The sequence below is a fragment of the Balaenoptera ricei genome, chromosome 6, assembly GCF_028023285.1.
Source record: "Balaenoptera ricei isolate mBalRic1 chromosome 6, mBalRic1.hap2, whole genome shotgun sequence".
Classification (NCBI taxonomy): Eukaryota; Metazoa; Chordata; class Mammalia; order Artiodactyla; family Balaenopteridae; genus Balaenoptera; species Balaenoptera ricei.
In genome coordinates this window covers 24,938,365-25,082,543 of record NC_082644.1, presented here as the reverse complement: position 1 = coordinate 25,082,543, position 144,179 = coordinate 24,938,365, and the positions used below count along the sequence as shown (strand labels likewise).

The window sequence follows — 144,179 nt, the reverse complement described above, 5'->3', positions numbered from 1 at the left end:
ATCATAATACTTCCCACCAAGAAAAGCCCAGGAATAGTTTTACTGGTGCATTCTCTGAAATGTCTAAAGAATTAACACCACTCCTTCACATATTTCAAAACATAGAAGAGAAGGGAACACTTTCCAACATATTTTATGAGTCCAGTATTACCCTGATACCAAAATCAGACAAAGATATCAGAAGAAAACTATAAACTAGTATCCTTTATGGATAAAGTGGATATGGATAATGAAAATGGACTTTAAAAATCTTCAACAAAATACTGGCACAGCAAATCAAGAAAGTATAAGAAAGATTATATCAAAATAATGAGAAGACAAACCACAGACTAGAAGAAAATATTTGCAAAAGACAGCTGATAAAGCACTGTTATCCAACCTGATTTTAAAATGGGCAGAAGATCTGAGCAGACAATTCACCAAAGAAGATATACAAATGACATATGAAAAGATGCTCTACATCAAATGCCATTAGGAACTGCAAATTAAAACAACAATGAGGATACCACTACACACATATTAGAATGGTGAAAATCCAAAACACTGACAACACCAAATTCTTGTGAGGATGGAGAGTAAGAGGAATGTTCATTCATTGTTGGTGATAATGCAAACTGATACTGCCACTTTGGAAGACAATTTGGTAGTTTCTTACAAAACTAAACATACTCTTACCATTCAGTTCAGCAATTGTGCTCCTTGGTATTTACCCAAAAAAGTGGAAAACTTAATTCCACAAAAACACCTGCACATGGATGTTTATAGCAGCTTTGTACCATAATTACCAAATCTTGGAAGCAACCAAGGTGCCCTTAAGTAGGTGATTGGATAAATAAACTGTGGTATATACAGACAATGGAATATTCTTCAGTGCTAGAAAGAAATGAGCTACCAAGCCACGAAAAGGCATAGAGGAACTTTAATTACATATTACTAAGTGAAAGTAGCCAATTACTGTGTGATTCCAACTACATGATATTCTGGAAAAACCAAGACTATGAAGACAGTAAAAATTTCAGTGGTTGCCAAGGGCTGGGGTGAAGGGAATGAATAGAATGAGCACAGGGGACTTTTAGGCAGTGAAATAATTATATATGATACTATAGTGGTGGGTGCATGCCATTATACATTTGCCAAAATCCGTAAAACATACAACACCGAGAGTGAACCTTAATGTGAACTATAGACTTTAAATGATAATGAAGTGTCAATGTTGGTTCATTAATTGTAGTAAATGTACCACTCTGGTGCAGGATGTTGATGCTGGGGGAAGCTGTGTGTGCAGAGCAACAAGGAATATAAGGGAACTCTCTGTACTTCCTGCTCAGTTTTGCTGTGAACCTAAATCTTCTCAAAAAATAAAGTATCTGTGTGTCTGTGTATGTGTGTGTGTGTTTAAAAGACTATACACAGCAACCAAGTAGGATTTGTCTCAGGAATGCAAAGTGCTCAACATAAGAAAATCAATAAATGTAATATATCATCTTGATAAGGGACAAATCTCACATGCTAATTTCAATAGACACAGAAAAAAGCACTTGACAAATCCAAACCCTTACAAGATAAAAATATTCAACAAAATAAAAATAGGAGGGAACATCCTCAACCTAATAAAGGCGTCTATGGAAACCCCACAATTAACATCATACTTAATGGTGAAAGACTGAAAATTTCCTCCCTAATATCAGGATCAGGACAATAATATCTGCTCTCTCCACTTACATGCAACATTTTACTGGACGTTCTAGCCAGGGCAATCAGATAAGAAGAAGAAATAAAAGGTACCCAGATTAGAAAGGAAGAAGTAAAACTATTTCTATTTGTAGATAAAAAATACTAAGGAATCCACAAGAAAACTATTAAGCTAATAAAGTTCAGCAATGTTGTAGGACACAAGATCAATATACAAAAATCAGTTGTATTTCTATAAAGTAGCAATGAACAATCTGAAAATAAAATTAAGAAAACAATTCTATTTACAATAGCATAAATTGAATAAGCTTCTTAGGAATAAATTTAACAAAAGTAGCACAAGACTTATGCACTGAAAACTACCACAAAAAAAAAAAAAAAAGAAATTAAAGAAGATCTAACTAAATAGAATGATATCCTGTCTTCATGGATTAGAAGACTTAATATTCTTAAGATGGCAATACTCCCCAAATTATGTACAGATTCACTACAATCCCTACAAAATTGACTTTTTTCCCCACAAATTAGCAAGCGGATCCTAAAATTCAGATGGAAATGCAAGGGACCCAGAATAGCCAAAACAATCTTGAAAAATAGGAATATAGTTTAAGGATTCACATTTCCCAACTTCAAAACTTACTACAAAGCTACTGTAATCCAGACTAGGTGATACTGGCATAAGGACAGACATATAAATCAGCAGAGTAGAATTGAGACTCCAGAAATAAATCCAATCATTATGGGGAGCTGATTTTTGACAAGGGTTCTAAAACAATGCAAAAAGAGAAGAATAGTCTTTTCACAAACACTGATGGGACAACTATATATCCTCACGTGCAAAATAATGAAGTTGGACCTCTACCTCACACTATCTACAAAAGATGGATGAAAGACCTAAGTGTAAGAGCTAAACCTATGGAACTCTTAGAAGAAAATATAAGCATAAATCTTTGTGATCTTGGATTAGTCAATGATTCCTTAGATATGCTACCTAAAGCACAAGCAACCAAAGCAAAAAAAAGATAACCTGAACTTAATAAAAAAAAATTGTGCTTCAAAGGACGCTATCAAGAAAGTGAAAAAAAAAAAAACAAAACACAAAGAAACAACAACCCCTGAGTGGAAGAAAACATTTGCAAATCATATATTTGATAAGAGTCTAGCATCCAGAATACATAAAATACTCTTACAAGTCTACAATAAAAACACAAATATCCCAAACACAAATTGCTCCAAAACACAAATTTCTCCAGAGAAGATATACAAATGGCCAAAAAGCACGTGAAAAAATGTTCAACATCATTGGTTATTAGGAAAATACAAATAAAAACCAGAGTGGGATACCACTAGGATGGCTGGAATAAAAAAGATGGTCAATAACACATGTTGGTAAGGATGTGGAGAAATTGGAATCTCATACATTTCTGGTGGGAATGTAAACTGTTGCAGTTGCAGCTACTTTGGACAACAATGTGTCAACTCCTCAAAAAGTTAAACATAGTTAACATATGATCCAGCAATTCCACTCCTACAAATACACCGAAGAAAATTGAAAACATAATTTCACACAAAATCTTGTACATGAGTGTTCATAGCAGCATTCGTCAGAGTCAAAAAGTGGAAACAAATGTCTATCACCTGATGAATGGATAAACAAAATGAAATATATCCGGATAGCGGAATATTATTCAGCCATAAAATGGAATGAGTACTGATGCATGCTACAACATGGATGAACCTTGAAAACATTATGCTAAGTGAAAGAAGCCAGACACAAAATGTCACATATGTATGATTTCATTTATATGAAATGTCCAGACTAGGAAAATTCACAGTAATAGAAAGTATATTAGTGGGTGTCAGGGGCTGGGGCGAGAGGGGAATGGGAAGTGACTGCTAATTGGTATGGGATCTTATGGAGGGTGATGAAAATATTCTGGTTTAGATAGTAGTGATGGTTGCAGTCTTGTGGACATATTAAAAATCTTGTGAATATACAAAAAACGACTTAATGTACACATTAAAAGGGGAAATTTTATGGTATGTGAATTATATCTCAATTTAAAACAAAAACATTTGACCATACCTGTGTTGGTCTATTCTTGGACTCTATTCTATTCCATTGATTTATGGGTCTATTTGTCTGCCAGTATCACACTGTCTTGATTACTATAGATATACACAACTCCGTAAATTTGGGTAGGGTGAGTCTTCAAACTTTATTCTTCATTTTCAAAACTTTTAAAAATAACTGTTCCAGTTTCTTTGCCTTCCCACAAAATCTGATAATCAGTCTATCGACATCTACACAAAATACTGTAGGCATTTTGTTGATAGTGTCGTTCTTCCATACCCTTGCTGCTTTTATCTGGTGGTTCTATTGATGACTGTGAGATGCGTTTCAAAATCCCTGCCTATAATTGACCATGTGTCTGCTTCTCTTTTCAGTCCTATCAGTTCTGTTTTTTGGTGCATACACATTTTGGATTATATTTTCTTAGTGAATCGACCCTTTCATCATTATCATCTCTCTCTTTGACGCTGGTAATTTTCTTTGTTCTGAAGTCCATTTTGTCTCACATTAATATAACCACTCCAGCTTTCTGTGATTAATGATATTAATCACAGAAATCACAATAATGATATTACTGTTCTAATGATATATTTTTAGAGGAAACTTTAAAATTTAGAATAGTTTTAGATTTACAGAAAAATTGCAAAGATAATACAGCTTGCATATACCTCACATCTAGTTTCTTCTATTAACATTTTGTATTAGTATGGCACATTTATGACAATAAATGAATATTGATACATTATTATTGACTAAAGTCCACACTTTATTCAGATTTCCTTAGTTTTTTAAAATTAATTAATTAATTAATTTATTTATTTATTTATTATTTTTGACTGCATTGGGTCCCTGTTGCTGTGTGCAGGCTTCCTCTAGTTGCAGCAAGCGGGGGCTACTCTACATTGCAGTGCACGGCCTTCTCATTGCGGTGGCTTCTCTTATGGCGGAGCACAGGTCCCAGGCACACGGGCTTCAGTAGTTGTGGCACATGGACTCAGCAGTTGTGGCTCACGGGCTCTAGAACACAGGCTCAGTAGCTGTGGCGCACAGGCCCTGCTGCCCCGCGGCATGTGGGATTTTCCTGGACCAGGGCTTGAACCCTTATCCCCTACACTGGCAGGTGGACTCCCAACCACTGCGCCACCAGGGAAGTCCCTAGCTTTCCTTAGTTTTTACCTAAAGTGTTTTTTTCTGTTTCTAGTATTCCATCTAAGATACCAAGGTACATTTAGTCTCCTTAGGCTCCTCTTGGCTGAACTGTTTCTCAGACTTTCCTTGGTTTTGAAGACCTTGACAGTATTGAGGAGTGTTGGTCACCTATTTTGTAGAGTGTCCCCTATTTGGGATTTGCCTGATGTTTCCTCATGATTAGATGGAAGTTATAGGATTTGGGGAGGAAGACCACAGATGTAAAGTGCCATTCTCTTCACATATCAATGGCACATACTATCAACATAACTTATCCCTAGTGATGTTGACCTTAGTCTCCTGGCTGAGGTGGACTCCTGTCAAATTTCTTCACTGTATAGTCTGTTTATTCCCTTTCCATATTGTCCTCTTTGACAGTATGACACAATGTACAGCCCACAGTTAAAAAGTGGGGAGTTATACTGCACCTCCTGAGAGCAGAGTATCTATATAAGTTATTTGGAATTCTTCTGACAAGATACTTTCTATTATCCTTCCTTCCTTCCTTTCTTCCTTCCTTCCTTCCTTCCTTCCTTCCTTCCTTTCTTTCTTACTCATTTATTTATTAATAAGGATTCATGGATATTAATTTTATACTTTGGGTTATAACCCAATACTAAATTATTTATTTTATTGGTCAAATTGCTTCAGCTTTAGCCATTGGAAGCTCTTTTAGTTGGCTCATGTAGACCCTATTCATTTATTTATTTATTTAGAAGTTTCTTTTTATTTTTTTGAAAGTCTGTCTTTAATATTTTATTTATTTATTTTTCTTTTTAAAAAAAATCTTTATTGGAGTATAATTGCTTTACTCCAATAATGGTACATTAGTTTCTGCTTGATAACAAAGTGAATCAGCTATACATATACATATATCCCATATATCCTCCCTCTTGCATCTCCCTCCAACCTTCACCATCCAACCCCTCTAGGTGGTCACAAAGCACTGAGCTGATCTCCCTGTGCTATGTGGCTGCTTTCCACTAGCTAACTATTTTACATTTGGTAGTGTATATATGTCCATGCCACTCTCTCACTTCATCCCAGCTTACCCTTCCCCCTCCCCATGTCCTCAGGTCCATCCTATACATCTGCGTCTTTATTCCTGTCTTGCCCCTAGGTTTTTGAGAACCTTTTTTTTTTGTTTAGATTCTATATATATGTGTTAGCATATGGTATTTGTTTTTCTCTTTCTGACTTACTTCACTCCGTATGACAGACTCTAGGTCCATCCATCTCACTACAAATAACTCAGTTTCGTTTCTTTTTATGGCTGAGTAATATTCCATTGTATACATCTGCTACATCTTCTTTATCCATTCAGCGGTCGATGGACACCTTAGGTTGCTTCCATGTCCTGGTTATTGTAAATAGAGCTGCAATGAACGTTGTGGTACATGACTCTGTTTGAATTATGGTTTCCTAAGGGTATATGCCCAGTAGTGGGATTGCTGGGTCGCATGGTAGTTCTATTTTTAGTTTTTTAAGGAACCTCCATACTATTCTCCATAGTGGCTGTATCAATTTATATTCCCACCAACAGTGCAAGAGAGTTCCCTTTTCTCCGCACCCTCTCCAGCATTTATGGTTTGTAGATTTTTGATGATGGCCATTCTGACCGGTGTGAGATGATACCTCATTGTAGTTTTGATTTGCATTTCCCCAATGCTTAGTGAAGGTTAAACATCTTTTCCTGTGTTTATTGGCAATCTGTATATCATCTTTGGAGAAACGTCTATTTAGGTCTTCTGTCCATTTTTTGATTGGGTTGTTTGTTTTTTTGGTATTGAGCTGCATGAGCTGCTTGTAAATTTTGGAGATTAATCATTTGTCACTTGCTTCATTTGCAAATATTTTCTCCCATTCTGAGGGTTGTCTTTTCGTCTTCTTTATGGTCTCCTTTGCTGTGCAAAAGTTTTTAAGTTTCATTAGGTCCCATTTGTTTATTTTGGTTTTTATTTCCATTTCTCTAGGAGGTGGGTCAAAAAGGATCTTGTTGTGATTTATGTCATAGAGTGTTCTGCCTATGTTTTCCTCTAAGAGTTTGATAGTGTCTGGCCTTACATTTAGGTCTTTAATCCATTTTGAGTTTATTTTTGTGTATGGTGTTAGGGAGTGTTCTAATTTCATTCTTTTACATGTAGCTGTCCAGTTTTCGCAGCACCACTTATTCTACATTGTATACTCTTGCCTCCTTTATCAAAAATAAGGTGACCATATGCGCTTGGGTTTATTTCTGGCCTTTGTATTCTGTTCCATTGATCTAAATTTCTGTTTTGGTGCCAGTACCATACTGTCTTGATTACTGTAGCTTTGTAGTAAAGTCTGAAGTCCTAGAGCCTGATTCCTCCAGCTCCGATTTTCTTTTCTTTTTTTTGAATTTTTGAATTTTATTTATATTTTTATACAGCAAGTTCTTATTAGTTATCCATTTTATACATATTAGTATATATATATCAATCCCAATCTCCCAATTCATGACACCACCACCACCACCCCTGCTGCTCTGCCCCTTGCTGTCCATACGTTTGTTCTGTACATCTGTGTCTCAATTTCTGCCCTGCAAACTGGTTCATCTGTATCATTTTTCTAGGTTCCACATATATGCGTTTATATACGATATTTGTTTTTCTCTTTCTGACTTACTTCACTCTGTATGACAGTCTCTAGATCCATCCACGTCTCTACATATGACCCAATTTCGTTCCTTTTTATGGCAGAGTAATATTCCATTGTATATATGGACCACATCTTCTTTATCCATTCGTCTGTTGATGGCATTTAGGTTGCTTCCATGACCTGGCTATTGTAAATAGTGCTGCAATGAACATTGGGGTGCATGTGTCTTTTTGAATTATGGTTTTCTCTGGGTATATGCCCAGTAGTGGGATTGATGGGTCATATGGTAAATCTATTTTTAGTTTTTTAAGGAACCTTCATACTGTCCTCCATAGTGACTGTATCAATTTACATTCCCACCAACAGTACAAGAGGGTTCCCTTTTCTCCACACCCTCTCCAGCATTTTTTGTTTGTAGATTTTCTGGTGATGCCCATTCTAACTGGTGTGAGGTGACACCTCATTGTAGTTTTGATTTGCATTTCTATAATAATTTGTGATGTTGAGCAGTTTTTCATATGCTTCTTGGCCATCTGTATGTCTTCTTTGGAGAAATGTCTATTTAGGTCTTCTGCCCATTTCTTGATTGGGTTGTTTGTTTTTTTAATATTGCGCTGCATGAGCTGTTTATATATTTTGGAGATTAATCCTTTGTCAGTTGATTCATTGGCAAACATTTTCTCCCACTCTGAGGGTTGTCTTTTTGTCTTCTTTATGGTTTCCTTTGCTTTGGAAAAGGTTTTAACTTTCATTAGGCCCCATTTGTTTATTTTTGTTCTTATTTCCATTACTCTAGGAGGTCGATCAAAAATATCTTGCTGTGATTTATGTCAAAGAGTGTTCTTCTTATGTTTTCCTCTGAGAGCTTTATAGTGTCTGGTCTTACATTTAGCTCTCTAATCCATTTTTTTAAAATTATTATTTATTTATTTATTTTTGGCTGTGTTGGGTCTTCGTTTCTGTGCAAGGGCTTTCTCCATTTGCGGCAAGCGGGGCCACTTTTCATCGCGGTGTGCGGGCCTCTCACTATCGTGGCCTCTCTTGTTGTGGAGCACAGGCTCCAGATGCGCAGGCTCAGTAGTTGTGGCTCACGGGCCTAGTTGCTCCGTGGCATGTGGGATCTTCCCAGACCAGGGCTCGAACCCATGTCCCCTGCATCGGCAGGCAGATTGTCAACCACTGTGCCACCAGGGAAGCCCTCTAATCCATTTTGAGTTTATTTTTGTGTATGGTGTTAGGAAGTGTTCTAATTTCATTCTTTTACATGTAGCTGTCCAGTTTTCCCAGCACCACTTATTGAATAGACTGTCTTTTCTCCATTGTATATCTTTCCTCCTTTGTCATAGATTAGTTGACCATAGGTGCGTGGGTTTACCTCTGGCCTTTCTATCCTGTTCCATTGATCTATATTTATATTTTTGTGCCGGTACCATATTTTCTTGATTAGTGTAGGTTTGTAGTGTAGTCTGAAGTCAGGGATTCTGATTCCTCCACCTCCGTTTTTTTCCCTCAAGACTGCTTTGGCTATTCAGGGTCTTTTGTGTCTCCATACAAATTTTAAGATTTATTGTTTTAGTTCTGTAAAAAATGCCATTGGTATTTTCATATGGATTGTATTGAATGTGTAGATTGCTTTGTGTAGTATAGTCATTTTCACAATATTGATTCTTCCAATCCAAGAACATGGTATATCTCTCCATCTGTTTGTATCATCTTTAATTTCTTTCATCAGTGTCTTATAGTTTTCTGCATACAGGTCTTTTGTCTCCCTAGGTAGGTTTATTCCTAGGTATTTTATTCTTTTTGTTGCAGTGGTAAATAGGAGTGTTTCCTTAATTTCTCTTTCAGAGTTTTCATCCTTATTGTATAGGAATGCAAGAGAGTTCTGTGCATTAATTTTGTATCCTGCTACTTTACCAAATTCATTGATTAGCTCTAGTAGTTTTCTGGTGGCATCTTTAGGATTCTCTATGTATAGTATCATGTCATCTTCAAACAGTGACAGTTTTACTTCTTCTTTTACAATTTGCATTCCTTTTACTTCTTTTTCTTCTCTGATTGCCGTAGCTAGGACTTCCAAAACTGTTGAATAACAGTGGTGATAGTGGACATCCTTGTCTCATTCCTGATCTTACAGGAAATGGTTTCAGTTTTTCACCATTGAGAATGATGTTTGCTGTGGGTTTGTCACCTTTATTATGTTGAGGTAGGTTCCCTCTATGCCCACTTTCAGCAGCTTTTTTATCATAAATAGGTGTTGAATTTTTTGAAAAGATTTTTCTGCATCTATTGTAATGATCATATGGATTTTATTCTTCAGTTTGTTAATATGGTGTATCACATTGATTGCTTTGAGTATATTGAGGAATCCTTGCATCCCTGGGACAAATCCCACGTGATCATAGTGTATGATCCTTTTAATGCGTTGTTGGATTCTGTTTGCTAGAATTTTGTGGAGGATTTTTGCATCTATATTCATCAGTGATTTTGGTCTGTAATTTTCTTTTTTTGTAGTATCTCAGTCTGGTTTTGGTATCAGGGTGATGGTGTCCTCATAGAATGAGTTTGGGAGTTTTCCTTCCTGTGCAATTTTTTGGAAGAGTTTGAGAAGGATGGTTGTTAGCTCTTCTCTAAATGTTTGATAGAATTAACCTGTGAAGCCATCTGGTCCTGGACTTTTGTCTCTTGGAAGATTTTTAATCAGAGTTTCAATTTCAATACTTGTGATTGGTCTGTTAATATTTTCTATTTCTTCCTGGTTCAGTCTCAGAAGGTTATACCTTTCTGAGAATGTGTCCATATTTTCCAGGTTGTCTATTTTTTTTGGCATAGAATTTCCTGTAGTAGTCTCTTAGGATGCTTTGTATTTTTGTGGTGTCTGCTGTAACCTCTCCTTTTTCATTTCTGATTTTATTGATTTGAGTCCTTTCCCTCTTTTTCTTAATGAGTCTGGCTAATGGCTTATCAATTTTGTTTATCTTCTCAAAGAACCAGCTTTTAGTTTTATTGATCTTTGCTATTGTTTTCTTTGTTTCTATTTCATTTATTTCTGCTCTGATCTTTATGATATCTTTCCTTCTACTAACCTTGGGTTTTGTTTGTTCTTCTTTCTATAGTTCTTTTAGGTGTAAGGTTGGATTGTTTATTTCAGATTTTTCTTCTTTCTTGAGGTAGGCTTCTATTGCTATTCACTTCCCTCTTAGAACTGCTTTTGCTGCATCCCATAGGTTTTGGATCATCGTGTTTTCATTGTCATTTGTCTCTAGGTAATTTTTCATTTCCTCCTTGATTTCTTCAGTGATCTCGTGGTTATTTAGTAACGTACTCTTTATCCTCCATGTGTTTGTGTTTTTTACATTTTTTCCCATGTATTTGATTTCCAGTCTTATAGCATTTGGGTCAGAAAAGATGCTTGATATGATTTCAATTTTCTTAAATTTACTGAGGCTTGATTTGTGACCCAAGATGTGATCTATCCTGGAGAACGTTCTGTGCACACTTCAGAAGAAAGTGTTATTTGCTGTTTTTGTATGGAATGTCCCGTAAATATCAATTATACCTATCTGGTCTATTGTGTTTCCTTATTAATTTTCTGTTTGTATGATCTGTCCATTAGTGTAAGTGAGGTGTTAAAGTCCCCCACTATTATTGTGTTATTGTTGATTTCCTCTTTTAGAGCTGTTAGCAGTTGCCTTATGTATTGAGGTCCTCCTATTTTGGGTGCATATATATTAATAATTGTTATATCTTGTTCTTGGACTGATCCCTTGATCATTATGTAGTGTCCTTCCTTGTCTCTTGTAACGTTCTTTATTTTAAAGTCTATTTTATCTGATATGAGTATTGCTACTCCAGCTTTCTTTTGATTTCCATTTGTATGGAATATCTTTTTCCATCCCCTCACTTTCAGTCTGTATGCATCTCTAGGTCTGTAGTGGGTCTTTTGTAGACAGCAGATATATGGGTCTTGTTTTTGTATCCATTCAGCAAACCTGTGTCTTTTGGGTGGAGCATTTAATCCATTCACATTTAAGGTAATTATCAATATGTATGTTCCTATTACCATTTTCTTAGTTGTTTTGGGTTTGTTTTTGCAGGTCCTATAATTCTCTTTTGTTTCCCACTTAGAGAGTTCTTTTAACATTTCTTGTAGAGCTGGTTTGGTGGTGCTGAATTCTCTTAGCTTTTGCTTGTCTGTAAAGCTTTTGATTTCTCCATCGAATCTGAATGAGATCCTTGCTGGGTAGAGTAATCCTGGTTGTAGTTTCTTCCCTTTCATCACTTTAAGTATGTCATGCCACTCCCTTCTGACTTGTAGAGTTTCTGCTGAGAAATCAGCTGTTAACCTTATGGGAGTACCCTTGTATGTTAATTGTCATTTTTCCCTTGCTGCTTTCAATAATTTTTCTTTGTCTTTAATTTTTGCCACTTTGACTACTATGTGTCTCAGCATATTTCTCCTTGGGTTTATCCTGTATGGGACTCTCTGTGCTTCCTGAACTTGGATGACTATTTCTTTCCCAAGTTAGGGAAGTTTTCAACTATAATCTCTTTAAATATTTTCTCTGGTGCTTTCTCTCTCTCTTCTTTTTCAGGGACCCCTATAATGCGAATGTTGTTGCATTTAATGTTGTCCCACAGGTCTCTTAGGCTGTCTTCATTTCTTTTCATTCTTTATTCTTTATTCTGTTCCACAGCAGTGAAATCCACCATTCTGTCTTCCAGGTCACTCACCGCTTTTCTACCTCAGTTTTTCTGCTATTGATTCCTTCTAGTGTATTTTTCATTTTAGTTATTGCATTGTTCATCTCTGTTTGTTTGTCCTTTAATTCTCCTAGGTCTTTGTTAAACATTTCTTGCATCTTCTTGATCTTTGCCTCCATTCTTTTTCCGAGGTCCTTGATTATCTTCACTGTCATTATTCTGAATTCCTTTTCTGGAAGGTTGCCTATTTCCACTTCATTTAATTGTTTTTCTGGGGTTTTATCTTATTCCTTCATCTGATATATAGCCCTCTGACTTTTCATGTTGTCTATCTTTCTGTGAATGTGGTTTTTGTTCCACAGGCTGCAGGACTGTAGTTCTTCTTCCTTCTGCTGTCTGCCCTCTGGTGGACGAGGTTATCTATGAGGTTTTTGCAAGTTTCCTGATGGGGGGGACTGGTACAGCTCCATTTTTCTGTCTCAAGATTGCTTTGGCTATTCAGGATCTTTTGTGTTTCCATACAAATTGTGAATTTTTTTGTTCTAGTTCTGTGAAAAATGCCATTGGTAGTTTGATATGGATTGCATTGACTCTGTAGATTGTTTTGGGTAGTATAGTCATTTTCACTATGTTAACTCTTCCAATCCAAGGACATGGTATATCTCTCCCTCTTTTTGTATCATCTTTAATTTCTTTCATCAGTGTCTTATAGTTTTCTGCATACAGGTCTTTTGTCTCCTTAGGTAGGTGCATTCCTAGGTTTTTTTTTTTTTAATTTTTAATTAATTAATTAATTTATTTATTTATGGTTGCATGGGTCTTCGTTTCTGTGCGAGGGCTTTCTCTAGTTGCGGCAAGTGGGGGCCACTCTTCATCGCGGTGCGCGGGCCTCTCACTATCGCGGCCTCTCTTGTTGCGGAGCACTGGCTCCAGACGCGCAGGCTCAGTAATTGTGGCTCACGGGCCCAGTCGCTCCGCGGCATGTGGGATCCTCCCAGACCAGGGCTCGAACCCGTGTCCCCTGCATTGGCAGGCAGACTCCCAACCACTGCGCCACCAGGGAAGCCCCATTCTTAGGTATTTTATTTTTTTGTTGCAATGGTAAATGGGAGTGTTTCCTTAATTTCACTTTCAGAGTTTACATTATTAGTGTATAGGAATGCAAGAGATTTCTGTGCAATAATTTTGTATCCTGCTTTTTTTAGCAGTTTCTTGCTTTCTATTTTAAATATTGTTTGTTTTAAATGTTATCTGAATACACTGAGAACTACTTCAAACAATGCTATATATATTTTTTGTTTTTCAATATCAAACAATTTTTAAAACCTCAGTGGAGAATAATCTAGTATCCTCACCAATATTAACCCTTTCTATTCTTCCTTTTCACTCTTGACATTCCCTGTTTCCTTCTGTTATCATTCCCCTTCTGTCTCAATAACTTTCTTTAGCAATTTTCAAGTTAAGTCTGCTGGCAACAAGTTCAGTCAGTTTTCCTTCATCTGAAAGTGTCTTCATTTCACTTTCATTTCTGAAGGATATTCTCACTGGATATAGAATTCTGTTCACAGTTCCTTTCTCTTAGCACTTGAAAAATGTTGTGCTATTTCCTTCTGGCCTCCATGGCTTCTAATGAGAAATCACAGGAATTAGAGACAATCTGCCCAGGAGGCAATGTGTCATCTCTCTATGGATGTGTTCAGCAAGTTTTTTTTTTTTTTTTTTTTTTTTTGCTTTTTTTCCCTTTAGTTTTCAGTAATTTGATTATCTTGTTTCTGGGCATTATGATGTTTTGGGGCTTATTCTTACTCAGCTTCTTGAATCTGTAGGTTATGCCTTTCCCCAAATTTGTGAAGCTTTCAGTCATTATTTATTCAAATATTATTTTTCAGCCTTGCCCTCTTCCTCCTCTCCTAGATGTTAGATCTACTGCTATTTTCCTACCAGCCCTTCATATTCTGTTTATTAAAATTTTTTTTATTTAAATAGTTTTAATTGTGGAAAAGAACACATACAAAATTTACCATTTGAACTATTTCTAAGTGTACACTTCAATAGTGTTAATTATATTTACAGTATTGTGCAACCAATATCCAGAAGTTTTCATCTTGTAAAACTGAAACTCTATACTCATTAAAAAACAGCACCTCATTTCGTCCTCCCTCCAGGCCCCAGCAACCATCAATCTAATTTCTGTTGATATGAATTTGACATCTCTACATATTTCATATAAATGGAATCATACAGTATTTTTCTTTTTGTGACCTGCTTATTTCACTTAGCATAATGTCCTCAAGATTCATTCACATTGTAGAAAGTGTCAGAATTTTCTTCCTTTTTCAGAATGAATAGTATTCCATTGCATGTATATACTGCATTTTGTTTATTCATTTCTCTGTCTATGGACACTTGGGTTGCTTCCTCCTCTTGCCTATTGTGAACAGTGCTACTAGGAAAATGGGTGTGCAAATATCTCTTCAAGATCCTGCTGTTAATTCTTTTGATATATACCCAGAAGTGGAATTACTGGATCACAGAGTAATTGTATTTTTAATTTGTGAGTAACTGCTATATTGTTTTCCGTAGCAGATGCACCATTTTACATTATTTTGTGTCAAGTTTCTTTGCTGAACATTGTGTTTGGGATTCATCCATGTTGTTGCCAGTAGTTATGGTTTGTTTATTCTCATTGCTGTGTAGCACTCCATTAAGTAAAAATCCCACAATTTATTTATTTATTTTACTATAGACTTTGGGGTTGTTTCCAGATTTGGGCTATTAAAAAGAGTGTTGCTATGAATATTCTTGTGTGTTTCTGGTGAATATATATGTGTATATATATATATATATATATATATTTACACATTTCTGCCAAGTTAAATTCCTAGGAGTGGAATGATTCTGGTGATTATAGTAATATTGTATTACAGTTTTGATTTGAAATTTCCTGATGACTAGTGGAGTTAGCACAGACCTTTACAAATGCTTATGGGCCATTTGGGTATCACCTTTTGTGAAGTGTCTATCACAGGTTTTGCCAATTTTTCTGAAGGTTTGCTTCTTCTTTATGATTTTGTAAGAGTTCTTTATAAGTTCTGGATATGAGTGCTTTGTCAGATACATGTGTTACGATACCATGTCCCTTTTTGTGGCTTTGCTTTTCACTCTCTAAATGGTTTCTTTTGATGAACAGATGTTCTTACTAATGACGAAGTCCGACTTCTAATTTTTATTTCCCTTTTAGTATTTTCTGTAACCTTATTTAGAAAAGGCTTACCTAACCCAAAGTCATTAAGATATCATGTTTTCTTCTAAGACCTTCATTGTTTAACTTTTATATTTAGGTATGCAGTCCATCTGGAATCAGTTTTCGTTTATGATTTCAGATTTGGGTCAATAGACATTTCTTCCTCATATGACTTTTCAAATGACCCGTACTATTTTTTGAAGACCATCTTTTCCAATTCCACCACTGTGTCTACCCTCACCATTTATAATAGCTGTAAAGCATGTAATTCTAAGTTACTCTCATAACTTATTCAGCCACTCTTCCATGGGATATTTGGGTTATTGTCTGGTCTCTGCCATCATCAAACAGGGTGAACATCTTTGTATGGACATCAAGGCCTTCTTCTGAAGTTGTTAGAACAGAGTAGAATTTCTGAGCCTGAAAATTCTTACTTTTTTTAAGAATTAATAAATTATACAGTTCACATCTCAAAGAATACGAAGAGCCCCAGTGAAACATTTGCCTCCTACCCTGTCCACAACCCTCCCAGTCCCTTCACCAGGTAAGCACAGTCATGAAATCTAGAGTATTTTCCAGATATCCTGTAATGCACAAAAATTCATTCTTTATATTCTTTTCTTCTTTTCTTTTTACACGGCTAGTGGTACTCTATATGCTCTGTTCTTCATCTTGCCTTTCTAACTTAACAATACATCTTAGAAATCTTCCTATTATTGTAATAAAAAAGCATCCTTGTTCATTTTTAAGGTAGTGAGCATAATTTTTCATTTGATGGGTTTATCAGAATTTAGACAGTCTCCTATTGATTGGCATCTATGGTGTTTCTAATCTTTTGCTATTCAAACTATGCTTCAATGAATAACTTTGAACATGTCATTTCGCTGTGTGCAATATATCTGTTGGAGGTACTTCTAGAAGAGACCTTGCTGGGTCCAAGGGGATATGCAGATGTAATTTGATTAGCATTGCCAATGCTTCAGCAATATATGAAAGCTCCTGTTTTCCCACAGCATGGCCAATGTGAGGCAGGAGATAGAGGGGCTCCAGGCTAGACATTTACAGCTGGCCTCCTGTTTGCCCTTCCTGGGGTGAGAAGAAGTTGTGCTCCAGGCCGGACATTCATAACCAGCCCCCTGTTTACATTTCCTGAAGCAAGAGATAAATGGGCTCCAGGACTACGTATTTATGACTGGACTCCTGTCTATATTTTGAGATGTGCACCTCAGTAGAAAAACCAGCAACAGAAATAGGGTAAATAACTGGACACTGGACATTTTTATGGCAGGGACAGAGTGGGACTAAACCCTGTGAAAAGATCAAGGGGTCATACATTTCCCACCCTTGGGGCACATGTGCAGAAAGGCTCGTTGGGAGTCAAAAGGGATGGGGCACCACCCCATAATATGTGATGCTAAGGTCATCCCATAGGCCTCTGGGCTGTAATCCATCTTGGAAAAAAGTTGCACATGCACGTTGGGGAGTGTCCTAGGGCAGGTCAGGTGTGGAAAAGGAAACCAGATAATTGGCCAAAGGTACACAAAGACCCAGAAGAACTGCCCTATATAAATGACTTAACCTCCTCTTTACTGTGCTCCTCCTCATTAGGGAGGACACCCACACCCTTTGTCTCCAGGTGTGCATCTCTGCCTTGCTTCTATCTTAACTAAACAAACTGTTTCTCTGTGTGCTCTCCCACTTGTTGTTGTTGTGCTGTGTCTCTATTAATAAACTTTGTACCTGTTTTTACAGTTTTGCCTCCATGAGAAATGCATTTTTCACAGGGGGCAAGAGCCAAGGGGTGGTGGTTAGGATTCCTGGTTTTCATCTAGGCTACCCAGGTTCAATTCCTGGGCACGGAATTAAGATCTTGCTTCACGCCACCACTCACTGCTGCCTCTCCAAGATTAAATGGACTGTTAGATCTGAGATCTTTAGCTATCCCAAAGATAGAAAGTTGTAGATTATTTTACATTTATCTCATTGTGTATGAGATTGAGCACCTTTTCAGAAGTTTAAAAAGCTAATTATGTTTTTTGTTAACATCCTTTCATGGCATGAACTTATTAAAAATCACTCAGGCTGCAAATTCTTCCAAATGTTTCCTCATGAGAAGCACTTAGACATGGACTTTCCGGGGCAGAGTTTTTACTCTTTAAACGTTGTCTTTACATGTTGCCAACTGACGCTCCCTCCACAATGCAGACCTGAACCCGTCTCGTTTCAATCATCATTGGCTTTGGGGCTCATAGGTGGAAATGGCACCTGTAGGTTCTCACAGGTGGAAGCTTGCACCTCTAGGTATGGGGGCGAGGGTACCCTGGCCTGCCAGAGTAGCCGGCCCCGCCCCGTCACCTTTCGGCCACGCCCTCGGCGCCGCGGTCCCGCCCTCGGCTTGCGGCCCCGCCCCGTGCCCCGCTCGCCCCGCTGAGTGCCCCGCCCGCCTCGCTGAGTGCCCCGCCTCCACCCCGGAGAGCGGCTCCACCCTCCCGCCTATGTAGCCCGCTCCCAAGGCTGTTCCGCCTTGCGCGCTGGCTGCATGCCCCCGCCCCTCTGCGTAACCTGGCGTCACTCATCACGTGACGCCCGGCAGTGCCGCGAGGGGTCGGCGGTGGCTCTCGCTCCCGCTGGCACGGTCTGCGCACGGGTGATTCCCGCCGAATGAAGCGCACTGTGGCGTGATGGCGAGGGCCTAGGGGAAGGCGCAGACAGGCCTGGACGCCGCCTGTAGCTGCCTTCGGCCTCCCGGCCTCTGCGCTCTTTCCTGCGCCGTTGCTAGGCAGCCGCATCTGGGCGCGGGAGGCAGGGCGGGCTAATGCGGAAAGGTACGGGTGCCGGGGAGGGGCTGTGATTGCAGAGGGTCCGGGTGTCTGGCAGAGGGCTATGGAGCAGTACTGCATCCTGGGCCGCATTGGGGAGGGCGCGCACGGCATCGTCTTCAAGGCCAAGCACGTGGAGGTGAGCACCCAGCCCTTCCTCCTTCGGTTCCATTGAGATCTACCCGTTGTCCCGACCCACGCTTGGGCTCCTGCCTCCCCGCAGCTTTTCGTGGCGTGCTCCCGCCTCCTTTGCTCTCTTGAGTGGAGGGCGTCCAGCAACCAGCGGTGCTTTCTTCGGGCGAGTGCCCCCTAGGAGGGTGGCGTGGATGTCTCTGAGCTGCTTGCTCAGCGCTGCGCCTGCTGGCCCTGATTTCCCTCCAGCCCGGGGTGGGGGGCGCGTCCCAACCCCACGAGGGCCTCAGGCCTCGGCGTCGCATCCCCTTTTCCAGCCGGGGATGGGCCTGCAGTGTCTGCGTCCTGTCCCAAACAGACTGGAGAGATCGTTGCCCTCAAGAAGGTGGCCCTGCGGCGGCTGGAGGATGGCATCCCCAACCAGACCCTGCGGGAGATCAAGGCCTTGCAGGAGATCGAGGACAGTCAGTATGTGAGTGGGGCTGGTGTTCTGAGGTGCTGGTTCCCGCCCTCCTCCACTCACTCCCACTCTGAGGTCCTGCAGTCACTCTGTTCACTCATTTGCTTCCTCACCCCTCACCCACTCCCTTTTTTCTCCACTTGTTGTTCACCCTCATTCACTCAGTTACTTCACTCATTCATTCCCTGTCGTTCACGCGCTTATTTCTTCGCGTACTCGTTCGCTCATTCACTAACTTATTCCTTTTTTCTCAAAACACTTGGTGATTTCTGATGATAATGATAATTGCCACCTATTGAGCTCCTGTTATGTTCTGCATGCCAGGTTAACTGCTTTATGTATATTGTCCTTCTGAGTTTCGTCCTCTGCTCCGCAAGGCACGCTCAGGCTCTCCCTATCTCAGGCCAGGGGAGGAGGCGCAGCCACCAGCTTACGGGTGCTCAGCTTGTTCCGCTTGTCTGTGGAGGCTTTGGCCCAGGTCTGATCGCAGAATCAGGACGATTTAACACTGGGGCCTCCCATAGACTCTACCCTCTACTGGCTACTGGCAACACAGAAACCAGCCCCAACCTGCTCTTGAGAACTGAAGTGTGGTAGGGGAGATGGCCAAAGGCTACAGCGCCCATCTGGCGTGGTTTGTGCTGTGACAGGCCTGGGAGGGGCTGTGGGCACACGAAGAGAGACACCTCACACACCCAGTTTCATTCTCTTTGTGGTATTCTCTCTTGTCCATGTCCTGAGTAGAGGATGTGCTTAACTTCCTGGGAAGTGACAAGGGTAGGTCCACCCACCTAAGGGTGGGTGATACTCTGACTTGTTTCTTATTCTCTGGAGATGTCCTTGATATATTGGGTGACACAAGCATGTTATAAAACTGTGTGTGTCATCTTGGTTTTGTATGAAAATATTTTGTATATATATACGAATACATGCCTGTGTGTGCCATGTCTCTTGTAAAGTCTGGTGGAATAGACTCCTAAGGTTGACTGTAGGTGATAGGATTTTTCTCTTGCTGTTTTTTTCATTATAATTTTGGGTATTATCTGAATGTATTTGTTTGTCCCAATCTGTAAAATGAGTGTCTACTACCCTCAACATCAGAAAAACAGCAATATGGCCATTCTTGTTTTTTGAGGAAAGTAAAAGGGCTTTGCTGACAGCTTGTGTGTGGGAGAGGTGGAGGGCCCATAGGAAGCTGGTGATACGGTCCCATGTCCTGTGCATCAGCAGGCCTGAAGAGTCTATCTTTAAAACACTCCAGATCTTACCCTGGCCCAGGCCATCCTCACCTCTCATCAGAACAACTACAGCAGGCTCCCCTGCCCCCCCGCCCCCCCGCCACTCCACAGTCAAAAAATGTACATGAAATCATCCACTCCCTGGCTTGAAAAGCTCCAGAGGCTTCTCTTCACTCCGAAAGAACTGTCACCATCTGCTTCCACCCCGCTCCAGCCTCTTTTTTCATTCACAACTTCTTAAGTGTCTCGCCCGTGATGAGCACTGTCTAGGCTCTAGGAGTGCAGAACAGAGCGGCCTCCTTCCTGTTCTTGCCTCTGGGCCTTGTGTTTGCTGTCCCCTGGCCCAGAGCTCCTTCCCAGATGCCTCCTCTTCTTTCTTCATCAGAATCTTCATCAAAACACCCTATACGTTTGTTGTTTGGTCATTTGTCAGTCATTTGTCCCCTGAGCTCCTTCAAGTCCTTCGGGACCCAGCAGCCCTTGCTCCTGTTCACTACTGTGCAGCCTGCCCTAGTGACCTCGTGGGCCCTCAGGAAGTATATGTGACATGTCTCCTGCTCTCCCAGTGCTGGGAGTTGTGATCACCTGTGTGTGTGTGTGTGTTTCCAGGTGATTTTCCAGTTCGTGGGCTGGGTGGGGGACCAGACACTGCCCTAAGTCGCCTTTCTTAGACCTCCTTTTCCCTGAGTGTTTACTGGAGCATTAGAGTAGGGACTCGCCTTCTCCTGGGAGAGGGAAGCAAGAGATCACCAAGCTCCCTGATTCTGAGCTCAGATCTCATGCCACCATCTCTGCCTGCCTGGTCCTCTGTTGGTGCAAGGGCTGAGGGTCCCAGAGAGAGTCTGAGCCATGTGAGTCTGGAGGCTGACGGGATGCCCCGCTTGCAGGTGGTACAGCTGAAGGCCGTGTTCCCGCATGGCGCAGGCTTCGTGCTGGCCTTCGAGTTCATGCTGTCAGATCTGGCTGAGGTGGTGCGCCACGCCCAGAGGCCGCTGACCCAGGCGCGGGTCAAGAGCTACCTGCAGATGCTGCTCAAGGGGGTCGCTTTCTGCCATGCCAACAACATTGTACATCGGGTCAGTTCCAGCATGGGCTGGGGTGGGACCGGGGGGGTGGCTGGGCTGTGGGTAGGCCAGCCCTTGATGAAGGGCATGGTTAGAAAAGGGACAGAGGGGGCAGGGCCTATGGGTAGGAGGCCAGGGCTGGGGCCCTGGAGGAGGTCGGGTCTTGCGCTGACCTGGGTGCCCAGCCTGCCAAGCCCTCCTGTCCCGAGGTCCTGTGGGGGCTCTGGAGGAACTGATGCCTCTTTGGGTGCTCTCAGGACCTGAAACCAGCCAACCTGCTTATCAGTGCCTCGGGCCAGCTCAAGATAGCGGACTTTGGCCTGGCCTGGGTCTTTTCCCCAGATGGCAGCCGTCTCTACACGCACCAGGTGGCCACCAGGTAGGGAGGACCAGTTCCCAAGCAGGACCTGGCAATAGACAGGCCCCAACCCTCCTGCTGGGAAGAGATGCTTCTGGACCTTCTGTCCAAACAGTGCTCTTGGGGCTGGTGTGGGGGCCAGGATGACCTTCCGAGGCAGCTTCCTGACAGACCGGTGACCTGGCTGTGACCACCTGCCCTCCTCTCACAGGTGGTACCGAGCCCCTGAGCTCCTGTATGGTGCCCGCCAGTATGATCAGGGTGTCGACCTGTGGTGAGACGCCTATGGGCTGGGCAAGGGGGAGTGTGGGTCGTTGGGTCACCTTTTCCTCCTGGGCATTGAGGTCTCTAAGCCATTTGGGGGTTTTCCTGCTGTGAGCTCTAGGTTGCCATGGGGGTGTCTCCCCTGGTTAGAGTATCTCTGCGGAGTTTGGGATGAGTGTTCCTCCCCATGACAGTTTTGAGCTGGGAGGGGTCAAGTGGGATCAGAGTGGTTGTCCCAGTAGGAAGCTTCTGGGCTGAGGTCGGGGAGGTGGTCCGAGGCATGGGGCATCTAAGCTGCTATGCAGGGGGTGATATCCCAGGATGCAATGTTCCTGAGCTATCTAGAGGCCTGGGTCCCTGGATATGAAGGCCCTGAACCTTTATTTGGGGTAGGATGGTTTGTATATGCCTAAGAGTTTGAGATTTGGGGGCCGTTTTGGAGTCTGCCCCAGAATGGGAGGAGGTGGCAGTGTGTCCCAGAATGTGAGGCTCTGAGAAGTCTCAGAACTGTTGAGGGGTTGATGTGTGTTCCAGAGTTGAGGCCTGAGAGCTGTTTAGAGAGGGGGATATGCTCTGTGTTCTAGGCTTGAAGTCTTTGACTGTTCGGGGATCTGTATCCTTAGCTATGAAGCCTGAAGGCTACTTTGTGGGTATCTTGACCACAGTGTGAGGTGTGGGTGCTGGTGTGGGGGGATCTGTTTCCATGGTGTGAGATCTCTGAGTTGTTTGGGTTCTGTATCTGCAGGGCTGTTGGCTGCATCCTGGGGGAGCTGTTGAACGGGTCCCCCCTTTTCCCAGGGGAGAATGACATTGAACAGCTTTGCTGTGTGCTTCGAATCTTGGGCACCCCCAGTCCTCAAGTCTGGCCGGTTTGCAGGGGCCTACAGTGGGGAGGGGTGGGGGCGGGTGGCTTCTATTACCCCAATAGCTAGTGACTCCCCTGCCCCGCACCTTCTCTCTCGTGGCCCCATGCCTCCTTGACTTGCCGGACCTCGGTCCTGGCCCAGCGTGGGGTCTCCTCCTCCCCTGCCCTGCTGGAGGTGCGAGGGCCAGGGCCCAAGCCCTATCCCTTCCTACCCGTCCCCAGCACACACACATCCAAACCGAGCTGGGCATGGAGCAGGCGCCTGAGATGTGGAGGAAGCACTGAAGGACTGAGTGAGCACGTGATGTCATGAGTGACGTGTGAGCAGGGGTGCATGGATGGGGGAGTGATGAGTGAATGGGAGCAGGTAGGTGACAGGGAGCGAGAACTGACACCTAAGGGGGCTGGCGGGGTGGGTGCCGGCCCTGATGAACCCCCTTCTCCTCCAGGAGATCAAGGACCTGCCTGACTACAACAAGATCTCCTTCAAGGAGCAGGCTCCCGTGCCCCTGGAGGAGGTGCTGCCCGATGCCTCTCCCCAGGCCTTGGACCTGCTGGGGCATTTCCTCCTCTACCCTCCACGCCAGCGCATTGCAGCCTCCCAGGTAGGGTGACACCCGTTGCCCTGACCCTCCTCGTCCGTGTCCTTTTGACCAGGCAGGTTGAGATTCTCAGAACCTGTGATGGGCTGGGAACAGAACCCCTGGAGCCAGGGTTAGGAGGGTGCAGGGCAGGTGTGCCTCCCCTGAGTGGACCCTAGAGCGGACCCTAGAGGGCAGGTGGCCAGGGGTGGCCCATTAGAAGGGCATGCACACGTCGCAGAAGAGCGAGTCTTGGGTTATTGGTGACTCACTTCTTCGTCCCTTCATTCCTTCAACAAGAATTTACTAGCATCTGGCACGTGCTGAGCACTGTCCTGGACCCTGATCCAGAGTGAACAGACGTGGCTTGTGCCTGTGGGGTCTCCACCGTGTGGTGAGGCAGGGCCGTCAGTCTGTGGGAGCCGAGGGGAAGGATGTTGGGACTGACTTTGGGGTCATGCAAGGCTTCCTGGAGAAGGGCAGGTTTAAGCATGGGGAGCTGTTTTCCCAAGAGAAATGATGAGCAGAGGCCTGGAGAGGAGGACCCAGGAGGGGTGGGTCGTGGCTGGAAGGCAGGGGAGGAGGGGAGGACCATGGGCTGATGGCTGATGGTGTGAGGGCCTCTGTCAGGTGTATCTGTCCATCTGGCCTCATGGCGGCCTCCCCTCCCTGCCCTCGGCACTAGCAGTGTGTGTTTACACATGCCCCTGGCGAGTTCCCATGTCAGCAGCACCTTCAGAGTGTACTGAGGCCAACTGACCACCTCTCAGCCCCCTGCTGCTGCCCCCATTCTAAGCGCCCCCCCCCCCCATTGCCTCCCAGAATCTGCTTCTCCTGCCCATTTAGTCTTTCCTCCACGTGGCAGAGAGAGGGACCTTGTCCAGGTAGGCTGTCGCATCCTCGCCTGCAGGGCCCTCCTGGGGCTCGCTCAGAGGAGAAGCCAGGTCCTAGTGGCCCACAGCCATCACACATTTGGGGCCATCACCTCTGTGACTCTGCCAGCTCCCATTCCCCTTGCTCACTCCCCTCGGGCCCCAGGGCTTCTCCATGTCCTGGGGGTCTGTGCATTTCTGTCCCTAGGCCTCACTCATTCACCTTTCAGGTCTCTGCTTGAGCGCCACCTCCCAGGGGCCTCCCTTCACCATTCTTCAGGCCTGCAGCCCCTCCAGTATTCCTCATCCCCCCCTCATACTCTCTCTTTCCCACAGCCCTAATCATTTGATGCACTGTTTGTCTTACTTCTTTATTTTTTATTTTATGTTTATTACCCCCACCCCTCACTATGTGGAAAACTTGAAGGCAGAGCTCTTTGTTCTGTTTACTGCTGCATCTCCTGTCTCTGGAGCAGTGCGCAAACAGTGAGCACTCCGAGGTGTTGGAGTCACCTGAACGATGAGCAGATGAAGGAAAAATCCTCTCCAGGGCAATGTTCACATCTCCTCCTCGGAGGGAAGTTGCTGAAGCTGGGATGGGGAGGTGACCAGTTTCCTTTTGCTGCCCCTCGCTTGCTGCCCTCAGGCCCTCCTGCACCAGTACTTCTTCACAGCTCCCCTGCCTGCCCACCCCTCGGAGCTGCCGATTCCTCAGCGCCCAGGGGGACCTGCCCTCAAGGCCCCCCCAGGACCCCCCCCACGTCCATGACCTCCACGTGGACCGGCCTCTCGAGGAGTCGCTGTTGAACCCGGAGCTGATTCGGCCCTTCATCCTGGACGCTGAGACGTTGGGCCAGGTCCCACAGGCGTGTCCCCCGCTTCCCTCCCCAGGACAAGCCAGGCCTCTTGTTCTTCTGCTCCAGCCTGATTCGACCACAGTGGTCCTGCTCCTGGCCAGGCCATCCAGCCTCAGCAGAGGGGACCCTCGGCCTGTGCTGTCGGCCTCCCGTCTGTTGCTGGTAACAGATCCATCAGAAGGAGGCGGTGAGTTCCGCTGGCATGCCTGCCATGGGGCTGGTTCTCTAGTTGCTGCCTTCCTGGTCAGGGGCAGTCCTGGTGGAGCCGTTTGGGGGAGCGCTGAGTGTAGGATGTCCTCATGTCGGAAATCCAAGTGGGAAGGAAAGTGTGGTTTGATTTTGTTCTCAGAGACATTAAACACTAGTTCACTTTTGAGATTTATTATAAAAACGCCCGGTAGTTCTACGTGATGTATGCCCCTCTTCCTTTCCAGTTGAGGGAAGTGGCTGAGGTAGCATCATCCCCTGGCCCTTGCTTCTCTGTGGTCACTGGGAAAGTGGCCCCATTCATGGCTACTTTAGTCTTGGGAGATTGCTAGGTGCTTCATGTGACAGAGCTCCCTTTTGGAGGTGAGTTGGCAGAAATTAGGACCCAGGAATGGCTCAAGTTGGGGACCCAATAAGTGACCCTCCACACCTTGAGCTGGTTTACCAACATCACCCTCAGGATACAGGTGAGCCTGGACCACATGGGCCTCCTCTTTACTCAGAGATACTGGGCAAATAAGAAGACAGACATTCCTGGAACTCATTTGTTAATTCAGTAAATCCCAATACAATCTGAACTGGCTCTTGTTTTTCCTATTAAATAATTTGGTAAGCCAATTCTGAAGTATATGCAGAAATGAAAGGGTTAAGAGGAGGCAGAAGCAGAAGAAAAGGCAAAAAATGATGAAAGGACTTACCCTATCAGATACCAAGACTATCATAGGGCTGTAATAAATAAGCAATGTGGTATTGGTTCACAGATAAAAACAGATAAATCAGAGAAACTTATTCTTAGCAATCTTGTATTCTTAAAATATTCATTTTGTGCTCATGTGGATAAAATTCTGTAAGCACTGCAGTCACAGAGGTGACTAACAGTGCCACAGTCACTGCCCTCCAATCTCTTAGAGGGCAAAGCACAGTAAACTCCAGTTGTTGCTTTCAGGGAAGAGTCTGAGTGTCCCATATGTCTTTAAAGATGTTTTAAGGATCTGGCCTCTGCCTGTCTGTCCAGCCACATTTGTAGACTCTAAGCTTCAGTCTAGCTCAGTTTTTGGTGTCCCTCACCTTCGTATGAATGCAAGGCTGTACCGAAACCCTGACCACTGACCCTCAGCCATTTCCACTCACAAAGACTCTAAAGCTTCCACCCTGACATTGACCCTCACCTTTACCTTAAACCTTACACTTAACCTGACCCTATCACCCTGACCCTGACATATACACTGACTCTCACCCTCACTCAATTCTTTGCCAGCCCCTTCCCCACCCATGCCTGGCTTTGATCTTGGCATTGACTCTGACCCTCACCCAAACTCTGACCCCGTTTGACCTAGAACTAAACCTTGTCCATGAACTTGGCTCTCATCTTAACCTTAACCCTGAGTCTCTAATTGACATTCCTCTTACCTTGATGCTCATTATGATCCTGATCCTGACCGTTAACATGTCCCTGACACTTGCCCTGAGCTTGACTTATCTTTGACAATGACAGCTTCTCTCACACTGATTGTGAATACTGTGATAAATGAGATACTCACCACCTTCAATCTGATTCTGACCCTCAACTTCACTCTGCCCCTAGACTGAATCCTCACCTTGACGAGGACCATCATACTGACACACCCTGCCCCTGAACTTGCGCCTTGATGCTGAACTACACTGTACACTCAAGCTGAAAATAGTCAGCACCCCAAGCCTGACCATGATCCTGATCCTGACCCTCATCTTGACCTAGACCTCAATTTCATCCTGACCTGGGTCCTCATCCTAATGCTGAGCCTCACACAGAACATGGACTCACACTTGGCTGTCACCATTGACACCCTAATCCCATCATGACCTTGAACCTGATCTAGACCCTGACCCTGAAATTGAACTTCACACTGACACTGACTTTCATTATTATGATGACTCGTCCTCAGCCTGATCGTCACCTTCATCTTGACCCATCCTCACTTTGAAACTTAACCTTGAACTTGATTTTGACTATAAACCAAACTCTGACCCTCTGTGGTAAGCAGAATAATGTCCCCCCCACCCCCACCAAAGATGCCCATGTCCTAACCTATGAATACATTGCCTTACACACAAAAGGGACTTGGCAAATGTGATTAAAGGGTACAGACTTTGAGATGGAAAGAGTATCCTGGATTATGCAGATTGGGCCAATGTAATGGGGGTTGGGAGGAGGGTGAGTTGGAGGAGGAGGACTTAATTCCTTCCAGCAGCAATGGAAAAGGGACCCACCTTGACTTTTAATTGACCTTGACCTTCACAATGAACATCATGCTCACCCTGACATTACCTCACATTGATCTTGATCCTGAACCTGACACTGACTCTAATCCTGAACATCAACCTCACCCTCACCTTGACCCTGAATCCTACACGGAACTGGACATCCACTGTCAACTTGAATCCAACTTTCAATCTTACTTTCACCCTGACAATAACCATCATCCTAATCCTGACATTCATCCTCTCACTGATCCTCTCTAATGGAGCCTCAACCTGATCCTAACCTTGGCTCTCACACTGATCTTGAACTTGATCTTGAACCTAACCCTGGATCTAAAATTTCCCTCATAGTGATCTTGTCCTTGAACCTGATTCTGACACCATTACCCTGACCATTCTCTGATCTTGATCCTTAACCTGACATAGAATTTTACCTTGAACTGGACACTCACCCTCACTCTGATTCTGATCTTCATCACTCTGTCTCTGATCTTACCCTCATCCTGACTGTGACCCTGGCTGCTCTGACATTGAGCTTGATCATGACCTTCACCCTTACACTAACTCTGATCTGATCTCGGCCAGGGCCACGACCAAAACCAGGGTGAGGTCCAGGGTTGGGGCTAAGGCTAGGTAGGGTGAGAGCCCGGGCAGGGGCCCTGATGAGGGAAGTACCAGGTTAGAGCCAGGGCTTGGGCAAGGGCCAGTGCCAGTGTAAGATGGAGGCTGAGGGTCATTCTGAAGGTGATTGTGAAGGCCAGGGTCGGGGCTAGGGCAAAGCTCAGGATGAAGGTGTGCATTAGGGTGAGTCAGGGTCAGGTGAGGGTAGGGACAGGAGTTATGGTAGATGTCAGATGCTAATGAAATCAAGGGTGATGATTAGGGCGAGGTTGAGGAAGAGGGTCAAGGTCTGGATAAGGGCCAGCACCAGGGCAAGGGCTCGGGAGGTGCTGGGTTCAGGGGCACCAAAAGGTCCCACGTGAGGGTCAGGGTGAAGGTCAGAACAAGGATGAATGTCAGTATAAGGGGGTGGGCGAGGGTCTCAGCGAATGTCAGGACAAGGGTTAAAAGCCAGTCTAAGGCCAAGTAGAAGCGGGGCTGGTGAGCGGATTAGTAGAAGTGGGTGTTCCGAACAGAAGCACGGAGGCTGGGCGAGGATGAAGCGAGCGGGCGGGGCTCGGCCTGCGGGGGCGGAAGCGCAGCGAAGGCGTAGCCCGACCCAGGCAACCACGGGGGCTGGCGCCGTGGAGCCGCAGATGGGTTTGCCCGAGCTGCTACACGTCTTCTCCTTCTTGGAGGCCCGAGACATGCTCTGCGTCGCCCAGGTGGATAAGGTAGCGCGTCCTGTCCCAGGCGGGAGGCAGGGCTGGGCTACTGGTCACTGGCGTGTCCATGGTCGGCCCGTCGCCTCGGAGCCTCCGTTTCCCAAATCTGGGAGGGGGCGTCGGACGGCCCTGAATCCGCGATCTGCAGAGGACGCTCTTGGCCCGCGGGGTGGCGACCTCGGCGACCTATGAAGGGGTTGCTGTGGAAACCTCTTATCCCTCTGTTCCTCCGTCTGTCGGTGTGTCCAGAGCCCCTGCGCGGTTGGCTTGCACTGGGCACCTGTGAACAGGGTTCACCCCTAAGATTGGCCTAGGGATCCCACCTCTTCTGGAATATTCTGGAATTTCCCTTCTGGGGCCTGCCTGGAAAGCCGTGCCCTCCCTGTGAGTGGCGCCTCCTCCTGCGGGCTCCGCCTGTCCCTTCCCAGCCAGTCGAGCTCCTGTACTGGCTGTGCTCCCTAAGTGCCTGTTTAGTGCGTTAGTCTGATCTGCGATCCTGCCCCTGTTGTGTTCCGAGCTCTTCCTCCTCTGTGCTCTTACTCAGCACAACTGTGACTAAATGATCACGTACTGTGCTTGTTAAATGTTTGCTTCCCCCCCACCCCCGCTAGACTCATTCTTTTGTCTCTTGCATCACTGTGTGTATAACCACTGTATGATCACTGTGTGTATACACTCAGCGTATGGCTTGATATTTAGTGTATCGTAAGTAAATGTTTGTTGAGTAAATGAATTTCTTTACTTTTAAAATACATTATTATATCATTTTACAAAAAGATTAATAAACAGACCCTTACCTGAATTGTGTAATTATAACTTAAATGTATCAAGTAAAATACTGGGTTGTTATCCCCATTTTTACCAATAGGGAAAGTGAGTATCGTGCCGAGAGTGCATTGGCTGAGGTCGCCCAGGTAGTCTCCCAGCAGATTTTGAAAGGGAGGTGCCTTTTACCCTTTGATAGCAGCAACTTCTCCAGGTTCTGGTTTCCCTGTTAGGTAAAATGAGGTCAATAAACCCTGCCTCACAGTGTCATCATGAAGATCAGCATCTAACAGAGGCATTCTCCAAGGTGGGTAACACCCATTTTGCAGGTTATATTACATATTATAATTTTATGTTAGGGAAGTAAGAACATCTCAGTTGGGTTTTGAACTGGGAACTATAGAAAAAAAGAATGCGGAAATCTTCTTACCTGGTTTGATTATTGCAAAATATCAACTTTACATTCCTACTAGCCAAAAAGATTTCTTAAGGACTGAGAAACTTTGATCTCGGGTGAGTGAGGGCTGTGGAAGTAGGAACCTGGGCTCAGACAGGGTGGTTGTTATTTCTGCCAGGGCCTGGAAAGCCACGTATCTGGCTGGGACCCTCAGTAGGTCTGGGCCACAGAAAGCTCCAGAGTGGTTTCTACTGAAGCTGTATAGGCTCCAGAACCCAGGATGGCCCAGCTGGAGAGGCCAAGAAGTTCCAGGATGCAGGTGTGGGCCTGAGGGAGGGGGAGGCAGGGTACTGTGATCCCTTCCCAGGGCCACCTGAGCCTCTTCCAGATACTTCTGCAGAGAGCAGTTTGTGGGAATACGGCCTGTGTGCCCTCCCCAGGTAGCAGTTCTGTTCCTCCACCTTGGCGTCTCTGGGACATCCCTTTAGCCAGAGCCTTAATTTACTCCATTGCAGCAGCCTTCTTATGGGTCCTGCTGCTCTGTCCTCGTTTCCAGTCCTTCCTTCTCTCTCTCTTTTTTATTCAATTGGCCCTACCACGTGGCTTACAGGATCTTAGTTCCCCAACCAGGGATCCAACCCGTGCCCCCTACAGTGGAAGCTCAGAGTCTTTTTTTTTTTTTTTAATATTTATTTATTTATTTTGCTGCATCGGGTCTTAGTTGCGGCACATGGGATCTTTGTTGTGGCATGTGGGATCTTTCGTTGCAGTGCACGGGCTCTCTAGTTGTGGCGCATGGGCTCTAGAGCGTGCATGGGCTTAGTTGCCCCAGCATGTGGGATCTTAGTTCCTCGACCAGGTATCCAACCCATGCCCCCTGCATTGGAAGGCGGATTCTTAACCATTGGACCACCAGGGAAGTCTCCAAGTCCTTCCTTCTCATAGCAGCCTAAAACACAGTTTGACTTGCCACTCTTCCATTCACAGTTCTCAAGTGACTTCTCACTGTTTTTGCCCTTCTGACTTCCAAGAGTTGGTCTAAGCCTGTCTCCAGCTCCTTTCTCTATGTTCTGATTAAGGCAACTTACTCATCATCTTTTTCATACTTCTGAATCTTTGCCCAAGCGGATCTTTCTCTCCCTGACATGCTTCAGCCGTTTGCTTAGAGGATAACTACTCATCCTTCAGGAGTTGATCAGTAGTTACTTCTGAACCCCTTGGCTCCAACTGAGTTGGTCATTCTCTCCTTTGTCATTCATTATTTGGTGTGTTTTATTTGATGGTCTGAATTTGTCTCTAACTCCCCAGGGTGAGTGTTCTTGAGTGCAAGCACTGGGTCTCATTTAGCTCTCTGTCTCCTCCACAGGGCCTGGCAGGCTAGGCACTAATTGCATGTTGACTGACCAGCTACTCTTCTGGGTCTGGAATGAGGCTTCAAGGACCAAGGAACTGTGGAGGTGAGTGGAGGAAGAGCCAGGCCTGCTCAGGAGAGTATCCCTCAAAGGAGAGAGGGGTGTACTTTTCAGCACTCACTGCGTTTCTGTTAAGTAGACAAGAAGGGACAATCCACAGCCCTTACCAGCAGGAAACTCCTCCCTAGTTGGGGGTGTGAGACTTTTTTTATAGTATATTGAAATATAAGCGATTCTGTTAATCAAGTGGAGGTTGATGTAGGTGGGGGTACCAAACTCAGGGGCAGAAATGTACAGCAAATTGAATGCAGCTGGCTGATAGACAAATCAATAGACAAATAAACCACTTTTATTTGATTTCAACTTTGGTGTAACAACATAGTTATATAAGCATGTTTGATATTAGAACTTAAATAAAATTCAAAAAATTAAAAGTAGAAAATAAAAAATATTTTAATCATTAAATTATTAAATTTTTCTTTTCTGTTCATTCCTCCTTTGGAACCTGACATCTTTTCTTTTGTCCCAAGAGGTAAGTGTCAGATCTTCTGCCTCTTGCAGAATATAGGACAGACTATATAGCCTTGACTATCAACTAGGAGCTATATTTAGTTTTAGTCTTTCCTGATGGAAAACAACTGTTCACATGAAGTTTCCTGCAAACATGGAGGGAATCTTTGCTTGATGGTTTTTATTTTTAGAATAACTGTGAATTGATATATTTGAGAATTGTGGAATGCCAATCTTGCCATATTTATTTTTCAGTATCATACAGCACTGTTCTGTTTGTTGCTTTTTATTCATTTTTTTATTGCTAATAATATTAATTAGAAAAATGATGTTAATCTCTAGTCAATTTTGAAGTAAGGGAACTTTTATTGGATTTCAGTCTTTATCTCTACAATTTGGGGAATGTACTCTAGATAGAACATTCAATTCTGGAAATTGATTTCTCTGTAGATAAGTGGACAAGAGAATGTCTTGCCAAATGTGATTCTCAAAGACACTGTGTCACTAGAAATAAATGAGTTGACTCATAGATTGGTGTAACTATTTGTGGAAGCCCTTGGAGGGCAATTCTCACAGTTGAAATGGGTAGGATGCCAACCTTAAACCCTAGTCTTTGTTCTCATCTTTACTGATAAGCTGGGGTAGGAATTTCCCTTTGAGTAACATAAGTAATATATTTCTTTCAGCAGTTCAAAAAAATCTCTTGAGCAGCTTGCTTATCACCTAACCCCCACATGTATGCATGTGTTACCATATTGTGTGTACCTCCAGGTTCCTCAAGCAGATTCTTCAGCTGTCTGCAAGCCAAGTCACGAATGGGTTTTCGGTTCATTACTATTTTATAGTTTTTGGTGCTAAGCTCTTTTTAGCATACAGTCGTTCTTTGGGATGGTATCCTTGACCTATGTTCATATAAAAAACACTGGGTTTATGTTTCTGGAACTGGGACAACTGCAACAGCATTCCAGGAGCATCGTCACATGCACGTGTCATTTCTAATGTTGTACCTGTCATGGGTACTAGGCCCCAAAACTCTCCAGGCCCATAGGAACTCTTACGGACACAGTAAATGAACATGGTTAACCGGTCATATGTTTTTAATATGTACTCTATAATTCTAATTTAAAACACTGCAAGTTACTTCTTTAAAATGCTTCATGACCTTTTAAATTCTGCCATCTCTTTAACACACTATGTGTTAGATTTTTGGTTAAAAGTAAAATTGCAAATATTTGCTTTTGTTTAAGGTACAAATATTATTTTTTGTTTGTGTACAGTAGATTGTTTTGCTGTTAATTGCTATCTGAAAGGTTTTGGTGCCATGGTGTTTTATCACTTGATACATCCTTGTATTTCAGAGGCTTATCTCATACTTTACTCATGTGCACACTTTAGCCATGTTGACAGTCTGCCCTTTTTTTGGTCAAATCACTTGGTGTTATTTCTTCTGAATATTGGTCATGGTTCCTACTTATGGTTTGATGTATAATGGCCTTAAATATGTAGAAATAGACTTCACTTCCACAAAGAAATGTTATCCCCCCTTTTTCTTAAACCACATTATCTTCTTAGTCTAGCTTTTATTTTCACACTGTTTAGGTTGAGATATGGGTACAAGAAATTTCCCTTTCCGATTATTTCAACTAAAAGAAAATCAACAACATAAGAATGATGATGTGAGGCAGCTGATACTCAGCCTCTTAGTCCAAGAGATAAAAGGGGTGGTGAAGGCCATGGTGGAGCTGAAAGCTCATTCTTTTTTTTTTTTTTTTTTTTTTGGCTGTGCCATGCGGCTTGCAGGATCCTAGCTCCCCGACCAGGGATAGAACCCAGGCCCTCAGCAGTGAAAGTGCAGAGTCCTAACCACTGGACCACCAGGGAATTCCCTGAAAGCTCATTCTTGTCTGAAGAGTACCATTCTGTGTGGCCCCAGATAAATTTTTCCAGGTGAGAATTTGATTTCAGTATAGTTAGATCTTCTTCCTTTACCTAATTAGTATGTGAAATCTCTCGATTTTTAAGTATTAGCAGCTAGTTCACATAGGCCAATCCTATGCAGGCCAGACAAGGTAATCTGGATGCCCATTCTGCCTGCAGACTGTGAGTATGCTACTTCTGGTAGAAGGAACAGGGTTTCAGAGGGTACAGGAAAACCCATATCCAACATAAGCACTGGATCCTTCACAGTGTGTTAGAAGGTCACTAGGGCCTAGTACAGAGCCTGACACATAGGTGCTCAGTGAGTGTACAGGCTTTGAATGGAGAGAAACTCTTTGCGTTGTACTTATTGGGACCATGGGCTGTGAGCTACTTATTTCCCACCCAGCCTCATTTTTCTCCTCTGTGAGATATGACTGGAGTCCTCTGATGCTGTATCAACTCTGGTGACTGTAAATTTTGAAAGCCTTTGTCCATGGGGCCTCCCTAATCCTCTCCCAGATGTTCACTCTCCTTGTGTTTTACTCCCATGGCACCATAGGCTGCCCCTTCTGAAACTTAGCATTTCTCTCCAGAATTTTAGTTTTACTTATCCTCCTAACCACCAGCTGCGAGTACTCATAGGGCAAGGACCATGTCTCACTCACTTTGGGGTCCACAGACTAGATGGGGATTCAGTATTCTCCATAGTGTGGATGAGCTAATGTTTTATCTTCAACAACCTTATAAGCGAGTTGCTATCATAGAATTCACAGTAGTTATTGATACATACAAGTTAAGGATGCAGACTCTTGGAAAATGGTGGATTAATGACTTCTGAAAATTTTGTCCTCCGTAAAAGCAATGAGAAAACTGGCATAAATTGTCAAAATCAACTTTTACAGAACTCTGGAAATTAACCAGAGACTTACAGTAGTCTGGGAAATGTTTATTCAACAAAAAAAATGGCTTATTCTCAGTAAGAGCAGCAAGTGTTCACTTGCCCTGCTCCCATAACAACCTTCCAGCTTTGTGTTAGCCTTGAATACCAACAGTTCACAAGCACAGTGAAAGCAGGAGCCGCAGTCACTGGAAGGGTAAGAATGGGATGAGAGATTCTTCAAAGCCTTATTCCCAGAGAATTGTCATTGTTCGACCTGTCTGGTGTTTCCTGGAAGAGCTCACGTGCAAGCTGTCTTTATTTTACCTTGCTTGGAGTTCACCCAATGTGAAAAACCTTTACCTTGGGGCATTTGTCAAAACAACTAAAGAGAATTGATTAACTTTTTAATTAGTCTTTAATCAGAGTTGATGAATGATAGTTAAGGAAACAATAGGCTAACCAAAGAGTTTAAAAGGAAAAGCTGGGAATGTGATGTCCTTAGGGGTTTTGGAAAGCTCCAACACATTCCTAGGAATCTAGAAGGCCAAGTGCTTGTGCAGGGCTGTGTGCTAACTCAGGGAAGATATAAAAGGGCTCTAAACTTTTACCTCTGGTTAACCTTGAGGTTCTGTGGAAGCAGGAAGTGAAGACTAAGGCAGAGAAGTCAACTGCCTGGCTGAGTGTTGAACACATGCCCCAACCTGCACATAGAGCCTTTGGCAATGACTAGGAAACTTAGTGGTTCCAGAAATTTAGGAAATCTCTGTCCTCTCATTACTGCACATTAATTTAACTGAGCAGAGACATAAGTGGCCCTACATAACAAAGAATACAGACTTTCAGAGTTACTCCAGAAACTTTTCAGAGTTACTTCACTAAACAAACAAAAAATAATAACAGCAATAATAACAAACCGGGGGTGGGGTGGAATCAGATTTCCAGAGTTCTACATTATGTTATTTAAAATGTTCAGTTTTCAACAGAAGTTATGCCATGCAAAGAAATAAAGTGTAGCTAATATGCAGGAAACAAAGCAAACAATAAAGACTGTCCCCAAGGAAGCCCAGGCATCAGACCTACTAGACAAAGACTTTAAATCAACTATTTTAGTATGTGCAAAAAACTAGAGGAAACCACGTAAAAAGAACTGAAGGGAAGTATGAGAACAGTGTCTCATTTAATAGAGAATATTAATAAAGAGAAATTATAAAAAAATAACTAAACAGAAATTATGGAATAGGAAAGTACAATATCAAATTAAAAATTCAAGAGCAGATTTGAGCAGGCAGAAGAAAGAATCAGTAAACTGGAATATAGGTCAGTTGAGATTATCCAGTCTGAGGAATGCAATGAAGCTAAAGATGAAGAAAAATGAATAGTGCCTAAGAGACCTGTGGGACACCATCAAGCATGCAAGCAACACATAATAGGGAGTTCCAGATGAGAGGAGAAAGTAGAAAGTATTTAAAGATATGGCTGAAAACTTCCCAAATTTGATGAAAAATGTTAATTTACACATCCAGAAGCTCAGTGAGCTGCAAGTAGGATAAAGTCAAAAGAGTTCCATGTCGAGACACATTATAATCCAACTTGAAAGCCAAAGACAGAATCTTGAAAGCATCAAGAGAGAATCAACTCATCATGTATGGGACAACCCCAATGAGATTAACGGTTGATTTCTCATAAAAAACCATGGAGCCCAAAAAGGAGTGGGCTGATATATTGAAGGTGTGGGAAGAAAAAGATTGTCATCAAGAATTCTACATCCTTTGCTGTGCAAAAGCTTTGAAGTTTCATTAGGTCCCATTTGTTTATTTTTGTTTTTATTTCCATTACTCTAGGAGGTGGATCAAAAAAGATCTTGCTGTGATTTATGTCAAAGAGTGTTCTTCCTATGTTTTCCTCTAAGAGTTTTATAGTGTCCAGTCTTACATTTAGGTCTCGAATCCATTTTGAGTTTATTTTTGTGTATGGTGTTAGGGAGTATTCTAATTTCCTTCTTTTACATGTAGCTGTCTAGTTTTCCTAGCACCACTTATTGAAGAGACTGTCTTTTCTCCATTGTATATCTTTGCCTCCTTTGTCATAGATTAGTTGTCCATAGGTGCATGGGTTTATCTCTGGGCTTTCTATCTTGTTCCATTGATCTATGTTTCTGTTTTTGTGCCAGTACCATATTGTCTTGATTACTGTAGCTTTATAGTATAGTCTGAAGTCAGGGAGTCTGATTCCTCCAGCTCTGTTTCTTTTTTTTTTTTTGCACAGCAAAGGAAACCATAAACAAGACGAAAAGGCAACCCTCAGAATGGGAGAAAATATTTGCAAACGAATCAACGGACAAAGGATTAATCTCCAAAATATATAAACAGCTCATTCAGCTCAATATTAAAGAAACAAACAACCCAATCCAAAAATGGGCAGAAGACCTAAATAGACATTTCTCCAAAGAAGACATACAGATGGCCAAGAAGCACATGAAAAGATGCTCAACATCACTAATTATTAGAGAAATGCAAATCAAAACTACAATGAGGTATCACCTCACACCAGTTAGAATGGGCATCATCAGAAAATCTACAAACAACAAATGCTGGAGAGGGTGTGGAGAAAAGGGAACCCTCTTGCATTGTTGGTGGGAATGTAAATTGATGCAGCCACTATGGAGAACAATATGGAGGTTCCTTAAAAAACTAAAAATAGAATTACCATATGATCCAGCAATCCCACTACTTGGCATATACCCAGAGAAAACCGTAATTCAAAAAGACACATGCACCCGAATGTTCATTGCAGCACTATTTACAATAGCCAGGTCATGGAAGCAACCTAAATGCCCATCAACAGACGAATGGATAAAGAAGTAGTGGTACATATATACAATGGAATATTACTCAGCCATAAAAAAGAACGAAACTGAGTCATTTGTTGAGACGTGGATGGATCTAGAGACTGTCATACAGAGTGAAGTAAGTCAGAAAGAGAAAAACAAATATCATATATTAACGCATGTATGTGGAACCTAGAAAAATGGTGCAGATGAACGGGTTTGCAGGGCAGAAGTTGAGACACAGATGTAGAGAACAAACGTATGGACACCAAGGGGGGAAAACTGCTGTGGGGTGGGAATGGTGGTGTGCTGAATTGGGCGATTGGGATTGACATGTATACACTGATGTGTATAAAATTGATGACTGATTATAAATAAATACATAAATAAATAAATAAATAAATAAAGAATTCTATATATAGCAAAATGAAGGAGAAAATTAAGACATTCCCAGGTTAACAAAAGCTCTGAGAATTTGTTGCTAGTAGACTTGCCCTACAAAAAATACTAAAGAGAGTCTTTCAGATTGATATGAAAGGACATTAGACAGGAACTTGAATCCACGTGAAGAAGTAGCATCAGTAAAGTAACCATATGGGTGTATATAAAAGGCAACATAAATGAATTCTTTTGTTTGTAACTCCTTTTTTCCTATGTGATTTAAAGGACAACTGCATAAAACAATAATTGTGACTCTCCATTGGGTACATAATGTATGAAGATGTAATCTGTATGACAATAACAGCATGAATGAGAGGGGCATAAAATGGAGCTACACAGGAGTAAGTTTTTTGATACTATTAAGTTGCTATTAATCAAAACTAGATTGTCATAAATTAAGATTTTTATCCAGTAACCCCCAAGGCAACCACTAAGAACTAAAAGAATATACAGTTGAAGAAATGACAAAGCAATAGGACACAAGAAAATACTTAATACAAAAGAAGGCAGTAATAGAGGAATAGAAGGAAAAATGCATAGAAATAAGCAAAATGACATATGTAAATCCTATCTTATCAGTAGTTGTATTAAATATATATGGATTAAACACTCCAATGAAAAGGCAGAGATTGGCAGAAGGGATTAAAAATATCCAAGTATATGCTGTCTACAATAGACACACTTTAGATTCAAAGATACAGGTTGAAAATAATAGAATGGAAACATATACCATGCAAACAGCAACCAAGAGAGAGCTAGAATGACTATGCTAATATCAGACAAAACAGACTTTAAGACAAAAAGTGTTACTAGGGACAAAGAAGGGTATTTTATAATAATAAACAGATCAATCCATCAAGAAGATCTAAAAATTATAAATGTATATGGACCTAATAACAAAGCAACAAAATGCATGAAGGGCTGACAAAATTGAAGGGAGAAATAGACAGTTCAACAATAGTTGGCGGCTTCAAAAAAATGCAGACCCTGGAGTTCCAGTTGCATGACCAAGGCTGCATGACCCTGGGTTAGTTGTTTAACCTCTCTCTCATGTCTAAAATGGAGATGAGGACCGACCTTATGGGGTTGTTATATAGATTGACTGGAAACACGAAAAGCACCTATTCCTGACATGTGGTGAGCACTCGTTCAGTTTCATATCATTATCCCCATTTAACGGTGGAGGAAACTGAGGCCTACATAGGCAAAGTGAGTTGTCCAAGCTAGTAGATGGTGAAGCTGGGAATCAAAGCTAGGCCTATTGATGCCAAAACACTCCTGTTCTGCCTGGGACTGTGGGTCTTTGTTTCAGGCAGCTGTGTCTGAGACGCTGGTCCTCCTGTAAAGCCTCCCAGACGACCCTGGGCACACAGACATGGAAACAGTACTATCTCTGCTGATCCGAGCTGGAGTTCCGAATGGAATCTGGGTGGCCAGAGAAGGACTTTTATCTGCAAAGCCATTGCTGGGCACAAAGGTACGGGGTGGGGAAGGTGGTAACTCTGTGCATTCCCACTCTTTCCCTGGTCAGATCTCTAGGGATTTGGTTTTTCAGCCAATTAGTTGGAAAATGCCACATAATGAGGATATACCCTGCTATGTTCTATACCTGTGTTATCATTTGATCCTCACAGAGATCATTACATCTATTTCAGAGTAGAAAGAAACAGAAACTAAGAGATAAGGATGTTGTAACTGTTGTTCACAGTAACATGGCTGGTGGGTGGTAGGCAGTCCTGGGCATGATACCCAAACTGTAAGTCTGAAGTCCCAGCTCTTTCTGTCCACCACTGTCCCCAGAATCAGCACCTGTCATGCTCCTGAGAGAGAAGAGGAATGACTTGCCTGCCTCCCCTTCACCAAGTTGAATGTTCACATCCCAGGCATCCATGTGTGTGCTTAATGCAAGTCTGTGTTCTCTTTCAGGAGAGATAGATGAGCTGGCCTACATCTCAACCAAAGAGTACTGGTTTGATGGGCGGGAGAAGTCCGTGGTGTGCACCGTGTCGTCAGATGGCACCGTGTGTGCCTGGGATCTGCAAGAGGTGAGCTGTCCAGGAGGGGGTCAGGATGAGAAGTGACCAGATGCTGCTATGTCCTCAGTCTTAGCGAGGCCCTTTGCCTTTATTCTCTTTAAGCATCACAGCCAACTTGTGAGGTGAGGAGTGGGAGCCCCATTGTACAGATGAGAAATCTGAGCTGCAGGAGGCTCAGTCGCTGTGCCAGGTCACACTTCAGACTTGAGTCTGATTGATCGCAAATGCCCTTGACTCTCTGCTGTCCTGCCTCAGGGAGATGGGCATTTTTGCAGTGCCTGATGGAGGCTGTTTATGCAAGGGGATGACAGCTGCCATGCCCATTTCTGTGATGTCCACATTGGAGCCAATGCCAGCCTCTGGGTGGTTTTGCCCAGATAATGCAGCTTTTACTCACCCCACTTGCAAACTTAAGTGTTACAACCTCGATAACTTGATTAGTATTTTGGACTTGGTTGGTACTAATTGTTAAAAAGCTTTCCTATCCATTTTCATATTCTCTGATTGCACTTTTTTGTTGTTTAAAGGATACAGTTATTTGCATCATATGTCTTTCCTCCATGGTCAGTTTTTCATTTGTTTATCATGTTTTTTTTTCTCTTCCACGTGCTTTATTTTCCTCATATACAGTGATGTTTGACATTATAATTTCGAGTGAAGGTCCCTGGTGACTGATGGGTGCAGGTGTCTGGTTTCTGTTTCATTGCAGTTGTGTTGCCCTGAAAGAGACCCCCCTTAGGCTGTGGACATGAGACCACACAGGCTTAGATGAGGGGCTCTTGGGCAGGAAGAAGACCTGAAGGCTGGGAGGTTCCATAGTTGCCAAAACAAAAAGGTCTTGACTTGCACATAAAGAGCTTTGGTGCTGGGGTGGCAGACCTTTTCTGTAAAGGGCCAGAGAGCAAATATTTTAGGCTTTGTAGACCACATGGTCCTGTTGCAACTACTTAACTATGTGGCTGAAATGCAGAAGCAGCTGTAGACAACAAGTAAACAAAAAGGGAGTGGCTGTGTTCCAATAAAACTATACTTATGGACACTCACATGTGAGTTTCTTGTTTTTTTCATGTGTCATGAAATAGTCTTTGATTTTTTTTTTTTTAACGAAAATACAAAAATGGTTAGTGGGCTGGGTTTGGCTGCAGGCTGTGGTTTGTTGAACTCTAGTGTGGTCCGTTGGTCACAGTGTGGGACTGTTAGACAGGGCTAGACCCCTCTGCACCCATTCTGCCTGGCTTGCCAACCTTAATCCTCTTTGTGAACACATCTCCAATCTTATTTTATTTTTAGAAAGCTCAGTCATTTTGTTGGAGTCATGCAGTATGTAGCCTGTTTCTGCGCTCTGTTCCCCTGGTTGCTACTTTCTATTCTGAAATGGGAAGGGGAGTTTCACTGCTTCTTTGCCCACTTCCATACTACCAGCCAGTGGTGAATAATGTGTATTCTCCGAGACCTAGTTGACATGACCCAGTCACCGGTGCCGAGTTCCTACTAGTAATAGTCTTGTTAGCTGTTTAAGCAACAGAAATCAACTGTTGATTTGTTGATGTGAGGGGGAAGAAAGAAAAGAATGGAAGAATACTGGGATATCATGATTGGAAAAAGATCATGCTAACATGATAACACCTGATAGAAAAAGAACCGTAATAACTCCAAATTGGAAAGAAACCCCATGTGGCAACTCTGAGAAACTCAGAAAGAGCAATTAGAGGATTGGTTCTCTGACGCCCTATCCTAATGTGCCGTGGGCCTGCTGGACCCGGGCTCTTTACCTCGCTGCTCTAGCTTTCAGAATCCTGGGAGAGACCATGTATCTGGGAATCAGCCCATCTCGGACCAGTCATTTTCCTCTGTGCTAATGGCCGTGACAGGGCATGGGCCTTCGCCAGGCCTGGCCCGCAGTGGCACTGCTGGGTACACCACTGGGAAGGGCATGTTCTGAGCAGGGCAGTTGCAGATATGCGACAGAAACTGTTTACAACCACAAGGCTGAATTAGCTTATCTGTAAACCTGGGTTCCTTGGGGACCAAGTGAGACGTTCCATGTGGAAGTTCACTTTATGCAGCCCTGCAAAGCCCAGGTCCTGAGTACAGCCCAGGTCCCCAGCACAGCCTGGGTCCCAAGCACAGCCCAGATCCCGGGCAGGGTGGGTAGTGTTGGGTCCTGCCTCCCTGCCCAGCCTTCTTCAGTTGAGCCATAGGTAACCACTGGGAGTGCTTCAGACATCCTGTGCCCAGTGCACATGAAGGACCCCACCCTCAATCCCCCTGCAATGGCACCAACCCCAGGCAGTCTCAACACCCACGCTCAGCCACTGCTCTCCTCCAGGACACACCTGTCTCCTCTATGGTGGAACATTGCTTCTGTGTTGTGTTCCTTACCATGCTGTGCGGCCCGTGAGGATGGGCATCATATCCTTTACACCTACATGTCCCCAGTGTGCACTGGGTGATGGTCGAATGAATGAAAATAATAAGTGTTTAGGAAATAAATGGGCCCTATGTGAGTTGTTACATTAATTTTGTTGTTGCCTAGGGCACGGAGATCTGTCGAGCCCTCTACAGCCTGCAGCTCTGGTGAATTTGGTGACTTACCCTCGGCTGCAACTGGTTGTCACCGTGGACGAGCAGGGACTGATCAAAGTATGGAAAGCAGAGAACGGGTGTGAGCAAGCCTCCTGCCTGCCTACATACTGTGACTTTCCAGAAGGCCCCCTCCTGCTGGTGAGTGACCCAGCTCTCAGGAACCTCTGCTGTTTCCCAGGGTCTGTGGACCTGGCACCAGACCATTGTGCCAGGTGGCACTTCAAGCCAGGCCCTCCACATGGAAGAGCAAGTGACCACATAATTCTGCTCGGTCCCCCAAGCTCCTCCTTGCCTGCCACGTGGAGGGCAGACTCCTCATCCCCCTTCGGCTCTAGTGTGCCACAGCCTGTTCCCTGGCCCCATCTCTGCAGCCTCTCACCCTTTCAGAGTGAGGTCCAGCCCTGTGGGCTGCCTGTGTTTTCTTGTCCACGGGCCCCTGCTTTCCTGTCTCCTGGTCCTACTCATAGTCTTTCTTCCCCTTGCAGTTCCTTCTCACTACTGCATTCTCACCCTTCTTTCCCCCTTTTCAAGTCTCCACGAGGGCCCAAATCAAAGGAAAATTGAGGCATGTTCGACAGAATGCAAGCATTTGCCTCAGATGATGAAGGCCTTCTGCTGCCAGGACATTTGTTTTAGAGGTGATTCTTGGGCATTGGGAGGGAGCATTTGGCCAGAGAGAAATGGCAAAAGTGGGTGTTAGCTGGCAGATTGAGGAAGTAGCTCTCACCTGGGGGCAGTATCCTCCTCCTGGAGGGAAGGAGGTCTTTGCAAGTGTGGGCAAACTGGCATCCCAAATATCAAGATGAGCAGACATCCAGGAACAGTTTCATATGTAAACAGAACTAACTCTGTAAAAGAACTAAGCTCGTAAACAAAAAAAGTAAAACCTGATGAAACAGATTTCACATAAACAACTCTAGTTGTTTAAAGAAGACTTTGGAATAAGTGTAATTAACATCTCCTGAGCAATTTGAGAATATATTGTTTAGCTGAAGAGGATGCCACTAAGTTTCTCTCCTGGGAATGGTAGAGCACATGATTCACACATACTTGTCAGTGAAGGACAATTAGAAAAATTAGAATATATATCAAGTCAGAGAGCTAAAAAGAGCAAACGGTTTCTAGGCCAAGATTCAGAAGATGGCAGAAATCAAAGTGCTGAGCCTAACAATGGGGCTGCTTTTGCCCTGGAGATGTTTACTACAAAGCTAAGGGGCTGAGCAGAGCTTAATAGCCAAGTAGACAAAAGTTGGACTGCAGGGCCACCAAGGAATGGAGCCCTGTGAATCCTCTTACGTTGGGTGGGTTATCAAGTTTCAACCTAAGAGTGAGGGTGGTCTGAAAGTAAACAGTCCCTGAACTGGCTGCAGCTGGCCAGTTACTGGCTGGGAGTAAATGAAAATCCTTTCTGGAGAAAGTTAACAACTCCCAAGGCCTCTCTTTTCAAATACAGTGTTCAGCACTCACTTAGAGATAAGTAGGCACATGAGGTAAGATGATATGAACTACCCAAGGCAATCTACAGATTCAGTGCAATCCCTATCAAACTACCATTGGCATTTTTCACAGAATTAGAGCAAAGTTTTTTTTTAAATTACATGGAAATACAAAAGACCCCGAATAGCCAAAGCAATCTTGAGAAAGCAAAATGGAGCTGGAGGAATCAGACTCCCTGACTGCAGACTATACTACAAAGCTACAGTAATCAAAACAGTATGGTACTGGCACAAAAACAGAAATATATATCAATGGAGTAAGTTAGAAAGCCCAGAAATAAACTCACGCTCCTATGATCAATTAATCTATGACAAGGGAGGAAAGAATACACAGTGGAGAAAAAGCAGTCTCTTTGATGTGTGGTGCTGGGAAAACTGGACAGCTACATGTAAAAGAATGAAATTAGAACATTCTCTAACACCATACACAAAAATAAACTGGAAATGGATCAAAGACCTAAATGTAAGGCCAGACACTATAAAACTCTTAGAGAAAAACATAGGCAGAACATTCTTTGACATAGACTGAAGCAATATCGTTTTTGATCCACCTCCTAGAGTAATGAAAATAAAAACAAAAATAAACAAATGTGACCTAATTAAACTTAAAAGCTTCTGGACAGCAAAGGAAACCATCAACAAAACAAAAAGATACCCATAGAATGGGAGAAAATATTTGCAAATAATGCAATTGACAAGGGGTTAATCTCCAAAATATACAAACAGCTCATGGAGCTCTATGTCAAAAAAACAAACAACCCAATCAAAAAATGGGCAGAAGATCTAAACAGACAGTTCTCCAAAGAAGATATACAGATAGCCAAAAAGCATATGAAAAGATGCTCAGCATCACTAATTATCAGAGAAATGCAAATCAAAACTACAATGAGGTATCACCTTGCACCTGTCAGAATGGCCATCATCAAAAAGTCTACAAACAGTAAGTGCTAGAGAGGGTGTGGAGAAAAGGGAACCCTCCTACACTGTTGGTGGGAATGTAAATTGGTACAACCACTATGGAGAACAATATGGAGGTTCCTTATAAAACTTAAAATAGAGCTACCATATGATCCACCAATCCCACTCCTGGGCATATAGCTGGAGAAAACCATAATCCGAAAGGATACATATGCCCCTGTGTTCATTGCAGCACTATTTACAATGGCCAGGACATGGAAGCAACCTAAATGTCCATCAACAGAGGGATGGATAAAGAAGATGTGGTACATATATACAATGGAATATTACTCAGCCATAAAAAAAGAATGAAATAATGCCATTTGCAGCAAAATGGATGCTAAAACCTAAAGATTATCATACTAAGTCAAGTAAGTCAGACAAAGACAAATACCATATGATATCACTCATATGTGGAATCTAATGAAAAAAAAAAGGATACAAATGAACCCATTTACAAAACAGAAGCAGACTTAATAGATATCAAAAACAAACTTATGGTTACCTAAGGGGAAACGTGGTGGGGAGTGATAAATCAGGAGCTTTGGACGAATACACACACTACTATATATAAGATAGATAACAAGGACCTACTGTATAGCACAGGGAACTCTACCCAATATTCTGTGATAACCTGTATGAGAAAAGAATGTAAAAAAGAATGAATATATGTATATGTATAACTGAATCACTTTGCTGTACAGCTGAAACTAACACAATGTTGTAAGTCAACTATACTCCATAAAAAAGAAAAAAAGATAACATGAACTAGAACCTGCAGGATAAACAGCTGACAATGTCAGTAGAGCCCCAGGGGATTTGGATATTGTAGTTAATAGACACAAACACTAGCACACCTGTGGTTGCCCTGCTCAAGGAGATAAATTTCAACAGAGAACTTAAAGCCGTGAAAAATGACATACAGATTTGGAAAAGAACCAAGTAGAAAGAAATTCTGGAGTAGCAAAACTGAATAACAAACGTTAGGACTCAGCGGATGAATTTAATAGCAGAGTGGACAGTTGAATCCCACAAAAGTCTGGGGTGGGTGGGGGGAGCTTGTGGGCCACTGGCAGTGTTCTTAACTTTGGTGGTGACATGAATATTTACTTTGTAAAAATGTACTGAGCTCTTATGTTTATGTCTTGTGCAATTTTCTATGTGTATTATATACATCAATTAAGAAGTTAAGAGTATGAAAGAATTAGTGAACTGGAAGATAAAAGTAATTATCTACAATGGAATGGGGATACGAGGAGTGGTAAATGTGGAAGAGAGGCTGAGAGATGGAGACCAGTGCTTCTCAGACTTGAATGGGATGTGACTCACCTGTGGATCTTGTTTAAATGAAGATTCTGATTCAGTGGATCCCTGGGGATGCCTGAGATGCTGAGTTTTTAGAAGCTTCTTGAGGATATTGATGCTATCAGGTCATAGACCACACTTTGAATGGCGAGGCCATAAAGGATCCATGAAAAAATTTTAGTATTTGTTTATTTTATATCCTAGGAGTAGGTGAGGCAGGGACGCATAGGAAACATTTGAAGAGATGATGGTAGATATTTTTCCAAAATAGACTAAGGACAGTACTCCATGGAATCAAGAAGGCCCCGCAAACCCCAAGCAGGGTAAATAAAAATAAATCTGCATATAGACCCATCAGAGTGAACTGAGATAACTGAAGACTAAGAAAAATGTATTTAATAGCAGCGAGAGGAAGTAAAATGACCTTCAGTGTAATACTAATGAGACTTCTTCAGGCAGAGGGAAAATGATCACAGACGAAATGTCAGAGAAGCAGGAAAGATCGATGAGCAGCAACAGTGGTAAATATGAGGAAATCTAAATATTGACTGTATAAAACAGCAACAACAATGCCTTGTGGACTTTAAACTATATGTAGAAATAAAATGCATGACTTTAGCATTTAGGCTAGGGGAGGTTTATGAGGAACTAAAAGGTCTAAGCTCCTTGAATTGTCGGAGAAGATTAAATGTACCAATTAGCAGTATACTTTATAAGGCAGGCTGCAAATAGTAGTCTCTCGTCTAACTCCTAGAAGAATAGTATACAGCATATAGCTTCTAAATCATAAGAGGAAGATGAATGTGTTTTGTGGTTGCACCATAGGGGGCAGGATCAACCTGACCCAAAATGTGGCTTGGTTATTGTTGACTGAAAAAAAAAAATGCACAACCTAAAAGTTGAGAGTTATGTTTTATTGGGTGGACTTTCTGAGGACTTCAGGCCCGGGACATGGCATCTCAGATGACATTGCAGAAACTGTTCCGAAGAGGCAAGGGTGGGGAGCCAGGATATATAGGAGATTCTCAACAAAAGACCAGGTAGTCAGAACATCAAAAGATTACTGTTAATAAAAGAAAACCAGATTTCTCAAGTTATGGAATTTAGCACTTTTCTATGTTGGGGAAGATGCAAGAGCCTGGGCTCACTGAAATCATTCCTTTGATATGCACCTTAAATATCTGGGGCCAGTATCCTGTGTATTCTTATCCTGAGTTTCCTCAGGGTACACTGGCAGAACCAGGGGGTGTGGCAGTGGCTGAGGGTTTGGCAGTGAGCAGCCCGTTTGTCTACATCCTGGGTTCCCTTAGGGCTCACCCTCCGGTGGCTGTAATATGATGGCTTGATGGCTGCAACATCCTTTGTTTACTGATATGGCAGGCAACATTTTAGTTCTCATTATCAAGACTGATGATGCCACACATGCAGTGAGTGGGTGTGAAAAGGTCCATTTTTCACATAATGAGACTTTGCTGGGAGAGCAGGGTGGGCTCCCAGGAGGCCGCTCTGGAAATGGCCTGAGGAAGCAGGGAGGAGTTACTGACTCTGGCTTTCCCTGTGGTTTGGGAGGTGGGGTTCTTACCCTGGGCCAGGGTTTACTGGTGTGAATTCTCTGCAGGTGCCCCTTTCTTATCAGCTTGCCCTGGGGTAAGAGAGGGGGGTGGTCCTTAAAGGCTATCAGCTGTCAAACATCAAAAATGGAGTAAGTTATTATGATGCATTTCTGATGTTTGATGACTGACAGGTGCATGTTTCATTTCCCCGAACCTGAACTTGTATAAGTAGGCCATATGGTCCTCTGTGAGGCCTGCGTTCTAAATTGGCAGATGAAGGGAAGTTCTCTTGAATGACTTGCTCAAGAGCTTGGTGTTGTGTGTTTTTAAAGTGAAATGAGAGTCTTGGTCACTGTTGGTAATGTCTGGGTCTCCAAAGGGGATAGGAGTGCCTGCTATGTGCAGACATGTGTGACTATCATTTATATTTGGGGTGTTTGGGGGGCAAGAGGTCCTAAGGTCTTCCTCCCAAACGGGAAAGCTTGGATGAGAATTTAGTTTCTGCATTGGCTGGCCACATGGCCATGCCACTGGCAATGGCCAAAGAGTGTAAACATGCTGGTTGTTTGCTGGGGCATCAAGGGCTAAGGTGACTGAGATGACAGCCTGAAGGTCAACCATTTGTGTGGACTGTTGTGTCTGTCCTTTATCAGGGACACCCGGTTAAGGTACAGGCAGCAGCAGTGCTCTGGTGGGCCGTGTGGCATGGGACAGTGGCAGTGCTCTCTATACCACGAGAGAATTCCCTTTCTTGTCTACTCAGAGGGTGGCCTGCTCTAGTGTCATTGCCTGTGCCAAGGGTCTGAGGACAACAGGAAGCTACTTCCTCCTGCACCAGATGGCCAGGCCTGCCTTCATCCTGAAGATGTCATTTCTGTCTTAGCAAGGAGGCTCCAGTGGCTGTGTGGAGCCTGCAGGATGCTACCTCCACGTCCCAAGGCATAATACGTACCTGGGAACAGAGAGTCACCTGTGATCTGAACCTGAACCTGTGATCACCTCTGTCACCACTAGGGCCCAGATGTAGCCTGCAGCTTTCACTTCGATGGTGTGTTGTGCGGGGCTGAGGTCGGTAGGTTTTGTATCAGAAGCACTGATTTTCTTGAGGTTGCCCTGTCGGAGGATGGGGCAGGATCAACCCCCTACACAAAATTTGGCTCAGATTTGGAGACTGCTGACTTTACACATGCACCAGTGGGGTACGGAAAAGGGTATCCCCCCAAAATTCAGGTCTATCCAGAGCCTCAGAATGTGACCTTCTTTGGAAATGGTGCTGCTGCGATGTATGTATGTATTTATTTATTTAACATCTTTATTGGAGTATAATTGCTTTACAATGGTGTGTTAGTTTCTGCTTTATAACAAAGTGAATCAGCTGTACATACACATATACCCCCATATCTCCTCCCTCTTGCATCTCCCTGCCACCCTTCCTATTCTGCGCTGTATTTAGTTAAGGATCTCAAGATGAAATCATCCTGGATTTAGTCTGGGCCCTTAATCTAACGGTATCTTGCTAAGAAGAGGAGAGGGCACAGAGACACACACAGAGAAGCCATGTGCAGATGCCGCAGACATTGGAGTGTGCTGTTACACGCCAAGGAAAGCCCTAGAACCTTCAGAGGAAGCAGAGCCCTGCTGGTACCTTGACTTTGGGCCTCTAGCCTCCAGAACTGTGAGGGAGTAAATTTTTGTTTTTTTAAGCCACCCTGTTTTGTTACTTCAGCCCTAGGAAATTAATACAAGACTCATCTAAAACAGAACACTTAAGGAGGATGGAATTAAAAGGATGGGAAAATGACAGGCGTTGGAGATGCTAACCAGAAGCAAGCTCACACAGCTGGTAATGTTAGACGAGAAGACCGGAAGATAAAAGTTTTTACTAGATCTTAGGGGTCATTTCAAAATAATGATTTGATCAGCCTCCCAGAAAGATACAGCAAGGCTAATTTTGAATGCACTTTAAAGTATGGCCTAAAATATATATGGAACAAAAATGTGTGGAATTTCAAGGAGAAATGGTTAAAGTTACAAGCATCACGAGAAATTTCTGTTACCTGGCTAAAGAGAGATGATCTGGGCGGGCCCACTTTAATTCCATGAGTGCTTCAAAGGCAGAGTTTTCTCTGACTGGTCACAGAAGAGGAAGTCAGAGACTCACGGGTGCGGGGGCCTCCCGTGCTGGCTGCCAGGCTGTCGGTGGGCCTGAGGACAAGAATAGTCTCTGCCACCAGCCAGCAGGCAGGGAAACCTTAGTTCTGTAGCCACAGTGTCCTGGACTGCCAACGACCTGAATGGGGCCCCAGTGAGAACCCAGCACCTTGACGCCTTGGCTTAGCTTTGTGTGACTTCGTCTCACGGGTTATTGGGAAGATGATCTACATATAGGTCTGTGGCTCATTTCAAGTTAAATTATATTTGTGTGCATGGTCAGCGTCAGGGTTCATTTTTATTTACAAATGGGTATCCAGAATTTGTAGGAAAGACCATCCTTTCTTCATCAAATTATATCATCACCTTCGTTTGTCAAAATATCAAATGACTGTATGTGTTATATGTGTTATATGTTGAACATGTGGGTCAGTCTCCACTGATCTGTTTGTCTGTCCTCATGACAGTAACACAGGGTCTTGTTTCCCGCAGATTACAGTTAAGTCGTGACCTCCAGCATTTTCTTTTTTGGAAAATATATCCATTTCCATAAAATTTGTCAAGTCAGCTTGGAAATTTCTACAAAACTGCTTACTGGGATTTTGATTACTTTGAATCTATAGATTGATTTGGGGATAACTGACATCTTAATGTTTAGTCTTCTAAGCCATGAACATGGCATATATGACCCCATTTATATAGGCCTTCATTTATTTCTCTCAACAAAGTTTTGTAGATTTAAGTGAGCAGGGCTTGCACATATTTTGTTAAAATTATTCGTAAGTATTTTCGTACTATTTAAATGTTATTTTAAAATTTGATTTTCCAATATTTTCATTGCTAGTATACAGCATATATAGAAATACATAAATAATTGTATGATCAAGCCACCGAAGATGGCTCTTCTCTTGCTCGCTGTACAACCCCTGCCTGACCAGTCCTCCTTCATCTACACACTACTCACATCACCAACCTTCCCTCCTAATACATACTTGCCCCCGGCCCCAGCTGGTGATTGTTCTAATCTTTAGATCAGAACACCTCCACCGTGATAGCTTATCAAAGGGACGGTGAGGGACGTGCCCCTCTGCTTGTTTCCCTGGTAACCGATGAGCCAACCTGATGTCAATTCCCCCTATAACCGGTGACCTCCCCGAGCCCTGGGAGCAAAGACTACTACCATGTCCTGCCCGCTGTCTGCCGCACACCGTGGAGTGTTGCTCCAGGACAGGTAAGCTCCTCCATCCATTAAACCATTGATGTCTATGTCGCTGACTCCAGGCTCTTTCTTCGGTCTCGAGGCTGGGCAAGTGCAGGGCTTGCAGGCCTGTAGGGTGCAACGCAACAGTAATACATAGGAGTATGTATAGTTTTGTATTTACAAAAAAATTTCTGTGCATACTATATGTAGCATACATAGAAATCATTTGTGTATAAATATAAATAGAAATGCATTCGATTTTTGTATATTGACCCATATTCAACTGCCTTGCTAAATTTACATATTAATTCTTTTTTTCTGTGTGTGTGTGTGTTTTGAGCACTTAGAGTAAATCTAATTTCTTTATTTTTTAAACATCTTTATTGGAGCATAATTACAAGGTGTTAGTTTCTGCTGTATAACAAAGTGAATCAGCTATATGTATACATATATCCCCATTTCCCCTCCCTCTTGCATCTCCCTCCCACCCTCCCCATCCCACCGCTCTAGGTGGTCACAAAGCACCGAGCTGATCTCCCCGTGTGATCCAGCTGCTTCCCACTAGCTATCTATTTTACATTAGGTAGTGTATATATGTCCATGCCACTCTCTCACTTCGTCCCAGCTTACCCTTCCCCCTCCCCATGTCCTCAAGTCCATTCTCTACATCTGCGTCTTTATTCCTGTCCTGCCCCTAGGTTCTTCAGAACCTTTTTTTTTTTTTTTTCAGATTCCATATATATGTATTACCATATGGTATTTGTTTTTCTCTTTCTGACTTCACTCTGTATGACAGACTCTAGGTCCATCCACCTCACTACAAATAACTCAGTTTTGTTTCTTTTTATGGCTGAGTAATATTCTATTGTATATATGTGCCACATCTTCTTTATCCATTCATCTGTTGATGGACACTTAGGTTGCTTCCATGTCCTGGCTATTGTAAATAAAGCTGCAATGAACATTGTGGTACATGACTCTTTTTGAATTATGGTTTTCTCAGGGTATATGCCCAGTAGTGGGATTGCTGGGTCGTATGGTAGTTCTATTTTTAGTATTTTAAGGAACCTCCATACTGTTCTCCATAGTGGCTGTATCAATTTACATTCCCACCAACAGTGCAAGAGTGTTCCCTTTTCTCCACGCCCTCTCGAGCATTTATTGTTTGTAGATTTTTTGATGATGGCCATTGTGACCGGTGTGAGATGATATCTCATTGTAGTTTTGATTTGCATTTCTCTAATGATTAATGATGTTGAGCATTCTTTCATGTGTTTGTTGGCAATCTGTGTATCTTCTTTGGAGAAATGTCTATTTAGGTCTTCTGACCATTCTTGGATTGGGTTGTTTGTTTTTTTGATATTGAGCTGCATGAGCTGCTTGTAAATTTTGGAGATTAATCAGTCCTTTGTCAGTTGCTTCATTTGAAAATATTTTCTCCCATTCTGAAGGTTGTCTTTTCATCTTGTTTATGGCTTCCTTTGCTGTGCAAAAGCTTTTAAGTTTCATTTGGTCCCATTTGTTTATTTTTGTTTTTATTTCCATTTTTCTAGGAGGTGGGTCAAAAAGGATCTTGCTGTGATATATGTCATGGAGTGTTTTGCCTATGTTTTCCTCTAAGGGTTTCATAATATCTGGCCTTACATTTAGGTCTTTACTCCATTTTGAGTTTATTTTCGTGTATGGTGTTAGGGAGCATTCTAATTTCATTCTTTTACATGTAGCTGTCCAGTTTTCCCAGCACCACTTATTGAAGAGGCTGTCTTTCCTCCACTGTATATTCTTGCCTCCTTTATCAAAGATAAGGTGACCATATGTGCGTGGGTTTATCACTGGGCTTTCTATCCTGTTCCATTGATCTATATTTCTGTTTTTGTGCCAGTACCATACTGTCTTGATTACTGTAGCTTTGTAGTATAGTCTGAAGTCAGGGAGCCTGATTCCTCCAGCTCCGTTTTTCATTCTCAAGATTGCTGTGGCTATTCAGGGTCTTTTGTGTTTCCATATGAATTGTGAGATTTTTTTGTTCTAGTTCTGTGAAAAATGCCAATGGTAGTTTGATAGGGATTGCACTGACTCTGTAGATTGCTTTGGGTAGTAGAGTCATTTTCACAATGTTGATTCTTCCAGTCCAAGAACATGATATATCTGGAGTAATATAATTATATATATATATGTATTATATATATAATATATTAGAGTTAGATATATTTATAAATATATAATATAATTATGTTATTTATATAATAAATATAAAATAAATACATTTATATTATAATTATATATTTATAAATATATATTATATTATATATATTTTTTATATATATAAAAATATATATACTTTGTGGTATGAAATTGGTTAAATCAGTCAGAAAATAACTACCCATAAGGAATAGATTTATAATTTAACTACATTAAAATGTAAAAGTTCTGTACATTAAAACACTATTTAAAAATTGAAAGATAAAGTAATGAGTGTCAGAGAATATTTTCTAAAGATATAAACAATAAAGGATTAAAATATATATAGATATATATAGTTTCAAATTTAAACATATAATTTTAAATCTCTTTGATTCAATAAGAAGACAGGCAACATATAGAAAATAGGTGGTGCTTCATAATAGAGAAAATAAAAATGGCCAAAAAGATATGAAAATTTACTTAAAATCATTATTATTCAAGGAAGTACATATTAAACTATGGTGAGATACCACTCTATCCCCTCAGACTGGCAAACATTAAAAACCTTTAGAGTTATGAGTGTTGTTGAGGATATGTCACAACAAGAACTCATTCAGCAATGGAGGCAGTGCATATTAATCCGTCCCTTTGGAAAACAAGTTGTTTTAAATGGTAAAGTGGTGATATTCCTATCACCACCCCTAGGAATATATAACTTTGAGAAGCTCATGCGCACATGAACCATGACAGTATGAACAAGATTGTTCATAAAAGCAAGCATAGTAGTCCCAAATTAGAAACAACCCAAGTATTCATAAATAGTAAAATGGATAAATATGCTGCAGTAGAGTCATATAATGGAAATATTCTACAGAAATGGAAGTAAACAAACTAGAGCTCCATACAACAACAACATTGATGAATCTTACAAAAGGTTGAACAGAAGAAGGCATAAAAAAGTAAATCTATGATTCCATAGATTCCACTTATATGCAACTCAGAAATAAGCAAAACTAACTTGTATTGTTTAGAGATGTAAACATAGGAGATAAAATCATAAAGCAAAGCAGAGAAATGATCACTATGACAATCAAGAATGTGATTGCACATAAACTGGAGCAAGAGGGTTTTGATCATGAAAGAACACTCATATTCTTTTTGGGGACCTGCAATTTTTAATTTCTTAAGCTGGGTAGTAATTACATTAGTGTTTGCTTTATAATACTTTGTTAAATTGTACATCTATGTTTTGTTTGCTTTTGCACATACATTGTGTTTAACAATAAAAACTTTTAAATTATATATTACTTATATGTTGTAAAAAGATTTACCACAAAATTCAACAGTTTAAGTAGGCAAATACTTATTATCTCACATATTTTCTGAAGGCCAGGCCTTTGTGAGTATCTTAGCCGGGTGGCCTTGGGGTCAAGCCATAGGCCAGGGCTGTAGTCATATGGCTTGACTGGGGCCGGAGGATCCACTTCCATGAAAGTTCACACACATGTCTGTTGGTTGGGGGCCTCAGCTCCTTGCCATGTGGGCCACTTCACAGGGCTGCTTGAGTTTCCTTACCACATGACAGCTGACTTCCTCCAGAGTGAATGATTCAAGAGAGAAAGAGAAGAGGGCAATGCCTTTCATAACCTACTATCAGAAGTCAAACACTGTCACTTTGCCACATTCTGTTCATTAAAAGGAAGTCATTAAAGTCCAGTCCATGATGAAGATAGAGGAATTAAACTCCATCTCTTCAAGGGAATGGTATCAGAGTATTTGTGGACATATTTTAAATCACCATAAATTTTATCAGAAGTCTACTATAAACAAATTCAATGTAGAGTACCTATATTAGGAAAAGTATTTGCAACATATAGGAAAGCAAAATGACTTAATCTATTATAAATGAGGATAAGAACTCAATATACACACTGAAAAAAGACATGAAAAAATTCTAATGAGCATATAAGAGGAAAAATATAAACATTGCTAGTGAAAATGAAAATCTGAGTTTTTACAACTTTTCTGGAAGAAATGTCACATATATTGTATATTAGTGTGGAGACTTAAACCACTTAATATACGAAGAATTTATTTCTTTAAAAGGGAATAAAGACACAGACCTACTAGAGAATGGACTTGAGGATACGGGGAGGGGGAAGGGTAAGCTGGGACAAAGTGAGAGAGTGGCATGGACATATATACACTACCAAAAGTAAAATAGATAGCTAGTGGGAAGCAACCGCAGAGCACAGGGAGATCAGCTCGGTGCTTTGTGACCACCTAGAGGGGTGGGATAGGGAGGGTAGGAGGGAGGGAGATGCAAGAGGGAAGAGATATGGGGATATATATATGTATAACTGATTCACTTTGTTATAAAGCAGAAACTAACACACCACTGTAAAGCAATTATACTCCAATAAAGATGTTTAAAAAAAAAAGGGAGCAATATGTATAAAATATGTATGGAGATGTTTATTTTACATTATTTGTAGAAGAAAAGAGCTGAAACAAATTGAATGACCAATAAGTAAAGAAATGTTTGAATAAATTATGACACATCCATGATGTGAAAACATTTTTTAAACTTTCTATTGACCAATAGTGTACATACAGAAAAGTGCAATATTGCATGCATAAAGCCCAAGGAAATACCACTATCTGGTCATACTCATGATATCAGCATTCTAATCAAGAAAGAGAACAATGTCAGAACCCCCAAAGCCCTCTCAGCTTCCTTGTAGTCTCAAACTTCTCTGAGTAACCACTATCCTGACATCTGAGAACATAGATTAATGTTGCTTTTTTTGGTACTTTGCATGCGTGAAATCATATAGTATGTTATGTGGTATATTATATAGTCGATGCTTGAACAACACTGCTTTGAACTGTGGGTTCACTTATATGTGGCTATTTTTCAATAGTAAATAGTATAGTACTACACAGTCGGTGGTTGGTTGAATCTGCAGATGCAGAGGAACCAGGGATATGGAGAGTTGACTATAAGTTATACATGGGTTAACTCCCATGTTGTTCAAGGGTCAACTGTAGTTTTATTTTCCTTTGTATTGTGTTTGTCAGATTCAACCATACTACATGTAGTTATAGGTAATTGATTCTCATTGCTGCATAGTACTTTATTGTGTCTCAACTTATTTATCCACACCAGTTTTAACAGGTATTTAGTTTCCAGCTTGGGACTATTATGATTAGTGCTATGAATATTCTAGTACATGTCTTTTGGTAAATAAATGTGCATATTTCTGATAGATATATGCCTAGGAGCAGAATTGCTGGGTCATAGGATATGCATGTGTTTGGCTTTGGTAGACTCTGCCAAACAGTATTCCAAAGTGGTTGGACCAATTTATGCTCCCAGTAAGAGTGTATGAGATTTGCTGTTGTTCCACATTCATAGCAACACTTGCTTTTTCCATGTTTTAGATTTCAGCTTTCGGATGTGTGTCATGAAGTGGTTCTCATAGATTTTCTTCTAAAAGCCTAATTTTTTTTTCTTCACATTTAGGTATGCAATCCATATGGAATTGATTTTTATGTATAGTATGAGGTAAGTGTCAGGTCACATTTATTTTTTCATATGGATATTCAATTGACCCAGCACCACTTATTGAAAAGATCCATCTTTACCATGCTATTTTGATGATGATAGCTTTTTAGTATAGTTTGAAATCAGGGACCATGATACCTCCAACTTTGTTTTCTTTATCAAGGTTGTTTTGACTATTTGGGTCTTTTGTGTGGAAAGATACACTGTGTTCATGAATTGGAAGAATTAATATTGGTAAAAATGACCATACTACCCAAGGCAATCTGCAGATTCAGTGCAATCCCTTTCCAAATACCAACAGCATTTTTCACAGAACTGCAATAAATTATTCTAAAATGTGTATGAAAACACAGAAGACACAGAATAATCAAAACAATCTTGACAAAGAAGAACAAAGCTGGAGGTATCATGCTCCCTGATATTAAACTATACTACAAAGCTACAGTCATCAAAACAGCATGGTACTGGCACAAAAATAGACACATAAATCGTTAGAACAGAATAGAGAGCCCAGAATTAAACCCACACTTATATGGGCAATTCCTCTATGCCAAAGTAGGCAAGAATATACAATGGGGAAAAGATAGTGTCTTCACTTATTGGTGTTGGGTAAACTGGACAGCTCCATGAAAAAGAATCAAACTGGAGTACTTTCTCACACCATAAAAAAAAAAACAAACCAAAAAACTCAAAATGGATTAAAGCCTTAAACGTAAGACCTGAAAACATAAAACATCTAGAAAAGCATAGTCAGTACACTCTTCGACATTGGTCTTAGCAATATTTTTTGGATATGTGTCTTCAGGCAAGGGAAACAAAAGCAAAAATAAACAAATGGGACTACATCAAACCAAAAAGCTTTTGTATAGCAAAGGAAACTTTTAACAAAATGAAAAAACAGCATGCTGAATAGGAGAAGGTATTTGCAAATGATATCCAATAAGGGGTTAATATCCAAAATATACAAAGAACTCATATAACCCAAAAGAACTCATATAACCCAATACCAATTGAAAAATTTGCAGAGGACCTGAATAGACATTTTTCCAAAGACATACATATGGCCAACAGACACATGAAAAGATGTTCAGCATTACTAAATATCAGGGGAATGCAAATCAAAAACACAATGAGATATCACCTCACACCTGTCAGAATGGCTATTACAAAAAGATAAGAAATAACAAGTGTTGGTAAGGATGTAGAGAAAAGGGAACCCTTGTGCACTGTTGGTGGTACAAATTGGTGTAGCCACTATGGAAAACAATATGGAGGTTCCTCAAAAAGTTAAAAATAGAACTACTATATGATCCAGCAATTCCACTTCAGGTATTTTTCCAAAGAAAACAAAAACATTAATTAGAAAAAATATATGCATCCCTATGTTTATTGCAACACTACTTACAAGAGGCAAGATATGGAAACAACCTAAGTGTCCATCGATAGATACATGGATAAAGATGTGGTATATTATACACAGTGGAATATTACTCAGCCATAAAAAAGAATGAGATCTTTTGTGATTTCGATGTGACAACATGGATTGACCTAGAGGTTATTATGCTAAGTGAAGTAAGTCAGGCAGAGAAAGAAAAATGATGTATAATTTTAACTTATATGTGGAATGTAAAAAACAAAGCAAATGAACAAATGAACAAAATAGAAACAGTCTCTTAGATACAGAGAAGAAATAGTGGTTGCCATAAGGTAGGGGGTGGGGGGTTGAGTGAAATAGGTGAAGGAGATTAAGAGGTGTAAACTTCCAGTTACAATATAAATGAGTTGTGAGGATGAAATGTACAGCATGTGGAATATAATCAGTAATATTGTAATATCTTTGTATAGTAATGTATTGTAACTAGATTTATCATAGTAACATTTTCTAATGTATAGAAATATTGAATCACTATGTTGTATGCCTGGAACTAACATAGTGTTGTAGGTCAATTATACTTCAATTAAAAAAAAAAACTAGTTCTTTGAAAAGATCAATAGAGCTGATGAGCCTCTAGCCAGGCTAACTAAGAAAAAAAGAGAGAAAATACAAATTAGTAACATCCAAAATAAAGAAGGGACATTACTACAGATCCCATGGATAGTAGAAGGATAATCAAGGAATACTATGAACAACACTATGGCCACAAATTTGATAACCAAGATTAAATGGAGTAATTCCTTGAAAGACACATCTGCCAAAACTCACACAAGAAGAAAGAGATGCTGAATAGGCCTGTATCTATTAAATAAATTGAATCAACAATTAATAACCTTCCAAAACAGAAAGCAGCAGGCTCAGATAGGTTCACTGGTGAATTCAAACATTTAAGGAAGAAATTATGCCAATTTTATACAATCTCTTCCAGAAGATAGACACAGAGGGGAAACCTCCTAACTCATTATATGAGTCCAGCATTACCCTAAAACCAAAACCAGATAGTCTTTAAAAGAAAACTACAGACCAATATCTCTCATGAACACAAATGCAAAAATCCTCAACAAAACATTAGCAAATCAAAACCAAAAATGTATGAAAAGAATTATACACCATGACCATGTGAGATTTATCCCAGGTGTGCAAGGCTGGTTTATCATTTGGAAATCCATTAACGTAATCTATCACATCAACAGTCTAAAGAAGAAAAATCACATGATCATATCAATAGATACAGAAAAAGTATTTGACAAAATCCAATACTCATTCTTGATAAAAACTCTTAGCAAACTAGGAATAGAGGGGAACTCTCTCAAATTGATAAAGACCATCTATACAAAATCGATAGCTAACATTATACTTAATGATGAGAAACTAAGCTTTTCCACTAAAAGCAGGAACAAGGCAGATGTCCTCTCTCACCACTCCTTTTCAATATCATACCAGAAGTTCTAGATAACTCAATAATACCAAAAAAGGGAAATAAAAGTTATACAGAGTGTAAAAGAAGAAATAAAACTATCTTTGTTCATGGATGACATGATTGTCTATATAGAAAACTCAAAAGAATTAACAACAAAATTTCTGGAACTAATAAGTTATTACAGCAAATTTGAAAGATGTAAGGTTAATGTACAAAAGGTTAACACTTTCCTTATCCCAGCAATAAACAAGTAGAATTTTAAATTAAAAACATATTGCCATTTACATTAACACAAATACTTAGGTGTAAATCTAACAAAATACGTACAAGATCTATATGAGGAAAACTACAAAATTCTGATGAAACAAATTAAAAAAAGAACTAAATAAGTATAGAGATATTTCATGTTCATGGATGGGAAAACTCAATTTTGTCAAGATGTTGGTTCTTCGTAACTTGATTTACAGCTTCAATGCAATCCCTATTAAAATGCCAGCATGTTATTTTGTGGATGTCAACTAAGTGATTCTAAAGTATATCTGGAGTGGCAAAAGACCCAGAATAGCCAGTATTGAAGGAGAAGAACAAAGCAGAAGGACTGACACTGCCTGACTTCAAGACTTACAATAAAGCTATAGTAACCAAGTGTGGTGTTGGTGATAGAACAGTTAAATAGACCATTGGAACAGAATAAAGAGCCCAGAAAGAGACTCACATAAATATCACTATATTTCTGTGAAAGTATCACTGATCTTGATGAAATACAATGGTAAAATGGAGAAAAGACACTCTCTTCAACAAATGGTGCTGGAACAACTAGACAGCCACATATTAAAAAACATAAGAATCTAGAGACAGACCTTTCAAAAAAATTAACTGAAAATGGATGATAGACCTTAATATAAAATGCAAAATTATAAAACTCCTAGGAATTAACACAGAAAAATTCTAGATGGCTTTTGGTATGGTGATAACTTTTCAGATACAACACCAAAGGTATGGTCTGTGAAAGAAATAATTGATAAGGTGGACTCATAAAAATTAAAAAAAAGAAAAACCTTCTGCTCTGTGAAAGACACTGTCAAGAGAATAAGAAAACAGCCACAGAATGCGGGAAAATATTTGCATAAGATTTATCCAATGAAGGACTGTAATTCACAATATACAAAGAACTCTTAAAATTAAATAATAAGAAAATGAACATCCTGATTTAAACATGGGCAAAAAACCTGAACAGATACATCATTGAGGAAGATAAACAGATGACAAAATAGCATGCCAAAAATGCTCAACATTATATGTCATTAGGAAATTGCAAATTAAAACAATAGTAAGATACCACTACACACCTATCAGAATGGCCAAAATCTGTAACACTGACAACACCAAATGCTGACAAGGATGTGGAGCAAGAGGAACTCTCATTCATTGCTAGTGGGAATGCAAAATGGTACCACCACTTTGGAAGACAGTTAAGCACTTTCTTACAAAACTAAACATACTCCTACCATATGATCCAGCAATTGCACTACTTGGCATTTACCCAAAGGGATTGAAAAGTTATGAACCTGCACATGGATGTTTATAGCATCTTTATTCATAATTGCAAAAACTTAAAAGCAACCAAGTTGTCCTTCATTAGGTGAATAAATAAATAAACTGTGAAACATCCAGGCAATGGAATATTATTCAGCACTAAAAAGAAATGAGCTTTCAAGCCATGAAAAGACATAGAAGAAACTTAAATGCCTATTACTAAGTGAAAGAAGACAATCTGAAATAGCTACGCACTGTATGGTTCCAATATATGAAATTCTAGATAAGGTAAAATTATGCAGACAGTAAAAAAGAACAGTGGTTTCCAGGGGTTCAGAAGGAGGGAGGAATAAATAAATTTGTGGAGCACAGAGGATTTCTAGGGCAGTGTAGCTGTTCTGTACGATACTATAATAGTGATACATGTCATTATACATTTGTCAAAACCCACAGGGTGAACCTTGATGAACTTTTGGTGATAATGATGTGTCAGTGTAGGTTGATTATCAAATAACCTGCAAATGTACTCTCTGGTATGAGACATTGGTAGTGGGGGAAGCTGTGTGTATGCTGGGGCAGGGGGTAACTTTTATACTGTCTCCTCAATTTTTCTACGAATATAAAATAAATAGAGCTTCTTAAGAAAATATTTTCAAATTAAAAAATTGAAAAGGAGAGACTCCTAACTCATTTCTGAGGCTGGTATTAGCCTTAAAAGGCCTTGTAAGAAAGTTACAAATCAATATCCCTTATGAAAATAGACATAAAATTTTCTAATAAAATTATAGCAAATTAAATCCAGAAATTTATAAAAAGAATAATACATCACAACCAAGTGGAGGTTTTCTTGTGATGCAAAGCTAGTTAAACAGACAGAGATCATTGATGCAATCCACTATATTAATCAACTAAAGGATGATTTGGCAATTGTTTTTCAGTAAAGAACCAGATAGTAAATAGTTTAGGCTTTGTGGGTGACATACAGTTTTTATAGCATATTCTTCTTCTTTTTACAATACTTTAAACATATGAAAAAATCATTTTTTGGCTTGTGGCCTCTAAAGAAATAGTCAAAGGGCAGGGTTTGGCCTGTGAGTCACAGTATGCTGACCCCTGGACTAAAATAATTAAAACCACATGATTATATCAATTGATACAGAAAAAGAACTTGAAAAATTCAACATCCATTCAACATTAAAACTGTAGTAAATTAGGAATAGAAAGCATCTACAAAAAAATTCTATAGCTAACATCATACTTAGTAGTGAAAGATTTAATGTTTTACCCCAGGATCAAGAACAAAGCAAAGATATATATTTTTACCACTCCTATTCAACACCATAGGTTGGTTGACAAGCCAGTGCAATAAAGCAAGGGGAAAAAAGCATAGAGATTGGAAAGGATGACATGATTGTTAAAGTAGAAATCTCCAGAATCTATTTTAAAAGCTACTGGAATGAATAAGTGACTGTAGCAAAGTTGCATAATAAAAGGTCAATGCACAAAAATTAAATGTAATTTATATAATATTAATGAAAAATAGGAAACCAAATCTGTTTTTTAAATACCATTTACAATAGCTTCTTTTAAAAAAAGGAAATACTTTGATATAAATCTAACAAACGTGCAGGAGCTGTACACTTAAAACTAAAAAAAGCTAATGAAAGAAATCAAAGGATGTCTAACAAATCTAAATAAATGGAGAGATATATCATGCTCATGGACTGAAAGACTCAATATAGTTAAAATGTCAATTCTTTAAAAAATGATCTATAGACTCACACAATTCCAATAAAAATCCCAGCATCACTCACTGTATATATTGACAAGTTAACTTTAAACTCTTTATAGAAAGTCATAGGAATGAGAGTAGCCAAAATAAATTTGAAAAGAAAAAAATTTGACTTTAAGACTTACTGTAAAGTCACAGTTATTAAGACAGTGTGGTAATGGTGAGAGGATAGACACATAGATCAATGGAACAGAACAGAGAGTCCAGGTATGAATCCACACAAATACAGGCTTTTTTACTAAGGTAAAATTTACATGAAATGAAATTCATCATGTTAACCATTTTTAAGAGTACAATTCAGTGCTATCGTTAGTACTAAGGTCTGTAGTAATTTCCTCACTTTCATTTCTGATTTTAGTAATTTGAGTTTTTCTCTTTTTTGGTCACTCTAGCTAAAGGTTTGTCAATTCTGTTGCTCTTTTAAAATAAATTTGGTTCATTTATTTTCCCTCTTGTTTTTCTATTCTCTATTTATCTCCACTCTAATATTTATTATTTCCTTCCTTCTACTAGTTTTGTGTTTAGTTTGCTCTTCTTTTTCTAGTGCTTTAAGGTGCAAAGTTAGGTGACTGATTTGAGATATTTTTTAATGTAGGCATTTAAAGCTATAAATTTCCCTCTGAACTTATCTCACTGCATCCCATTAAGTTTTGGTATAGCATGTTTATGTTTTTGTTTTCATTTGTCTTAAGGTATTTTCTAACTTCTCTTGCGATCTTTTCTTTGGCCCATTCATTGTTTAAGAGTGTGTTGTTAGTGTGCACATATTTGTGAATTTTCCAGTTTTCCTTCTGTTAGTGTCAGGGCAATTTTATAAGAATTTCTTGACTTACTTGGGCAAGGGAAGAAATTCATGAGTAGACCAGAAGAAGCAGAAATTTTGTGGAATGGATTCTGGCTCTCTTCACAGGGCTACTTTTTTCAACATTTAATAAAATAAGGTTATATTTTACTGAAATGACTCTCTCCAGCATTGACAGTGACAACTACAGGGAAACTTAATTTTTGATCCTGAGATGGGGGGGAGGAGAAAAGGTCGACTAGAGACCTGCCTTCTCCCATAAGAATGAGAGATGATAATACAGATGCTCATTCCTTCTACTCCAGCAATAAGATGTAAACCTTGCATTTGGTATGGTCTGGAAATAGAGCACTTTGTTTAGTCAGATATTACTGTTGTCAGAAAGTTACATACTTTCGTTTAAAATGCCAACTTTTCTACATTTCACACTAGTAAAGGCACATTTAAGTTGATTTTATTTATAACGGTCATGAGATAATGATAGCTGTAGTACCATAGTTCATTTCACCGCATCTCCAATTCCTAGAAATTCGACTTCATAGAAATGCCCAATGAACAACTGACTGGTAGCACTTTAATGGTTCTCCTGTGAGACCTCTTAGAACTGATTTCAGATTGGAAGTATTACTACAGTGAGAAGTGAATTACTGTAATACCTTTTTTGTTGGCTAACATTTTACAAATTTTTCTCTGAAGGGTTTCACAGATGTGATTTCAGGATGGAGTTGGAAAAGTGAGAGTCCACTACTGCAGAAGAAACGAAAGGACAGGTTCCTCTCCAGGTATATAATACCATAAATAAATGATCATATTCGCCACTTTTTGAAATTACGATGGCTATCCTCAAGGGGAAATTGGAAGAGGTGAATTTCGAATTGCCAAAATATCTTGGCCTGTTTTTAGTTTCCTGAACAAGGTGCTGAGCTAGAGGAGCTCTGAAGTCCATTGCATCTCAAGGTTTTTAGTCTCTCTGACCAGAGAGCACAAGGGAAGCCGGCAGCCATTTCGGGGCTGATGGAGGTGTGCTGGGTTTACAGATGCCAAGCTGGCAAGCCCCAAGCTGGCTCGATGGGGTGAGCCTCTGCTCTCAGTTCATGCTGGAAGCCACCCCCAATTAGGACATAACCTGCACTGAGGTTAATTACTGAGGATATGGGTACCCTGTGGGTATTTTCAGAAATGCCGAAGTTCACACACTGTGGTTGTTTGACTGTAATGGCTAATAAACTTTAACAATGTTTTTGCAAGGAACTTTATGACGAACACCTTACTAGGCTGATTGTATGGTATTGTTAATGGTGTCTTCATGAAATTTATTACACATATTTATTTACTCATGAACTATTAATAATTTATGGGACATCATATTTGCTTTCTAATCCTAGTGATTTCTTTCCTACCAGAACAAAAAATTAATTCTGTGTCAAAGAAGCCTTGGTTTGATTAGATTCTTATGGAAATACTCAATATTGATAATCCTCTAACAGATGTATTCTCACCAATTTTTCTTCTATTATGAAAAATTTTGTCACATTTTATATTTATATACAAAGTGCGTGTGTGTATAGAGACAGAGGGGTTGGCTTTCAACTTTCAGAAGTGACCTAAATTTGTTTTTATTCTCATTTTGTATTATACAACTCTAAGCCATTATTAATATTTTACTTCATTTTAAAGTAAAAATAAAAGGATGGTGTTGGTTTTGAGGCTTCAAGTTGTTTCAGGGATTGAGGCAGGAGGTAGATGGGTCCCAGGCTGAACAGTTTCTCCCCTGTGGACAGGAACTCCATAATAGCAGGAACCCCATAAAAGCAGGATGATGGAGGAGGTTGGGCCCTGCTCAGATAAGAGATAAAAGACCACATGTTCCTCATTCTTGAAGTCAAGGAGACCTTCTCGACTATACATGCACAGAAAGGCTCCATGGAGGTCAAAAAGGGAGGGGGGGCCACCCCATAGTAAGTGATGTCAACTACCTATAGGCCTCTTCACCAGAATCCAACTTGGCTAAGAGATGTGCACGCACACGTGGGAGGACCCTGAGATAAACCAAATACAGACTCAGAACCAGGCAAAGCAAGATGATTGGTCTAAGGAAACCCAGAAGAAATGCCCCATAAAAGTGATACAAACTACCACGAGGGTGCGACTCTCTCTCTGAGCCCACCTGTGTGTCTATCCACATGTACTGTACTCTTTTCCTCCTAATAAACACTTTACTTGTTTCACTACTTTCCGTCTCTATGTGGAAATTCATTTCCACACAGCTGACGGGCCAGGGACTTGTCACTGGCCACTGGTCCCTGGCAGTGTGGTGGCTAGGATTCAGCACTCTCACTGCCATTGCCCGACCTCAGTCTCTGCCTGGAAACCGAAATCCTGCTTCAAGCCGCTACAGGCCAAGGCCACCTGCGATCAGGATGATGTTGTTTTACCAAACGAACATTCTTTTCACGTTAACAGGTTTAAAAATTGCTCAATATCAAAGTATTTCTTCAAGTCATCCTTTAAGAAATTAGATTTCCCCACAAATGCAGAGCTTTGAATTCCAGCATATAATTTATTAAATTCTTTTTTCATACTTGAAATAATCACAAGAGTTGGTGGATGCCACATTTCTGAAGCCCTGACATTAAGGAACTAAGCTGAAAGGATATTTCCCAGGCTTAGGGTTTCAGGAAATTGCAGGTGGAGTAATGTCAACAATTCACAGGACTCTGATATAGATCACTAGTTTTCATTCTCCCAAATAGAAAAACTCGCCATGTGACCCTTCGTTGGCTGCTCTAGTAAAGCAATTTGAATTTTGCTGACCTAAAGTAAGTGAACAGTTTATACAAGCTTTAAGTATTGGTCATTTGAAAGAATTCTCTTGTTTCTGAGTATCGTGCCTTTTATGTTTCTAATGATACTTGCTTGGAATTCCTAAAAAGTATAATTATTTTTACTTTGGAAAGTGCTGAAGTATAGAGTACAGTATAGGATAGGTATGTGGTATGAGGTTTGTTATTTAATTTCCTTAATTTAGGGTTGTTAATAATTTTCCTGAATCAAACCGTTTCATTTGTATACTGCCTTTGTCATGATTTTGGAAATGTACTCTATGTCTTATTGTCATTATTATTCATGAAATTCTTTAGGAATTTACATTCTTTCTTCGGTTGGGCTGTGCAAATGGGAAGCCACTTTTCTTCCTGCCATATACAAATTTATCCAGCCCACCATAGATATGTAAAACTGCATGAGATTTTTTCAAAGAGAAAAGTTAATACACATCTTTCTTTTTTTATTTCCACAGTTACCTGAACCATAACCATTTTATTTTGAGGGATGATTAGTGTACTGAAGGAGAGTGATGATGACAACTGCTTTTCTTGCTGAACTTGAGAAAATAATAAAAATAAAGAGGTGAAGAACAGGTTAGTGAGGTAAGATTATATTTTTATTTGTTATTTCCATGCTACTGAACCTCAGTATTAAAAATACTTCAGGTTAAACATTATCTTCCTTATGATAGCAATTATACTGCCCTTGTGAATGTTTTACTATACCTTTAGAGCTATGAATCTGAGATTGTAAGTCTCCATGTCATGATAGGAGTTACTCATCTGTACTTTTGTCCAACTCTCCCATTTTTCTGCCATGTTGCCTTTTTTTCATTAATTTGCAAGAGTTGTTTATATATACTTTCAATGAGCTGTTTGATACTTACAGTGTAAACTGCTGATCACTTTTTTTGTGGTGGTTTATGATAAACAAAGTATTCCATTTTAAGTTCCTAAACATCAATATTCTCTTTAAAGCTTAGGGCTATTTATTCATTTTTTGGTGACACATTACAATTTTATTTCATTTTCTTACTTTTAAAGTTGAGGTAAAATTCATACAACATTACATAAAATTCACACAAAACAAACCATTTTAAAGCAAACAATTCAGGGGCATTTAGTATTTTCACAATGTTGTGCAAACACTGTCTCTATCAAAACATTCATCACATATTCATCGCCCCAAAAGAAAACCCCATACTCACTGAGGAGTTACTCCCCACCCCCCTTATTGTTAGGGCTGAATAATATTCCATTGTATGTATACACCACAATTTGTTTATCCATTCATGTGTTGATGGACATTTGGGTTAACTTTTTGATTATTGTGAATAGTGCTGCTATGAACATTCAATAAGTTTTTGTGTAGACAGATGTTTTAAATAATCTTGGGTATACACATAAGAGTGGAATTGCAGGGTCATGTGGTAACTTCATGCTTTCCAAGTTGGCTGCACTATTCTACAGTTCCACTACCAATGAATGAGGATTCCAATTTCTCCACATTTTTGCCAACACTCGATACTGTCTGCCTTTTTAATATATCCATCCATATAGGTGTAAAGTGCTATCACATTGGTTTTTTATTTTAACATCTTTATTGGAGTATAATTGCTTCGCAATGGTGTGTTAGTTTCTGCTTTATAACAAAGTGAATCAGCTATACATAAACATATATCCCCATATCTCCTCCCTCTTGCATCTGCCTCCCACACTCCCTCTCCCACCCCTCTAGGTGGTCACAAAGCACTGAGCTGATCTCCCTGTGCTGTGCGGCTGCTTCCCACTAGCTATCTACTTTACATGTGGTAGTATATGTAAGTCCATGCCACTCTCTGACTTCGTCCCAGCTTACCTTTCCCCCTCCCCTTGTCCTGAAGTCCATTCTCTACGTCTGCGTCTTTATGCCTGTCCTGCCTCTAGGTTCTTCAGAACCTTTTTTTTTTTTTTTTTAGATTCCATATATATGTGTTAGCATACAGTATTTGTTTTTCTCTTTCTGACTTACTTCACTCTGTATGACAGACTCTAGGTACATCCACCTCACTACAAATAACTCAGTTTTGTTTCTTTTTATGGCTGAGTAATATTCCATTGTATATATGTGCCACATCTTTATCCATTCATCTGTCGATGGACACTTAGGTTGCTTCCATGTCCTGGCTATTGTAAATGGAGCTGCAATGAACATTGTGGTACATGACTCTTTTTGAATTATAGTTTTCTCAGGGTATATGCCCAGTAGTGGGATTGCTGAGTCATATGGTAGTTCTATTGTTAGTTTTTTAAGGAACCTCCATATTGTTTTCCATAGTGGCTGTATCAATTTACATTCCCACCAGTAGTGCAAGAGGGTTCCCTTGTCTCCACACCCTCTCCAGCATTTATTGTTTGTAGATATTTTGATGATGGTCATTCTGACCAGTGTGAGGTGATACCTCATTGTAGTTTTGATTTGCATTTCTCTAATGATTAGTGATGTTGAGCATCCTTTCATGTGTTTCTTGGCAATCTGTATATCTTCTTTGGAGAAATGTCTATTTAGGTCTTCTGCCCATTTTTGGATTGGGTTGTTTGTTTTTTAGATATTGAGCTGCATGAGCTGCTTGTGTATTTTGGAGATTAATCCTTTGTCAGTTGCTTCATTTGCAAATATTTTCTCCCATTCTGAGGGTTGTCTTTTCGTCTTCTTTATGGTCTCCTTTGCTGTGCAAAAGTTTTTAAGTTTCATTAGGTCCCATTTGTTTATTTTGGTTTTTATTTCCATTTCTCTAGGAGGTGGGTCAAAAAGGATCTTGCTGTGATTTATGTCATAGAGTGTTCTGCCTATGTTTTCCTCTAAGAGTTTGATAGTGTCTGGCCTTACATTTAGGTCTTTAATCCATTTTGAGTTTATTTTTGTGTATGGTGTTAGGGAGTGTTCTAATTTCATTCTTTTCCATGTAGCTGTCCATTTTTCCCAGCACCACTTATTTAAAAGGCTGTCTTTTCTCCATTGTATATTCTTGCCTCCTTTATCAAAAATAAGGTGACCATAGGTGTGTGGGTTTATCTCTGGGCTTTTTATCCTGTTCCAATGATCTATATTTCTGTTTTTGTTCCAGTATTATACTGTCTTGATTACTGTAGCTTTGTAGTATAGTCTGAAGTCCAGGAGCCTGATTCCTCCAGCTCCGTTTTTCTTTCTCAAGATTGCTTTGGCTATTTGGGGTCTTTTGTGTTTTTATACAAATTGTGCAATTTTTTGTTCTAGTTCTGTGAAAAATGCCATTGGTAGTTTGATAGGGATTGCTTTGCATCTGTAGATTGCTTTGGTTATTATAGTCATTTTCACAATGTTGATTCTTCCATTTCAAGAACATGGTATATCTCTCCATCTGTTTGTATCATATTTAATCAGTGTCTTATAGTTTTCTGCATACAGGTCTTTTGTCTCCTTAGGTAGGTTTATTACTAGGTATTTTATTCTTTTTGTTGCAATGGTAAATGGGGATGTTTCCTTAATTTGTCTTTCAGATTTTTCATCATTAGTGTATAGGAATGCAAGAGATTTCTGTGCATTCATTTTGTATCCTGCTACTTTACCAAATTCATTGATTAGCTCTAGTAGTTTTCTGGTAGCATCTTTAGGATTCTCTGTGTATAGTATCATGTCATCTGCAAACAGTGACAGCTTTACTTCTTTTCCGATTTGGATTCTTTTTATTTCTTTTTCGTATCTGATTGCTGTGGCTAAATCTTCCAAAACTATGTTGAATAATAGTCGTGAGAGTGGACAACCTTGTCTTGTTCCTGATCTTAGAGGAAATGGTTTCAGTTTTTCACCATTGAGAATGATGTTGGCTGTGGGTTTGTCATATATGGCCTTTATTATGTTGAAGTCAGTTCCCTGTATGCCTACTTTCTGGAGGGTTTTTATCATAAATGGGTGTTGAATTTTGTCGAAAGCTTTTTCTGCATCTATTGAGGTGATCACATGGTTTTTCTCCTTCAATTTGTTAATATTGTTTATCACATTGATTGATTTGCATATATTGAAGAATCCTTGCATTCCTGGGATAAACCCCACTTGATCATGCTGTATGATCCTTTTAATGTGCTGTTGGATTCTGTTTGCTAGTATTTTTTTTAAAATAAATTTATTTATTTATTTTTGGATGCGTTGGGTCTTTGTTGCTGTGCTCAGGCTTTTCTCTAGTTGTGGCGAGGGGGGTCTACTTTTCGCTGCGGTGCGCGGGCTTCTCAGTGTGGTGGCTTCTCTTGTTGTGGAGCACAGGCTCTAGGTGTGCAGGCTTCAGTAGTTGTGGCTCGCGGGCTCTAGAGTGCAGGCTCACTAGTTGTGGCACATGGGCTTAGTTGCTGTCCATCATGTGGGATCTTCCCGGACCAGGGCTCGAACCTGCGTCTCCTGCACTGGCAGGCAGATTCTCAACCACTGTGCCACCATGGAAGCCCTGTTTGCTAGTATTTTGTTGAGGATTTTTGCGTCTATGTTCATCAGTGTCATATTGGTTTTTAATTTTTTTATTTCCTTGGGACTTCCCTGGTGGCAGAGTGGTTAAGAATCTGCCTGCCAATGCAGGGGACACGCGTTCGAGCCCTGGTCTGGGAAGATCCCACATGCCGCAGAGCAACTAAGCCTGTGCACCACAACTACTAAACCTGCGATCTGGAGGCTGTGAGCCACAACTACTGATCCTGCGTGCCACAACTACTGAAGCCTGCGTGCCTAGAGCCTGTGCTCTGCAACGAGAAGCCACCACAATGAGAAGCCCGTGCACCTCAATGAAGTGTAGCCCCCGCTTGCTGCAACTAGAGAAAGCCTGCACACAGCAACGAAGACCCAATGCAGCCAAAAATAAATAAATAAAAAAAAAATAATATGTGAATAAAATGTGTATTTCCGTAATGTCTGCTGTTGTTGAGAATCTTTCCATGTGCTTATTGGCCATTTATATACCTTCTTTGTAGAAATGTCTACTCAGATCCTTAGCCCATTTTAAATTGGATTATTTATTTGTTATTGATTTGTAAGAGAGTTCTTTATATATTCCAGATACACATCCCTAAGATACAGGATTTGAAAAAAATTCCTATTGTGTGCATTTCCTTTTATCTTTCTTGATAGTGTCTTTTGAAACCCAAAGCTTTTACTTTTATTTGATGAAGTACAATTTATCAATTTTTTTCTTTGGTTGCTTGTGCTTTAGTTGGCATATTTAAGAAAACATTGCCCAATCTGAAGATTTACATCTGTTTTCTCAAAGCTTTATAGTTTTACTTCTTACATTTATGCCTATGATCTATTAATTTGTGTGTATGCTGTGAGATAAGGGTCCAACTTCATTCTTTTGCATGTGGCTATTCAATTGTTCTTAGCACTATTTGCCCATTGAATTTTCTTGGCACCCTTGTTGAAAACCAATTGACCATAAATGTATGAATTTTTTCTGGACACTTAATTCTATTTCATTTATCTCTATGTCTATTCTTATGCCAGTACCACAGAATCTTCATTACTGTAGCTTTATGGAATATTTTGAAATGTGGTAATGTGGAGTCCTCCAACTTTTTGGGTCCTTGAGACTGGCCCTTCCTCCCTGAATGGTCTCAGCACTCTTGTCAAAAATCATTTGATCCTATATGTGAGGGTTTATTTCTGGGTTATCTATTCTGTTCCATATATATATATATATATATATATATATATATATATATATATATATATATCTTTATGCCAGTACCACACTGTTTTTGTTTGTTTGTTTGTTTTTTAATTTATTTATTTATTTATGGCTGTGTTGGGTCTTCGTTACTGTGCAAGGGCTTTCTTCTAGTTGTGGCAAGCGGGGGCCACTCTTCATCGTGGTGCGCGGGCCTCTCACTATCGCGGCCTCTCTTGATGCGGAGCACAGGCTCCAGACGCGCAGGCTCAGTAATCGTGGCTCATGGGCCCAGTTGCTCCGCGGCATGTGGGATCTTCCCAGACCAGGGCTTGAACGCGTGTCCCCTGCATTGGCAGGCAGATTCTCAACCACTGCGCCACCAGTGAAGCCCCACACTGTTTTGATTATTGTAACTGTTTAGTATATTTTGAAATCAGGGATGGTGATTTCTCTAGTTTTGGTCTTCTTTTTCAAGACTTTTTTGGCTATTTGGGGTCCCTTGAGATTTCATATGAATTTTATTTCTGCAAAAACCTCTGTTGGGTTTTTGACAGGGATTGCATAAAATCTATAGATCTCTTTGGCAAGCATTTACCTCTTAACAACATTAAATTTTTCAATTCATGAACATAGCATGTCTTTCCATTTATTTGTGTCTTCTTTAATTTCTTTCATCAATATTTTATAGTTTTCAGTGTACTAGTCCTTCACCTCCTTAATTAGGTGTATTTCTAAATATTTTACTATTTTTGGTGCTATTTATTGTAAGTGGAATTGTTTCTCAATTATCTTTCAAATTGTTCATTGTTAGTGTAGAGAAATCTGATTTTTGTGTTGATTTTTTATCCTGCAACTTCACTGAACTTATTTAATGGTTTCCTTTACTGTGCAAAGCTTTTAAGTTTAATTAGGTCCCATTTATTTCTTTTTGCTTTTATTTCCATTCCTCTAGGAGAGGGATCTAAAAAATTATTGCTGTGATTTATGTCAAAGAGTGTTCTGCCTATGTTTTCCTCTAGGACTTTTATAGTATCCAGTCTTATGTTTAGGTTTTTGATCTGTTTTGAGCTTGTTTTTGTATATGGTGTTAGAGAATGTTCTAATTTCATTCTTTTACATGTAGCTGTCCAGTTTTCCCAGCACATCTTGTTGAACAGACTGCCTTTTTTCCACTGTATATTCTTGCCTCCCATGTCATAGATTAATTGATCATAAGTGCATGGGTTTATTTCCGGGCTTTCTATCCTGTTCCATTGATCTATATGTCTGTTTTTTGTGCCAGGACCATACTGTTTTGATTGCTGTAGCTTTTCTGAAGTCAGGTAGTGTCATTCCTCCAGCTCTGTTCTTCCTTCTCAAGATTGCTTTGGCTATTCAGGATCTTTTGTGTTTCCATAGAAGTTAAAAATTTTTTTGTTCTAGTTGTGTGAAAAATGCCATTGGTAATGTGATAGGGATTGCATTGAATCTGTAGCTTTCCTTGGGTAGTATGGTCATTTTAACAATATTGATTCTTCCAATCCAAGAACAGTAGATCTTTCCATTTGTTTGTGTCATCTTCAATTTCTTTCATCAGCATCTTATAGTTTTTGGAGTACAGGTCTTTTGCCTCCTTAGGTAGGTTTATTCCTAGGTATTTTATTCTTTTTGATGCAATAGTAAATGGGATTGTTTCCTTAATTTCTCTTTCTGGTATTTTATTGTTAGTGTATAGGAATGCAACAGATTTTTGTATATTAATTTTGTATCCAGCACTTTATCGCTGAGGTCTAGGAGTTTTCTGGCAGCATCTTTAGGATTTTTTATGTATAGCATCATGTCATCTGCAAACAGTGACAGTTTTACTTTTTCTTTTCCAATTTGGATTCCTTTTATTTCTTTTTCTTCTCTGATTGCTGTGACTAGGACTTCCAATACTATATTGAATAAAATTGGCGAGAGTGGGCATCCTTGTCTTGTTCCTGAACTTAGAGGGAATGCTTTCAGTTTTTCACTGTGAGTATGATGTTAGCTGTGGGTTTGTCATATATGACCTTTATTATGTTGAGGTATATTCCCTCTATGCCCACTTTCTGAAGAGTTTTTTTATCATAAATGGTTGTTGAATTTTGTCAATTTTTTTCTGCATCTTTTGAGATGATCATATGGGTTTTATTCTTGAATTTGTTAATGTGGTGTATCACATTGATTGATTTGTGGATATTGAAAAATCTTTGAATCTCTGGGATAAATTCCACTTGATCATGACGTATGATCATTTTAATGTATTGCTGGAGTTGGTTTGCTAGTATTCCATTGAGGATTTTTGCATCTATGTTCATCAGTGATATGGGCTTGTAATTTTCTTTTTTTGTGATATCGTTGTCTGGTTTTGCAATCAGGGTGATGGTAGCCTCATACAATGAGTTAGGAAGTGTTTCTTCCTCTGCAATTTTTTGGAATAGTTTCAGAAGGATATCTGTGAAGTCTTCTCTAAATGTTTGGTAAAATTCACCTGTGAAGCCATCTAGTCCTGGACTTTTGCTTGGTGGGAGTTTTTAAATTACTGATTTAATTTTATTACTGGTGATCGCTCTGTTCATATTTTCTATTTCTTCCTGGTTTAGTCTTGGGAGATTGTACCTTTCTAAGAATGTGTCCATTTCTTTTAGGTTGTCCATTTTATTGGCATATATTGAATAGTTGCCTGTAGTAGTGTCTTATGGTCCTTTGTACTTCTGTGTGTTTTTCATTTCTAATTTTAAGGATTTGGGCCCTCTCCCTTTTTTTTCCTGATAGGTCTGGCTAAAGATTTGTCAGTGTGTTTAACTTTTCAAAGAAACAGCTTTTAGTTTTATTAATCTTTTCTATTGTTTTTTTAGTCTCATTTATATCTGCTCTGACCTTTATGATTTCTTTCTTTGTACTAACTTTGGGTTTTGTTTGTTCTTTCTCTAGTTGCTTTAGTTGTAACATAAGGTTGTTTATTTGACATTTTTCTTGTTTGCTGTGGTAAGTTTGTATCACTATAAGCTTCCCTCTTAGAACTGCTTTTTTGTGTCCCATAGGTTTTGGATCATCATGTTTTCATTTTCATTTGTCTCTAGGTATTTTTTGACTTCCTCTTTGATTTCTTCAGTGATCCATTGGTTGTTTATTAGCATGTCATTTAGCCTTCACATGTTTGTGTTTTTTGCAGTTTCTTTGCTTATAGTTGATTTCTAGCCTCATAGTGTTGTGGTCAGTAAAGATGCTTGATATGATTTCAGTTTTCTTAAATTTACCAAGGCTTGCTTGGTGGCCCATCATGTGATCTATCCTGGAGAATGTTTCATGTGCACTTGAAAAGATTGTGTATCCTGCTGCTTTTGGATGGAATGCTCTATAAATATCAATTAAGTCTATGTGGTCTCATGTGTCAGTTTCCTTTAGTACATACACAATATTGTGCAACCAGTACCTATAAGTTCCAAAACATTTTCATCACCTCAAAAAACACCACATACCCACTGCACAGTCACTTCCATTCTCCCCTATTCTAACTCCTCATAACCATCCGTCTTCTGTGTCTATATGTTTACCTATGGCTATTTCATATAAATGGAATTGTAAACTACATCATCTTTTGCGTATGACTTCTTTCATTTAGCATAGCTTTTATTTTTATTTATTTATTTATTTTGTTTATTTTTATTTTTGGCTGCATTGGGTCTTTGTTGTTGTGCATGGGCTTTTCTCTAGTTGTGGCGAGTGGGGGCTACTCTTTGTTGCAATGCACGGGCTTCTCATTGTGGTGGTTTCTCTTGTTGTGGAGCATGGGCTCTAGGCATGCGGGCTTCAGTAGTTGTGGTGCACAGGCTTAGTTGCATCCATGGCATGTGGGATCTTCCTGCACCAGGGCTCGAACCCGTGTCCCTGCATCGGCAGGTGGATTCTTAACCACTGCACCACCAGGGAAGGCCCTAGCTAGCTTTTAACTATTCACCCACATTGTAGCATTTATGAGTACTTCATTCCTTTTTATGGCTGAATAACGTTTCATCGTATGTATATATTACATTTGTTTATCCACTTATCTGTTGATGGACATTTGGGTTGTTTCCATCTTTTGGCTATTATAAATAATACTGCTGTAAAGATCTGTGCTCAGGTTTTTGTTTGAACCCCTGTCTACAATTAGTTTGAGTCTATAGTTAGGAATGGAATTGCTGGGTTGTATGGAGTTCTGTTTTTAGCTTTTCAAGGAACTGTCAAACTGTTTTTACACAGTGACTGAACCATTTTATACTGCCTACAGCAATGTACAAAGGTTCCAATTTCTGCACATCCTTACCAACACTTGTTATTTTTTTCTTTCTTTTTTAAAAAATTTTAGCCATCCTAGTGGGTGTGAAGTGGTATCTCATTGTGGTTTTGATTTTCATTTTCCTAATGACCAATGATGTTGAACAGTTTTCATGTTGGAGAAATGTCTATTCAAGTCTTTTGCCCATTTTTTAATAGAGTTGCTTTTTGTTGTTGAGTTATGAAAGTTATTTATATATTCTGGATACCAAACACTTATCAGGTATGTGATTTGCAAATATTTTCTTCTATTCTATAAGGTTATCTTTTCACCTTTTGATAATCTCATTTGGTGCACAAAGGTTTTTAATTTTGATGAAGTTCAATTTTTTCATCCTCAATAATATTAACAGCTAATTTCTCATCGGAAACCATGGAGGCCAGATGCAGTAGTATTGCAGGAAAATGGGGCATAAGAGGATGGTCAGGTCTCAGGTCTCAGGTGAGTTCCTGGGATGGGCTGCCAAGAAAGGGTGCCTGGCTTCACGCAGGAAAGAATTCAAGAGCAAGCCATAGTAAAGTGAAAGTGAGTTTATCTAAAGTGATACACCTTCAACAGACAGAACGCAGGCCATCTAAGAAAGTGAGAGTGGCCCCGAGGTATGGGGTTGTTAGTTTTATGGGCTGGGTAATTTCATAGACTAACAAGTGGGAGGATTATTCCAACTGTTTTGGGGAAGAGGCAGGGATTTCCATAACATGGGCCACTGCCCACTTTTTGGCCTTTTATGGTCAGACTTGGAACTGTCATGGCACCTGTGGGTGTGTCACTTAGCATGCTAATGTATTACAATGAGCATATAATGAGGCTCAAGGTCTACTGGAAGTTGAACCTTCTGCCATCTTGGACCTAATCACTTCTAACCATTTTTTGTCATATCCCATTCTTCTCAATGGCTATGTCATTCTTTTAATGGTTGTGCCCTGCCTCCTTCCATCTTGTCTCAGTATGAGTATATATTCAAGTGCTGAGAGGAAAGAAAGCTTGTCAAATGAAGTATTCTATATCCAACAAAACTATTCTTCAAAAATGAAGAAAAATTAACATATTTTGAGCTATACAAAAACAAAGAATTCATTGGTAACAGACCTACCTCAGTAAAGGGGTGACATTAGCAAAAATGTCAGAGTAGATAGTTCCAGGGGCCTACCCCTCAATAGAAACACTGAAAAATCGAGTAAAAATGATAAGAATCAACTTAGTTAGAATTGTTGAAAACAGAGGTTTATAGCAAGCAAGAGAAGGCTGAATCAAGAAAAGGTCAACTTTAAAATGGTAGGAAAGCATTGCAACATTTTTACTTGTACTTGACCTACACCCTTCATCAGCTTGGCAGTGGCCTTGAGAAAAGAAGCTTTCATTCCCAGCATGGGACCCTGGTCCCTGGTTCTAGAGGGAGCAGAGAAGACCTTATTTGCAAATAATTGTGTTTGTCTGCTTTGACCTGTCTTGGATACTACCTGAAAGACTGATAGAAGGTGCCTGTCTGTTTCATCTAATTTGGAATTCTCTCAGGCCAAAAAATTGGCTACACAGATGGCATTCCTCAGAAACATTGTAAGGCAAATGAACAAACTTCTTCAGCCCAGGGCAAAGGATTACAGTTGAGGAAAATAATAAATATGCAAAAGCCTGGGAAGAAAAGCTAGGGAAAGACTTCCTTTGGGAAATTAGGGCTTTCAAAAGTGCCTGTGTATAGTGGGTAATTTGGAAAGACATGCATATAACCTAGGCATGACACATGCTCAGAAAAGACCTGAGAAGATTCTGAGCTTTCATCTCTGGCTGATCTCTAGGCTCAGCACAAACAGGAAGTGAAGGTGAAGGCAGAGTTGTAATTGGCCTGGCTATGCAATAAAGGAGTGCCTAAACACAGAATCAATCTGAGAAAACTGGGAGAAGTTTTTATTTTCCTTTTTTTATTCTTAGGCATTAGGGGACTTTTAGCTTCCTAGCAACTTTTCAAACCCTTATGAATATCTCATTACCCAGTTTTTCCTTTTACACTATTTGGCTGGTCTATTTTTGGCCCCCACTATTATTCACTGCCTCAGGTCACTGCAAATGTAAGCAATTGCCTGTAATTGTTCTTGACAAACACCCCCAAAGAAGGCTTTTCACACTGAGCTCTAAGGTCAAATAAAGTTAGTCCTCAAAGCAGGGTTTCCAGGGAACCACTGGTCAGATCAAGTCATGATAATTCTCTGGTAATGGAGCTTTGAAAAATCTCCAAACTTGTTCTGATCCTTCCAGTGGCTGGCAGGCTGCTGGTTTTCACTGTAATTGGGGGCTGTTAGTTTTCAAAGCTACCATGGATCTGGAGAGTGGAGGATGGAACTCGTGCAAGTTAAAACACAACAAAACAAACTTAGAAGTTTTTGCACAGCAAAGGAAAACATAAACAGAACAAAAAGACAAGCTATGGACTGGGAGAAAATATTTGCAAATGATGAGACTGACAAGGGCTTAATTTCCAAAATACACAAACAGCTCCTACAAGTCAGTAACAAAAAAACAAGCAACCCAATCAAAAACTGGGCAGAAGATCTAACTAGATATTTCTCCAAAGAAGACATACAGATGGCCAACAGGCACATGAAAAGATGCTCAACATCATTAATTATTAGAGAAATGCAAATCAAAACTACAATCACGTCACACCAGTCAGAACAGCCATCATTAAAAAGTCTACCAATATAAATGCTGGAAAGGTTTTGAAGAAAAGGGAAACCTCCTACACTGCTGGTGGGAATGTAAATTGGTACAGCCACTATGTAAAACAATATGGAGGTTCCTTAAAATACTAAAAATAGAGTTACCATATGATCCAGCAATCCCATTCTTGGGCATATATACAGAGAAAACTCTAATTCAAAAAGATGCATGCACCTCAATGTTCATACCAGTACTATTTACAATAGCTGAGACATGGGAGCGACCTAAAGGCCCATCGACAGATGAATGGATAAAGATGTGGTATGTATGTATATGTATGTGTGTGTGTGTATATATATATATATATATATATATATACATACATATACATACCTATAATGGACTATCACTCAGCCATAAAAAAGAGTGAAATAATACCATTTGCATCAACATGGATGGGCCTAGAGATTATCATACTAAGTGAAATAAGTCAGACAAGAGAAAGACAAATATCATATGCAATCACTTATATGTGTAGTCTAAAATATGATACAAATGAACTTATTTACAAAACAGAAATAGACTCACAGACATAGAAAACAAACTTATGGTTACCAAAGGTGAAAGTGGGGGGTGGGGAGGGATAAATTAGGAGTTTGGGATTAGCAGATACAAACTACTATATGTAAAATAGATAAATAACAAGGTCCTACTGTATAGCACAGGGAACTATATGCAATATCTTGTAATAAACTATAATGGAAAAGAAAAAAAATAAACTGTTGGAATGAAAAAAAGATAACAAAGTATTTTTACTGAGATTCAGTAATCTTCCTTGAATAGACAGTCCTTGGCTTTCTGCAGATCTTTGCTTAATTTCCAGAGTTCTGAGAAAACATGATTGTGACAAATTTGGGGGCCAGTTTTCTCTGTTCTTTTATAGAAAAGGGAGTTTTCTGACATTCTTACTCTGCCATTTTCATTGATATCACTCATTCTCCTGTGTCCTTTCACTATGTTCCCATCAATAATCATTTCATTACTTTCTGGCACTATAGGATGTTCCAGCTCATTTTTTACTTGAACTCCCCCAGTATGGAATCAGCCACTATTCCAAGGAGGCTTTGTTCCTATTATTAAAACACACACACACACAAAATATAAATTAGCTAAAGATACCCCTGTATATTGGTCCTTTAATAGTCTTTTCAACATAGCAGGCTGACTTTTAGCTGAAAGTCCAGCAGCACCAAACTCAAATTTTTACATATACAATTGCCTTAAATATAGCCAAAATAAGTTTACTTTCACCTTTTAGAGACTGCCTGCTTTGCATGCCCCATGAAACTGCACCCAACATTAGCTAGCCATAGATAAGATGAATCCTGGGATATAAAAAGCCCCAAGCTGCTGCTGCTCTTTGGAGCTCTCTGAACCAGAGACTCTCCATCTTGCTGCTAAGCAACATCACCTAAACACCTCTCTAATTTCTCTCTCCCCCACGAGTTTCCTTGCCCTCTTCCCCTTCTGGGTGCTGGTGGTGCTGTCTCTGGAATGTCTCCTGTTGTGAGGGACTTTCTCTCTCGGGCAACCTCTCAAAGTAATGCCCAAATAAAGCTTGCCATGTGCTACTGCCATCCCATGGTTTTGTCTTTTCCTTGATCACCACTCCCCCCACCAAACTTCGAACTCATAACAAGTGGCACTGAATACAAAAATTTGGTTATGATCAAGGAATTGGTATGGGGTCTACCCAGTCAGTAGGACAATCAATTGGCAATTTGATCCTGAATAGTCTTAAGTGGTTGGGACTCAAAATTTGGAATGCCTCTGCAACAATTTGGTTGGAATCACTCCTGTGTACTGCTCTCTACATTTTTCACAGTCTCCTCCTCTGTCTCATTAGCCTGGCCAAGAGGTAGCACCAGTATCTGAGTGCACCCACACTATTAGAACTGACTTCTGGGGTTAGAAACACTGAGTCATCCAGAGACAGATGGTTAGCCCATCTGCCTGGGTCCCCCACTGGGCAGGCAGGGGACACTGTAAGACCTATAGGCTTGGCTAGAAAAAAGGGGGGGGATGCACCCCTCTGGACTGAGGGTGGGCTCCCCTAACCCTGGCCCCATCACAGTAGAAGCTTCCCATAGTGTGTTGGTAGTTTGGAGTACTCTGAGATAAGAGAATGTCTTCATCCCTGGTGACTGCTATGGCAGGTAAAGAAACTGATAAGGCAGAGGTGGAGGCTGGATGTCAGGTGGGGAGACACCTTTACAAGCAGCTAGCATGCCTCTTCTCTTGTGATAATCTATCATGCTGTTATGGATGTTGTCATTCTAGCCCCTCCCCAGTGCTTGGGCTGAGCTGGCTAAAGCATTACTCAAAGGACCAAAGTCAAGGAAGTTTATAGCCCAGCCCTTCCCAGGACCCTGAAGGAGGTGGACACCTTGCTGAGCAGATGATCCAAACCACAAGATATGTGTTAGGGCTTGCTCACCGCTGCTTCTCACCCAGGCACTGCCTGGAGAGGAGGTAAGATCCCAAAGTCCCAGGGCAGACCCAATGGAGGGGAGGACCCTGGGGAGACTGACTGGAGTCCTGGAGAGGAAGATGCAGCACAATGTCCTCCTGATAGTGACTGGGATAATTTACCCTCTGCTTTGTTGGTAATCACCTGCAAAGTAATACAGACAGAGAAGACAAAAGGGAAGGGCCAAGGGGGGCCTTCCCTTGTTTGAAGGAGGAGACACATTCACTCCCTTGTCCTGAGGCCCAGTATCTCCTTTGAAAGACCCTGCCCAGGAACCAAATGAAAAAGGGCTTCCTGGCTGTCTAGAATGTATCTGGCGGGGAGCAAGATTCACCTAACAGGGGCTGCCATAGTATGGGATGTAAAATGGTATCCCAGTAAAGGATCCCACACAATTAGTGTGGAAGGTGGGAATGACCCCCAGAGGTGGCTTTGGACCCTGGTCAATATGTATTTTGTGGGTGTGGAGTTTCATGGCTTGTAAGGCCACCTGCCCTACATTAGGCCTCATAACAGCCTGGCAGATTGTCAATGGAAAATGTTAGTTTAGGCCAAAGATCGCCTCTGCCAGTTGGGGACATTGGAGTGGGCCTGTCAGGCAACAGATGATGTGCATCATGATGACTTGGCAAGTTGAAGGAGGCTGAATTGAGTCCTGAGTCCACCCAGTTTTTTCTCAGGGGTGCCCCCTCACAAATAAAAGTTCTCTTTACTGACAATGACGGTGAATGCTGAAACAATTCAAGAGGCCGTACCAGCCCTACACTTAAAAGAAGCTCTGGAGAGACAAACTCAGAGTCAAGTTCCTATTAATTCTACAGCAATATCCTGCCCAGCCTAAAAATTACACCAACAGTGAGGCTGCCCCCATTCTAGGCCAAACAAGCCACCTACAACCATACCTAAATATGAACCCCAAGATGACAAGAGATATTGTGTTGGAACCTAAGGGACAGGGGGTGCCAGTTTGGATGGTCTCTAGAAAATCAGTAAGCAGTTACAATACTAAGGTTAAGTTACAGTTGATGACAGGCATCACCTTTGGGGTCATCCCCACCTTCTGTGCCTAACCCTGATCTCTACCAGTGGCAGGGACCTACCCCACATAGGGATCCCACCATCATGGAAGCAGTCCCCTTCTGGCAAACAACCACCTACATTAACCGTGGTTTGGGCTCAAAAATGAACAATGCTGGTGGCTCTGTTGGACACAGATGCCCAAATCTCCCTAATCCCAGGAAGCACTCTTTCCCTAAAGGGACACCTCGAGGAGGTGACAGCCTTGGGAGCAGGATTGATAATGGTTAATTACCAACTTTATTAAAATTGGCCCAGTTTTGCTAAAAAGATGTTTCTATTCTTGTTTCCTCCAAGACGCCCTATTTTTCCATTATTAGAATACACCTCCCTCATGCTGACTTAAAAAAATGCACAACGTGAGAGTTGCGAGTTAAGTTTTATTTGGGGGAAAATGAGGACCGCAGCTCGGGAGACAGTGTTTCAGATAACTCTGAGAAACTGCTCCAAGGAGGCGAGGGGAGGAGCCAGGATAAATAGGAGTTTGGCAACAAAGGGCAGGTAGTCAGGAACATCAAAAGATTATTGTTAATTAAAGAAAACCAGATATCTCAAGTTAAGGAATTTAGCGCTTTTCTACGTATGGGAAGATGCAAGAATCTGGGCTCACTGAAATCATTCCTTTGACACGCACCTCAGCTATCTGGGGCCAGTATCCTGTATTTTCACATCCTGAGTTTCCTCAGGGCTCATCGCAGGGAGTGGCTGCAGTCTGATGGCTGCTAGATGGCAGGTATTCTTTTCAGCCCTAGGTTTCCTCAGGGCTCACCGGCTCACATTGGAGGGTTGCAGTCTTTGATCACTGTGACATCCTTTGTTTATTGATATGGCAGGAAATATTCCGTTTATAAATATTCCATTCCATTTATAAATATTCCATTTATCACTCAGCAGCAGGTAACCTCAGGAAACAAGCCTAAGGCTTTTATGCTATTGGTTGGTATCATTCAGTGGGAACAAATTAATCTTCCCTACCAGTACAGGTGATAAATATGTCACAGTACTAGCTAGCTAAGGTAAGGCACTGAAGGATAAGGGGCTATCAGAGCTGACCTAGGTAAGAAGGGATATTGATTCCCACCATCTCACTTTTCAGTTACCTTGTATTTCCAGTGCTTAAAGCCACTACTGATGACTGGAGGTGAAGTATAGATTATAGAAAGTTGAACAAGGTTATTTTCTTTATTAGGGTACCTCTACCATCCTTGCCTTGATGCATGACATTCATAACAACATGGGTAAATTGTTTGGAATTATAGACTTGGGTAACATGATCTATTCAGTAAAAATTTTGCAGTCAACCACAATTCACCTTCTCCTTTGAGGCTCAAGAATATACCTTTACCTGATTACCTATTGAGTTCTTAAATAGCCCTGCAATTACACAAGGGCTTTGCAGCCAGGGCTTGGATGCCTGCCCGACACTTCCATCAGAAACTCAGCTTTGGCATTATATGGATGACATCCTCCTCATTGGACTTGCCCAAGACTATGTCTCATAGGCCAGTACAGCCATGAGTGAACAACTCACTGACGGGATGGACAAGTATCCCCCTAAAGTACAAGGCCCCTCCTAGTCTATTAAAATGTTAGGTTACATTTACAATTCAGAAGAGTGAACTATCTTCAATCCAGTAAGAGACAAGCTCCTAGCACTTTAATTTCTCACATTGCTAAAGGGATCCAACTAACATTTGGTAGGAACGTTCATTCTGGCACCAACGCATTATTTCCCCCAGTAGTCACTGTCCCCTGTCTTATCAAGTTACCTGCAAGTTTTTCACTTTTCAGTGATCAAAGCTGAAGTTCTTACTGGGGCAGAGAAAATTACCCTATGAACCAAGATTTCTGTTATGACCTGGGTAATGGTAAAAGCTCCCTGTAGAAGTGGATCTGAATCAGAAGTCTCCTTGTTAAAATGGAAATGGTATCTACAGCATTGGGCAGAACTCATACCTACTGTAGTGTTATGCTCTACGAGGAAACAGCCACATATCCTGCCACTCAGGTTAACTTGATGAAACTGCAGAAATGCCTCCACCCTTTGCCCAAGGGGGGCTAAAGGGAAGATGGTCAGCACTCTTAAAACAAGAAAACCAATAGTCATTCTTTACCAGTGGAGTGAACAGTGGGTTTAAGGGAGCCACACAATGGCAGCTGTAGCCTGTCTCCCCTATTCAAATACTCCAATTTCCATATATGCAATACTCCTAGCAATGGAGTATTCCCTTGATAAAAACTTTCCTAAGGTTTGTATTTTCACAGATATGTTCCTGGTTGGTGGCTAACAGGCTAAGTACTTGATTGGGACTTTGACAAAATCAGGGCTGGAAAATACAAGGCCAAGACATTTGGGGTAAAGAGATATGAGGGAAAAATAGCTACACTGGTTCCCATTCTACCAAGCTGGGTGCACCATATCCTGGCTTATACTAAGCAAGACATGTAAGAGGCATAATACAACAACAAAGCTGACAAACTAACCAATCCACCAAAACAGGAAGGAAAGTCCCAGAATTTTGTCCCTTCTACCAGTGGGCACATGAGAGATCAGGGCATTTGGGCATCATGGAGTGAAAAAAATGGATTGTTAATAGATGAGCTGACCCAAAAGAGAGGCATCTACAAAAAGCCACTGGGTATTGTACCATATGCCAGAAATTTAGATACTGGGCCTACCACATCAGAGGAAAAGTTTGCAGAGAAGGGCCACATCAGAACTTGCAAATCAATTTCATTGTGCCTCTCTCAGCAGCATCAGGGGCCACTGAATTTGCCTTAACAATGGTAGTTACCTACACAAGCCTTCTGTTGCCTTACCCATGCAAGGCATCAACCTCTGCTAATGTCACTGAGGTGTAAACAAAGCAGCTTTTACAACCTTTCGGAGTGCCACAAGCTAAAAAGTCAGATCAAGGCTCCCACTTCACCATGAAGCAAATGCAATAATGAGCATTATGAAATGACATTACAAAATAACAGTGGTAGGTATCACATAAATACATAAAGGGCTTTTAAAACAAGGGCTGTTGCGAGAACTTGGAGGACAACTGTCTCCCAAGTGGTCAAAAAAGCTACCCATTCTCCTGATTACATTAAATCCACACTCCCTGATTACATTAAATTCATGGAATCTATAGCATAACTATACCATATTTAAATTCACAGCAACTGAGGGAACCACCAACAGAGACGCTGCAGCCTCTAATGGTGTATACACCTGCATCAGAAACAACACAATGACCAGTTTTCACAGATATGGTAGCTCTAACATTGCTGCCCACAGCAAAGGAACATCCCGCTCAGTACCTGCACCGTTCCCTTCTCCCTCATAGAAAATACAGAGCCTGACCACTTCCCCCTTGATCCTGATAAGAGCCTGATGTGGACCACTGGCTCTGGGGCCATTCTCAGCCTGAGTTTGCTCATCGTCAGCGAGAGCCAAGCAAACTACCCACACCACTTGGATAGGCTGCCCACATACTTTGTGGAACCAACATGGACCTGATCCTGACACCCAGGAGGTGTAACTAATCACCCTCAGACTGGGTACTAGCACTTGGATGACACTCAGGGGACCATCACTATCCTATAGCTGGCTGCAGACAACCTCAGACTTTAATCTCTACTCTATTGCTGTGTCCCTTCCTTACCTGAGAAGTTCCTATCCACACCCACTCCATGTCCTTGGCATTCACATCACAGAAAGAAACACAATATGGGTTAGACTGGGGGAACCACACCATTGGCTCTTTGGGTTGGTCAATCAGCACTGAGGCTGGCACTCCTCCTCCTATCTCTACTACCGCTGGCAATAGTCCTCTGGATAAGCTAGACTCTGTGATACCACTTGTGACTTATAGGTGCCTTCTAAGCCCTATAGACCAACTTTAACTTCAAATCAGATGAAACCCACTATTATTAACTAGTGCCATTAAAAATTAGAGCAATGGCCATTACCTATCGAGTCTCATCTAAAAAATGCCCAGATATAGTGTGCACTCAAATTACAACCAGGATGCTCGGGATTGGTACAATCAAATGAAAAACTCTGTAATTCAGAGACTATACCAACGAACCTTATGGGATTATGGAGATAAAAGTATACCTCCTGCTAATCCCTGAGATGATGATAAATATAAACCCTGACAACAATGTATACCCTTACAGTTATTGGCCTCTCTTTCTTTTATTTTTTTCTTTTAAAGTGATAATTGCAAGGAGTGGTAAGATCAATAGACAGGTTTTTTTCAGGTGTTTTTTTAAAAAATTATTTATTTTTGGCTGTGTTGGGTCTTCGTTTCTGTGCGAGGGCTTTCTCCAGTTGCGGCAAGCGGGGGCCACTCCTCATCGTGGTGCGCGGGCCTCTCACTATCGTGGCCTCTCTTGTTGCGGAGCACAGGCTCCAGACACGCAGGCTCAGTAGTTGTGGCTCACGGGCCCAGTTGCTCCACGGCATGTGGGATCCTCCCAGACCAGGGCTCGAACCCGTGTTCCCTGCATTAGCAGGCAGAGTCTCAACCACTGCGTCACCAGGGAAGCCCTGGCCTCTCTTTCTATTCTTTACAATGATCTCTCTCCTTCGCCAGTATGAGCCTCATTTATTGAGGTGGAAAGAAATTGCACTAACCAAGTGGCCATGGGCACATTACCATGGACCTCTTCCTTGGATACTGATCAATATATTCAAGGAAGGCAATGTGTACAATATAATGTTACCTAAGCTAAGGCATATCTAGGAAATTAGAAACTGGCTTGAGAATGCTCCATAACCTAACCTCCTCACATACCAACTGCAAATTTTATGTACCACTCAGTAGGGGTGGGCTCTACAATAATTGCAATACTGGCTGCCCACAGTGAATAATCATATCTCTTGGGTATTATAGCAGACAATTCTCATGAAAAGCATATTTGATCATATTGATAGAGAAATCTAACTGCTCTCTGCATGGGAGTTTCTCTACCCAACTATTTTCTATCCAACTACTTGCTTCAGCTATTACAGAATTTTCTAGACCTATCAAAACCACCATTAATAAGTACTTGGGAAATATTTGAGGGTAATTTCTGCCCAATGTTATTGTTCTGGGACCTTATTTTAGAAACCTACATAAAGGCATCCAATCAGAAGAGAAGAAGTAAAACTGTCTCTATTTGCAGATGACATGATATTATATTTAGAAAACCTTAAAGACTCCACCAAAACACTGTTAGAATAAACAAATTCAATAAAGTTGCAGGATACAAAATCATTATACAAAAATCATTGCATTTCCATACACTAATAATTAGCTATCAGAAAGAGAAATTAAGCGCTTCCCTGGTGGCGCAGTGGTTGAGAATCTGCCTGCCAATGCAGGGGACACGGGTTCAAGCCCTGGTCTGGGAAGATCCCATATGCCGTGGAGCAACTAGGCCCGTGAGCCACAACTACTGAGCCTGTGTGTCTGTAGCTTGTGCTCCGCAACAGGAGAGGCCGCGACAGTGAGAGGCCCGCGCGCCACGATGAAGAGTGGCCCCCGCTCACTGCAACTAGAGAAAGTCTTCGCACAGAAACGAAGACTCAACACAGCCAAAAATAAATAAATAAATAAATAAATAAATAAATAAATAAATAAATAAATAAATTTAAAAAAAAAAGAAAGAGAAATTAAGAAAACAATCCCATTTACAATTGCATCAAAAAGAATAAAATACCTAGGAATAAATTTATCCAAGAAGATGAAAGATCTGTACACTGAAAACTATAAGAAATTGATGAAAGACATTAAAGAAGACACAAATAAATGGGAGTGTATATCATACTCATGGATTGGAAGAATTAATATTGTTAAAATGTCCCTACTACCCAAAGAAATCTATAGATTCAGTGCAACACAATCAAAATCCAATGGTTTATTTTTTCACAGAAATAGAACAAACAATCCTAAAATTTATATGAAACCAAAAAGACTCTGAGTATCCAAAGCAATCTTGAGAAAAGAACAAAGGTAGAGGCTTTTCTGATTTCAAACTATAGTACAAAGCTCTAATAATCAAGACTGTATGATACTGGCAAAAAAATAGACACATGCACCAACTGAACAGAATAGAGAGCCTAGAAATAAACCCACACGTATATTGTCAGTTAACTGATGATAGAGGAATCAAGAATATACAATGGGATAATATAGTCTCTTCAGTAATGGTGTCAGGAAAACTGGACAGCCACAGGCAAAAGAATGAAGCTCGGGGCTTCCCTGGTGGCGCAGTGGTTGAGAATCTGCCTGCTAATGCAGGGGACACGGGTTCGAGCCCTGGTCTGGGAAGATCCCACATGCCGCGGAGCAACTAGGCCCGTGAGCCACAACTACTGAGCCTGCGCGTCTGGAAGCCTGTGCTCCGCAACAAGAGAGGCCGCGATAGTGAAAGGCCTGCGCACCGCGATGAAGAGTGGCCCCCACTCGCCGCAACTAGAGGAAGCCCTCGCACAGAAACGAAGACCCAACACAGCCAAAATAAATAAATAAATAAATAATAATTAAAGGTGCTAATAATTTAAAAAAAAAAAAAAAAAAAAGAATGAAGCTCGACCACACTATCTTACACCATACACAAAAATTAACTCAAAATGGATTAAAGACTTGACTATCAGACCTGAAACCATAAAAATCCTAGAAAAAAGCATAGATGGGAGGTAACTTCCTTCACATAGCTCTTAGCAATGTTTTTGTGGATCTGAATACAAAGGCAAGGGAACTAAAAGTAAAAATAAACAAATGGGACTACATCAAACTAAAAAGCTTCTGCACAGTAAAGGAAACCATCAACAAAATCAAAAGGCAACCTAAAAGATGGGAGAAAATACTTGCAAATCATATCTAAAAAGGGATTAATATTCAAAATACATAAAGAATACATACAACACTATGAAGTAATATGAAACAAGAACAAAATAAAAAATAATCTGATTTTTAAAATGGGCAGAGGACCTGAATACAGTTTTCCAAAGAATACATACAACTGTCCAACAGATATATGAAAAGGTGCTCAACATCATTAATCATCAGGAGAATGCAAATAAAAACCACAAAGAGATAGCACCTGACACCTGTTAGAATGGCTCTTCTCAAAAAGACAAGAAATAACAAATGTTGGTGAGGATGTGAAGAAAAAGGAAAACTTGTATACTGTTGATGGAAATGTAAATTGGTACAGCCTCTGTGGAAAAAAAGTATGAAGGTTCCTCAAAAAATTAAAAATAGAACTACCATATGATCCAGCAATCTCACTTCAGGGTATTTATCTGAAGGAAATGAAATCACTATATCAAAGAGATATCTGCATCCCCACATTCATTGCAGCATTATTCACAGTAGCCAGGACATGAAAACAACCTAAGTGTCTATTCATGGATGAATGGATAAAGAAAATGTGATATATATGTATATGTATGTATATGTGTGTGTATATATATATATATACACACATACATACATACACACATACATATATATGAAGTATAATATAATATAAATATATGTATAATGGAATATTATTCAGCCATAAAAAAGAAGGAAATTCTGCTATTTGCGACAACATGGATGGACCTCAAGGGCATTATGCTAAATGAAATAAGTCAGAGAAAGACAAATGCTATATAATCTCAATTATATGTGGAATCTAAAACAAAATCAAAAACCAAAAAAACCCCAGAACTCATAGATAACAGGAAACAGATTCGTGGTTGCCTGAGGTGGGGGGTTGGGGTGGGAGTGGGGGAATTGGGTGAAGGTGGTCAAAAAGTACAAACTGGAAAGTTATAAGATAAATAAGCCCTAGAAATGTAATTTACTGCATGATGACTTAGCTAACAATATTGTATATTTGAAAGTTGTAAAGACAGTAGATCTTAGAAGTTCTCATCACAAGAAAAAGAATTGTAAACTATGTGTGGTGATGGATGTTAACTAAACTTATTGCGGTTATCATTTTGTAATATATACATATATCAAATCATTATGCTGTACACCTAAAGTGAATACAATATTATATGTCAATTATATCTCAATTTTTAAAAAACCTAAAAATCCCACCTTACAGAATATAGAAACAATAATGAAAAGACAAGTAGCAAAGCTAACCTGGGAGGAAATTTATTGGTGTAGTCACAACACCACCTCCCAAGGGGCCACTATGAAAGCTGTTCTAACGTCTGCCCTAGGAAGGTTTGGATACCATGGAGCAGAGGGTCCCACAGTGAAACACAGCAAACTTGTAATAAATAGGGATAGAATTGGGACAAATGTATAATACAATTGATGTCTGCTTTTAGAAATAATTTGGCCCACTTGGGAGGATCCCATATGTGAGTGCCCCATGGTTCAGGAACTAATTTGGTGCATGTCTAAATTAACTTTTTATCAGACTGCTGAGAGTATCTGTGAAACCTATCCCATGTCCATGGGCACACACTGATGCTACTTATTATGGCAGTCAGCAGGAAACTCAATCACTAATGCTCACCAATCTGAACGAGAAGGAATATACAATTGCCCACCAAACCAAATCTGCATACAGCCTTAGCCACAGCAATACATATGTATGCAGATCTAACTGCATGCTGGGTTAGATTCCTACAACCTGATTTTAGTACACAGCATAACGGCCAAACTCTCCTATAAACCTCACCCATCAAGATGAGCCTCTTCCCTTCACCATTAACATCCAACAACAGCATCAACATCCAACGAATTTATGTGAGGCTTGCCACATAAATGTGTAGACAGTGGTGGGCTAAGCACATAACCCATTAGTTGACCCAGGTGCTGAGTGTGAGGTAGAGAACATTCAAGTCTGTTCGACCATGACATTGTATGCTCCTATTCACACCACTTGGAATTGCACTAAGCTGTGCAAATATACCTTTCCTACAAACACAGAGCATATAGGCAGCAGAGGGAGGCTGGAGGACCTGAAAGAGAATCAAATAGTCTCCCCTATCACAAGCTTCCTCCCACCCAACACTGCAAAGTTTTCCCTGCACTTGAATTTGGCTGAAAATTCCAGTAGATTTTTACTCAGCAGCAGAACATCCCAAGTCCTTGTTTTCACAAGCCACACTAGCCACAGCTCTCCAATGACACAAACGAGCTCTGCTAATAGTCCCCCTGGCACTAATCACTCTAGGTTCACTAACTCTGGAAATAGAACAGCATATGTGTGGGACACTTCACAAAGAAACACAGATAGCCATGTCCAAGGAATTATCCACAGAAATGAAACAAATGGCCCAGGGATTAGAACTCTTGGCTGAATCTCAGTGTACTTTAGGGACCATGGCATTAGACAACTGCATAGCCCTAGATTATTTATTAGCTGTTAAAATGGGGGTGTGTTTGTGTCTGTGCACTTCCTCACATATCTTGCTGCATGTGAGTCATAACACTTACCACGTTTTAAAGATAGCCAGGGACATGTATCAAAGGAGTCATAATGTCACTCTATTAACTAAATTGATTGAACAAGTCAAAATCTTCTCCTTTTCTGATCTATTCTCCTGACTTCCCCCCACTAAGTGGGTCAACTGGCTGAAAATGGGCTTTGAAATGGGCTTTATGCCCTTGTAGGATTTTGGGCATTTAGAATGCTTTATTGCTGGCTGCAGACTCAGACATTACAAAGTTATACACAACTTAGATTATAAAACAACATGGAGCCAGGGGATATATTATTGTATAAATGAGCCAAAGATGTCCCTGTATATTGGTCCCTATGCTGTTTACTTTTTTTTCTTTCTTTTTATTTATGTATTTATTTATTAATATTTTCTTTTTATCTATTTATTTATTTGGCTGCGTTGGGTCTTGAGTTGTTGCTGTGCGTGGGCTTTCTCTAGTTGCGGTGAGCGGGAGGCTACTCTTCGTTGCAGAGCACAGGCTCTAGGTGCTCAGGCTTCAGTAGTTGTGGCTCTTGGGCTCAGTAGTTGTGGCTCACAGGCTTAGTTGCTCCGCGGCATGTGGGATCTTCCCGGACCAGAGCTCGAAACCGTGTCCCCTGCATTGGCAGGCAGATTCTTAACCACTGTGCCACCAGGGAAGTCCCATGCTGTTTACTTCTTAACAGTAGGCTGAGACCTCTAGCTCAAAGAGTGATGGTATCAAACTCAAATTTTTACAAATTGAATTGCTTTTTTTTTTTGGCCGCGCCACCATGCATCTTGCGGTATCTTAGTTTCCCTACCAGGGATCTAACCTGGGCCCTCAGCAGTGAAAGTGCTGAGTCCTAACCAGGGAATGCCCCCAATTGCTTTAAATATAGTCCAAATAAGCTCATTCTTAGCTACTTATAGCCTGTCTTCTTCATAAAACCTGTGAAACTATACCCAACATGTGCTAGCCATAGATAAGACTAGTCTTGGGGCTGTAAAAGACCCCAAACAGCTGCTGTTCTTCAGAGCTCTTTGATCCAGAAACTCCCTGTTATGAGCTCAGTCGTGTCCCCCCAGATTTATATGTTGAAGTCCTAACCCTCAGCACCTCAGAATGTAACTATATTTGGAGATATGGTCTTCAGTGAGGTTATTAAAGTAAAATGAGCTCATTAGGGTAGACCTAATCCAATCTGACTGGTATCCTTACAAGAAGAGGAGATAAGGACACAAACACAGACATGCACAGAGGAAAGCCCATGCGAGGACACAGGGAGATATCCATCTGCAAGCCAAGGAGAGAGGCCTCAGGAGAAACCAGCCTGCTGACACACCTGAACCTCCCACTCTCTAAAACTGAGAGAATGAATGTCTGTTGTTCGAGCCACCCAGCCTGTAGTATTTTGCCACAGTAGCCCAAACAAACGAGTACACTCCCCATCTTGCTGCTGAGCAACATCACCTAGACACTTAAGCCCCCTCTCCAGTTCCCCTCTCACGCAGGAGTTCCTTTGCCCTGTTTCTCTTCTGGGTGGTGGTCCCATGCCACAGCCTCCAGCAGGCCTCCTGCTGTGAGGGACGTCCCTTCTCATGCAACCCATCAAGCACTGCCCAAATAAAGCTCATTGTGTGCTACTGCTATCTTGTGGTCATGTCTTTTATCAGCCTCTAAATCTTTGAGTTTATCTCTATCTCTATCTATCTCTATCTCTGTATCAGCTTTTTTGGATACACGTGTATACATTTCTACTGCAGGTGGTTTAAATCTAGCTAAGCAGATCATTATACCTGAGATCCAAGAGTAATGACTCACTCTATGAGTGTTGAGATCGTCCATAAAGTCATTTCTCAGCCCAGAAGCTCCACTTGTTGCCTATTCCCAGTAATAGTAACCACAGCAATTGCATGTAATGAATGCTTACAATATATTAGATATTGTGCTAACAGATTTATATGTGATATCACAAGAAGACATCACAACAGTCTTCTGAGTCAAGTACTATTATTTCCACTGTACAATTAAAAAATCTAAGCAACTTAAGGTATACATGAAGGTATACAAATATTAGCTACCTTGCCTAGTATTAAACAGCAATATCTGGCAGAATCCATGTCTGTTTGACTGCAGAGCCTAAACAAGTAATAAAGACATGGAACTTAATCCAAGGACTTTCAAGAAGTGAGTCGCATTTGGTCTGCAGTCACCCAGCAAATATATCATGAGAGACTGCTAAGAAAATATATTTGAATAGCATGTATCTTTAAACATGAGATTGGTAGATTAGTCATGGCTAAACAGGAGTATATATCCAAACCCATAAGTCACCTTGACATGCGTTCTGATTGCTGGATCCTTTCTTTGTCCTGTAAGCACATTTCAAAGTAGAACTATGGAGTTTTAGTTTCAAAGAATTTAAAGCTGGAAGGGGCCTTGACATGATCTAGTCCAGTTCTCACATTATAGCTTTGCACAAACCAAGGCCTAGGAATGGAAATAGACTTGTCTAGTGACCCAGGATGTTAGTAGAAGAGCTAGACATAGAATCTGAGCTCCATTATATAGTAATAAAAATAATAATTATAACAAAATTAATTCTAATACTAGCTATTACCATTTGGGGGTACCTGCAATATGCCCTGTACATATACTGTCTTATTTAATCCTTAAAGCAGTCTTTTGATATAGGTATTTTTATCTCTATCTTGATTAAAAGAAAAGAGTTTCTAAATCCAGGATCACATAGGTAATACATGATAAAACCTAGATCTGAATCAAGGTCCCTTATAGAATCAAGATTCTAAGGTTTTCCTACTATAACATTATTTTCAAACTAACTTTTGCCTCAACTTTTATTCATGCTATTAAAACTATAGGAAAATAATTGAAAATGACATCAATGAGAAAAGAACAGGATTAAGACAAATATGTATATTCCACCATCAATATCAGAAAGAGTTCTACAATGGCTAAGCTTTATTCTGATCTCAAGGAAAGTTTGAATGGAAATAATGTATGCACTGCATATTACCACTTCAAGTTGTAAAGATACAGAATCATCTGGAAATAACGACGACTTAGTGTCTCTTTTGTAGGAGATACCTGTTGATTCTCTTCTAGACATTCCATTTTTATCTTCAATTCTATAGTCTTTTTTCTTTTTTGACTTGTCCCAGTGGTTTTTAAATAATGCTTTCTTGGGTCACACAGAGATAACAGAAGGAGACACAGATGTGTTTTGTATTGAAACTTTTCCAGGAGCTCCTCATCTACAGTGGCACTGGTCACCAGAAGGACATTTGAGGAAAATAGCCAGTTGTCTTCTGAAGCTTTCCCCAAAATTTCCTCAAGGCTGCTTTCTCTTTATCGATCTCCCTGAACTGGATATTTAAAGCCTTCTGGAGTTTTTGAATGTGGAGCTTGGTCCTCTTCTCCTCTCCAAGGTTGTACACAAGGGCCTTCCGCAGGTATACAGGATCTCCTGTTTTTATGGTGCTCTTCTTCATTGTGTAACTCATTCCACCCATGTTCAAACTCTGGCAGAGGGGGTTCAAGCCAGGAGAGTGGGACTGCCTGTAAATGTCTCAGTAAAATGATTCTCCTGTGGTTTGGAATATTAGAACCATGGCACCATGGGAGCAGAGACTCACAGAATCTTGGAGCTGAATGGCATCAGAGATCCACTTAGCTCAAACCCTTATATTTATTGATAAGAAGAAGTTTTTAAGCTTGCATGTATTCTTAGTTTAGAAATAGGAATGAATATTTCAATAGACCAGAATGGCATCAGGATGACTGCTGCCATTCTGTGCTTACACTTATGTCTAATGGTAAGTGACTTTAGGTGCTCAAAATCAGGACCACAATGTTTTTGGACAAAGAAAAAGAGAAAGTAGATTCAATAGTTCAGTTTAGTTTTTGAAGCTATTTGTCATTTCTTTACATATCCAGTTGAAGTTGCCAAATAATTGAGATTTTGTCATTTGTCTAGGTATTAGATTAGACTTAAGGATAAGAACTTCCTCATGAAGTGTCTACTTTTCATACAGAGAGGACAGGAAACAGGAAAATATACACGTGTGCCAAAAAAACCCCACAGAAAATATAAACTAAAAACTAATGAGATGACGGCGATGGGAAGGGGCAAGTGGAAAGGATGGGGAAATGGGAATAGAGGAATAGGAATAGGAAGAGGGACACTTCTTTGAGTATAATGTTTAACTGTTCTTACAGTTAGAAATATGTTAATTTTTATGTGTTCAAAAATAATTAAAATAAAAAAGGATTAGGGTGTGGTACCCCACACTTTTTAATGTGTATTCTAGGATTGAGTAAGGAGTGAATATATTATGGATAATGAGACCCACGTTCTCTCTGTTGGAGAAAGAAACTACAAATAAAAGAAGAAGGCTATAATGTACTCTGTGGTGCTGGATTAGAATTAGAGATAGCAGTATGAAATTATGGTTCTATCAATCAGTGTGAATTTATGGTTCTATGAATCAGATGAATCCATGGTTCTGTGAATCAGTATGCATTCATGATTTGATGAATCAGATGAATCCATGGTTCTAAGAATCAGTATGAATTCATATGAAGAATGGCTCACTAGAAACTCTGGTCTCCAAACATGCCTTAGAGACTTGGGACTTTGTGACTCTCCCCAACGTGACTTGAGCCCCATTTACTCCTAGCCTCAAAATTCTGGAATTCGTAGATAACAGGTTTAATGTCCCCCTCTTTTGGTTTTAGCTATTATTTTCACCTAAGCCTCGATTATGTTACTTTATTCCTTTTAACCTCATTATGAGCAACACATATATAATTCTTCCAGACCACTTTAGTCGGGAGCAGAAAACCTGAACAATGTGGAATGTTCCTAAGTAGCACATTTTTTCCTAACAGGAGAATTTTACTAATTTTCTTTTTTAAATTGAGTTATAATTGGCTATTACATTATATTAGTTTCAGATGTACAACATAATGATTCCATATTTGTATATATTGTGAAATGATAACCACAATAAGTCTAGTTAATATCCATCCCCATACACAGTTACAATACTTTTTTCTTGTGATGAGGACTTTTAAGATCTACTCTCTTATCAACTTTCAAATATTCAATATAGTATTATTAACTATAGTCACCATGCTGTACATTACATCCCCATGATTTATTTATTTAATAACTGGAAGTTTGTACCTTCTGACCCCCTTCATCAATTTCACCCACCCAAAACCTCTGCCTCTGCCAACCATCAATCTGCTCTCTGTATTTATGAGCTCAGTTTTGTTGTTGTTGTTTTTTATGTCATTTTGTCCTGTTTTTAGATTCCACATATAAGTGACATTATATAGTATTTGTCTTTCTCTGACTTATTTCACTTAGCATAATGCCTTTAAGGTCCATCTAGTTGTCTCAAATGGCAGGATTTCCTTCATTTTTATGGCTGAATAATATTTCATTGTATATACATACCACATTTTCTTTATCCATCCATCTATTGATGGACACTTGTTTCCATGTCCTGGCAATTGTGAATAATGCTGCAATGAACATAGGGGTGCAGATATCTCTTTGAGATAGTGATTTAATTTTCTTTCAATAAATACCCTGAAGTAGGATTGCTGAATCATATGGTAGTTCTATTTTTAATTTTTTGAGGAACCTCCATATTGTTTTCTGTAGTGGTTATACCAATTTACGTTCCCACCAACAGTGCATAAGGGTTCCCTTTTCTCCACATCCTTGCCAACACTTGTTACTTTAATTTTTTAATTAAAAAATTTTAAATTGAAGTATAATTGACTTACAACACTATGTTAGTTCCAGATGCACAACACAGTGATTCAATATTTCTATACATTACAAAATGATTACCAGGATAAATCTAGCTACTGTTTGTCACCATACAAAGATATTACAACATACTAACTATATTCCCCATGCTGTATGTTTCATCACCATGACTCATTTATTTCATAACTGAAAGTTTGTACCTCTTAATCTCCCTCACCTATTTCACTCAACGCCCCCACCACATCCCCTTCTGGCAACCACCTGTTTGTTCTCTGTATCTATAACTCTGTTTCTGTTTTCTGTTTGTTCATTTGTTTTATTTTTTAGATTCCACATATAAGTGTAATCATACAGTATGTCTTCCTCTGTCTGACTTATTTCACTTATTTTCACTTATTTCACCTATACCCTCTAGGTCCATCTATGTTGTCACAAATGGCAAGATTTCATTCTTTTTTTAATGGTGAGTAACATTCCATTGTGTATATATAACATATCTTCTTTATCTATTCATCTGTTGATGGACACTTTGGTTGTTCCCATATCTTGGCTATTATAAATAATGCAGCAATGAACATAGGGTGCGTATGTCTTTTTGAATTAATGTTTGTTTTCTTCAGAAAAATACCCAGAAGTGGAACTGCTGTATCATATGATAGTTCTATATTTAATTATTTTGAGGAACCTCCATACTGTTTTCCATAGTTGTTGTACCAATTTACATTCCCACCAACAGTGCACAAAGGTTTCCTTTTCTCCACATTCTTCATAATAGCCATTCTTTTTTTTTTTTCCATAATAGCCATTCTAGTAGGTATGAGGTGATACCCTGTGGGCTTTTTTTTTTTTTTTGTATCTCCCTACTAATTAATGATACTAAGTACCTTTCATGTATCTGTTGGCTACTTGTATGCCTTCTTTGGAAAACTGTCAAAATGGAAAACTGTCTATTCAGGTATCTGCACATTTTTTAATCAGATTACTTCTTTTTTTGCTAGTTGTATGAGTTCCTTATATATTTTGGATATTAACTCCTTATCAGATAGATGGTTTGCAAATATTTTCTCCCATTGTGTAGGCTGCCTTTGCATTTTGTTGATTGTTTATTTGGCTGTGCAAAAGCTTTTTAGTTTGATGTAGTCCCACTTATTTATTTTTGTTTTTGTTGCCTTTGCTTTTGGTGTCAAATCCAAAAAATCATCGCCAAGACCAATGTCAAGGAGCTTACTGCCTATGTTTTTTCCTAGGAGTTGTTATGGTTTCAGGTCTTACTTCAAGTCTTTAATCCATTTTGAGTTAAACTTATGTATGGTGTAAGATAGCGGTCCAGTTTCATTTTTTGTTTTTTTTTTTGCATGAGGCTGTTCAGTTATCCAACACCATTTATTGAAGAGACTGTCCTTTCCCCATTGTATATGCTTATCTCCTTTGTCATAAATTAATTGACTACATATGGGTGGGTTTATTTCTGGGCTCTCTATTTTGTTCCATTGGTATAGGTATCTGTGTTGATGCCAGTACCATACTGTTTTGGTTACTACAGGTTTGTGATAAAGTTTGAAATCAGGACGTGTGAGTCCTCCAACTTTGTTCTTCTTCCTCAGGACTGCTTTGGCTATTCAGGGCCTTTTGTGGTTCCAAACAAATTTTAGGATGATTTTTTCTAATTATGTGAAAAATACCATTGGAATTTTGAGAGGGCTGGCACTGAATCTATAAATGGCTTTGGGTAGCACAGAAATTTTAACAGTTTTATTCTTCCTTCCCATGAAAATAGGATCTCTTCACATTTATTTTGTGTCATCTTCAATTTCCTTTATCAATGTCATGTAATTTTCACTGCACAGAACTTTCACCCCCTTGGTAAATTTTGCCAAATTATTTCATTGTTTTTGATATTGTTGTAAAGAGGATTGTTTTCTTTGTAGCTTTTTCAGATATTTGGTTGCTTGTGTATAGAAACAGAGCTAATTTTTGTATGTTGATTTTGTATCCTGCAACTTTGTTTATTAGTTCTAACAAGCTTATTTGGTGGAGTCTTTAGGATTTTTCTATATACAAGATCATATCATGTACAAACAGAGACAATCTTACTTCTTCCTGTCCAATTTGGATGTCTTTTATTTCTTTTTCATGCTTAATTGCTCTGGTGAGGACTTCTAGTACTATGTTAAATAGGAATGATGAGAGTGGATGTCCTTGTCTTGTTCCCAATCTTAGAGGAAGAGCTTTTAAACTTTCACCATTGAGGATGATGTTAGCTGTGAGCTTTTCATATATGATTTTTATTACTTCTATACTCAATTTGTGAAGAGTATTTTTTTTTAATCATGAAAAGATGTTGAATTTTCTCAAATGCTTTGTCTGTATCTATTGATATGGTCATTGACTTTATCTTTCATTCTAGTAAGGTGATGTATTACATTTATTCATTTGCATATGTTGAACCATCCTTGCATCCCAGGCATACATAAATCACACTTGATCATAGGGCATGATCCTTTTAATGTATTGTTGAATTTGATTTGCTATTTTATTTTGAGAATTTTTGTATCTATATTCATCAGGGAAATTGTCCTGTAGTTTTCCTTTCTTGTAGTATCTATGACTAGCTTTGGTATCAGGGTTATGGTGGGCTTGTAAAATGAGTTTGGGTTGTTCCCTCCACTTTAATTTTTTTGTAAGAGTTTGAGAAGTATTGGCATTAATTCTTTAAATTATTGGTAGAATTCACCAGGGGAATCTGGGCTTTTCTTTTGGAGAGGTTTTGGATTACTGATTTAATCTCCCTACTTGTTAATTGATCTGTTCAGATTTTCTAAGTCTTCATCATTCATTCAAGATGCCTTCATCTTGGTTGGTTGTATGTTTCTAGGAATTTATTTCTTCTAGGTTATACAAAACACTGGCATATAATTATCCATAGTAATCTCTTTTGATCCTTTGATTTTCTGTGATATCTGTTCTGTGTTATCTGATTTTCTGTTTTATTGTGTTATAATGTCTCCTCTTTCGTTTCTAACTATTTGAGTCTTTTTCGTTTTCTTAGTCTAGCTAAAAGTTTGTCAATTTTATTTTTTTAAAAACATTTCTTAGTTTTACTGATCTTCCTATTGTTTTACTGGTCTATATGCCATTTATTTCTGCTCTGAACCTTGTTATGTCCTTCCTTTTGCTAACTTTAGATTTGGCTTGTTCTTCTTTTTGTAATTCCTTGAGCTGTAAAGCTGACATTTTTTTGTTTGAGAAGCAAGTATATTTCCTGCTGTTGGATGGAATGTTCTATATATGTCTATTAAGTCCATTTGGTCTAAAGTATAGACCATCAAATAAAGTATATTTCCTTACTGATTCTCTGTCTGGACAATCTATCCTTTGTTGAAAGTGGCGTATTGACACACTCTACTATAATTATATTGTCTATTTCTCCCTTCTGATCTGTATTATTTGCTTAATATATTTAAGTTGGGCGCATATATATTTGTGATTGTTATATCCTCTTGGTGAGTTGGCCTCTATCTTTATACAATGACCTTCTTTTTCTCTTGTTACAGCTTTTTTTCTTATTGAAGTATAGTTGATTTACAATAATGATTTACAATATTGTGTTAGTTTCAGGTGTACAGCAAAGTAATTTGGATATATATATATATTCTTTTATTTTATTATTTTCCATTATAGATTACTACAAGATATTGAATATAGTTCCCTGTGCTATACAGTAAGTCCTTGTTGTTTCTTGTTAAAGCTTTTAAACTTTTCTTTGTCTCATGTTACAGTCTATTTTGTCTAATATAAGTATAGCTATCCTGCTTTCTTTTGTTTTCCATTTGCATGAAATATCTTTTTTCCATCTCTTCAATTTCAGTCTATATGTATCCTTGAAGCTGAAGTGATTCTCTTGTAGCAGCATATGTCTTTGATTGGATAATTTAATCCATTTACATTTAGAGTAATTTTGATGGATATGTCATTTTTTTAACATCTTTACTGAAGTATAATTGCTTTACAATGTTGTGTTAGTTTCTGCTGTACAACAAAGTGAATCAGCTATATATATATACATATATCCCCATATCCCCTCCTCCCTCTTGAGCCTCCCTCCCACCCTCCCTATCCCACCCCTCTGGGTGGTCACAAAGCATCGAGCTGATCTCCCTGTGCTATGCAGCAACTTTCCACTAGCCATCCATTTTACATTTAGTAGTGTATATATGTCAATGCTACTCTCTCACTTCATCCCAGCTTCTCCTCCCCACCCATGTCCTCAAGTCTGTTCTCTACATCTGCATCTTTATTCCTGCCCTGCCACTAGGTTTAGCAGTACCGTTTTATTAGATTCCATATATATGCATTAGCATATGGTATTTGTTTTTCTCCTTCTGACTTACTTCACTCTGTATGACAGACTCTAGGTCCATCCACCTCATTACAAATAACTCAATTTCGTTCCTTTTTACGGCTGAGTAATATTCCATTGTATATATGTGCCACATCTTCTTTCTTCATTCATCTGTCAATGGACATTTAGATGGCTTCGATGTCCTGGCTATTGTAAATAGTGCTGCAATGAACACTGTGGTACATGTGTCTTTTTGAATTATGGTTTTCTCAGGGTATATGCCCAGTAGTGGGATTGCTGGGTCATATGGTAGCTCTATTTTTAGTTTTTTAAGGAACCTCCATACTGTTCTCCATTGTGGCTGTATCAATTTACATTCTCACCAACAGTGCAGGAGGATTCCCTTTTCTCCACACCCTCTCCAGCATTTATTGTTTCTAGATTTTTTGGTGATGTCCATTCTGATTGGTGCGAAGTGATACCTCATTGTAGTTTTGATTTGCATTATCTCTAATGATTAGTGATGTTGAGCATCTTTTCATGTGTTTGTTGGTAATCTGTATGTCTCCTTTGGAGAAATGTCTATTTAGGTCTTCTGCCCATTTTTGGATTGGGTTGTTTGTTTTTTGATATTGAGCTGCATGAGCTGCTTGTATATTTTGGAGATTAATCCTTTGTCAGTTGCTTCATTTGCAAATATTTTCTCCCATTCTGAGGGTTGTCTGGGTATGCCATATTATTAACATTTTCTTGCTCTTTTGTAGTTCCCTTGTTCCTTTCTTCCTCTCTTGCTGTCTTCCTTTGTGAAATGATTTTCCATTATATATGCTGTGATTCTCTTTATCTTTTGTGTATCTACTGTAGGTGTTTGCTTTGCAGTTACAATGAGGCTTACACAAAACATCTTATAGATAAAAAGTTTATTTTGAGCTGATAAAAACTTAAGTTTGATCTCATAAAATCCTATCCTTTTACTTTTTCCTCTCTTATATTTTCAATGTCACAATTTACCTCTTTTTATATTGTTTGTTCATTAACAAATTATTATAGTGTTTTTACTAGAGTTGAAGTCATTAATACGCTACCATATTATAGTGTTAGAATGGCCTGAATTTGACTACATATTTATCTCTACCAGTGTGTTGTATATTTTCATATGTTTTCATGTGACTCACTAGCATCCTTTCATTTCAGCTTGAAGAACTCCTTTCAGCATTTCTTGTAAGGCAGATCCAGTGGTGATGAGTTTTCTCAGCTTTTGTGTGTTTGGGGAAGTCTTTATCTCCTTCATTTTTAAAGGACATCTTTGCTGGATAAAGTATTCTTTGTTGGCAGTTTTTTCTTTCTTCACTTTGAATTTATCGTCTCACTCTCTCCTAGTCTGTTTCTGCTGAGAAATCTGATGATAGCCCTTTGGGTGTTCCCTTGTAGGTGATACGCTTCTTTTCTCTTGCTGCTTTTAAGATTCTCTCTAAATATAATCTAACCCAACCTACAAAATAAAACTGATGTTTTGACAGTTTTATTATAATGTGTCTTGGAGGAGATCTTTTTAGAGTCGAATTTCTTTGGGTACCTATGGGCTTCATGGACTTGGATGGCCAAATTTCTTCCCACATTTGGGAAGTTATCTACTATTATATCTTTAAATAAACTTTCTGCCCCCTTCTCACTCTTCTCCTCTGGGACTATAATAATTATTAGGTTACTTCTCTTGATGGTATCACAAAATACATGTAGGCTTTCTTCACTCTTTTTTATTCTATATTCGTTTTTTTTCTCCTCTGACTGGATAATTTCAATGGTCCTGTCTTCTACTTCATATAATCCTCTGCTTGATCCATTCTGATGTTGATGCTCTATTGCATTTTTCATTTCATTCATTGCATTCTTCAGCTCCTTAATTTATTTTGATTCTTTTTATGATTTCTATCTCGTTTTCTTGATTTTTTGAATTGTCTTTTTGTGTTTTCTTGTAGCTCACTGAGCTTCCTTAAAAAGCTAATTTGAATTCTTTATGAACTAAATCACATATCTCCATGTCTTTGGGATTTGTTATTGGAAGATCATTGTGATCCTTTTGTGCCATCATGTTTCCTTGAGTTTTCATGTTCCTTGGAGACTTGTGTTGCTGTCTTCACATCTGAACTATCAGTCACTTCTTTTGGTCTTTGAGAAATGCCTTCCGTTAGCCCTGCTAGGGATTCTGTGGCTTCCTTAGACATTCTGTGGGTATGCTTCACACTTATTCCTTCTTGTGACATTATTAAGCTTGTATGCCTTCCCTCAATCCTGCAATGCACCAGGCTGGGCTTTTGCTTTCCCAAGAGCAGTGCTAAATGCTTAAGAGAGACCTGGGTCTCTCTCAGGTCTGCAGACTCAGGCTGGCTTTCTACATATGCTCATTAGTCATCTGCAAAACCCTGTTCTCTAAACTGTTAGGAGACTGCACAGAGAGCCAACCAAGGAGTGGAAGTGTGTGGGGGTGATGTGTGTGTAGCACTGTAAATACCCATGGGGCAATTGGGGTAATACATGGGTGAGTGGTCCAGCAGCTTGTTGGTGGGTCTCCCAATGGAGTCTGTGGTGTGGTTAGTAGAATCCACATCCCTTTGATACCATCTGAGCCCTAGCTGATGTGCTACCTACTCACCACCCCCCCGTCATGCAGCTCATGACTCAGTTACTCTGGATGGGGCAAGAGAAATAATGTTCTTCTTTGGGAGCTTCCTGCACAGCAGGGTAAGCTGAGTGCTCACTTACACACCCTCACTCTCCCCCAAGGGAGAAATCATGGGCCAAGAAGGGCTCTCTCTTTGCCTTAAACTGTGATTCTTTGGAGGAGGGGTGACACAGGTAAAGTCTTAATTGTTCCTCTTATCTTCCCCAATGTATTCAATCTTGGATTATTTTGCTCCAACAGTGTGCCAGAGCTTCTTCACTGGAAACCTGGATTCTCACAAAGACTCTTTTATTGTGGGTGATTATCTAAGCCACTGTTCTCCAGGGGCTCTTGGACCATGGCCAAGAGGAGCTGGAGCTGGAACACAGGCCACTTCAGGGTCCACAGCTGGACCAAGGTCTGTATGCCCATTACTGGATACACAAGTATGTGAGACTCCTCTCTGGCCACTTGTTGTTTGGTGCTGGATTCCACAGCTCCCACAAAAACACTTTTGTCTATGGACAGATGCCCAATTGTTATTGAGAGTGGGATATGATGAGGGACAACTTATTCGACCTTCTTGTTGATGTCACTTCTTGTAGGCTGCTGTTAAAGAAAAAAAGTATTCTGATTTTTATTATAGATAGTAAGGAACTCCTTATTCAGGACTGTTGGAATGGACGTCAATATTATTTCAATAGGGGAAAGTGACTGGGATCATCTATGAACACAAAAAGGAAAAGTGGCGATTTATAGCCAAGGAGCAGGTTGAGGGGTCAGTGGGTAGAAATTACTGGGGAGGTGGAGTACTTTTTGCTAAACTAAACTAGCAGAATTTTTGATGAAGGGAGGCCAGAGTGATCAGACATCACTTGGAGGATGGTGGGGGAGGAAGAATTTGGTCATATATCAAGGGTGATCAAATATGGAGGATTCTGGCTAAACTGATTTGACAGGATTCTTGATAAAACTAGGCAATGCAAAGATGGACACAGGATCCCAAAGTCAGGACCTAGTTGAGAAGAGGGTTCAGAGGAGCCTGACTAAAGTTTGGTTAAAAAAGGAATCTTTGCAACTAGAGATTATCATAATAAGTGAAGTAAGTCAGAAAGACAAATACCATATGATATCACTTATATGTGGAATCTAAAATATGACACAAATGAACCTATCTACAAAACAGAAATAGACTCACAGACATAGAGAACAGAATTGTGGTTGCTGAGGGGGAGGGGGTTGGGGGAGGGATGGAGTGGAAGGTTGGGGTTAGCAGATGTAAGCTATTATGTATAGAGTGGATAAACAACAAGGTCCTACTGTATAGCACAGAGAACTATATTCAATATCCTATGATAAACCATAATGGAAAAGAATATAAAAAAGAATGTATATATATATATATATATATATGTATGACTGAATCATTTTGCTGTACCACAGAAATTAATACAACATTGTAAATCAACTATACTTTAATAAAAAAAATAAAAATAAAGAAAAAAAGAAAAAAAAAGAATCTTTGTCACTGCTCAACTGAGTCTCCCCATTCTGTAAGAGATTGCATTGGCCTGTCCTTTTAGAGGGTGTCCCTGGCAAAGAGTCCAGGTGTCTGTCTCAGGTGCACTATAGGAACCCACTGGGTTCATCATGGGGTGCTCTCATGGAAGCCATGGCACACAAAAGAGCTTAAATGTTGCTTGAAGGCAAATTTTTCTGTTGTTGCTTAAGTTGCTTCTGTTGCATTTCATACTTCAATACAGTAGAGTATAAGGTATCCCATTGATGAAGACTAGTGGCTCAGTGTTTAATGAAAAAGGGAAAGGGTGTTAAAGAAAAAATAATATTCTAACTTTTAAACAAGAAAATTATTCATGACGCTTGTTAAAGAAGGGTAAGACTTTATTCAAGGGGGACCATCACGATGGTTGTAGGGACCACTGCAATAGGGTCTTGAAGTGGCAGGTGGAGAGACTGGGCTTAATTTTGAATATAGCATGGGTAAGTAGGGATTTATACCCAAGGAGCAGCGTGTGGGTCAGTGGATGGAAAACTACTAAGAGGAACATCAGTGGTAAGGGGTTTCTGGCTAAGCTTACCTAATAGGATTCTTGCTAATGGCAGGCTTGGGTAATCAGACATCACCAGGAGAGTGGTGGAGAATGAGGAACCTAATTAGATATCCAGGGTGATCAGATATCAAGGCTGGGGGATTCTGGCCACACTGATGTGGCAAGATTCTTGCTAAAATCAGACAATGCAGATAGGAATATAGAAGAAAGCCTAGTTGGAAAGTTTAGGGGAGCCTAATAGAGTTTGGTCAAGGTAAGAAGCTTTGTCAAAGAGAAGGAGCACTTCATTCTCATTCCCCCTAAGATAGCTGAGGAGGTTTATCAACTGATTTGAGATTACAGATCTCCTGCTTGGAATCTCCTAAGTGCTGCTGCCCATTAGCATGCTAAAAGTCTCCTAATCAAAACCACACTGTCACAAAATCAGGATGCTACAACCACTGCTCTCTTGGATGTGGACCCTGGGCCCTCTAAAGTTGACTGGGACACCCTAGAAAGGGAGGCCACTGCTTGCAGCAGGGGTCACTCAGGACCACTAGGACACCTAAAGAAAGAAAAAAAGGGAAAAATGGCTGGGGACAGAAAGGAGACCAAAATGAGAAGAAAAAAGATAGAAAAAATTCTACACACCTAAGGTACAAGCCATTCTAAAAATTTTTGTTTGTAAAAAAACAATAAATGTTACCTCAGTTTGGTTCCCTGGAATTGTCTTTACATCAGAGTTTTGTGAGCAGGATGTTTTCTTTAAAAAAGAACTGGGAAAAAAAAAAAAGGGAGCATCATTGGGCTGAGTAGAAATCAGACTCAGGTTCCCAAACAGTTTCACTGGATCTAATGTGCAGTCATAGGGCTAAAAATTAATTCTTGATAGAATTGTCTTCAGGCTGATTTGTCCCTTGCTTGATTTGGCCACTGGATATGAAGCCTATCCAGGGAGAGATAAAAATTGGCAGGGCACTGTGTATAGCTAAAGCAACCCTAAGGGACCAGCAGCCAAAGCTGTCTTCCAACAGCACATCAGCAACCAGTAAAGTAGGTACTTTGCTGAGACAGGATCTAGGTTGCAGGTGCCAGTATTCTACAGAGTCCACCCCATACACCTTGAATCCTTTTTTTTTTTAAATAGTTATGAATTACTCTTTATTTATTCATGGAAAGGTATTTTATTTTAAATATAACAGTGTATACATGTCAATCCCAAGCTTCCAATCTATCCCTCCCCCCCACCCTTCCCCCTGGTAACCATAAGTTCATTCTCTAAGTCTGTGAGTCTGTTTCTGTTCTGTAAATAAGTTCATTTTTGTCATTCTTTTAGATTCTGCAAATAAGCGATATTATATGATATTTGTCTTTCTCTGTCTTACTTAACTTAGTATGATAATCTCCAGTTCCATCCATTTTAATTTTCATCCTGAGGGTGGGAGAAAAATGTGCATGTTCAGGTTGTGGGAGTTGTGTGTGTGTGTGTTCAAGATAGTGTGTCTGTCTGTGTGCACACTTCAGGTTGGCAGTGTGTGAAAATGGGATTTGAGGGGCTATGTATACATTAAGGAAGCTTGAAATCTCCTGTTTGTGGTGGGGTTGAGGGTATGTATGAAGGTATATGTGAAGGTTCTTGTGGGTTATGTTGCAAGCTAGAGTTTGGGTGGTTTATGTGAATATTCAGACTGTAGGGAGAGTGCATGTGTATCTGAGGAGGGTGAGGCTATGTGAAATACATGTTGAATTCTGCTGGGATAGGGTATGTGTGAATTCATAGCTTGTGAAGGTTTTATACATGTATTTGAGAAGGCTAGGATGACATATATATGCATTTGGGTATGGGGATTGGTGTGTCTATGTGTATTTGGGTCATGTAAGGTTCTAGATGTGTGTATTTTTAACTATAGGGAGTTGGGGATGCATATTTTGGGAGTTTTGAGGGGATGTGGGTGTGTGTGTGTATTTTGGGGGCTGAATGGTTGTATCTATTCTGAGTCCAGCTGGGTGTGATAGGCATTTTTCCAGAGTATTAATATATTGTATGTTTATATGGGTGGAGTTTGGAGGTATGTGTGGATGTATGTGTGTGTGAGCATGTGTATGTGTGGAATGTAGTGTTTTCTATGCTTTGGTATGTGGGGTATGCTGCAGTATCCAATGTAACAAATAATTCAGTGACTTCCAACAACAAAGGTTTGTTTCTCATTTATGTTTCATATCCTCCATTGGTTAGTTTTAGATTGGTTCCCTGTCCTCTTCACCTTGGATCTAGATGGATGAAGCAGCCCCATCTGGAACAGCAACAGAGGGGAATGTGTCTTATCAGAAGTTATACATGGCATTTTCACTCACATTTTATTGGCCGGAGTAAGTTACATGGCTACACCTGAGTTCAACTGGGTGGTATGTATACTCTCTTAGACAGAAACACCACAGAAAGGGGCAGTACATATTCTTCTTAATGATACAGTCTACCACATTGTGTCTGTTCAGAGCCTGTTCCTTTGCTGTGTGTGTATTTTGCTAAGGAGTATGAGGAAGCTAAGGGCAAATGTGTTTAGGTGTGTAAAGGCCAATGTATGATTAAGGCCACATTGTCACGTGTGGGTTGTTTCATAACAGATTTGTGGCTTCACATCTGGGGAGGTGAATGTTTGGGTTGAGTGTTGTTCAAGTGCTCTATATCCTTATTGAGCTTCTAACCATTACTGAAAGTGCAGTGTTGAAGTCTACTCACATTGTAGAGCTGTCTATTTCTCCCTTCAATTATGACAATGTTTGCTTCATATATATGGGAGCTTTGCTGTTTGTTGCACATATAATTGTAATATCTTCCTGTTGGATTGACTTTTATCATTATATAATGTCCTTCTTGCCTCTTTTTTATTTTTAATTTTTAATTTTAATTAATTAATTAATTTATTTATGGCTGTGTTGGGTCTTTGTTTCTTTGTGAGGGCTTTCTCTAGCTGTGGCAAGTGGGGGCCACTCTTCATTGCGGTGCGCGGGCCTCTCACTGTCACGGCCTCTCTTGTTGTGGAGCACAGGCTCCAGATGCGCAGGCTCAGTAATTGTGGCTCACGGGCCCAGATGCTCCACAGCATGTGGGATCTTCCCAGACCAGGGCTCAAACCCGTGTCCCCTGCATTGGCAGGCAGATTCTCAACCACTGTGCCACCAGGGAAGCCCCCTTCTTGTCTCTTGTTACAATTTTTTTTTAACTAAAGTCTATTTTGTCTGATATTAGTATAAACCACCTCTGCTCTCTTTTGATATTTGCATGGAATATCTTTTTCCATCCTTTGAACCTATTTGTGTCTTTAGGTAGGTGAGTTTCTTGTAGAGAGCATGCAGTTATATCCTGTTTTGTTTTTTTAAATCCACTCTGCCAGTCTATGTCTTTTGATTGGAGAGTTTAACACATTTACATTTATAGTAATTAGTGTTGGTGAAGGACTTAACTGTTGCCATTTTATTTGTTGTCCTTAAGTCTTATAGAATATTTTGTCCCTTATTTCCTCCATTAATGCCTCCCCTTGTGTTCAGTTAATTTTTGTAGTAACACGTTTGGATTCTCTTCTCATTCCCTTTTGTGTATATTCTATAGATATTATCTTTGTGGTTAACATTGGGGATGTTATAACATTCTAAAGTTATAACTATTTAAAATTCATACCAAACCAATTTTGATCACATAAAAAAACTTTACTCCTTTACATCTCTGCCCCCCCTTTATTTTATTGATGTTGTAAGTTGCATCTTTATATACTGTGTACCTACTAACATATTTATAAATATATTTTATGCTTTTGTCTTTTAAATCCTGTAGAATAAAAAGTGGAGTTACAGGCTCAAATGACACAGTAATGATTTTTATATTTGCCCATATATTTACCTTTATGGGAGAACTTTATATTTTCATATGGCTTCTAGTTATTGTCTAGAATCCTTTAATTTGATCTTGAATGACTTTAGAATTTTTTTTAGGGCAGGCCTAGTGGTAATGTATTCCCTCAGGTTTTATCTGGACTGTCTTAATTTCTCCCTCATTTCTGAAGGATAGTTTTGCCAGATATAGAAATTTTGGTTCACAATTTTTCTTTCTGCATTTTATCAGCATTTTATTAAATATATAATCCCACTACTATATGGACTGTGTAAGAGTCCTGCCAAGAAATCTGCTAATATCCTATTGAGGATCCCTTGTATGTGCTGAGTCACTTTTCTCCTGCTGCTTTCAAGATTCTCTTGTTGCCTTTGTCTTTTGACAGTTTGATTATAAAGTGTCTCACTGTGAGTCCCTTTTTGTCCTACTTGGAGTTGGTTGAGCCTCTTGTATTTCTATATCCATGCATTTCCTCAAGTTTAGGAAGTTTGGGGTGATTATTTCTTCAAATAATCTCTCTGACCCTTTTTCTTTCTCTTGCTCTTCTCCTTTAAGATCCCCATAATGTATATATTAGTCTGTTTGATGGTATCCCATACATCCCTTAGACTCTGTTCACCTTTATTTTCTTATATCTCAGATTCAATAATTTCAAGTGACCTGTATTCAAGTTCACTGATTCTTTCTTCTGCCTGTTGGCATCTGTTTTTGAACTCCTTTAGTGAGTTTTTCAATTCAGCTACTGAATTTTTAGATCCAGAATTTGGTTTTCTTTATAATTTCTCTTTGTCAATGTTCTCATTTTGTTTATATACTGTTCCCCTGATTTCCTTTAGTTCTTTATCCATGCTCTCCTTTTTGCTCTTTGAGAATATTTAAGACAGTTATTTTCAAGATTTTTCAGGGACAATTTGTGGATATTTATATTGTTTTCTTAAATGGGCCTGAAAGTATGTTGGTATTAAAGGAAAAAAAGTTTGAAATCTAAGGAGAAAAAAGCTTATCTGTGGAAAATTCTCCCAAGTATTAGGTCATCAGATGTGTAAATCTGTAAGCTACATATTTGGTTTGAATATCTTCCCAGTCAAAACAGAAGTTTTAACCTGTACTTATTAATGCAATAAACACACACACACACACTTTTTGAAAATCAGAATGCCTATGTTTGTAGGATAAAGACTTCTGGCAGTACTACAGTGATTCCATTTGTGTATGAAGTCACACATTTTATAAGCCCAACATAATGGGCTCTATCTTAGGGTATCTGATATTTGCTATCATAATGAAGTCTAACAGTTTCATATAAAAGAACAGAAAATTGACCACTTATATGAAATTAGCTGAAATCCTGTAGCTAATAAATGAAATAATTTTGATAGGGTTTTTCTTAACTTTGACAACAATCCCCAAATTTTCCATAACATTACCACTAATGATTTGTGAAGCTAATGAATTTTCTATGCCACCTATAATAAACACAGTCAAGCATGACATCAGAATCTATTTTCTCTATAGAAAAAAAAAAACCCTGCAAACTTACTTTCAAATGAGAACCAATCAAAGAATAAGCAGCCACTGAAGTATAGAAAAATATATTACAGAATACACTAGACAATTAATATAAACATTATGGTATTTTATATACTTTGTGATATTTCTGTAGTTTTCAAAACTTTCTTAAATATGTAATTCATGAAAAGAGGAACCAAGATGGCAGAGCAGAAGGACGTGCTCTCACTCCCTCTTGCGAGAACACCAGAATCACAACTAGCTGCTGGACAATCATTGACAGGAAGACACTGGAACTCACCAAAAAAGATACCCCACATCGAAAGACAAAGGAGAAGCCACAATGAGACGGTAGGAGGGGCGCAATCAGATTAAAATCAAGTCCCATAACTGGTGGGTGGGTGACTCACAGACTGGCGAACACTTATACCACAGAAGTCCGCCCACTGGAGGGAAGGTTCTGAGCCCCACGTCAGGCTTCCCAACCTGGGGGTCCGACAACGGGAGGAGGAATTCATAGAGAATCAGACTTTGAAACCTAGTGAGAATTGATTGCAGGACTTTGACAGGACTGGGGGAAAGAGAGACCCCACTCTTGGAGGGCGCACACAGAATAGCGTGCTCATTGGGACCCAGGGGAAGGAGCAGTGACCCTGGGGGAGACTGAACCAGACCTACCTGCTAGTGTTGGAGGGTCTCCTGCAGGGGCGGGGGCTGGCTCTGTTTCACCGTGGGGACAAGGACACTGGCAGTGGAGGTTCTGGGAAGTACTCCTTGGTGTGAGCCCTCCCAGAGTCTGCCATTAGCCCCACCAAAGAGCCCAGGTAGGCTCCAGCGTTGGGTTGCCTCAGGCAAAACAACCAACAGGGAGGGAACCCAGCCCCACCCATCAACAGTCAAGTGGACTAAAGTTTTATGGAGCTCTGTCCGCCACAGCAACAGTCAGCTCTACCCACCACCAGAGCCTCCCATCAAGCCTCTTAGATAGCCTCAACCACCAGAGGGCAGACAGCAGAAGCAAGAAAAACTATAATCCTGCAGCCTGTGGAATAAAAACCAGATTCACAGAAAGATAGACAAGATGAAAAGGCAGAGGGCTACATACCAGATGAAGGAACAAGATAAAACCCCAGAAAAACAACTAAATGAAGTGGAGATAGGCAACCTTCAGGAAAAAGAATTCAGTATAATGATAGTGAAGATGATCCAGGACCTCAGAAAAAGAAAGGAGGCAAAGATCGAGAAGATGCAAGAAATGTTTAACAAAGACCTAGAAGAATTAAAGAACAAACAAACAGATATGAACAATACAATAACTGAAATGAAAACTACACTAGAAGGAATCAATAGCAGAATAACGGAGGCAGAAGAACGGATAAGTGACCTGGTAGACAGAATGGTGGAATTCACTGCTGTGGAACAGACTAAAGAAAAAAGAATGATAAGAAATGAAGACAGCCTAAGAGACCTCTGGGACAACATTAAATGCAACAACATTTGCATTATAGGGGTCCCAGAAGGAGAAGAGAGAGAGAAAGGACCAGAGAAAATATTTGAAGAGATTATAATCGAAAACTTCCCTAACATGGGAAAGGAAATAGCCACCCAAGTTCAGGAAGCACAGAGAGTCCCATACAGGATAAACCCAAGGAGAAACACGCCGAGACACACAGTAATCAAATTGGCAAAAATTAAAGACAAAGAAAAATTATTGAAAGCAGCAAGGGAAAAATGACAAATAACATACAAGGGAACTCCCATAAGGTTAACAGCTGATTTCTCAGCAGAAACTATACAAGCCAGAAGGGAGTGGCATGATATACTTAAAATGATGAAAGGGAAGAACCTACAACCAAGATTACTCTACCCAGCAAGGATCTCATTCAGATTTGATGGAGAAATCAAAAGCTTTACAGACAAGCAAAAGCTAAGAGAATTCAGCACCACCAAACCAGCTCTACAACAAATGCTAAAGGAACTTCTCTAAGTGGGAAATACAAGAGAAGAAAAGGACCTACAAAAACAAACCCAAAACAAATAAGTAAATGGTCATAGGAACATACATATCGATAATTACCTTAAACGTGAATGGATTAAATGCTCCAGCCAAAAGACACAGGCTTGCTGAATGGATACAAAGACAAGACCCATATATATGCTGTCTACAAGAGACCCACTTCAGACCTAGGGACACATACAGACTGAAAGTGAGGGGATGGAAAAAGATATTCCATGCAAATGGAAATCAAAAGAAAGCTGGAGTAGCTATACTCATATCAGATAAAATAGACTTTAAAATAAAGAATATTACAAGAGACAAGGAAGGACACTACATAATGATCAAGGGATCAATCCAAGAAGAAGATATAACAATTATAAATATATATGCACCCAACATAGGAGCACCACAATACATAAGGCAACTGCTAACAGCTATAAAAGAGGAAATCGACAGTAACACGATAATAGTGGCGGACTTTAACACCTCACTTACACCAATGGACAGATCATCCAAAATGAAAATAAATAAGGAAACAGAAGCTTTAAATGACACAATAGACCAGATAGATTTAATTGATATTTATAGGACATTCCATCCAAAAACAGCAGATTACACGTTCTTCTCAAGTGCGCACGGAACATTCTCCAGGATAGATCACATCTTGGGTCACAAATCAAGCCTCAGTAAATTTAAGAAAATTGAAATCATATCAAGCATCTTTTCTGACCATAATGCTATGAGATTAGAAATCAATTACACGGAAAAAAACGTAAAAAACACAAACACATGGAGGCTAAACAATACGTTACTAAATAACCAAGAGATCACTGAAGAAATCAAAGAGGAAATCAAAAAATACCTAGAGATAAATGACAATGAACACACGATGATCCAAAACCTATGGGATGCAGCAAAAGCAGTTCTAAGAGGGAAGTTTATAGCTATACAAGCCTACCTAAAGAAACAAGAAAAATCTCAAGTAAACAATCTAATCTTACACCTAAAGGAACTAGAGAAAGAAGAACAAACAAAACCCAAAGTTAGCAGAAGGAAAGAAATCATAAAGATCAGAGCGGAAATAAATGAAATAGAAACAAAAAAAACAAGAGCAAAGATCAATAAAACTAAAAGCTGGTTCTTTGAGAAGATAAACAAAATTGATAAGCCATTAGCCAGACTCATCAAGAAAAAGAGGGAGAGGACTCAAATCAATAAAATCAGAAATGAAAAAGGAGAAGTTACAACAGACACCGCAGAAATACAAAACATCCTAAGAGACTACTACAAGCAACTCTTTGCCAATAAAATGGACAACCTGGAAGAAATGGACTAATTCTTAGAAAGGTATAACCTTCCAAGACTGAACCAGGAAGAAACAGAAAATATGAACAGACCAATCACAAGTAATGAAATTGAAACTATGATTAAACATCTTCCAACAAACAAAAGTCCAGGACCAGATGGCTTCACAGGGAATTCTATCAAACATTTAGAGAGGAGTTAACACCTATCCTTCTCAAACTCTTCCAAAAAATTGCAGAGGAAGAAATACTCCCAAACTCATTCTATGGGGCCACCATCATCCTGATACCAAAACCAGACAAAGATACTACAAAAAAAGAAAATTACAGACCAATATCACTGATGAATATAGATGCAAAAATCCTCAACAAAATACTAGCAAACAGAATCCAACAACACATTAAAAGGATCATACACCACGATCAAGTGGGATTTATCCCAGGGATGCAAGGATTCTTCAATATACGCAAATCAATCAATGTGATACACCATATTAACAAATTGAAGAATAAAAACCATACGATCATCTCAATAGATGCAGAAAAAGCTTTTGAAAAAATTCAACACCCATTTATGATAAAAACTCTCCAGAAAGTGGGCATACAAGGAACCTACCTCAACATAATAATGGCCATATACGACAAACCCACAGCAAACATCATTCTCAATGGTGAAAAACTGGAAGCATGTCCTCTAAGATCAGGAACGAGACAAGGATGTCCACTCTCACCACTATTATTCAACATAGTTTTGGAAGTCCTAGCCACAGCAATCAGAGAAGAAAAAGAAATAAAAGGAATACAAATTGTAAAAGAATAAGTAAAACTGTCAGTGTTTGCAGATAACATGATACCATACATAGAGAACCCTAAAAATGACACCAGAAAATTACTAGAGCTAATCAAGGAATTTGGTAAAGTTGCAGGATACAAAATTAATGCACAGAAATCTCTTGCATTCCTATAAAATAATGATGAAAAATCTGAAAGAGAAATTAAGGAAACACTCCTATTTACCACTGCAACAAAAAGAATAAAATACCTAGGAATAAACCTACCTAGGGAGACAAAAGACCTGTATGCAGAAAACTATAAGACACTGATGAAAGAAATTAAAGATGATACCAACAGATGGAGAGATATACCATGTTCTTGGATTGGAAGAATCAATACTGTGAAAATGACTATACTACCCAAAGCAATCTACAGATTCAATGCAATCCTTATCAAATTACCAATGGCATTTTTTACGGAACTAGAACAAATCATCTTAAAATTTGTATGGAGACACAAAAGACCCCGAAGAGCCAAAGCAGTCTTGAGGGAAAAAAACGGAGCTGGAGGAATCAGACTCCCTGACTTCAGACTATACTACAAAGCTACATTAATCAAGACAATATGGTACTGGCACAAAAACAGAAACATAGATCAATGGAACAAGATAGAAAGCCCAGAGATAAACCCACGCACCTATGGTCAACTAATCTATGACAAAGGAGGCAAAGATATACAATGGAGAAAACACAGTCTCTTCAAGGAGTGGTGCTGGGAAAACTGGACAGCTACATGTAAAAGAATGAAATTAGAACACTCCCTAACAGCATACACAAAAATAAACTCAAAATGGATTTGAGACCTAAATGTAAGACCGGACACTATAAAACTCTTAGAGGAAAACATAGGAAGAACACTCTTTGACATCAATCACAGCAAGATCTTTTTTGATCCACCTCCTAGAGTAATGGAAATAAAAACAAAAATAAACAAATGGGCCCTAATGAAACTTCAAAGCTTTTGCACAGCAAAGGAAACCATAAACAAGACGAAAAGACAACCTTCAGAATGGGAGAAAATATTTGCAAACGAATCAACAGACAAACGATTAATCTCCAAAATATATAAACAGCTCATGCAGCTCAATACTAAAGAAACAAACAAACCAATCCCAAAATGGGCAGAAAACCTAAATAGACAATTCTCCAAAGAAGACATACAGATGGCCAAGAAGCACATGAAAAGCTGCTCAACATCACTAATTATTAGAGAAATGCAAATCAAAACTACAATGAGGTATCACCTCACACCAGTTAGAATGGGCATCATCAGAAAATCTACAAACAACAAATGCTGGAGAGGGTGTGGAGAAAAGGGAACCCTCTTGCACTGTTGGTGGGAATGTAAATTGATACAGCCACTATGGAGAACAGTATGGAGGTTCCTTAAGAATCTAAAAATAGATTTACCATATGATCCAGCAATCCCACTACTGGGCATATACCCAGAGAAAACCATAATTCAAAAAGACACATGCACCCCAATGTTCATTGCAGCACTATTTACAATAGCCAGGTCATGGAAGCAACCTAAATGCCCATCGATAGACAAATGGTTAAAGAAGTTGTGGTACATATATACAATGGAATATTACTCAGCCATGAAAAGGAACGAAATTGAGTCATTTGCTGAGCCGTGGATAGATCTAGAGACTGTCATACAGAGTGAAGTAAGTCAGAAAGAGAAAAACAAATATCATATATTAATGCATGTATGTGGAACCTAGAAAAATGGTACAGATGAGCCAGTTTGCAGGGTAGAAGTTGAGACACAGATGTAGAGAACGGACATATGGACAGCAAGCGGGGAAAACTGCTGTGGGGTGCGGATGGTGGTGTGCTGAATTGGGCGATTGGGATTGACATGTATACACTGTTGTGTATAAAATTGAAGACTAATAAGGATATGCAGTATAAAACAAACAAGGAAAACAACTAATACTAAACTTTCATTGGGTTATTTGTATGGAAATATGTTAATATAAATGTTTCAGACATTACATGAAATTTCAAAAAAAAATATGTAATTCATTGTGATTTATTTTCTTGTTATAGACATTCATAAGCAGAGGTAATTTTGTACCTATTTTGTCTTCTTTTATTTAAAGGGTTTCCCTTAAAACTCTGTAAGCATCAAGGCCTATAGAGTTTTGGACATCACTGACATGTTCCCTGGGCTAAGTTAGTTTACCTGTGTAATCCTAGTCCGAGGGGGAGGTGGGTTTCTCAGAGAAACAAACATGCAATACCCATCACTGCCATGGGAACATGAACTCACTGAAGATTAGGAGAGTGGCAATAGCTCCTGGCCTGCAGTAGCATATATTTACTAAGACTTTCTACTGTTTAAATGAATTAGCTACTGCTGTGTAATAAAGTACTACAAACACTTGATGGCCAAAGCAACAACCACTTATTTAGCTCCTGAGTGGCTCTGTTGATCTGGGCCAGGTCCAGCTAATTTTGGATAGGCTGCTGGTGCTTCTGCATCAACCATCCAGTGGGCCAAAAGTTGGCTGGTTTAGGATGGTCTCAGCTGTGATGACTCATCTCCACTCATCTTCCAGGTAGTCAGTCTCTCATCCTCTAGGAGGCTAGCCTGAGTGTTCATATGGTAGTTGGGTAGGTTCCAGGAGAGAGAACAAATCACATGGGGCTTCTTGAGACCTGGATTCAGAACTGACCATCACTCTTCTGTTGCATTCTGTCAGCCTAAGCAAGCAGATGTCTCTCCTTTCCCTAAAGCAGTTAAGGAACACCCTGGTAAAGGAGACCCAGCATCTTTGACAAATTTGATGGTGACCCTTTGCTATTGGCCTGAATTGACAGTGGGAGATACTACCATGGCAATACCAATGAGGATGTAGAGATTCCAGAATGGCAGAAACCAAGAGGCAGCACTTAATTATCAGTGGGAAGGTGGATATAATTACATAATACAGCAGTGCAAGAGTGGTTACCAAGTACCTTGACCTTTGGATTGTATAACAGTGGCTACTATGTCATAGTGTCCCTAGGGGCAAGGTAAATGTAGAGCACACTAGCATTTCTTTAATTGCATGATACTGGCTCCTCCCCTAGTATACAGAATTCGTGTCAGTTCACAGACACACAAACCAATCAATGAGGGGACTGTTGACTGTTTTTCCTATCTGAAGAAAAACATGGTAATACCAGTGTGTGCGTGTGTGTGTGTGTATTCTCCTATTTCCCAAAGGTTGTTGAAGTTATTATTCAGAGTAACTGTGGGGATGGGGAATATGAAGACTCTTCAAAGCCTCCATAAACCCAATCTGTGTATAGCCCCAGCTCCACAATGTATAAGTGGGATAGGTGTGGGAATAGATGCTGCAGAATCCTCACACTGATCTTCAAACTTGTAGAGTAAGAGCTATTTCAATAGAAAGAGCCAAGTGGAAACCCTGGAAACTGACATTTTAGCCAAAACAACAACTCAGAAAGAATAATGCACTTCAGGAGGATTTACTAAGATTAATGCCAGAAGAGTCATAAAAGATGTAGTGGTAGTAGTCTCCATCATATTCCTTTTCCATTTATGACCCTTGCAAAACCAGAAGAATCATAATGGATAACAGTAGTCTGCTATAACAAAGTATGGTAGTCTCAATTTATAACTTCTATGCTGAGTGTTGAATCGTTGCTAAAAGACATCTACCAAATTCAGACACTTAGTATGTGGTGTTGACCTGGTGATCACATTACTTTCCATTCTCATTAATGAAGAGGCTGGGCTTCCCTGGTAGCGCAGTGGTTAAGAATTCGCCTGCCAATGCAGGGGACACGGGTTCGAGCCCTGGTCCGGGAAGATCCCACATGCTGCGGAGCAACTAAACCCGTGTGCCACAACTACTGAGCCCGCATGCTGCAACTATTGAAGCCCACGCGCCTAGAGCCCATGCTCCGCAACAAAGAGAAGCCATCACAGTGAGAAGCCCATGCACTGCAACGAAGAGGAGCCCCCGCTCACCGCAACTAGAGAAAGCCTGCGTGCAGCAATGAAGACCCAATGCAGCCAAAAATAAATAAATAAATAAATAAATGTATTTATTTTAAAAAAAAGAGGCTCATGAGCAGTTGGCTTTTTCATGGGAAAACAGAAGTATACATTCATTGTCTTGCCAGGGGCCCATGTTAACATTCTTGCTCTTTGTCACATATAGTTCACAGGGACCTTGACTTTATGCAGAAATACCACAACAGTCCACAATAATATCAAAATCTTGATTGGACCTGGTGAACAAGAGTGACAAACAAATCAGATGCCCTAGTAATTTACATTTGAGTTTAGCTGATCAGTAGGGCTGCCTTAGGCTGACTCTGTCTCTCAGCTGAGGTCACTGCTTCTCTCAAGGCAACCTTCTGCACATGAATTTCACCTTCTGTGTTCCAGCAACCCTCAGTGCTCCTCCTCACTTTGGTCTTGGAGTTAGCAATAGCTCCACAGGTACAAGTTCTGGGTGTATCACTATCTCTTGTTTGTTTCCCTACCTCCTGCTCACACATTTAAAAGTTCCTGTATTAAACCCTCATAAGTTGCCTGAAGTATCCCATCTGTACTCTGCTAGGACCTTGGTGGGACATGTCCCAGTGGTTGGAAATTCTCAGGAGAGAATATTTTCTCAATTCACCTATAAGGGATGACAGCTTTCCATGTATGGAAAGTCTATGTATGTCTCTGTCTTGGCCTCCCAATTTCACATAGGTCTCAATGTTTGTACTGTGTCTTTTTGTACCGCAGTCTTTTAAAGTTCAGCTGTGGGGTTCTAAAGTAAAATGCTTTAGTTTTTGCTTATTTTCATGGATTCATAATCACAGGTGACTTTGATTACTTGCAGTAATTAACTCTGAAGGATTCAAAGGATTTTTCTCTCAAACCAGCCCCAGTCTGAATTCAAAATACTAACCTCCCTCCCCCATATACTCTCATATTCCTTAGATTGAAATTCTATTATGGTATGTTTGTTTGCTACCTTTATCTCCATCTAATTAATACTCTGCCCAGGATTAGAGCAAATGTTTCTTACTACTCTTACTCCACAATGCCAGCTGAAGTGTCTTTTTCTGATCCATAGAAGGCAGTTTTTTCCTAATACAGTTAACATAATTATTCTGGGCTTGCCAATCAAAATCTACTACACCTAGAATGATGAGACAAAATTTACTTCATTTTTTACCATAACACATTTTCAAAGAGTACATCACCAGAAAATTGTGTCCAGTTTTTTCTTGACATAGCACACTCTATGCTCACATCATCATGTCTGGCTTTGGATATGTAGCTGCAGACAGAAGGGACATCATCACCAATGGGGAAACAGGCATGCAGCTGGTTCTATTACCAAACATATAAAGCAAAGGTTGGACAGAGATATAGCTAACGTTGGAAAAACCTGACAAGCCTATGCTTAATTGGCTCACTCTTGGATTTGGATTTGAATACATGAATTATCTGAGAGGGTATCACTGCATTTTTAATCTCAGGAGGGACTGAGATAATAAAGGCACCCAAGTTATAACTCTGCCCGGAGTCTTGAGTTCTGTCTGATTTGAAAGGTTCTCTGGTTCATCAATTATGAAAGAGGATTTTCACCAAAAATGGCTTTCTGTTTGTGTCAAGGCTATTCAGAGAATGTTATAATTATCTATTTTCCAAAACTACTCAATTGACAGATAAGTGGAACAACTAAAACCGAACTATTTTTGTTATCCAAGATTGTTTTTCATTTTTAAATTTGTATATTTTCCTAAATATTTATAACTAAGGTATAGAGTATAACACAAGAAAATTATTTTTTTAATCCCTTAAAAATATACATTAACAGGTATCTAGGACCCAAACAAAAATGTAGGCCAAATATACACAATTGTGGAATTTTAAGCAATATTTAAGGAACAGCAGTTAGATGCTAATTACACTTCATAAAGTCAGGCTGATCAAATATGCCTTCCTTGGGTCTCATGGATGTACAGGCCTAACATTAGGTCTGTTGTATTATTTTAAAACATTTCCCCTTGGCGCTTTAACATTAACGAGGTATGATCACAGCACTTCTCAGTATGATACACTGGCCCTGAAGGTAAGTGACAGACCTGCCAACTGCTGACTGCCAACTGGCAAGTGGTGGTGAGAGCTAGAGTGTGAATCCTGGCTCTAGCACTCACTTGCTGAGTGACTTCAGACAAATGATTTCCATCTGAGGCTCAGTTAAAATATTAAATATGTACTTTATTTCTTGTAGAACTTTTGAATGACTAGTATGGTACTAAGCTAGGTGCTGGGGTTCCACACGAAAGTCTCAGTTTTGTCTTTATGAGGCTTGTGGTAAAGGAGAAAGAAACAAATAATCACAAACACACATAATTACAATATGTGATTGGTTCTATAAAGGCAAAACATAGCATGCTATGTGAGACCATAACAAGGACAGTGAATTATAATTGTGGGTGCCATGGAGAAAGTCTTCTAAGAAAGTCATAACTAAGCTACAGCATGAAGAATAAGGAAAAGTGAGACCAGCACAGTGGTCAGGAGCAGTAGTCCAAGCAGGGACCAGAGATGTGAAGGGTCTGATGTGAACATCATGTTCTTGAAGGAACTGGAGGGAGGTCAGTGTGACTGAAGCACAGACGAAGATACCAAAGAACAAGGCTGTAGACATTGGCTGGGCCTCATCAGCCATTATAAGGATTTTTAAAGAATCTTAAATGCAAAGGAGATCCTTCTTGGGCTTTTAAGCAGGGGTGTGAAATGATTTGAATTGCACTTTAAAAACCTCACTCTGGGCCCTACAGAAAGGATAGATGGCAATGGAAAAGGAAGGACTTTGGGAAAGACAGTAAAGAGCCTGGGAAAGCAGTGTAACTCCAGGTGAGAAGTGATGACTGAGAATTTTTCAGACTGTATGAAAATACATGAATCCTTGAGAAAGAGCACAAAAATTATCAAAAATGTGAAATAAAAATTGTACATCTTTTAAGATTCAGAGCACCAAAGGCAAAGCAGAATTTTTAAAAATAGAAGAAAGCATATGAGTAGTAATCAATTGCATTCTTATATACAGCAAAAAAACTAAACAGATTTTTAAAAAGATAATATTTATAATGACAAATACTATCAATATATTAATTATATACACGACACAGAATAAATTTAATAAAACTTGTGAAAAAATAAACAAAACTTCAGTGAGACATGTTAAATAAAAATTAGATAACTGTTAATTATATATATGTATGTATGTATATATATATAATTAACATATAATATGTATGTGTGTGTATATATATATATATATATATATATATATATATATATAACTATGGATGGGAAGAAAATGTCATAAAGATGTCAACTCCCAAATATAACCATATATGCAATGCAATTTCAATAAAAATAATGACAAGGATTTTTATGAAAATTCCAAAGCACATATTAAATTTCTTATGAAAGATAAAGAAGCCAAACATAGCCAAGACAGTTTTGAAGAAGAGCAAGGCAAAATTCAGTGTAGAAGGGGCATGTTTTAAAGTTTAATAAGTTTTGATAGGCAATAATGTAGCAAAGATAGGGGTGAGATAAGAGAAGAGAATAAAAAATACGGAACATAATCACAATCATATGGAAATTTGATATATGACTAAGGTGACACTGAAGATAATTTGGCGAAAGAATGGATATGCTAGAGTCAAGACGGCGTACTAGGAGGACACGGAATTCAGGTCTCCTCACAACCAGGGTACCTACCAGGCACCAGTGGGGGACCACAGACACCTAAAGGGAAGGGAGGAACCCCCAACGACCGAGTAGGACACGGGGAATGGGGGGAGTAAAGGGGGAGAAGTGGAAGCGGGACAGGACTGGCACCCCTGAGGGGTGGCTCGGGGAGGGGAAGGGATCCCATGCCTGAAGGGGGAAATTGGGGAACCATTGGGAGGGCAGAGGATCAAAAGGGAGTATGGCCAGGTTTCCCCTGCCCACTTGGACCCCCAGGAACCTGTTGGGATCCTGGGCCTGATCCTCTGCCCACCTAGACCCCCTCCAGCCACGCAGGCCCTGAGGGAGTGGGAGGGAGGGAAGGGGGAGAAAAAGTAAAGGCTGGAGCTCCAGGACTGGCACTCTGAGTGGTGGCTGTAGTTTCTACACCCAGCGGGACCCACCTACAGTTAGGGGTCCAGCGGTGACAGGGGAGACCGTAGGGGAGGGGCACAAAGGAACGGAAGGGAATGCAGCCAGTGCTTTCCCTGTCCACTTAGGCACCAGGAACCCTGTTGGGTTCCCAGGCCTAATGCTATACCCTCAGAGCCTCCCTCCTGCCACGCAGAGCACAAGCTCCACCCCTACATCCCCACCCAGGGCCCTACTTCTACACTTGGAGAACCCCTCCAGTGAGCTGGGCCTAAACCCCACACACACACTCTCACTCAGGGACCTACCTCCAAACTCCGGAACACCACACTCCAGAGGCCCTCTCACCTCCTGTGCAGGTCCTAAGCAGAGGCCCGGCCCCATGCTTGAAGGTCGCCCCACCTAGGCCCCATCCAATGCTCAAACGTAACCCCCCCACCTGCCTAGGTCCTGCCCCACCAAAAACCACACCCCTGCCTAACTTCCACCCCTGCTTAAACTCCGCCCCCATAGCCAAGGCTTTTTTTTTTCCCCCCTCTTTTAGATTGGGGTCCTATTTTACCTTGTTGATTCATTGTTGATTCTTTTATATTTTTATTTTTCCTAATACATCTTTTATTTTTCTAATTTTATTTTATTCTTTATACTTTGTTAGTGTTCTCTCCTTTTGGCTTGCCACCCCCCCCCCTTTTTTTTTCTTTTTTCTGTTGTGGTTTTATTTTACCTTGTTGCAGTTGTTTCAAATGTAGTTTTATTTTTCCTAATATATTTTTTATCTTTCTAATTTTATTTTGTTTTTTATTCTTTGATATTGTACTGCTCTTTTTTTCTTCTTTTTTTTTTTCCCTCACCATGAAGCTTGCAGAATCTTGATTTCCAGGCTGGAGGTGAGGCTCAAGCTCCTGAGGTGGGAGCTCTGAGTCCAAACTGCTGGACTAACAGAGAACCTCAGACCCCAGAGAATATCAATTGGGGTGAGGCCTCCCAGAGGTCCTCATCTCAGGACCAAGACCCAGCTCTATCCAACTGTCTGTAAACTCTAGTGCTGGACGGCTCAGGTCAAACAACCAGTAAGACAGGAATACAGCATCACCCCCCCCAAAAAAAAAGAAATGACAAAAAAATTTGTTACAGACAAAGGAGCAAGGTAAAAACTTACAAGACCAAATAAGTGAAGACAAAGTAGGCAACCTACCTGAAAAAGAATTCAGAGTAATGACAGTAAACATGATCCAAAATCTCGGAAAAAGAATGGAGAAAATAAAAGAAACATTTAACAAGGATCTAGAAGAACTAAAGCGCAAACAAATAGTGATGACCAACACAATCACTGAAGTTAAAAATACTCTAGTAGGAATCAATAACAGAATAACTGAGGCAGAAGAACGGATAAGTGAGCTGGAAGATAAAATGGTGGAAATAACTGCCAGGGAGCAGAATAAAGAAAACAGAATGAAAAGAATTGAGGAGAGTCTCAGAGACCTCTGGGACAACAATAAACGCACCAACATTCGAATGATAGGGGTCCCAGAAGAAGAAGAGAAAAAGAAAGGGTCTGAGAAAATATTTGAAGAGATTATAGTTATAGAAAACTTCCCTAACATGGGAAAGGAAATAGTCAATCAAGTCCAGGAAGCACAGAGAGTACCATACAGGATAAACCCAAAGAGAAACCCACCAAGACACATATTAGTCAAATTATCAAAAATTATTTTCAAAGAAGAAATATTAAAAGCAGCAAGGGAAAAGCAACAAATAACATACAAGGGAATCCCCATAAAGTTAACAGCTGATCTTCCAGCAAAAACTCTGCAAGCCAGAAGGGAGTGGCAGGACATATTTAAAGTGATGAAAGGGAAAAACCTACAACCAAGATTACTCTACCTAGCGAGGATCTCATTTCAATTCGATAGAGAAATTAAAACCTTTACAGATATGCAAAAGTTAAGAGAATTCAGCATCACCAAACCAGCTTTACAACAAATGCTAAAGGAACTTCTCTAGGCAAGAAAAACACAAGAGAAGGAAAAGACCTACAAAAAAAACCCCGAAACAATTAAGAAAATGGTCATAGGAACATACATATCGATAATTACTTCAAATGTAAATGGATTCAATGCTCCAACCAAAAGACACAGACTGGCTGAATGGATACAAAAACAAGACCTGTACATATGCTGTCTACAAGAGACCCACTTCAGACCTAGGAACACATACAGACTGAAAGTGAGGGGATGGAAAAAGATATTCCATGCAAATGGAAATCATAAGAAAGCTGGGGGCTTCCCTGGTGGGTCAGCGGTTAAGAATCCACCTGCCAACGCAGGGGACACAGATTCGATCCCTAGTCCGGGAAGATCCCACATGCCACAGAGCAACTAAGCCTGTGTGCCACAACTACTGAGCCTGCGCTCTAGAGCCCATGAGTCACAACTACTGAGCTCACGTGCTACAACTACTGAAGCACACACACCTAGAGGCCGTGCTCCACAACAAGAGAAGCCACTGCAATGAGAAGCCTGTGCACCACAAGGAAGAGTAGCCCATGCTCGCTGCAAATAGAAAAAGCCTCTGCACAGCAAGGAAGACCTAAAGCAGCCAAAAATAAATAAACTAATTTTTTAAAAAAAGAATATTTGACATTGTAACATTTAAAATATTTAGGGCTTCCCTGGTGGCACAGTGGCTAAGAATCCACCTGGCAATGCAGGGAAAACAGATTCAAGCCCTGGGCCGGGAAGATCTCACATGCCACGGAGCAACTAAGGCTGTGTGCCACAACTACTTAGCCTGCGCTCTAGAGCCCATGAGCCACATCTACTGAAGCCCATGTGCCTAGAGCCTGTGCTCTACAACAAGAGAAGCCACCGCAATGAGAAGTCCGAGCACTGCAATGAAGAGTAGCCCCCGCTCGCCACAACTAGAGAAAGCCCACGCACAGCAACAGAGACCCAACTCAGCCAAAAATAGGAAAATAAATTAATTAATTTAAAAATATAATATTTTTTTAAAAAGCAAGCTAGAGTAGCAATTCTCATATCACACAAAATAGACTTTAAGATAAAGACTATTACATGAGACAAAGAAGGACACTACATAATGATCAATGGCTCAATTCAAGAAGAAGATATAACAATTGTAAATATTTATGCACCGAACATAGGAGCACCTCAATACATAAGGCAAATGGTAACAGCCATAAAAGTGGAAAACATCAGGAACACAATCATAGTAGGGAACTTTAACACCCCACTTTCACAAAAGGACAGGTCATCCAAAATTAAAATAAATAAGGAAATACAAGCTTTAAAGGATACATTAAACAAGATGGACTTAATAGATATTTATAGGGCATTCCATCCAAAACCAAGCAAATACACTTCTCAAGTGCTCGTGGAAAATTCTCCAGGATAGACCATATTTGGGTGACATATCAAGCCTTGGTAAATTTGAGAAAATCGAAATCTTATCAAGTATCTTTTCTGATCACAATGCCATGAGACTAGACACCAATTACAGGAAAAAAATTATAAAAAATACAAACACAAGGAAGCTAAACAATACACTACTTAATAACCAAGAGATCACCGAAGAAATCAAAGAGGAAATCAAAAAATACCTAGAATCAAATGACAATGAAAACACAACGGGCCAAAACCTATGGAATGCAGCAAAAGCCGATCTAAGAGGGAAGTTTATAGCAATACAATCCTACCTCAAGAAACAAGAAACATCTCAAATAAACAATGAAACCTTACAACTAAAGCAATTAGAGAAAGAAGAACAAAAAACCCCCAAAGTTAGCAGAAGGAAAGAAATCATAGAGATCAAATCAGAAATAAATGAAAAAGAAATGAAGGAAACGATAGCAAAGATCAATAAAACTAAAAGCTGGTTCTTTGAGAAGATAAACAAAGTTGATAAACCATTAGCCAGACTCATCACGAAAAAAAAGGGAGAAGACTCAAATCAATAGAATTAGAAATGAAAAAGGAGAAGTAACAACTGACACTACAGAAACACAAAGGATCATGAGAGATTACTACAAGCAACTATATGCCAATAAAATGGACATGCTGGAAGAAATGGACAAATTCTTAGAAAAGCACAACCTTCCAAGACTGAACCAGGAAGAAATAGAAAATATAAACAGACCAATCACAAGCACTGAAATTGAGACTGTGATTAAAAATCTTCCAACAAACAAAAGCCCAGGACCAGACGACTTCACAGGTAAATTCTATCAAACATTTACAGAAGAGCTAACACCTATCCTTCTCAAACTCTTCCAAAATATAGCAGAGGGAGGAACACTCCCAAACTCATTCTACGAGGCCACTATCACCCTGATACCAAAACCAGACAAAGATGTCACAAAGAAAGAAAACTACAGGCCAATATCTCTGATGAACATAGATGCAAAAATCCTCAACAAACTACCAGCAAACAGAATCCAATAGAACATTAAAAGGAACATACACCATGATCAAGTGGGGTTTATCCCAGGAATGCAAGGATTCTTCAATATATGCAAATCAATCAATGTGATACACCATATTGGCAAAATTGAAGGATAAAAACCATATGATAATCTCACTAGATGCAGAAAAAGCTTTTAACAAAATTCAACACCCATTTATGATAAAAACCCTCCAAAAAATAAGCATAAAGGGAACCTACCTCAACATAATAAAGGACATATATGACAAACCCAAAGCCCACATCATTATCAATGGTGAAAAACTGAAACCATTTCCTCTAAGATCAGGAACAAGGCAAGGTTGCCCACTCTCACCACTATTATTCAACATAGTTTTGGAACTTTAAGCGACAGCAATGAGAGAAGAAAAAGAAATAAAAGGAATCCAAATTGGAAAAAGAAGTAAAACTGTCACTGTTTGCAGATAACATGATACTATACATAGAGAATCCTAAAGATGCCACCAGAAAACGACCAGAGCTAAACAATGAATTTGGTAAAGTAGCAGGATACAAAATTAATGCACAGAAATTTTCTGCATTCCTATACACTAATAATGAAAAATCTGAAAGAGAAATTAAGGAAACACTCCCATTTACCATTGTAACAAAAAGAATAAAATACCTAGGAATAAACCTACCTAAGGAGACAAAAGACCTGTACGCAGAAAACTATAAGACACCGATGAAAGAAATTAAAGATGATACAAACAGATGGAGAGATATACCACGTTCTTGGATTGGAAGAATCAACATTGTGAAAATGACTCTACTACCCCAAGCAATCTACAGGTTCAATGCAGTCCCTATTAAACAACCAATGGCATTTTTCACAGAACTAGAACAAAAAATTCCACAATTTCTATGGAAACAGAAAAGACCCCAAAGAGCCAAAACAATCTTCAGAAAGAAAAACGGAGCTGGAGGAATCAGGCTCCCAGACCTCAGACTATACTACAAAGCTACAGTAATCAAGACAGTATGCAACTGGCACAGAAACAGAAATAAAGATCAATGGAACAGGATAGAAAGCCCAGAGGTAAACCCACGCACATACGGTCACCTTATCTTTGATAAAGGAGGCAAGATTATACAATGGAGAAAAGACAGCCTCTTTAATAAGTGTTGCTGGGAAAACTGGACAGCTAGATGTAAAAGAATGAAATTGGAACACTTCCTAACACCATACACAAAAATAAACTCAAGATGGATTAAAGACCTAAATGTAAGGCCAGACACCATCAAACTCTTAGAGGAAAACATAGGCAGAACACTCTATGACATATATCACAGCAAAAGAAATGGAAATGAAAACAAAAATAAACAAATGAGACCTAATGAAACTTAAAAGCTTTTGCACAGCAAAGGAAAGCATAAATAAGACGAAAAGGCAACCCTCGGAATGGGACAAGATATTTGCAAATGAAGCAACTGACAAAGGATTAATCTCCAAAATATACAAGCAGCTCATGCAGCTCAATATCAAAAAAAACAAACAACCCAATGTAAAAATGGGGTGAGGACCTAAATAGACATTTCTCCAAAGAAGATATACAGATTGGCAACAAACACATGAAAAGATGCTCAACATCACTAATCATTAGAGAAATGCAAATCAAAACTACAATGAGGTATCACCTCACACAGGTTAGAATGGCCATCATCAAAATATCTACAAACAATAAATGATGGAGAGGGTGTGGAGAAAAGGGAACCCTTTTGCACTGTTGGTGGGAATGTAAATTGGTGCAGCCACTATAGAGAACAGTATGGACGTTTCTTTAAAAACTGAAAATAGGGGCTTCCCTGGTGGCGCAGTGGTCGAGAATCTGCCTGCCAATGCAGGGGACACGGGTTCGAGCCCTGGTCTGGGAAGATCCCACATGCCGCGGAGCAACTAGGCCCGTGAGCCACAACTAATGAGCCTGCGCGTCTGGAGCCTGTGCTCCGCAACAAGAGAGGCCACGACAGTGAGAGGCCCGTGCATCGCGATGAAGAGTGGCCCCCGCTTGCCGCAACTAGAGAAAGCCCTTGCACAGAAACGAAGACCCAACACAGCCAAAAAAAATAATAAATAAAAAATAAAATTTTTTAAAAATTAAAAAAAAATTAAAACAAAAATTTACCCTTATATCCTTTAAAAAAAAAAAAAACTAAAAATAGAACTACCATATGACCCAGCAATCCCACTACTGGGCATATACCGTGTGAAAACCATAATTCAAAAAGAGTCATGTACCACAATGTTCACTGCAGCACTATTTACAATAGCCAGGACATGGAAGCAACCTAAGTGTCCATCGACAGATGAATGGATAAAGAAGATGTGACACATATACACAATGGAATATTACTCAGCCATAAAAAGAAACGAAATTGAGTTATAGTGAGGTGGATGGACCTAGAGTCTGTCATACAGAGTGGAGTAAGTCTGAAAAAGAAAAACAAATACTGTATGGTAACACATATATATGGAATCTAAAAAAAAAAATATGGTTCTGATGAACCTAGGGGCAGGACCGGAATAAAGACACAGACATAGAAAATGGACTTGAGGACATGGGGAGGGGGAAGGGTAAGCTGGGACAAAGTTAGAGAGTAGCATTGACATATATATACTACCAAATGTAAAATAGATAGCTAGTGGGAAGCAGCTGCATGGCACAGGGAGATCAGCTTGGTTCTTTGCGACCACCTAGAGTGGTGGGATAAGGAGGGTGGGAGGGAGTCGTAAGAGGGAAGGGACATGGGGATATGCGTATGCATATAGCTGATTCACTTTGTTACACAGCAGAAATTAACAAAACACTGTAAAGTAATTATACGCCAATAAAAAGTTTTAAAAAAAAAGAATGGATATGCTATATTTGGAATTATGTCTTCCTGATGAATTGATCCTTTTTTGCTTAATAAGGTTTTTTAAAAATAAATTTATTATTATTATTTTTTTAAATTTTTGGCTGTGTTGGGTCTTCGTTGATGTGTGTGGGCCTTCTCTAGTTGTGGTGAGTGGGGGCTACTCTTTGTTGTGGGGCACAGGCTTCTCATTGTGGTGGCTTCTCTTATTGCGGAGCACTGGCTCTAGGCACGTGGGCTTCAGTTGTTTTGGCACACAGGCTCAGCAGTTGTGGCTCGTGGGCTCTAGAGCGCAGGCTCAGTAATTGCAGCACACAGGCATAGTTGCTGCACGGCATGTGGGATCTTCCCAGACCAGGGCTCAATCCCATGTCCCCTGCACTGGCAGGTGGATTCTTAACCACTGCTCCACCAGGGAATTCCCTGTATTGATCCTTTTCTCATTTGAATTATATCTTTTTTTTAATAATATTCCTTAACTGGAGATTACTTTTTCTAATAAACCACTATAATTTTCTAAGGAAAAAAAAAAAAGAATGGATATGTTAGGGGTTTTAAACACTGGCTATGCATTTAATTCAACTGGGGAGTTTATAAAATAATTTCCCGGCCTCAGCTCAAAATCACAGACCTTGAAATAGGGAAAAGACTGAGGTTTATGTTATATGAAAAATTTAATGCAGTTATTCAGCCAAAGAGACGATTTTCAAAAGTGAACACAGAGGCCAAGGGTTCAACTTCTAAGAATGGTGAAGTAACAGGTAATTTTAAACAATAAACACACTGAAAATGACTAAAAAATGATACAGAATATTTTTTTTTCAGAATATTTTAAAATCTGTTGTGAAGGAGAAGAATGTTCTAGAGGTATATTCCAAGAGCCTAACTTTTTTTTTTTACCTGTAGAAAAAAAAGAATTTACCAATTCTATAAATGGCAGCAAAAAAACCTGAGGAGAAACCTGAGGAACTGATATATTAATGGAACTAACATATAAAAACTGATGTTAAAATCCTCACAAAGGAGAAGGCCCTTGTAAACCATGGAATGGCTATACACCATGGGTTAGGATAAGTGGAAAACAACCCAGCTTACACAGAGATTAAAACCCAGCTTTTAATCATCTCAATCTCTTATTGGACTAAGAAGATTGGAGGTTACTAGTGCCTGAGTATCCTTCCAGAATCAACTATAAATCCAAATTCCCTATTCAACTTTCCAAAACCAATTTCTAGTATTCAAACAAAAATAACCAGATATAAGAAAAGACAATATCCAAATAACCCAAAACAAACAAAAAGACCTTTGAAACAAAATCAGAGATACAGATAATGAAATAACTATGCATGTATATAAAGTAAATGTCCTTAATATTATTGGAATAATTAAAATGTAAGATTGTAATATTCCATTGTATATATGTACCACATCTTCTTTTACCCATTCCTCTGTCTATGGACATTTAGGTTGATTCCATGTCTTGGCTATTGTAAACAGTGCTTCAGTGAACATTTGGCTGCACACATCCTTTTGGACCATATTTTTCTCTGGATATATATACAATGGAATATTACTCAGTCATTAAAAAGAATGAAATAATGTCATTTGCAGCAACATGGAAGGACCTAGAGATTGTCATATTGAGTGAAGTAAGTCAGATAGAGAAAGAGAAATATCGTATGATATCCCTTATATGCGGAATCTAAAAAGAAACGATACAGATGAACTTACTTACAAAACAGAAACAGACTCACTAACTTAGAGAACGAACTTATGGTTACCAGGATGGAAGGGTGGGGGAAAGGGATAATTAGGTAGTTTGGGATTGACATGTACACACTGCTATATTTAAAACAGATAACCAACAGGGACATACTGTATAGCACAGGGAACTCTGCTCAATGTTATGTAGCAGCCTGGATGGGAGGGGAGTTTGGAGGAGAATGGATACATGTATATGTATGGCTGAGTCGCTTTGCTGTGCATCTGAAACTATCACAACATTGTTAATTGGCTATACTCCTATATAAAATAAAAAGTTTAAAAAAATCAATAAAATAAAATTTACATGAAAAAGTAAAAAAAAAAAGTAAGATTATAATCTAGGGCAGAGAATCCAGCAGAATTCCCAGGCTTGAAAAATATAACTTAAATTACAAACTCATTAAATGAGTTTCACTTCAGATTAGATACTGCCAAAGAGAGAATGAAGTGTTCTAGAACAGTGCCTCTCAAAGTTTGGGCAAATCACAGCAACATAAGCATCAGCAAAGAGCTAAAAAGAAGTGCACATTTTAAGGCCCCACCCCAGAAGTACTAATTGAGAATTATGAAGGTGGACCCAGGAATACACTTTATCAAGATCTGGTGATGAAGAATTCTGGGAAGGCTTGGATGGGAAATTGTGCTTAACTTCAGTCAATTTCAGCTCTTAGCATAGTAGCAATTATCCATCCCCCACCCCCAGCCACATGGCAGGCAACTGTGCACATCTCCTGAAGCAGCTTGTACACAGCTTGTGGGAGTCGGGGTGGGAAAAAAGGATCCTATGCTCCAAATATTAGGGACCTGTGCTCTGATTTCTGATTGCTGCTTCTGATCACAGAGGTGCAGTCAAAGAAGTCAGTGGCCATTTTTGTTGTACCTACCGTAACTGTTACAAACCCCTCCCCCTCCAGCTAAAGTAACTTCCATGGGATATGAAGGGCCAGTACCTTTTCTTTCCCCCTCTTCATTTTTCTACTTTTCCCCTTTTAGGAGACATTAAGACACTCAAAAACAACTTCAAATATGGGGAAAACTAGAAATGCCCAGGAAAAGTTGCAGACTAAGAAAAGACCTGAGAAGAACTAAAGTTTACACCTCAGGCTGATCCTTGCCACAGAGACAGTCTACAACAATAAAATAAACAAACAAGACAATAACAAAAAAAGCAAACCATGGGGGAGGGAGAGAATCTGATATTCTGAGTTACAACCTCATTAGATTCAAATAGCCAGTATTCAATAAAAAATCAAAGAGCATACAAAGAGACAGGAAAGTATGGCTAATTCAAAGGAAAAAATACGTTAACAGAAACTGTCCCTGAAAATGACCTGATGGCAGACCTACTAGACTAAGACTTTTAAAAAACTGTCTTAAAGGTGTTCAAAGAACTAAAGGAAGACATGGGGAAAGTCAAGAAAATAATGTGTTAACAAAATGGAAACATAAATATAGAGAAATGAAACCTAAAAAGAGACCAAACACTAAATTCTGGAGCTGAAAAGTACAATAAATTAGATGAAAAATTCACTAGAGGGATTCAAAGGCAGATTTGAGTAGGCAGAAGAAAAAATCAGTGAAATTGAATATAAGACAATGGAAATTATTGAGGTTGGGGAACAGAAAGAAAAAAGATTTTAAAAAGCAAACAGACCCTAGGAATACCCTAGGAGACCCTAAGAGAACCCTAAGAGAACTATGGGACACCAACAGAAAGACCAACATACACATCATGCAAGCCCCAGAAGGAGAAGAGAGAAAAAGGGGCAGAGAGAATATGTGAAGAAATAGTGGCTGAAAACTTCCTAATTTGATGAAAGTCATGAATATAAACAGTCAAGAAATTCAATGAACTCCAAGAGACCCACAATGAAATAAAATAAGACCCCCATCGAGACACATTATAATCAAATATTTGGAAGACAAACACAAAGAGCAAATCATGAGGGGAGCAAGAGAGAAGTGAATACTAGGGATCACATACTAGGGATCCTCAACAAGACTAGTGGCAAATTTCTCATCAGAAACTTTGGAGTCCAGAAGACAGTGGGCTTGTATTTAAAGTGCTAAAAGAAAAAAAAAAAACTGTCAATTCAGAATCCTAAATTCAGGCAGAATCCAATTTAGGCAAAACTGTCTTTGAATAGTGAGGGATAAATCAAGATTTTCCCAGATAAACAAAAGCTGAGTGAGTCTGTGACCATTAGATCTGCCTGAAAAAAAATGCTCAAGGGAGTCTTCAAGGTGAAACAAAAGGACATTGGACAATAATTTGAAACCATATACAGAAATAAAGATATCTATAAAGGTAAATACATGGGCAATTATAAGAGCCAGTAGTATACTTTTTAAAAATTTCTTGGCTGTGTCACGCAGTATGTGGGATCTTAGTTCCCTGACCAGGGTTTGAACCTATGGCCCCTGCAGTGGAAGCATAGAGTATTAACCACTGGACTGCCAGGGAGGTCCCTAGAGCCAGTAGTTTTTTAACAATGGTCTATAACTGTATTTTTTGTTTGCTAAAAAAAAACCCCCATAACAAAAATTAATATGTTTTAAAAAAATTAACATAAAAGCTATTATTACTGTACCTTATTTTCTATATAACTCAGGAGACTAATGCATTTAAATCATTTGTTTGGGAGCACACAATGTATAAAGATGTAATTTTGTGATATCTACAACCAAAAGGGATGGGAATGGAGTTGTAAAGGAGCAGAGTTTTTATATGTTATTGAAGTTCAGCTGTTATAAATTCAAATTTGCATGTTATAACTTTATGATTAAATGTAATCCCCATGGCAACCACAAAGAAAATACCTACAGATTATAAACAAAAGAAAATTTACAAGGAATTTAAACATCTCACTGTGAGAAAACCCAACTAAACGTAAAAGAAGTCAGGAATGTAGTCAATGAGGAATGAAAAAGCTGTAGGGCATATAGAAAACATTAGTACAATTACAGAAGTAAGTCCCTGCTTACCAGTAATTACTTTAAAGGTAAATGGATTAAATTCTCCAATCAAAAGATAGAGATTGGCAGAAGAGATAAAAATACATTACCCACCTATATGCTGTCTACAAAAGACTCACTTGATATCCAAAAACACAAACGGTTTGAAAATAAAAGGATGGAAAATGATATTCCATGCAAACAGTAACTAAAAGAATGCAGGAGTGGCTATACTTATATCAAACTAAATATACTTTAATCAAAAATGTTTACAAGAAATAATGAAGGCTACTATATATTAATAAAGGCCCAATGCAGCAAGATGTAACAATTATAAACAATTATGCACCTAATGACAGACCACTGAAATACATGAAGCAAAAACTGACTGAATAGAAGGGAGAAATAGACAATTCTGCCGTAATAGTTGGCGATATTAATCCTGCTCTTAAATAAAGGATAGAACAGCCAGACAGAAGACAAGTAAGGAAATAGAGAACTTAACACAATAAACCATTTATATCTAATAGACATATACAGAACACTCCTTCCAACAACAACTGCACACACGTTTTTCTCAAGTGCACATAGGACATATGCCAGGGTAGACCATATGACAGGCAACAAATCAATTCTCAAGATTTTAAAAAGATAAGTATCGTACAAAATATCTTCTCTGACCACAATGGAATGAAGTTAGAAATCAATAACATAAAGAACACTGGAAAATTCACAAAACTGTGGACATTAAATAATACACTTTTAAGTAATCAGTGAATCAAAGAAGAAATCACAAGGAAATTAGAAAATACTTAGAGATAAATGAAAACAAAACACAACATACCAAAACCTATGGATGCAGCAAAAGTGGTGGTAAGAGGGAAATTTGTTAAATTAAAAAAGAAATTTCTTGAATCAACAATCTAACTTTACAACTTTAAGGAACTATAAAAAGAATGAACTAAATCCAAACCTAGCAGAAGGAAGGAAATACTAAAGATTAGAGCATAGGTAAATGAAATAGAGAATAGAAAAATGGAGATAATCAATGAAACCAAAAGTTGATTCTTTGCAAAACGTCAACAAAATTGACAAATCTTTAGCTAGATGGACTAAAAAATAGAAGACTCAGATTGCTAAAATCAAAAGTGAAAGTGGGGACAATACTCCTAAATCTACAGAAATAAAAAGGATTACAAGAGAGAACTATGAACAATTTTATGTGAACCAATTGGATAACACACATAAAATGGACAAATCCCTAGAAAAACAAAACCTACCAAGACTACATCACACACAAAAAGAACAATCTGAAAAGGATCAGCCATGATGGTAGAGTATAAAGACTCTGAGTTCACCCACTCTCACAGGCACACCAAAATTTAAATTATTTACAGAACACCTATCAAAAAGACCAGAACCTACCAGAAAAGAGCTTCTACAAAGAAAGATATGAAGAAGGAACCACAACTAGGTGGGTAGAAGGGGTTAAGTGGTGGTATAGTCAAGACCCATACCCGTGGGTGGGTGACCCACAAGCTGGAGAATAATTATAATTGAAGAGGTTATCTCCAAAGAGTGAGTGGTCTGAGCCCCACATCAGACTCCTCCACCCGGGGGTCCCAGAACATTTGGCTTTGAAGGCCAGCAGGACTTAACTTTGGGAGACCCAGAGGGCTGTGGGAAATAGAGACTCCATTACTAAAGGGCACACACAAAATCACATGCTACAAGATCCAAGGCAGAAGCAGTAATTTGAAAGGAGCCTGGGTCAGACCTACCTGCTGATCTTGGAGAGTCTCCTAGAGAGGCAGGAGGCAAGTGGAACTCACCCTGGGAATACAGACATTGACAGAAACTACTTTTGAGAGTTCATTCTACTACATGGACACCAGTACTGATAAGCACCATTATGGAATACTCCCTCTAGCTTATTAGCCTCAAGAACCAACCTCCAACTCCACCCCCTGCCCATCTAACAGCCTGTAGGCACCAGCACTGGGATGCCTCAGGCAAAGTATTAACTGGGCAGGACACAGCCCCACCCACCAGCAGACAGGCTGCTTTAAGAACCCCATAGCCCATAGCTACCCCTGGACATGGACCTGCCCTCCAGAGGGCCCAGAACCTGGCTTCCCACACAAGTGCACAGACACTAAACCTAGGACCCCCAATGCCCTGCAGTCAGAGACCCTGGGACCGAGCTGTGTGCACCAGAATGCAGGCACCAGCCAGAGAATCTACAGCCCTGGCCGTCAGCAAGCCTGCTTTAGCTATGGAACCAACCTCACCCACCAGCAGGTGGACACTGACCCCACGGCAACTGTACTCCTGCAGCCTATGGACCCAGCTCACATACCAGCAGGCCTGCACCGGCCCTCAGACTGGCTGGGCCCAGCTGCATCCAGCTTCCAGCCACCACAAGCTTCAGGACACCTCAAACCCTGAAATCAGCTGTGTCAGGAACCAGCTCAACCCACCAGCAGTCCAACACCAGCTCTGGGAACCCTGGGCCCTGCAGCCAAACTCCATGTCCCAGCATTAACCCTAGGACCTGGCTTCATCCATCAGAGGGTAAGCACAGGCTCAGGATCACCTGGACACTGACTCCACCCGCCAGGAAGCCAGCACTAGCCCTAGAATCCCCCAGGGTTCAGCAACTAGCTGCCTCATGACCTGGCCCTACCAACCAGAAGCTGGCAGCCTCCACACAAGGTAGGGCTTGGCAACCAACCATACTGGGGGCCAGCCAAGCCTACTAGACTGCCCATTAGTAGTCAGCCCAACACAACAGAAGGACCTATGCAGCCCACATAGGCAGCAGCCCTAGAGCATATAGCTTTGGTGACCAGAGGGGAGCACACCGCTGGGATGCATAGGATGTCTCCTACAAAAGGTCACTTCTCCAAAGTTGGGAAATGTAACCAACTTAACAGATAAACAGAAATAAAAACAGGAAGTTAGGCAAAATGAGGTGACAGAGGAACATATTCCAAATGAAGGCACAAGATTAAAAACCCAGAAGAAAAACCAAGTGGAGAAAAGTAATCTACCCAAGAAAGAGTTCAAGGTAACAATCGTAAAGATGATCGAAGAAGAGAAGAGAAAAACGGATGAACAGAGTGAGAAGAAATAGACATTGTTAACAAAGAGAAAACATAAAGAACAATCAAAGAGAGATGAAGAATACAGTAACTAAAATGATAAATACACTAGAAGGAATCAGCAGTAGAATAAATGATACAGAGGAATGGATCAGTGAGCTGGAAGACAGAGTAGTGGAAATCACTGATGCTGAACAGAGAAACGAAAAAGGAGCAAAAAAAAATTAGATGGTCTAAGAGACCTCTAGAACAACATCAAATGTACCAGCATTCACATTATAGAGGTCCCAGATGGAGGAGAGAGAAAGGGGCAGAGAATGTATTTGAAGACATAACTGCTGAAAACTTCTCTAACCTGGGAAAGGAAACAGACTTTCAAGTCCAGGAATCAGAGTCCCAAACAGGATCAACCCAAAGAGGACCACACCAAGACAAACTGTAACTAAAATGGCAAAAAAATAAAGATAAAGAGAGAATATTAAAAGCAGCAAGGGAAAAGCAACGAGTTACATACAAGGAAACATTCATAAAGCTATCAGCTGACTTCAGCAGAAACTCTGCAGACCTCAAGGGGAGTGACATGATATATTTAAAGTGATGAAGGGAAAAACCTACAACCAAGAATACTCTACCCAGCAAGACTCTCATTCAGATTTGATGGAGAGATTAAAAAAGTTTTACAGACAAGCAAAACCTAAGAGTTCAGCACCACTAAACCAGCTTTACAAGAAATGTTTAAAGGATTTCTCTAAACAAAAAAGAAAAGGCGACACTAGAAACATGAAATTATGAAAGGCTAGACCAACAATAAGAACTTAAGGGATACACAAAAAATTAGATGTAAAATATGATGTCAAAAACAGTTATCGTGAGAAGAGGGTAAAAATGCAGAGTAATTTAAAAGTGTTTGAAATTAAGAGATCAACAAATTTTTAAAATCATTTATACATATAGAGTTCTATATACAAAACTTGTGGTAACCATAAAACAAAAATCTATAATTGACACATGCCCAGAAAAAGGAAAGGAATCAAAATAGAACACTAAAGACAGTCATCAGATAACATGAGCAGAGAGAAAATAAGAAAAAAAACAAAAAAGAACCACAAAACAACCCAAAACAATTAACAAAATGGCCATAAGTGCATACATATCAATAATTACTTTAAACATAAATGGACTAAATGCTTTAATCAAAATATATAGAGTAACTGAATGGATATAAAAACAATACCCACGTACATGCTACCTACAAGAAACTCACTTCAGATTTAAAGACACACAGACTGAAAATGAAAGGATGTAAAAAAGTATTCCAGGCCAATGGAAACCTAAAGAAAGATGGGGTAGCAATACTTATATCAGACAAAATAGACTTTAAATCAAAGATTGTTACAAGAGACAAAAAAGGACATTTCATAATGATCAAGGGAGCAATCCAAAAAGAATAACAATTGTAAATATATATGCACCCAATATGAGACAATCTAATTAACTAAAGCAAGTATTAACAGATATAAAAGGAGAAATTGACAGTAACACAATAATATTAGGGGACATTAACTCCTCACTTACATCAACAGATCATCCAGACAGAAAATCAGTATGAAAAACCAGGCCTCCAGGCCTTATATGACACATTAGACTAGATAGACTTAATGGATATATACAGAACATTCCAACCCAAAGCATCAGGATACACATCCTTTTCAAGTGCACATGGAACATTCTTCAGGGTAGATCACATGCTGGACCACAAAACAAGTCTTGGTACATTTAAGAAAATTGAAATCATATCAAGCGTCTTTTCACACCATAAGGCTATGGCACTAAAAATCAACTATAAGAAAAAAACTGCAAAAAATGCAAACATGTGAAGGCTAAATGATATGCTACTAAACAACCAATGGATCACTGAACAAATCAAAGAAGAAAGTTTTAAAAACACCTGGAGACAAATGAAAACAAAAACACAACGATCCAAAATCAATGGGACACAGCAAAAGCACTTCTAAGAGGGAAGTTTAGAATGACACAAGCTTACCTTGGGAAACAAGAAAAATCTCAAATAAACAACCTAACCTTACACCTAAAGGAACCAGGACAAGAAGAACAAACAAAACCCAAATGTAGTAGAAGATCAAGGCAGAAATAAGTGGTATAGAAACTAATAAAACAGAAAATGAAACTGAAAATGAAACAATGAAATTAATAAAACAGAAAACTAATAAAATGAAACAATGAAACTAATAAAACAGAAAATGAAACAGAAAATGAAACTAATAAAACAGAAAATGAAACAGAAAATGAAACTAATAAAACAGAAAATGAAACAGAAAATGAAACAATGAAACTAAGAACCGGTTCTTTGAAAACATAAACAAAATTGATAAACCTTTACTCAAACTCATCAAGAAAAAGAGAGGGCACAAATCAATAAAATTAGAAATGAAAAAGAAGTTATAACCAACACCACAGAAATAAAAAGAATCTTAAGCAATTACTACAAATATGTATTTGTCCAATAAAATGGACAACCTAGAAGAAATAGACAAATTCCTAGAAATGTGTAATCTCCTTGAAAACATAAACAGACAAATTACCAGTAATGAAATTGAATCAGTAATTTTAAAACTCCCACAAACAAAAGTCCAGGAACAGATGGCTCACAGGCAAATTCTACCAAACATTTAGAGAAGAGTTAACATTTATTTTTCTCAAACTATTCCAAAACCTGAGTAGGAAGAAAGGCTTCCAAACTCATGTTAGGAAGCCAGCATCACCCTGATAACAAAACCGGAGAAAGATATCACAAAAAAAGAAAATTACAGGCCAATATCACTGATGAACATAGATGCAAAAATCCTTAATAAAATATTAGCAAACTGAATCCAACAATACATTAAAAGGATAATACACAATGGCCAAGTGGAATTTATCCCAGGGATACAAGGATGGTTCAATATCTGAAAATAAATCAATATGATGCACCATATTAAAAAATTGAATAGTAAAAAACATATGGTTATCTCAGTTAATGCAGAAAAAGCTTTTGACAAAATTCAGCATCCATTTATGATTAAAACTTCAGAAAGTGAACTTAGAGGGAACACACCTCAACATAATACAGGCCATATATGACAAACCCACAGCTAACGCCATACTCAATGGTGAAAACCTGAAAGCTTTTCCTCTAAGATCAGGAACAAGACAAAAACGCCGACTCTTGCCACTTTGATTCAACATAGTATTAGAAGATCTAGCCACAGCAATCAGAAAAAAGAAAGAAATAAAAGGAATCCAAATTGGAAAAGAAGAAGTAAACCTGTCACTGTTTGCAGATAACATGATAATATACATAGAAAATCCTAAAGGCATCATGAAAAAACTACTAGAGCTCATCAATGAATTCAGTAAAGTTGCAGAATACCAAATTAATATACAGAAATCTGTTGATATCTGTTGATATCAGAAAGGGAAATTAAGGAAACAATCCCATTTACAATCACATCAAAAACAAAAAAGTACCTAGAAATAAAACTACCTAAGTATGTAAAAGACCTGTGCTTGGAAAACTATGAGATACTAATGAAAGAAATAGAAGATGACACAAACAAATGGAAAGATATATCATGTTCATGGATTGGAAAAATTAATATTGCGACAATGACCATACTATCCAAGGCAATCTACAGATTCAATGCAATCCCTATCAAAGTAGCAATGAAATTTTTCACAAAACTAGAACAAATAATTTAAAAATTTGTATGAAAACACAACAGACCTCTAAATAGCCAAAACAATCTTGAGAAAGAAGAACACAGCTGGAGTTATCACACTCCCTGACCTCTGAATATGCTATAAAGCTACAGTAATCAAAAGAGCATGGTGCTGGCACAAAAACAGTCTCAGAGATCAATGGAACAGAATAGGAAGCCCAGAAATAAATCCACATACTTGTGGTCAATTAATCAATGATAGAGGAGGCAAGAATATTTAATGGAGAAGAGACAGTCTC

The 144,179-nt window shown here is 39.7% G+C and overlaps 1 protein-coding gene and 1 long non-coding RNA gene across 6 annotated transcripts; both read left to right on the top strand.

Moving 5' to 3' along the window:
- Positions 1-18,094: 18,094 nt before the first annotated feature.
- Positions 18,095-37,141, top strand: LOC132368255 (cyclin-dependent kinase 20-like). 5 transcript variants are annotated; one of them, XR_009504004.1, is made up of 10 exons: positions 18,095-18,479; positions 18,831-18,944; positions 21,058-21,246; positions 21,492-21,613; positions 21,804-21,866; positions 22,602-22,725; positions 23,171-23,326; positions 25,066-25,218; positions 31,333-31,423; positions 36,954-37,141. XR_009504004.1 is itself a non-coding variant. In XM_059927050.1 (9 exons), the coding sequence occupies exons 1-8, from the start codon at positions 18,405-18,407 to the stop codon at positions 25,195-25,197; spliced, it is 975 nt and encodes a 324-aa protein (XP_059783033.1). In that variant the 5' UTR covers positions 18,095-18,404; the 3' UTR covers positions 25,198-25,218; positions 31,333-31,781. The 5 variants fall into 5 exon arrangements, 3 of the variants coding, with proteins under 3 accessions (XP_059783033.1, XP_059783036.1, XP_059783035.1); XR_009504005.1 differs by lacking the exon at positions 36,954-37,141 and adding an exon at positions 31,909-32,084; XM_059927050.1 differs by lacking the exon at positions 36,954-37,141 and having other exon boundaries at positions 31,333-31,781.
- A 29,427-nt stretch (positions 37,142-66,568) lies between these two features.
- Positions 66,569-106,460, top strand: LOC132368256 (uncharacterized). The gene is made up of 3 exons (XR_009504006.1): positions 66,569-66,797; positions 67,317-67,406; positions 105,534-106,460. It is a non-coding gene; the product is annotated as an uncharacterized LOC132368256 (long non-coding RNA).
- The last annotated feature ends 37,719 nt before the right edge of the window (positions 106,461-144,179 follow it).

Bases quoted from the DNA above. Each gene is read 5' to 3' on its own strand.
- LOC132368255 (XM_059927050.1), top strand. From the start codon at position 18,405: ATGGAGCAGTACTGCATCCTGGGCCGCATTGGGGAGGGCGCGCACGGC. The intron at 21,247-21,491 runs GTCAGTTCCAGC...GGGTGCTCTCAG, and splicing joins CCAACAACATTGTACATCGG to GACCTGAAACCAGCCAACCT. The intron at 21,867-22,601 runs GTGAGACGCCTA...CTGTATCTGCAG, and splicing joins GATCAGGGTGTCGACCTGTG to GGCTGTTGGCTGCATCCTGG.